General features: G+C 34.3%; 7 protein-coding genes and 2 long non-coding RNA genes across 15 annotated transcripts in view; 3 read left to right on the top strand and 6 right to left on the bottom strand.

The window, feature by feature from the left end:
• LOC128166558 (nucleolar protein 4-like) overlaps positions 1 to 198 on the bottom strand; it is a 34,809-nt gene extending 34,611 nt beyond the window's left edge. For 3 of the 5 annotated variants that reach the window (XM_052831813.1, XM_052831814.1, XM_052831815.1), the window contains exon 1: positions 1 to 198. This exon is cut by the window's left edge and continues 1,182 nt beyond it. The gene's annotated coding sequence lies outside the window, so the exon portion shown is untranslated. The other 2 variants (XM_052831811.1, XM_052831812.1) reach the window with 2 other exon arrangements.
• A 15,292-nt stretch (positions 199 to 15,490) lies between these two features.
• On the top strand, positions 15,491 to 16,079 carry LOC128167714 (uncharacterized). Its single transcript, XR_008241254.1, has 2 exons — positions 15,491 to 15,602; positions 15,993 to 16,079. It is a non-coding gene; the product is annotated as an uncharacterized LOC128167714 (long non-coding RNA).
• LOC128167713 (uncharacterized) lies at positions 16,023 to 19,086 on the bottom strand. Its single transcript, XM_052833589.1, has 4 exons — positions 17,166 to 19,086; positions 16,906 to 17,069; positions 16,423 to 16,485; positions 16,023 to 16,212 (listed from the first exon to the last, which is right to left on the bottom strand). Exons 1-4 carry the CDS (start codon positions 19,016 to 19,018, stop codon positions 16,163 to 16,165), a joined length of 2,130 nt encoding a protein of 709 aa, XP_052689549.1. The 5' UTR covers positions 19,019 to 19,086; the 3' UTR covers positions 16,023 to 16,162.
• A 5,946-nt stretch (positions 19,087 to 25,032) lies between these two features.
• LOC128166560 (protein rolling stone-like) lies at positions 25,033 to 28,697 on the bottom strand. The gene is made up of 4 exons (XM_052831816.1): positions 28,516 to 28,697; positions 27,046 to 27,283; positions 26,734 to 26,844; positions 25,033 to 26,467 (listed from the first exon to the last, which is right to left on the bottom strand). Exons 1-4 carry the CDS (start codon positions 28,612 to 28,614, stop codon positions 26,115 to 26,117), a joined length of 801 nt encoding a protein of 266 aa, XP_052687776.1. The 5' UTR covers positions 28,615 to 28,697; the 3' UTR covers positions 25,033 to 26,114.
• Positions 28,698 to 30,326: 1,629 nt separating this feature from the next.
• LOC128166368 (uncharacterized) lies at positions 30,327 to 34,723 on the bottom strand. The gene is made up of 3 exons (XM_052831479.1): positions 34,489 to 34,723; positions 32,536 to 32,648; positions 30,327 to 31,637 (listed from the first exon to the last, which is right to left on the bottom strand). Exons 1-3 carry the CDS (start codon positions 34,620 to 34,622, stop codon positions 31,366 to 31,368), a joined length of 519 nt encoding a protein of 172 aa, XP_052687439.1. The 5' UTR covers positions 34,623 to 34,723; the 3' UTR covers positions 30,327 to 31,365.
• Positions 34,724 to 36,442: 1,719 nt separating this feature from the next.
• On the bottom strand, positions 36,443 to 38,907 carry LOC128166367 (uncharacterized). 2 transcript variants are annotated; one of them, XM_052831478.1, is made up of 3 exons: positions 37,987 to 38,907; positions 37,549 to 37,595; positions 36,443 to 37,321 (listed from the first exon to the last, which is right to left on the bottom strand). In XM_052831478.1, the coding sequence occupies exons 1-3, from the start codon at positions 38,283 to 38,285 to the stop codon at positions 37,074 to 37,076; spliced, it is 594 nt and encodes a 197-aa protein (XP_052687438.1). In that variant the 5' UTR covers positions 38,286 to 38,907; the 3' UTR covers positions 36,443 to 37,073. The 2 variants fall into 2 exon arrangements, with proteins under 2 accessions (XP_052687438.1, XP_052687437.1); XM_052831477.1 differs by having other exon boundaries at positions 36,443 to 37,324; positions 37,987 to 38,892.
• A 2,863-nt stretch (positions 38,908 to 41,770) lies between these two features.
• Positions 41,771 to 52,031, top strand: LOC128167980 (uncharacterized). 2 transcript variants are annotated; one of them, XR_008241278.1, is made up of 3 exons: positions 41,771 to 42,146; positions 46,717 to 46,884; positions 50,828 to 52,031. It is a non-coding gene; the product is annotated as an uncharacterized LOC128167980 (long non-coding RNA). The 2 variants fall into 2 exon arrangements; XR_008241277.1 differs by lacking the exon at positions 41,771 to 42,146 and adding an exon at positions 42,343 to 44,132.
• A 10,119-nt stretch (positions 52,032 to 62,150) lies between these two features.
• On the bottom strand, positions 62,151 to 73,485 carry LOC128166722 (protein Hook homolog 3-like). Its single transcript, XM_052832045.1, has 22 exons — positions 73,386 to 73,485; positions 72,881 to 72,966; positions 72,360 to 72,432; positions 71,835 to 71,885; positions 71,520 to 71,571; positions 71,205 to 71,353; positions 70,808 to 70,864; positions 70,452 to 70,535; positions 70,073 to 70,167; positions 69,368 to 69,447; positions 69,102 to 69,166; positions 68,786 to 68,869; positions 68,300 to 68,342; positions 68,009 to 68,094; positions 67,696 to 67,860; positions 67,346 to 67,488; positions 67,086 to 67,226; positions 66,652 to 66,952; positions 66,000 to 66,104; positions 64,999 to 65,070; positions 64,545 to 64,672; positions 62,151 to 62,442 (listed from the first exon to the last, which is right to left on the bottom strand). Exons 1-22 carry the CDS (start codon positions 73,422 to 73,424, stop codon positions 62,424 to 62,426), a joined length of 2,118 nt encoding a protein of 705 aa, XP_052688005.1. The 5' UTR covers positions 73,425 to 73,485; the 3' UTR covers positions 62,151 to 62,423.
• A 394-nt stretch (positions 73,486 to 73,879) lies between these two features.
• On the top strand, positions 73,880 to 80,792 carry LOC128168051 (E3 ubiquitin-protein ligase RNF170-like). The gene is made up of 5 exons (XM_052834139.1): positions 73,880 to 74,292; positions 75,212 to 75,381; positions 75,675 to 75,748; positions 78,141 to 78,260; positions 78,926 to 80,792. Exons 1-5 carry the CDS (start codon positions 74,174 to 74,176, stop codon positions 79,199 to 79,201), a joined length of 759 nt encoding a protein of 252 aa, XP_052690099.1. The 5' UTR covers positions 73,880 to 74,173; the 3' UTR covers positions 79,202 to 80,792.
• The last annotated feature ends 20,558 nt before the right edge of the window (positions 80,793 to 101,350 follow it).

Here is a 101,350-nt window from a genome sequence, read left to right as displayed (position 1 = left end):
GAAAAGTTGATAATGCTTCTGAAAGTGATCTGCTAGAAATCTCAATGCCGATACAATGGAATTGATGTTTTGAAAACAACAGAGAAAAGAATTTTAGATTTATCATTTTATCACAATGATTCAATAATCTATAGTTGGTGTGACCAATTTGAGTAAAATTTATATTTATTTTTATTAATGTCATTTTTGTGTCCAGAGGATGGAGTGTTGGTATTAAAGAGTTTTCATGAACATTTAGTAAAACCTTTGAATACTGTTTGTTGACTTTTTCACTGTTCGTGATTTTACCGGTTGAAAGGGTTTTGGTGATTTGACGGATTACATTTTATGCGATTTCTTAATTTGTCCTGTTGAGAATATTTTTTCACATTATTGGCGAGAAAAGGAATCTAAGAAACAATAAAAAAAAAAACGGAGATGGTCCATGAAATGTGTTATCTATCTATCTTTTAAGCAGACTTATATTTTTTAAAAATATCTTTTCTAACTTCTGGAAGACTTTATATTTCCACAACCTATGGTTTTCTTAAAAAAAAAAAAAACAAACATGTACATTGTACATGTAGGACTTTTTCTATGGTTTGAGAAAATTTGCTCGACTTGTCAACTTGATTTTGAATCACAAATTAATTAGAAAATCGTGGTCCATGTATGGTTCTTTTAAGTATGACTTTATTAATGTTTCGTTAGTAGATTAAGTTAAGGAACCAATAGCATTGGCCGAATAGTGAAATGTCCTATGCTCCCTTAAAAGTTCTGCCAGTAAAAGTCCCTATTATATAGCATGGATTTCTCGTGATCTAAATATGCTTTGTATCTAATACCTGTACCTAGTCAGTGATTTGTTGAAATAAGATACTAGTAATCGCTTGGATCAAAACCCATGTGATCGATAAATGCCATTGGCCACCCTTTTTTTCTAATGCATATACCTGCATTGAATTTCTCTACAAATTAAAACTGTTTGGAATTGTTACCGTTCAAATTAGGTTTTTTTCGTTTTAATCCAATAGGATGCACAAGCTTTTCGAATTAAACTCATTAAACATTCTATTACATGATGTTAGAAGTGATATTTATCATGATTGATATAAAATAAAGATGTTGACCTAATTTTATTATTAGCTGGCTATGAATCTAAGAGAAAATTCGTAAGATATGCAACAATTTTTTCAAAAATTATCCCCTGGTTTGTTCTTTGCTTAAAGAATAGAACCAATATAACGAGAGCTTGGACTTTGGGTAGTTGGTGTCAAACCGCAATGTGACGTATGCCTGTCTATTTCATTGTAGGCCACTCAGCCATTCCTTTTTGAAATCAACACGATTTGTCTGGCTTTTGAGCTAAGAATACTAAATCGGTGTATATTTCACCTGAAGCCAGCATCATTTTTAATTTGTGTTGACGCAAGAAATAGATAGTTACGTCATATTGAAAGTCCAAGGCCTTGTTTAAATGGTTCTAATATCTGTGCCGTGCTAGTAGTAAACTCGAAATGGGGAAGATCAATATAACCCTCGAAATTCTAATGAGCATTAAACTTTTTAACAAATCTGTAGCAAGGGCCTGCGAATCCTTCAGAGGCTGGATGGTCGTGGCCATATTTAGGCTATATCTACCTCCTTATAAAGAAGAGTTCCATATAAAGATATAGAAAATGCTCAGATTTCAAAGCAAAAACATTCTGATTTTTTTCTTTACTAAAAGTTAGTTTATGGCCAAAATGATTATATGTCAAAGTTTAAGGTAGACCTCCCAGCCTCCTTAATATTCATAGACCAGATATTTTCCTATCTCCAATGAATCTTGTTTTTCAATTTCATAACACCTGAACCACAGAAACAATAGCAGTTCCTTAGAGTTCGGTATATCCAATCATGGTCTTGATAGGAATATATAAATTAATTGCAAATATATAATTATACAGCAGAAAAATCAAGTTTTTATAACTCGTTTTACTCGATGGTAAGCCCTTGATGATATAGCCCAATGCAAAGATTTAAGGGACAACCATGCGCGATGTCTTCTCTTCCATAGTAACATTGTACCTCTTCACCAGATAGTAGAACTTGATTTTATCAAAAATTGCATTAAAATCAAATAACGTATCTTTTACTCCCACATATTTACTGACTTTGTTCTCAACAGAATTAAATCTCAAATTGGAAACAAAACAATGCTATTGAAAGAAACGTTTAGAAAAGTGTTGATCGTTACAACAGTTATAGTACAGACAAAAACATTTATCCCAACCTGTCGAGGTACCGAGATTTCACATTATCAAAAACCCATCATAGAACTAAACATGTCTTCCGAACACGTCAGCGTGAGTGAACAATGCCATTTACCATTCACTTGGGGATTAGGTGACTTTAGCAACAATATTGTATGTTTAAGATTTATTTGTGTAAATTTTTGTGAAAATATTTTTATGTTCATGTATACTAAGCATAGACGCTCTGTAAACTACAATATATGTATTATATTTGCTATTTTTTGTATAACTGCATGTGTCTAATGCGCTACTCTAAAGGATGTCGGAGTCCAGACCCACCTACTGGAAAATTCAAACTTATCAATTTACCAAAATGGACCTCGGAACTTCCTGGAAAACAAAAATATGTAACAGACCACCCAACCCCGGGAAAACCGTCATCTGGGTCCGCGCATATGTGTTTCAAAAAGTCGTGTTCATGATGCTGTTTGCAAAAGTAGTGAGTATAGTGAACATCAATAACCGTTTTCATATTCTTCAGAATGTACTTGAGGTTTCTTATGTTGTTTTTTTAATATTGTATTTCAATCTAAAAACAGAATACTTAACAATCTATATTATAAGATTACAAAAGTCATGCAATCCAATTTTTTAAAATTTGTTTGTAAAATGTATTTAATTGTTCATGGCATTATAATGTGGATTTGTTTTCTTTCAGTGTTTAGCGTTCCATTTCTGTCAGTCACATATATAACAAAATAAAGATCTTAATTCTCTTGACTGAAACAGAAAGCATTCAGACAAAACTAATACCTAAAACCATCTATAAAAACACTTTTAACAGTGACATTAAAACAGGACGAAAATCACGTGAGTTGTACAGTATCCCTGATGATAGAATTTCCACAAAAGTTAATATATCTGTGTTCTAGTCATGAATCATTAGCACTCTTCACCACACCGCTAATGGTGATAATGAGCCGCCATTACGTACCGTACACGTCCGACGACATTGGACTCTCCCCGGAGACGGCGTCCGGTGCGGAATGTCCCGTGTAATACCGCGTTTTATTGGTTCTTCTCCCGCCCATATAATCTGATTTAGAACTTGGTAAAGCGCATTACATTCTCTCTCCCATAACAAATGATTACTCCAGCTAATGCCGCTAGGACAGGCCCCCAACGGCCGCTTAACGCTCAAACAGGGGCAGATTTCTCAGTACACAGTACTGCACCGCGCGACAAGTTTCCTGTTTTATTGGCATTCTTTTGCAATTTGTTGGACTTGAATTAAAAGTCGATAAAAGCCATAGCTCTCTCTCTCTCTCTCTCTCTCTCTCTCTCTCTCTCTCTCTCTCTCTCTCTCTCTCTCTCTCTCTCTCTCTCTCTCTCTCTCTCTCTCTCTCTCTCTCTCTCTCTCTCTCTCTCCAATGATACATGTATATACAATCACTGTGTTCGTGTTTGGATAAGGGGTTGGGTTAATGAATCTGTATCATATTTTAAAAAAACATTTTTTTTTGTTTATTTCATTTTGGGTTTTAATTTAAACGATTTTCACTTTGGTCTACCGGGAAGTACTCTGTTGCGAAGACAGCTGGTGTTTGTTAATTCTACTATGAAGTAGGTAAATGAGCTTAGAAATCACGTACATGAAAATATCACAGATATTATTCAATTATATTAAGGTGACTTGTGAGACATAGTTAGCAGAACTTGAGAATTGGACGGTAATGTTATAGGCCTGGGCACCTCAATCAGTCCCAGTTAATTAACACTCTTTTATAGTAAATACATATGTACCATTAATAACCTTATGAAACTGCCTATCATAATAGCGCTCTTTGGTGCGGGAACACTAATTTTCTTTTTTAATTTTTCTTAAATTTTTCTAAACTTTGGGAAAATTAGAATTCACCATATCCTGCACGAACATTCAACTTTGTACAATGCAATTTCAAAAACTTACTGGCACAATCGTTACAGAATATTCAGGCGTTTTATTTTTTAATTTTCAACAACACATGCCTGTTCTCTATGTACACTTCTGACGTCACAATGCCGGTGTAGCATTGTTCGTTCAATAGAAATAAACGTCTAAAATTGTAACCATCGACAAAGATAAAAAATGTCAATGTTAAAATTAATTCCCTTTTTATATAAGTATTATCACTTAAACACGAGAGAGAGAGAGAGAGAGAGAGAGAGAGAGAGAGAGAGAGAGAGAGAGAGAGAGAGCGAGAGAGAGAGAGAGAGAGAGAGATTGACACACACAACAAAAAGAACGATCCTTGCATTGATCAGCTGATTTTAAACTGTCGTTTGTATTATTGCACGCATGTCTTAATTATTGAGTTTTCGGTGTTACAGAATATTCTTCCTTAACTATTACCATTGATTCAAACCCCCCCCCCCCATCCCCTAACCATCTTTCCAACTGATCGGATAGGAAAGTTTCATGGCTGAACTTCAGACTAGCCGATAAAGATTGACGGAAGTAGCTATATAGGCAAAATTAGACCATCATTTTAGTAATGTAGCTTTAAGGTTGATCGTTCGCTTTCAGATTTGTGTTGTTCCGGTTAAGGGTACCAAATTATTCAATAGCCCTGGTGTCATGATCGCATTCAATATTCAAAAAATTCTTGTTCCAAATCATATATACAATCTCCTCACTTCGAACGCTTTGAACCAAAGACATCTATCGGTGATTTTTCCTTTTTTTTCTATAAACTACAGTGCATAAACACCTTAATATATCGACACTCAAGCAAACTTAAGACATATTTCACTGATGACGTTAACCTTTCGTAGATGTTTCTTCAGATGTGAAGCCGATGTGAGGAGATCTGTTCAATGCCGCAACGACAGACAGATTCTGATCGAGATTTGGCAAAACTGAATCCTTGAGGACAAAAACCAGGAAAAATGAGGTATATGTTTGTAAACCAAGTGAAAAGAAATGATTGCAGAATGTCATGGGTGTACAAGTCCCTTCAATTTGTTTTTCGCCTCCGCCAGCTACCCACGGGGCCGCCGTGCTGCATTGTACGAGTGTTCCAGGACTCGTTAGAGCCAAGCTTCCGTTCCTTGACAATGAACTCCAATTTGTTTTCATTGACGCATCCTTTTCTCCATATGGATATGTTAAAATGTATCATTTTTCTGCCCTAATTGCTCCTTAAAGCTAATCTTACAATATGACAAGTAAAATCGATAAAGATGGGGTATAAATTAAAACTATCTCGGGTTATTTGCCTTCGGAGACGACTGCCAGAAAATAAAAAAGACAATGAAAGAAAATGAAAGAAAATTTGTTCCCATAAACATATGCTGTTGGGATGAAATCCTGAAAATGAGTTTTGTAGGGATTAAAAACTATGGGCATCGATTTTGTCCATTCCTTCAGTATTTTGTCCCAATCATGATTTGTAAGGAATAGGGCTCAGTGATAATGAGTGTTGAATCTAAAGAAGAAAAAATCACACATATATGTGTTTCATAATAAATCATACCATATTTGTAATAACTTAATTGATCTGTTTGTCCGAAAACCGGACTCCTATTATTCCCAGTTTTAAAAAAATGCGTAGGTCAAGTGGTCATTGTCCAGTCCATGATTATTTTGTTCGAATCTAACCTGTGAAGAAAACACGGTGTGTGTGTATAAGCATACGTAGATAGAACAGTGATGACGAGGTTCTTGTCCCGCCCCCTTTTTTTTAAATTTGTGTTGATTATTTACGAGGGCTCTCCGTGAATGACATCGATAGGATAAATAAACCTTGATTATAGAACAGATAAAATCAATTAATCATGTTGGTACTTATTTTATGACTATAATTTTAGTTTTAAGACTAATCGACAATTATTGGTACGGTATAAAGTGTGCGAGTTGAAATATACTGAAGATATGGGAGGATATGAAATAAACAATAGAAACAATTCTACTCATTTGCTCTTAAGGTTATAAGGTTATATGCCATACTCTATTTTAAACTCTGCGGTGTCAAACCTGCAACGAAAAGTTTTTCTATTATCCCATGAAATAAAAAAACCCAGATTTAATAATCTAAAGCATACGTCTTTCTTTGAACTATAAAATCATGTGTTAAAAATCATTTTTTTAAAAAAAGAAAAATTTGATGTAGCATTCCACCTCATCGCTTATACATGTATAACTATACTTGAGTAGTTCATATTATTTAGAAATAGAGATAAATAATGCATTCCTAGAACAAAAACAAATCCCTTAATCTTGTAGAATTACTTAGCAGGAATTACACGCATGTCATCATTTGATAATGTGGATATATTGGGTTTTCCCACATATGGACAAACATCTCTGAGGTTCACAGCTTTAGATTCAGATATATCTAAATTAAGATTATGTATGGCCCAAACTAAAGGACTTCGTTAGCAACAATAAATCGTTTGATTTCCGGCGATAATAGCAAGGTGTCTGAATTTTGAAGGTACGTGAGACAAAAGCATGTAGAAAGACATGGATATACAGACCAACAGACTGACGAGGGAATATACCTGTCTCCTTACTCCTTGGTAATTGCACAGAATGCATATTTGTAAACACTTTAATAAGACAAAAAATCCATCTCTTCAAACGTAAGTTAAAGGTATATTCATTTTATTGGAAGTCAAGCTACTGATGTGCAGTTTGCAAACTAACCAATATATACATATATTTTTAAAGCATTCTTTGTATTTTTTCTTTTTAGAAAGGGCAGGAAATTCACAACCAAAAGCTTTCTAATATAGAAGACAATTTTATGCTGTCTAATCGCTTTCTTAGATACTTATTAATGATTTATATATCCGATTCAGCGACACACCACGGGATACTTTTAACAGAGTCCAGCGCTCCATTGAATATGTCTTTCTTTAACGCAAGAAACGGGATGCTTTTTTCTTGTTCCACCATTGATTCTGAGAACGCGGGAATTTGTCTAAATACATCATTAAACGATGGTTTGGGGTTCTTTAATTATTAAGACAGAGAGCGTCTCTCGCCATTTAATGGAGGCACGCGCACGGCTTGTAAATCAACTTTCAATAAGTCTGTACAGGACAAAATACTACTGGTAATGGGACACTAATAAGTTGTTGCCATGGCGACCCGGTGGCCAAGACAGAGCCGGGATAGTATTTCGTGATTTTAATCAATTTCGGTTGATTCTACAGGTAAATCTTTCCTCTGTGATTCCACACATGGAACTAGAATGTCAGAGACTGGTATACCGTAAAAGGTATTACAAAACACAATTTATTGTCTTCCAGACTATAGATTAATTTACAGATTCTGTAAAAAAACAAAACCAAAATAATTTCTCTAATACATACGGAGCAGACACAATTACATTTAATGTAATTCTCGATTTGACTATGCGTGTTAGGTAAGAGGTCCAAAGGTAGGATATACAGCATGTGTCGTATTTCTGACTTGTCCATGGCGGTAAAATACAGGTATACCATACACAGGTATCCTTATATTGTAGTGTGGGATATTTGCTATGTGTATATGTAATTTTTTTAACAACATTTTATCAACACAGATTAAATTAGATTTGCTTTAAACGTTAAAAGAACCAACGGTTCACGAAGCTTTATACTGAACGCCAATACTCTCTCTCTCTCTCTCTCTCTCTCTCTCACACCACACACACACACACACACACACACACACACACACACACACACACACACACACACACACACACACACAAAAGTTGACTCAGCTCATTTTACGCCTTTATTAAGGAATAAGGAATCACCCCCCGAAATTATCACCTCATAATATTCAAAGAATGATTCCTTATTACTTATATTTATATAATTTTAAGCCATCGTACGATTAAATATTTAAATATGAATAAGCAAACCCCGCTGGCGCCTCAATTTGGCGTCATTTGAAGTTATGGGTAATATAGTACAAAATCGATACGTAGTGTTATCAAAGGAAAAGACACTGGAAAATGTAAATATTCTTATATAATCTCAAAGCCTGGTGAGTTTATGTTAACACAACCAATATTTTCATGGAACCTTCCGAAACGTTGTTGCTATAATTTGTCGGTGAATAAAAATTGCATATTACAATAATCTTGTGAACAAAACGTGAAACATCTATTCAGATAGCATTCAATACTTGTAAGTAAATCATCAAATCTACAGGCACGTAGCATCAGGGGTATGATATGAAAATAAGGAAATGAATAGTGAAATTGAAGTTATATACTACGCCAGCCCCCCCCCCCGCCCCCCCCCCCCCCCCCCCCACCACGGATTAGGATTTTGAAGATTTTGGAAAAGTTTAAATTTCCCATTTTTTTTTTTTTTTGCTGGCCAAGATTTTTTGGATGAGTCTGCCCCCCCCCCCCCCCACTTTCAAAAACGATGCTACGTGCCTGATCTATACCTAAGAATTAAGACATTCTGCAAACTACAAATTACCCGCACCAGTGTGACTACTTAACCTTTAGTATTTCCACACAAGATGATGCCCATAAGCTATAATTGAATTTTTACTGATAAGTAATTTTTGTGAAATTAAAAACTTCCTTTCGTTTTCGAAAAACAAGCCCAAAATAGCAAAAATGAGAGTATGGGGGCATTAAAATAATATTCTTGCAATGAAATAATATTGAATGATTACGTAGAGAGTGAATACATTTACTGTGAAATAATTTGGAGTACACATACATGTAGAAGTTAAGATTTGACAAATGTTGAATAAATAAAATGAGCCGATTCGCTTCTTGAATGTGCAATTTTAGTGTTTGATGAATAGAACTTATTGGCTTGCGAAGTACGACCTCTGGTGAGAGAATGGGATAGAAATTTCCAAAACGGGGTAACCAAGAACGCAGGTTGACTAATTAACGTCAGGAGAAAAGTGAAGGACGAGTTCATCATGCAACGCGGGCAGATACCTTACATCGCACATCTCTGATTAATACAAAAAAGTTAATAATATAGAACAATTTCATGCAATTATATTAGTTGTGATGGAAAGAACTTTCCAGAGCGGGGTGTCCATAAACGCGGGTTGACTAACTAATATCCTGGCGGAAAATGTAGGGCGAGATATAACCATCGGGTAGATATTTTGGATCTGACAACTTTGGTTTAAAATATGCAATTAATATGCATATACACTAGCGTCTTTTAATTTCTTACTTTTTTTGGTAGGTGGCAAACGTTAGATATTAATTTGTAAACAATGAACAAACTATGTTCTACGTCTTAAATATAAATAAAATGATTTATGCATAAAACGGGGAAGTCGAATAGGTCCACAATTGTTTTTTTCAACAGTCTTTTATCTAAAAATTCTTATTTAGGACAGTACTAGTAATTTAAAAAGTGAAATCTAACGTTTAGACAGAAACGCACTAAATACCCACTCACTGGTTTGAGTACAGGGGCGTCGGATGCAAATTGAAAGGGGGGCGCTAGACTGTTCCTCAAATATCTTGACAAGCAAAAAAAAAAAAAAAATAAATCCCAAAATCATAAAAACCCTAATCCGTGGGGGGGGGGGGGGGGGGGGGGGGGGGGGGGGGGGCTAGTATACCTATGACTCCAACTTCTCAGTATTTCCATCTTTTCAAGGTAAATTTTGGAACAATTATCTTTGCGGCGAGAAAATGTAGGGGGGCTGAACCCTCTATGATGCTATGTGCCTAATGGTTAGGTCTAACTTTGCAAAAAAAAGTTAGCGCCCCCCCCCCCCCCCCCCGGTTCCGACGCCAATGGAGTAAGCGCGCGGTATATCATCTAGTATCATGTAGTATATAATAAATTGTATTGATTAAGTACAAGGAACGACAACTCGTACAGTTGAGTATAAAGTATAGTAGGCCAAATATCCACCCATGATATAAAAAAATTATCAAACTGTCTCCTAGATGTGTTTACAGTGTGGTGAAGCCGAGTTGGAGGCGCGGTATCATCATTTTCACTGAACAATTCAAATAGATCGTGAAATACTGGCATTTACGTCATGTACAACTATCTAAAGAATTGGATAAGTCTTTTTGGTGTACATTTTTTCTGTAGTTCGTCAGGTCAAAACTTTATTAATCAAAGCCATTGAGATAGCTTCTTGTGCAGGCACCTAAAGTTAAACTACTTTCGGTTCTTTTTCCTTTGATCCATAGGCTATTTCGATTTTGCTCATTTTGTCACGTAGCCCACCGATAAAATCCCGAAGAACAGCAATTTAAATATAGAATTATTATTATTATTATTATTATTATTATTATTATTATTATTATTATTATTATTATTATTATTATTATTATCAGTAGTAGTTGTTGTAGTAAGCTTTGTTTAAATTAATTCACAAAGACTTTTTAAATGATCATCACGACTAAACTTCGTACGAACTGATTTGTTAAAAGTTAAGAGTACGACTTATTTTGCACCCACACGACCTTGGGTGATTTTGGAAAAGGTAGGACTATCTGCTTCAGACTGTTTTTCAGGGGTTTTTTGGGACAAAAACTTTTTAAGCGTTGGGGAAAAGAAACATTGTAAAGGAGAATATATAACTAAAACAATCAAATATTTTTCAATCAGTATATTATGTCGAGAATAACCTTTTATACCTCGAATTTTCTCGATCTAAAAAATACATATGATCCTTGTATTATCTTTAAAACGAAGTATTTTAATTTCAATCATTTAATAATAAATATTATATATAAGATAAAGTGCAGATTATTACCTGTTGATTACGGTTGTCAGGTAAAGGGTTTAATTCAAGTATGAGAACAGTCCATCGTTTGGTGGGTTGACTCTTTATATCGTATTTGGCCATTATTTGGTGGTCAAATACTCGATATCTATGGGATCCCTATTTTATCTACCAAATGAAAGTCTCCTTTTTTTTGTTCATTTTGGAAAACGTTATCTGAAATTCTGAAGAAAGCGTGCATAATATTTTCCACCTGGGCAAGTACACTGACATGAGTATAGCTGCAGAACTGTAGCTCTCCGGGGAAAAAAATATTGACAGACCGGAGAGCTACAGGGCCACCCATTGAAAAAATTGTATATTTATTGCGCAGTAAACGTGCGCTAGTTTTCGACTAATTTACCTTATTTATATGCAAATTCTGTGAAAACAATTAGTATCATTAAATTCTTCATGCAATTTACTACTGATATCGTCTCTTCACTTGCCTCGGATAGTCTTTTAAACACCATCACCTGTCCCGTAAATTCATGTGGTGCACTTTGTTTACATGTAAAAATGGCGACTCTCGATCTTGATGTAAATTCAACATACTTGATTTTCCGAGGTCAGTAGCGTGTTCCGGAGAGCTACAGTTCTGCAGCTAACATTAGTACGTCAATTGACAAAATCTGTGTCCAATCAACATGTTTTTCTTCATTTGTGAAATGCAAGAGTGGCCTAATTCCTCTGCTCCATATTTTTACTGATGCCTTTACTAAACCTATTAAGGACCATCTTCCACTTCATTTTTTTGAGATTCTTGTAAAGATAACAATCGTTGTTAAAAATCTCGGTTTCACAATGCCTTTCTGCTTTAATTATGATACTTGGTTTTCCAGAAAATAAAATGACATTGCCTATGAACTCATGTAATGTACAGTACATGTAGGTGATAGAATTAGTCCTATGGACCCAAGTTAATTTTTTGCAAAATGACATAGCTAGCACAAAAACAGGTACCGGTAGGTTTTCTTGTAATAATTTTGGACCACTTGCCCATAAATAATAATGTTTTATTTGGTTTGTACAGGATTTAATATACAAAAAAGATGCTTCTTAAGGTGAAGGAAAGAAAAAAAATTCACCAATAAAGTGATTTAAATGATTACATTTGGTGTTACTCTGTTGAAGTAAAACAATACATGTATAATTAACCTTTAAATCACATTTGAAGTTTAAAAAAAATCAAATTCTTGCCATTTACTAGAGGCTGACATGATGTAGAACTGTATTGTATTGAAAGTAAAATAAAATTTATTTTGTTGTCAACCCATCTATCACGGACTATACATACATTGTACACAGTGCTCTGGATTAAACCCTGGTTTATGCCTTTCTGGAGCTACAGGTCAATATATGTTAAAAAGTTGCAATTTCTGGAGCACATAAACTTTACCTAATTTTCACCCAAATTCTGTAGAAATAATAGCTATATGTTATTGATTTCGAAAGTGGTTTAAAGGAAACAATTTCATGATGCTGCAATCTTACAACTAACTATTAAGATTTTAACAATCTTTATTATACATTCTCTAATTTAAATCCTCTAAATAAAAAAGATTTCCTTGTTTCAGCTAAGCAATTTTTGTAGAGATAAACATGTACTGGTATGTGAGAGAAAAACATTTGCTTGCATATGGTATATGAAGAAGTTTTATAATTTCTTGGCTCTTCTGTTTCAGATGGCCTCCAAACTGCCTAGACCCCAGCTTCGAGGTTTATTTGGTGATTATATCAGAAAGAGGATGGCAGCAATTTTTTCTGTATCTCTTGTTTCAACTCTACCAGTTTACTACTATGGTGTCAACCAAATCAAACACAAGCACCTGGACTTTTTTAGGCAAGTTTTAGATATATTTTTATACTCAAGTAATCTTTAATATGCCTAGTCCTGAAAGAGATTTATTCTTAAACATTCATTTTAGATGTACAATGTACCATTGATACGTATAAATCAATGTTATTTTCGTTTTCTTTTATACATGTATCTTATTTAAGGTCAGACGACACGTTCCTCAATTTTAGATAACTTTTTCCAGGAATTTGTTAATGGTTTACTACTACTTTGACAAGCTTTCTTGCAAAAAATTAGGGTACCTTACCAGGCATTTCTGCAAAATACTAGAGTATGCAGTTTCCTATATAATCTTCTTGAAAATACACTTGAATTGCTGATATAAAAATAAATACATCTAGAGCACAGCGAAATTCACTAAATTAGAACTATATCTCCGCCGGGGCGGGGCTTTGAACTCACAACCTCTAGAACCTATATGCTTCTGGTAGTGAGCGGCCACGGTTCTAACCACTCGACCATGTACACATATAACCAAATTCAAGTAAATTTTGATCATTTTTAAAGTAATTATAAAATTTATTTTATCATATATTTTTCTGCATGAATCTTAGGAATGTTTGTTTGTGTCATATTTAAAAACAGATTTTTTAATAGAAATAATAAAAAATTCACAATCAGATAAAAACCGACATCTAAAAATGGTAGGATTGGGGCATTTTTGTAAGTTAGGTCGGGTTACCCCAAACACACAACTTCTTTTTAGCTCACCTGAACCGAAGGTTCAAGTGAGCTTTTCTGATCACCCGTTGTCCGTCGTCTGTCCATCCGTCTGTAAACTTTTCACACCACTGGGCCAAATTTAACCAAATTTGGTACAAAGCATCCTTATGGAAAGGGGGTTATAAATTGTTAAAATAAAGGGCACAGCCCTTTTCAAAAGGGAGATAATTGCGAAACAGTAAGTATAGGGTGCATGTCTTTAAAAATCTTCTCAAGAACCACTGCACCAGAAATGCCAATATTTACACAAAAGCTTGTATATATAGTGAAGATTCTAAATTGTAAAAATCGTGACCCTCTGACCAAAACTGGGGCCCCAGGCGGGGTTCAAAGTTTAACATAGAACTACATATGGAAAGTGTTTAAAAAATCTTCTTCTCAAGAAGCACTGCACCAGAAATGCCAATACATACACAAAAGGTTGTATATATAGTGAAAATTGTAAAAATCGTGACCCCCGAACAAAAATTGGGGCCCCAGTAGGGGTTTAGATTTAAACATATACAGGAAAATGTTTTAAAATCTTCTTCTCAAGAACTATAGTGCAACTGTTTGGGATATAACTATGCATACATGTACATCCTTAAATAATGTAGATTCAAAAAATTGTAACTCCCGGACAATTGATGGGCACCAAGAGGGGTTCAAAATTTAAACATTTTAAAAAACATAAAGGAAAAGTTTAAAAATTTTCTTCTCAAGAACTACAATGTTTTAGTTTGTGGAATTTATATGCATGCATCCTTCGCTTATGTAGATTCCTAATTGGTAAAATCGTGACCCCCGGACCAATACTGGGGCCCCAAGATAGAAATATAAAGGTAACATGTTAAAAAATCTTCTTCTCGAGAACTACAATGCTTCAATTTGTGAGATTACTATCATGCATACAACCTTGGATAATGAAGGTTCGACAGTTTTAAAATAGTGACCCCTGGACTAATACTAGGCACCCAAGATGGGTTTAAAGTTAAATGTAGAAGTACCGGTATATATGGAAAATGTTTAAAAATCTTCTTTTCGAGAACTACAATGCATCAATTTGTCAGATAACTACGTAAGCACCCTCAAATAGTGTAGATTCGAAATTATAAAAGCCGTGACCTCAATCTAATACTGGGGCCCCAAGAGCTGTTCAAAGTTTAGCATAGAAATATAGAGGGAAAATGTTGAAAAATCTTTTTCTAGGGAACTATAATGCTTCAGCTTGTGAGATAACTATGCAAGCATCCTTAAATAATGTAGATTCCAAATAATTAAAACTTTAGCACTGGACTAATACTGTGGCCCCAAGAGGGGTTCAAAGTTTAACATAGAAAGATATATTGAAAAGGTTTTTAAAAAGTTTTTCGCGAGAACTATAATGCTACAGTTTGTGAGATTACTATGCAAGGATCCTCAATTGTGTAAACTCTAATGTAGTGAAACCAAGAGTTATCTTTCTTGATGTTCTGTACAGTCTGAGAGTTATTCCTCTTGAAGTGGAACTCTGCTACGTTCAGTTTTTCTGGTTGTGTACGTGCGGTCCCACCGCAGTGCTACACATTTTCATTCCTATGTTACTATTTATGTTGTTCAAGCCAACCATAAACCTCGGACCATAACTGGGTCCCCAGAAAGGGGTTCAATGTTTAAAATAGAAAAAGCATATGCTACGAAATGTAATGTTACAAGGAACTGCTGTTCAGGTGAGCGATGTGGCCCATGGGCCTCTTTTTTAAAAGCTTTAGCAGCACATTGTATTTAAGCTTTAGATCAGTCACACCATGCACCCATTTTTGTTTAACATAAGCTATACACTTGGTTTTTTTTTCACCTTCCTATCAAGTACATTGTACAAAGATAACATGCTAATGATGCTATGATGATTGACCTTTTTTTTTTGCCTTTATTGGTACAGGTCAGTGATTTTCCTTATTTTACTGATTGTGTTGTCTTTTTCAGCCGAACTGATCCTTACGTCCTCCAGGAACAGCTCATCAAGGACGGGGCCTACTATATAGTAACACCAGAAGGCACTGTCACTTGGGATGAAGAATGAGAATCCGGGGTAAATTTTTCAAATGCCTTTACCAGTTACTGTATTAATTTAAATCATATCTGTCTTATTTACTTTTGTGTCTCTCACGTTAGTCTTGCTTGGGCTAAATTTAAAATAGGAATACATGACAAAGAGTAATTACAAATATTATCAATGCAATATTTAAACAGATTTCTTCAACAGTATAAGTTATAATCAAATTTTTAAATTGAAACTTAATTTACTGGTCTTTCATTAAGAAATCTTTACAAATTTAATAATTTTACTAGTTTAAATGTATGTCTGTAGCTCTCGTAAACTTGTTGACAATAACAAAAGTAATTTAAACCAGAACTCCTTACCCTGTTCTTTCTATTGTTAGAAGTTTTTAATCCTTTTATATTTGGGGTTTTTTTTCAGGATGTGAAAGCTGTAGGAGTGATGTTGTGTTATAAATGAGAAAGAACTGTGTTTCAGATCCATATGTTCAATAAACTTTAAAACATTTTTTTAATTGGTTTTTATTTATAAATATTTTAAAACATGGTAAATAAGTTATGGAGAAGAATTTTGGATTGGTCCTCCTGTTGTCAGAAGATCTTTGATACTCTTCGCTTTATTCGACTTCTCAATGAAGTTTCTGAAGAAGAAAAAATAACCCAACATTTATGTTTTTACAGCATTGCATATCACTTCCACCTCAATACAAGGAAAATTTGATAACATGTTATAGGCATCCTTTTCACTTCAAAACACGAAAAAAGCAGCAATTAATGCACATATGTATTTATAGTTCCATGACATAAAATAATGGGACAAGTGATATTAATCCTCAATTACTTTAACTAACCTGACTTTCTCCGTTCTTTCCTCCGTTTACTAGGGTCAAACGTCTCGTATATGTTTTCATCATCTGCAGAGATAAAATAAAAATACTAGTACTAAGGCGTGTAAAAATATGTCAATAACTTGTATAAGTATATAATACCGCGCTTAACGGATTGTTTTATTAATTTTACATTAAAAAATAATTTATATAGCTAAATTGGCTAGAAATGCCAATAGAAAAAAAAATTGATCACTCCTCCATTACATACACCATCCCAATGTTAATCCCTAGAATTTTTTTTTCAAATTTTTGTGGTGGTATAAATACAGCGCTGATAAGGTATAAATGTACATTTATATTGTGTAATAGTTGTATGAAAGCTACATTACTTTAGAACCTTCCCTTTTTATGTCTTTCCAAATTCCACAACAACGACATTGGCTAAACCACTTTGTCCCCTAGCAAATTTTGCCCTCTCCCCCGTACAATGTATGAAAGTCATACCCTCATTCTTCACGGCATGCTGTACAAGGTCACTTTCGCTGCCGGTCATCAATCGCCCGGGGGAGGACGCAACCTTTTGTAGGTCAATCTTGTCCAGCTGAAGTTCTGTTACAGAACGAATCTTTTTCTTCAACCTCTTGCTTTTTTTCTTCGAGATTTTTTCACTACAGATATGAATTGAAATTTGGTTTGTGAATATTTATAACTGAAGAAATAAAAGTTGACATAAAACGGATTAATTTGTGTTGTTCAAAACTTACGATTGTACTTCGCTGTAATCGTGGATATTGCATTCAGACAACGTTTGTCGAAATGCATAGTCCTCATAAGCACTGTCACTGTATTTGGTCAAATACCCGTATTCGCCCTCGGAAAGGCACTCGACCTCTTCCTCTATCCATTTGTGTCGTCTTGGAAAAATGAAGTAATTTGATGGGAATTGCAATTTGTCTTCCAATCTCAGAGAAATGTCACTTCTGAGAGGAAGCAGAAGACAGAACTTTAAGCGCGCGCTTATTCCCGATTCCCTACGGTCTTCCCGGTGAGGCAAAGGGGAGAGAACCAAAACGGAGTCCGTCACAATATTCTCTATTTCAATTTCACAATCATTGGGCAGTAAGCAAGTTTCTGTGTTGGATGTCGGAATAAAATCCACCGTCAGTGGCACATTGACAGACTTAGACAACACTACATTAATGTCGAACCCCGATTCCTCGCCAGGACTGGGTAACTGAATAAAATCCGCCTCAAGGTCCAATGGTAACTGCAGTTTCTGTCTTGTCTCATCCTCGAGAACTTTTTCACATAGTATAACCTGACACTTCTCGTAGGATTTTTTTCCAAGTTTAATATTCACTGTAGAAACATTAAAATTCTTAAAAACAAGTACATCTCCTGCTTTTAAAGAGAAATGCTCTGGTACATCGGAAGCAATATCTTCCATCATTTTAATTGACACTTCTTTTTTCAAGTCAAGTGACACTAGCTCGGATAATGACTTAAATCGCCTTAAAGACTTCCTCAACCTGCCTTTTACTCTGTCACTGACTAAGAATTTATCACCAGAAATACTGCACAACATTTTCTCAATTTTATCAATTCTATGTACAAGAATTTCCATACCCGCTGACAAGTATCCTTTGAACTTTTCATGCAGTTGGTCACAATAACCAACTTGGGCTACTACAGGAAAGTCCTGTTCGAATTCTTCCACGAATTCCTTTAGCACTAATTCGGGTTTGATAGGTTCACCGTATTCAACACTTTTCTCCTCCTCTGGAATCTTGAAAAAAAGATTCGAATCTAGCGCGATCTTCCATCTGACGTCAGTGTCGTCTGCTGGGGAGGCAAGTAGAAACAAGTCTGGGCGCTGCATGTAAATAATTCCTTTAAATGTTAACGGAAGACCAGTGATACGGGATAACGCAGCATCTTTGTTTTGGACATTATCGTACACTGGTAAATGACGCGTAAATTCATCAACAATCTGTTGGCTACCGTCGTTGACGACAGCGAATTTCTTATTTTCATTTGAAAGTCGAAGAACTCTTTCCACCGCTCCCAAAGAAATAATTTCCTGTAGGGTGTAGGATATAGGATCGTGTACGATTGTAAAGTTTCCTTGAGATGATAGTGGCAGCAAATGATGCGTTCCTGCAGAATCTTTACACTCCAAACACAAGCACATGTCATTCAAAGAACGCGTTTTGCGAATGAAATTCAAAACACAACCACTTTGTAATGCACTACCACTTTGTGTAATCACTTCCGTATTTGCCCTAAAAACTGTCGGACAGTCAGTCAATAAGTCTGCCACTGTTTTGTAGACTTTAGGCTCCGTTGAGTTGTAGTCCTGTACTACGTGGAATTTGAAACTGTTGTCTACGGGCACTCTCACCTCTCTCCTCGACCCTGCGTCCGCATCATAGAATCGGAGGCCCACACTTTCCACAGCCAGGGTCCTCAGCACCAGGGAATCACCGGCAGAAAACGGGGCCCCATTGAGTCCATGTCCTCCCACGACTTTACTGATTTTTGGAAGTTTAAACGTCTCCACAAATTCTTGTAACAAAATAGCCTCCGACGACATTGTTCGTTCATCGGAGGCCGCCATTTTTGTTTTTAGTTTGACGTTTACCTGGGGCGATAAACGTACACCTGGAATGTGTAACACAGCCAACCCTTGTCGTATTGCAACAAGGTCAATAGCTTATCTCTTTATTTTTGTTTTCTCTCTCTGATTAACGGTAGCAAACATATAGGAAATTAAGGATATAAAAAATGAATTTAAGTTGAATTTAACTGTTGAAAGATTTAATTGAATTCTTTATCCAGACCACAATGATATTTTACAATTTCTGCACTTGAGCTGGGCAATAAATCATACACGATTTACAAATGCGAACATGTCCATGCTTCAAATTATAGCATTACCTTCGTTTGATGCTCAGCAATTTGAAAAGAGAAACAATGTCTTGTAAAACAGCAAAGAAGGGTAGGGGTACCATTGCATGGGTTTTAGAGCAGCTGCTTGTAATATATGAACGGTCGACAAATCAATGTAGTCTCTATTGATCTGCAGGCATGTTCAGGAAGCTATCTTAGGACCAAGGTGCGTCCTAAGTACATCTTAGGATACGTCTTAGTATTAAGTCTGTTTCTCTAAGCTCTCCTAAATTTAGGGAACGCCATAACTTTTTCCTAACTTTAGGACATCACTTACCTTGTTCTAAGACCATTCTTAGGCTATATAATAACGTTTTGGGGCATACTGGGGCTGTTGTGAAGCTTTTTCCTAAGACCGATAGAATAAAGCAATATTTCCTACAGTTTCAGCATTTCTAACAAACATCTAATTCCTAATCCTGGAGGAGGGGGGGGGGGGGGGCACAACCATTTATTCTATATTGTACGTTCATTTTATCAATATAAATTGGAGAGGGACCCTGCCCCTCCCCCTAACTTCCCTGTTGCTACATCCTTATTATTCACTTTTTTTTAATATATACAATGTACACTAAGTAAGTTACATTCATTGTTTTGATTACCTTTGGATAAGATTATTCAAATCTCCTTGGTTAAAAAGTAAAACATCGGATTATGTAAGCCATGCGTGATCATTTCGCATTTTTCTTACTTCATTCTGAAAAAATAATCTTTGAAAAAAGTCGTAATGTTGAATAAACTGTGTTTATGAATTTTCTTGATATATTACAACTTATTTCTTATTTACCATCGTGTATTCTATATATAACAGATTGGTTGTGTTTCTACATGTAATTCTATGAAAAGCGCATGTTTATGTATAACATATACTTGAATGACAAGATTATCAAATGTTAATTTACACTCAAAGAATGGACATTTGCTTGTAAGCCAATTATGCCCTGATACATATTTTTATTGAAAAAAGCAGTAATTTGGATATCTAGGGTGCTGTTTAATTTTGATTTTTTTTTAATTTTTTTTTAATTTTCTTTTATTATCATTTTTTTTTATTAAGTAAATATAAACGTTAAAATTACTAGTTTTAGGCCTATTGTGTTACATGTAACTACCGCCACGTACAATTTTCCTTGGCAACATGTTTGATGATTTATCTCTGCACAAGTCTCTCACATTCGATTTTTATGATTAAATGTGAAAAATAAGAATGGTTGTAGAAGGTTAGAATATCCTAACTTAAGAAGTTCCTAAGTTACCGTCGAGCTACATCTTAAAAGACGTGTTCTAAGTTGATCTTAGGATGTCCTAACTTTTTTAAGTCATATTTTAGGAACACACTTAGGTCATATCTTAAGAAACTTTGGTGAACATGCCTGCAGTTTACCAACAGTCGTGGGATACTTTTTGTTTACACGTTTCAATATTTTGTTTACCATTTTTTTTTTCGAAATATTGGCTATTTTAACAAAAACACTTATTTTCATTTGTCGCATTTGCGATTTTTATTTTGATTGGGACCAATGTCTAAAGTTGGCATTTAATATTGGCTAGACCACACGAATTATTTAAGAGTTATCTTGCTTGTTGTGGGAACGTGTAAGTGGTTCATCCAAGGTGATGTGTGTGTTATATCGTAAAACATCTCAAATGTCTCGTTATTGGTGTTGTCTCTTGCCCAAGGTCATAAAGAAGTATTAACCAGCAAAGTTGCGTATTTCTATGAATCTATATACTCACTTATCTACAATTAAGCATAAAGTGAACAAATGATGTAGGCGACGGAATGATGAAAGGTTAGCTATCTGGAAAATTGGTGTCTATCCGTAGAGTCCGTGCAGTCTGTGCTCTCGATGAAGCGATCAACTTTCATTGCCTCACTAAATATACCATAGGTTTTTTAAAAAACTTAGTCACTTTATATACATGTAGCAATGAAACTTATCAAAAGCCGAAATCCTTATGCTAGTGATTTATGTGCTATGCAATATCACGAATATCCTTTGTTTTTGTCGTTTCGTTTTTATAATTTATGTATACATTCTTATTAGTTTATTGAATCCTGAAGTATCTATATATGTGGCAGTCGATATACGTCCAGAAAAGATACTGTCTGTTTTCTGTATAGACACCGCCGTACAGCATAAATACCGTAAAACAGGAAATGGCCAAGAGGCAATGCAACAAGCAGCACGGCTAGACAGTATGCTAATGTAGTGCCTGGAACGGTTCAGTCTAAAACTGGGTAAATATAAGGTTTGTTCTGGTGATTAGTTCCCCCGGCCGCCTAATGTACGTACCGCAGAAAATATGATATAGAATACTCCAATTAAACGCTGGCATTGACAATGATGTAAATGGCGTTGACACCATGCGTTATTGCGTTTACGACAACTCCTGCATGACTCGCTTGGAATATGAAATTAAACTAAGGGTTCCTCTACATCTTTTTGGACAGTACGTCACAACATTGATTTGAAATGTTTTTGTAGTTCAACGGATGAAACGCCAGACTACTTAAACAGGACTCTTGAGTTCGAATGCGGCAGGAACTCTGTTTAAATGGATTACAATATTGTTTTTAGTCGTATTTATTTCCCAAAATTGCAACATCTACTAAAGTCTTTTTCATATGCGTTAAAATGTAAGCTTGTAATATATTTTATTTTAGATTAAACCAACTACAAGTACATTCTTCGCCGGAAACCTCCATTAAAAATCAAAGCGCCCACTGTGGTTTTTCAATAAATTGGTTTCCAATTATGGTTTGGGACTATGTCGTACGCAAAATGGTATTTTTGTATTTCTGATACTAGCATACTACTAAAGTCTTTTTCATATGCAGGCACGTAGCAAGGGGAAGGGGGGGGGGGGCAGGCCCAGCCACTTTTTCTCGCAGCAAATATTTTTTTTAAATATACATAATATATAAAATCGAATTACATACCCCCCTTCCACTTTTTTGGAAGCATGTATTAAATTGAAGTGAAATATGGAAATCAACACAGTGGAATTGAAGCTAAGGGAACGCTACGCAAATCTCCATCCCCCAAACCCCCTGGATTAGGATTTTTATGATTTTGGAAAATTTCATTTTTTTAATTTTGCTTGTCAAGATTTTTTGGATGAGGCTTCCCCCTCCCTCCCACTTTCCAAAACCATGCTACGTGCCTGCGATGCATGCATGCATACACTGTATGTTCTCAACTCTATATTAATTTTTCGTTTTGGTCGTCACTTTTTCGGTCCCTGATTCTCTCTAAGCGAGCTTTCATACAACATAGAAATTACCCGTATATAAGTGACCTGTTCGCAATTTCTCAAGCATGCAATTTTGACATATCAATTTCATTTCTTTGCTGGCTTTTTAAATACATGTATTGTTATCAAATCTCTTTTCTTTCTTGTTTCTTTTTATTTGGTATTTTTTTTCTTCATTGGTTAGAAGAAAGGACGCGTTGAAAGGCTTTGCAAATAAGCCTGTAGTTGTTATTTACTTTGGAATTTACATTTGAAATTTACAAGTCAAACCTTGGCTTATCAGTTACACTGGATGTCGTTAAATGTAACATTTTGAACATTAGAAAATAATGAATTCGAGTTGTAACTAGAACTGTGAGTATATATATATATATATATATATATATATATATATATATATATATATATATATATATATATATATATATATATATATATATATATATATATATATATATATATATATATATATATATATATATATATATCCAAAGTCTCTTTTTCAATGAATAATAAAAAACTTTTAAAACACTGTTTCAAAATATTTCGACCGTGTTACCGGTCTTCATCAGTCGGTGTTTATTGTCTATAGCAACACAACGTAGAACATATACTATGACGTCACAATATGAATACAGTCTGGCAAGTGACGTCATACAACAATATTGCGCCAAGAACATATGAAATAAAGGTGAGAATCTATAGAAAGCACAGTGATAGCCGTAATTAGTACATAAACAAGTAATAAATGAAAAATGTATAGATAACGGGACATAAAATAAAGGAAATGTCTATACAAACCAGTAATAATGTAGTCTAAAGACAATAATGTTCCCTTTTGTTTATACCAAAAGGTATATAAGTATTTAATTTTTTCTTCCACAAATTTTCTCTGAATTTTCTGTAAGTTTCATCTTTGTACAATTTTTCGATACCTATTACAGAATAATCCTCAACTGTGTGTTCGTCAGTATAAAAATGCATTGCTACAGGGTCGACGACTAATTACGGCTATCACTGTGCTTTCTATAGATTCTCACCTATAGACAATAAACACCGACTGATGAAGACCGGTAACACGGTCGAAATATTTTGAAACAGTGTTTTAAAAGTTTTTTATTATATATATATATATATATATATATATATATATATATATATATATATATATATATATATATATATATATATATATAAACAATAATTTTCAGCACCAGATGATGACAATAGAACATGCCGAAAAAAAACAATACACCATAAAGACTTTGTGAAGCAGATGACCACTTCCCTGTTCGGTTGGTATGAATACGAGTCGCTTACCTGAACTACGATAAATCACGTGGGTGATCTTACTCCAAAAGAAAGTTTATAACCCCGAATTTATTTCTTTTAGAGAAACAGGTAGTAAAGACATTCATATTCCAACTTCTGACAATTGTACACGGCAACTCAAGATGCCCTCACGTCTTACCAGCTGTATCTGTAAGCTATTTAGGGGAATCGTTTCCGTTGAAATGAATATTACTTTGTATATTACGATTGCAATCTTTAAAATATTTAAAAAATAATATATAGTTAATGAAAAATTCAAAACACTAAGAATTCTAAAGAGTCAAACATGTTAACTCGTTCACATTAACCATGGGTGGATATATTCTATGCTCTCAATGGAGATGATATTTTACAGAAGTTGTATGATTTTGGAGATAGTTGTTTGTTAAAAGAAAATAACGCCTTTTGGAAAGATGTTTTGATTGCTCGGACCTGTTTTATGAAATTTTTTACTTACTCTCCGCGTTTTAAAACAAATTTGATTACATTCCAGTGTGGTATAACTCTAATATAAAAGTGGATAACAAACCAGTTTTTATTAAATCCTGGTATGAAAATGGAATATAGGTTGTGCAAGATTTTTTTTGTAATGATTGTAATCTTTTAAACTTTGGAGTCCTTAAAAACACATACAATCTAACTGAAAGTTGTGTGATGCAATACAATGCAATACAATAGCATCGTTACAGCTATTTCAAAATATTTGAAATCATTGTTAATGGATAGGTTCCCTTTCAAAAGACTTCCTAATCCATATGTACCTTTATTTATTTTTTTAACCTCTCATATCTTCTGAAAAATGTTCAAAAATCCAACCTCAACCAGCAAGTGGGAGGCAGAGCTTATGCCATATGGAGTAGACACAATATCAGTGCAAGATGTTTTTAAAATTTGTTATAAAACCACTAGTGATTCTTCTGCCCAGTGGTTACAATTTCGAATTTTGCATAGAATTGTTCCTGTTGGAAAATCCCTTAAGAAAATTGACATTAAAACTTCTGATTGTTGTGGTTTTTGTATGGAAAATGTTGAAACAATAATACATGTTTACATTTCTTGTGATAAAGTACAAACACTCTGGAGTGATTTAAGTCTTCATATATACAGAAAGACCACTGAAAGAGTTGGTTTTAATGTTTCGAATTTTATTCTTTGTGAGCTACCATTGTCAAACAATAACAGGGTTATAAACTTCATAATCTTATATGTTAAACAATATATTTTTATATCCTTAATGCAAAATAAAATGCCAAATTTTCTTGGATTACTCAGTCAATTAAGAAAAAAATATATAGAAAAATATGCTGCTATCCAAAATCTGCGCAATTTTAAAAAAATGTGGCTTACATGGAAAAAGATTTTAGATTAGTTTATGATAATATGATTATTATTATTCGTATTATTATTAATTTTGTTTTTTGTTGTTTTATTTTTTGTTTTGTTTTGTTTTGTTTTGGGGGGTTTTTTTGGTGTTTTTTGGGGTTTTTTTTTTTTTTTTTTGGAAACAAAGTAACCATTTACCACGAATATTGAAAAATGTATGTAAATATACTTGAGTGTGAGTGAGTATGCATGTGTATAAAATTTATAAAAACTGAATTTATTAATGTCAACATTAGTATGTATGGAACAAAAACAATAAATTATTTTAAAAAAAATAGAATTCTAAAGGGTCAGACTTTTAAAATTTTGAATATCTATCATACAAAAGAGTTTTTAGTGAAGTAATTTATGATCATATGATAATAGTTTTAACACCTTTTTCGAAATGTGTTTTGCATTCAAGTACTTTCTTATTCCGCGTGATACCTATAATTGTCGTAATCGTAATATACACTGTTATATTATTTTTCATCGGAAATGATCCCCTTAAATATATATGCTAATGATAAATTTCATTATTAAAGTTGATAATGAAAATATTAATCTTTATATCATGGACCTCACCGGGTCCTGCTATGATGATCAACATCTAGCAAAACCAATACTTGCCTATGATTTATTACATGTATACAATGCAATTGGATATGACTTCAATTTCGATTGATTTTGTTATAAATGTCTATACAAACGACATATAAAATAAAATGCACGTATAAAAAAGAATAATAATATACACTGGTATTGCATGGAATCCCTGATTTGCACGAAATGTACAAGACTATATCACGAGATTAGACAGGATTAGATGTCGTCTGTTGTCTGCATGAACACCGTCGAAGAGCATATATCCCGAAAAACAGAAAATGGCCAAGAGGCAATGCAACAAGCAGCACGGCTAGACAGTATGCTAATGTGGTACCTGGAACGGTCCAGTCTAACACTGGGTAAATATAAGGTTTGTTCTGATGATTAGTTCCCCCGGCTGCGTAATATACCGCAGTAAATACGACATAGGTTACTCCGAATAAAATTCCGTGGAGAAAATGGTAGAATCGGACAGGAACGGATGTTACGCTAGCGTTGACAATGACGTAAATAGCGTTGACACCATGCGTAAATATGTCTATGACAGTCACTGAACCACCTGGAAGACAAAATGCGGAAAAAAATAAAATTGAAATTTTTTTTTAGTTTCTTTGGTCTTCTTACCACGATCCATTCTTGGAAGTTTGGCTTAGGATTTTGGTTCTCGATGATGGCCAGACAATTGTTAACATGTAAATTTAGTTAAATTAGTGGAACAAAATAAATTATAAATAGAAATAATTTTACAAAAAAAAAGTTATCTGAATTGTAAAATACGTGTACATGTATTTCGTGTTAATGTTTTTCTTTTGCACGACCCCTTACCATTATATACCAGCCCCCAGAACGTGAGGGTGACAACAACAGCAGAAGAGTTAGCGATGTTGAAGATGACCCAGTTGGCTTTCAAGTACCAAGTCATTTCGTCGGAGATACCTTGTGAAAGAAAAAAAAAACAAGTTCAAGGCGAGGTTCCCTATGAAAAACTCTTTGCTCATCCGTCGCTAAAGGGGAAGGTTATGTATAATCAAAGGAAATAATCAATTCACTTAATTTTTGACTGTTCAAATAAGAAAAATATGTCGGACATTCATTAATTTTGATAATTCTTTAAGGAAAACAGCAAGTTGTAACCACCATTTTTAATGTCCACCCTGCAGAAGTAGATGTAAACTACACAAGCCGCATCCACGAGGGTAGAGACGGTCAGGACGAAGTAGCACCAGTCGGTCAGGAAGATGAACCACTTGACCTGTTGTTCCGGGTCATCCCCCGCCCACTGCCAGCTGTACACCCCAGTAAGTATGATCCAGACCACGTGGTACACGGCCCAAAACAGGCGCCATATCAGGTAGGCTGGGGCACTTCCACAGTGCTGAAATTGACGGAGAATACTAGGTTCATCAACCTACATGTATGTGTAGTCTTGCTGTTAAACAAAGCTTACTTATACCCTCAGGTCTTTGTCTATTGTTTCTTGCATATCAAATTATTCAGGAATGTTTTTTTTATATAAGAAGTATTTTATCTAGTATTGAAGATATAAAAAGAACAAGGGATTACATAACAAAAATGTTCCAAGTGTATTTTAACATTCAGCATCCGATTTAAAAATGACAGAAAATGGTTCAATTTTGAGGATGGCATCAACTTTAATTGTTTATCGATATTACATGTAATTTTATTAAAACAAAACGTTTCAATTGTTTTCGAACTCGGGACATGTGGGTAGACCGAAGCTATATCCATTGCGCTACAGAGATAGGCATCCAAGTTTAGCAACAGTTTCACTATAGGTTGAAATTGTGGCCATGTAGTGTTGTAATGTTATGAAAAGTAAGTCATGGGGTGTCGAGGCCCTTAATGAGCAACTTTTGTTATATAACAACAATTAGCCTCTAATGAACCGTCAAGTTTAAATAATTTAACACAAATAATTCACTGTTGCATGAACACTTTATTTGTCAGCTCTTTAGAAAAGCTTTGTACATGTAGACAATTTATGTTTACAGTACGGTAAAAAAAATGTAAGTAACAAGATGTTAGTGAATATTTCTTATGTACGTAGACTATCTATATCCGTAATTGTAACTGGTCAAGTAGTACTTACACATGTACATATTACTTGTAGATTGGCCAACGGCTACACTGACATTCAAACAGATTAACCTATTACAAAATGACTTAAAAACAAAGTTGTTTTTCACTATGATAGTTAGAACGGACAGAACGGTCCTGACTTACAATAATTTGCATTACATACTTTGTTTAGAACTAGCTTCATTAGATTTTATCATTTATCCAACAAAAAACGATCTCAGAAATATATGTACAAGTTAAAAACATTGTGGTCCAAAAAGCTAAATGAAACTTGCACCCCCCCCCCCCCCCAGAAATGTACATGTTTGCTTGAGGTGTATTTTTCTTTTTTGACATATTTCAATTTTATCAACAATGTATGTATTATGACTAATTTGATGTGTCAGAATGAAAATACACACAGCTGTATACATACACCGGGTGATGACAACCGAACATCTTAAAACAATCGGTGAACAATACAGTAGCAATAATACTTTACAATGAAGATGAATACGAGTCGCTTACCTGAAAGGTGATAAAATCACGCGGTCGATCATAATCTAGGAAAAGGTTTTTCGGCTTGAACTCATCTTTAGTACAGGGCTTTGCAGTTGGTGAGTCCATTGCTCCATACTCTGAGATAAGCCTGATCTGTTTGTTAAAAGTATATCCGGGTCAACAAGAAAACAACAAATTCATGCATGACGGCGGGCGAATAAGTTTGACACGGATACGAAATACCAGTACATGTACGTTCCAGAGACCTGATCAAGCGAGTAAATTAAATTATAATCGCAAAAAATGTTAGGATTTAAATATTTCATAAATCCAGTTTTATATTTAATATAAATGAATTAAGATATATGTTATATTATAAAGTTTGGTCAATACACTTTTGCGGTCGAATAACCAAGCCATAAGAAGATGGGTGAACAAGGCGTGTAAACTGCCCATATGAGGATAGATAAGATACTATAAAATTAAAATATGAACAAATCTCATAATTTCTTTCTAAATTATTAAAAAACAATGTATATTTACCATAACATCGATTTATAACCTTTAAAAATGTTAAATATTTAGAGTAGGTTGATTTAAACTGGCGTATGCGTGTCAAAACCTCCAAATAGTGTCATTTTTAGAACTTCAATGCCTTTTCTTTTATAGAGTGGGTCTGAGCTCCATATTTTTGTGATAGTCTATATGAGGTTTAAAGGAAATCAAACCGATTTCAATCAACAAAAACATGGAGAGATGACCCACTATACTTTAAAAATGTCATTTTGTATCCCAACAATTGAACGTTTTAGAGAAATACTACAAGTCCGCAAATTCGTGGTTGAAGTTGCATTTAGCATTTAACAATGAAGTTTGTTGTGACTGAAATGGCTCAGTGGTAAGAGCACCAGACATTAGGTAACTTTATAGAGCTAGGGTTTTAGGTTGTGGGTTCGATACCACCAAAACTTTAGATTTTATTTTTTTTCTTATCGTTTGTTAAAATATTCAAAAATGAATATAGTTAGAAATCGTGCTTTTGTAAACTTGTAATATAACATCATATAGTATATTTGGTTGGAAAAAAATTAATTTTAAATTGTTTTTACGACAAAACCAAATGGGAATTTGCCCTATCTTGTTCCCCCATCTTCAAATTTAAGTTATCCAATAGTAGTATATCATTTGTCATTAGCTGCTCCGATATGTTTCTGTTGGAAACTACCAACAATATTTCTGACGTCGACACCATGGGCACCTGAGGTAATATATTTTTTAAGTAATAAAAATCTTGTTAGGTAGAGGATATATATTTAATTAGAACCAAGGCCTTGGACTTTCAGTAGGATGTAAATATCGATTTCTTGCGTCAAAACAAGTTAAAATGACGCTGGTTTCAAGCGAAATAAAATGTTTCACGCGAAATATACACCGATTGCGTAGCTTTTGCTCAAAAGCCAGACAAATCTTGTTGATTTCAAAGAGCCATTACTGAGTGGCCAGCAATGAAATAGACAGGCCTACGTCACATTGCCGATTGACACAACTACCCAAAGTCCAAGCTCTTGTTAAAATGGTTTTATTACAGAAAAAAAATATAAATCGCCAATTGTCTGTGGTCGACACTATGTGTAAGTACGACATGAGATGATGTAGACAGATCACATATCAACATACTATTTTATGTACTGACCTCGATGTATCAGGATAATTGTTGTATATAAATAAATAAAAAAAACTACTGATATCAATTGACATGGGTAAAAAGGAAGAGTCAAACTCAAGCTTATGTCCTTGCAGGTGAATCTTCTTTAAAAAGACTGAACATTAGCCAATGATGGATTTTTAGATTTATTTCATATAAGAATAATACCGGTATAATAATATATATATGATTAATACATAGAAAAAATATATATGAATTTGCATCAAAATAACACATTTTTAACAGTGTGACCATCCATTCCCAAGTAAGACACAAACACTCTCTTTTATCACCAGTTGTTCCTTGACGAGGTATCACAGATGGATTTCTTACAGAACACGTGCTACACAAAACAGAACGCACGTGTCGTACAGAACAGAACATGTCATACAAAAACACGCATCATACGGAACGGAATCTGTGTTACAAAGAACAGAACGCACGTGTCACATAGAACACACGTGAAGCACCGTGGATTTCGGTTGCTATTATTTTGTTTTGACTATATAGTATTGCAAATAACAAACATTTATATATGTTTTCATATGAAAAAAGGTATTAACAATTCAGAAAAATTACAAAGTGAATATGACACATAACAACAATACAGAGGATACAATGACCGGAAGTGGGTCTAACCACATCGAACGGTAGAGGAAGGGCCGAGTGTCATTTGGAACTAATTCTTACGTATGAGAACTCTACACTGGGTGTTTACGTAACATGTTACCTCTATATTTGAAATCATTATATCAATGAAAATGGATTTAGATTTACAATTTGGGGAAAAAAAGAACAAAAATAATATATGTACGTGTTTCATTTGTCGAAATACGAGCTTCATTGTAAAAATCAATCAATTTTGGCACACGAAGTTAACAGAATTCATACATATCCAAGAAAATGTTAATGAGGCTGATAAATATATGTCATTTGAGTTATTTATAAATCGATAATGCCACATAAACTTAGAAAATATAAATATATTTCTACAAACGAAGCATCGTCCACCTGTTTTTAAACAGACAGAAGGACAATATATTTTATCCTTTACCCATATTTAACAATGATTAGAGATCATTTCTTTCCTGTTTATCTTTGATAATCAAGTGCTTCGCACTTCTTTGTAAAGCTTTGGTTACAGTCCCTGATAATAAACGCAACCGTTATATTTATAACATGAAGGGAACATTCTTTTTGGAGGATTTGCTTTTGTCCCTGAAATACGAAATGATCGGGTTCTTGATTCCAATTGTCTCTAGATCGGCGTCTTTGAGGGAGGAGAATTTTTTGCCTGTTAGTCCTTTTCTCTGTAAGTGGTTCACTATTTTGTCCTCCACCCCCATATGACGGAAGAAAGTAATAATTTCCTCTGTGTTGAAAGACGATAAGTTTCCATCCTTTGGGATCGTTATTTCATTTTCAGGAATAAACCTCGAGACAGCTGGAAATAAAGACATGCATGTTTTTATTACAACAGGTATGCTTGTTTATGAAACAATGAATACAGATCTAAATCAAAACTCGTCTCGGTGTTTTGGAATTTCAATATTTGATGAAAGGTGTAAACTATTTCTTCCTTATAAGGGAAATTTGAATGGATTCGTGCCCATATTTTACACTACTGTGTTGACATTGCAATCATCAATAATTTATCTGAAAACTTTCCCATACATCACACTCTCACTTTTATTTTAAAAGTGCATGCCAAAACATCAGACGCTTACGAAAAAAAGGCAAAGGACAAAAGGGGTCAAAACATTTTACATTACCAGATCGAAAGGAAGTTTAGGTTTTGGTCATAGGGACCAACACATTTTTCTCCTTTTTTCAATCATTAATAAACAACAAAATGAATTTACATTTAACTTTTATACATATAACAGTATTCAATTTATGTATCATCATCCGGACTAAAATTTACTGAACTGTATTTGTTTATAAGAATCTTTGCTCATTGCTGCATAAATTTTATGAAATTTATGTGTGAACTGTAACTTGCTCATTGCTGCATACATTTTGTGAAATTTATGTGTGAACTGTGATTATGTACTTTCCACTGTTTAGATGTCAAATAAACTATAATTATTATAATTACTAGTTTTACACATTATAACTCATATTCAGATCCCACAAAAATATTAAGTGGATAGTATGTGCAATCCAAATACAAATGTATGTTTCCTACAGGTCTCTGTAAGATGAACTTCTAAGTTATATGTCGTGCATTTGAATGTTGATGATAAGAGCTAAAGGTGTCGTGTTCTAACAAATGCTGAAAAGTGTACAAAATGTAGTTGGGAAAGGGAAAGAATGTGTCGAGTCTAGTAAAGATCGCTTACTATTGCTTGGTGGTCTGCTTGTTCGAATTCGGGGAGGAATCTTGTCCGTTCGTGGCGGATCTTTGGGGAGCGGGGGTGGGTGTTCTATTTTTGGAACTGGAGGTAAACCTCGACTGTAACCAGAAACATTAACATAAGTACATTCATAAAATCATTTCTTGATTAGTTTTTACAGCATGTCGATGGACAATCAGCGCATCTTTTCATTATGTATACTCGTAAGCAAGTAGGTGTTCAGCTTTTCGCTATCTCTTTCAACAAAAACACCAACTCAAGTGTGACCAAAAATTATGGTAATTTAGGGGAAACTTGTCAAAAAGGTACACAAAATTTTGTTCAGGCGTTACTATTTAAAAAATAAACAGCCTGGGTCCACGTCTTTGCGGTATGTCCTTGGGGCTCTGACAGTTATGTGTTGTCAGTGGTGTGATCAATACCACAACTGTTTATTTTTTACAGTTTTTGTCATTGAAAAGACGCGAGAACGTTAGTGTAATTTTTAAAATAGCAGGTAAAGTGGGCATTAATTAAAGGAGCACCTTAATTACGCAACACAATGAGGAATTGGTGTGGGAGACATGCCTGTGGCATTCAATGAATATCTCTCCCACCTTGTCTTCTTAACAGCTAACTGAGGATAAACAATGAATTTATTAAAACTTACTCAATTCAAGGTGCCCAAAATTGCCTAGGCAATTTACTACATGTATGTCTACATCGTCCACAAGATAAACAATCAAAGAGTTGTTAAAACATGGAATTTTGATTATCACCCATCGCTGACCGAATAGAGTGGATATTCATTTGCCGCAATGACATGAAATAATGACTTTAAGTTAATCATCACCTGAAGTATTCCAAAAGTACTAAATAAATCTCAAGACAATGAAAAGGAATATAATACTACGACAATGTTCTCTACTTTTAAATATTTCAGTCCAGTCGATTGTAATTGGATTAATTTCAAAAGGTGGCTTTACGACTTAAGAAATTAAGTGGGTGTCTAGCATATGACCACTTTTTTGGCAAGGGGCGTGTGAAATGGGGAAATCTAATGGAGCATTGTCAATATCAAACAAAAAAACACTGACATGCATCTTTACAAACATTACATTTTAAGATTTTAGGCTGCCAAAAATGATGGGGCTGTTTTTATTAAACAATGCTAAATTTTAGATACTCTTATATAATTGGAACGGTGTGTCTTTCGCTCTCCATAAACCACCAAATTCAGCATGAGTCGACATGGGCTGGAAAAGATGACAAAACGATAGGCCTTTTTTATCGTGTGTTATTCGGATCAGATGACTAGATTCCGTCAAGATGTTAGACTGATTATATCCGAAATAAAAGCGGGTGTAAAGTTAGTCGGCGGGGAACAGCTTTTTTCTCGGGTGTAGGTGACATTCAATCGTTCCCAACGCTGGGTAAACACCAGTTAACCAGTGCATTAGTTTGATGGATCGGCATTTTTTCCCCAACTGCTTAGGATAAATATTGGCGTTTCAACGTACGGTCAGACGCAATATTTGCATGTGTGTTGGAAACTATAAATAATCCATTACTGCTATTAAAGATAAAAACCTGTCTGGCGAGATTTTATGTTTATATCCCCCACTGCTTCGTTGATTTTCAATTATGTGAGAGGGAAATGGACGTCTTGGTTGAATTATAAAAGTAGAAAACTGGGTGTTTACCAAACAACATAAATTTTACCAACTCAAAAGAAATCTTATTTTTTTTAAATTGCATACAAATTGACAAGACACATAACTGATCAAAATATGAAGTAAGAATCATGTTTCTCATGATACATTGATATAATAATACATTTTCTTTGTTTATATAAAATAAGTTTTATGGAATTCAAACATTTAAAATTTCTTGTCTGCTTGATGCTCCCAAAATAAAAAGACAAAGCACACCTGACAATGCGCGTGCTGGAAGACTTACCTGGTGAGGTTTTGGGTGGACGATGTGGTGGAGCTCTCGCTCTGTTTGTCCGTCTCTGTGTCCGAGTGTCCGTTGGTCATGTTCCCGTTTAAGTGCCCGTTCATATGGGGTCCACTCTTGTCAAACTCTGCCATTTTACCAATTACCTGTCCTTATATACAACACGGACTTGCCGTATTGTGTGTGTGATGAAATTTTGTTCAACCTGAATTCATGCCCAAGCATGCGTGAAAGCAGTCAATCAGGCCTGAAAACCATTCAAGAAATGAGGTCATTTTTTCTATAGGCTGAGAGGCCTTTGTGTTTGGCTTTACTCCTCTTCATGACGTTTAATGACACACAAATTTGCGAAGGCGGGTATCCCCTTAGTCATTTAGAAACGGGAGCCACAGGGGTTAACGTTTTATATAAACAAAAGAGTTCACCAAGTAAAATGGAAGTAATATATCGATTTATTCGGTAAACAACAATGAAAACATGAGTAATACTTTTTTTTAATGCTGAGAATACTATTATTGTTGGTAAATATTTTGGCAATGGTAAAAATACATGCATATAACAATGTAGTGTCATTGTATTAAGTTAATAACTATTTTTAGGATAACGAACCATTTCTCCCCACCCCAACCCCAACCCCATCAAGATAAATCATTGTCCTTCGTTAGATGCTGTTACATACACGTTGAATAAAATGAATAATTTCAATCTTTCAATTTTCTTATCTTTTCCATATTTTTACTGTTTTATCTAAATAGAGAAAACTTAACAATGTATACATTTTATATCAATGACAATCTATAGTAGTAGTACAATTGTCTTGTATATTGGTTGTATGTACACCGAGATAATCATTGATTACACACCTATTTTATTACTCTTATAAATTTTATGAATTTTATATACATTTGCATAAAATATTAAATGCAAAAAAGAAAATCACGCATGGATTTATATCATATATAACTTGAAATGACTTTTTGACTTGATGGGTTGGGGTGTAATGTTAAATGCTTTCTCTCTTTTTCTATATTGGATCTTAAATTTAACATGCCATTTCGTAAAAAAGAAAAGAAAACAACAAAGAACTGGCTTACTTACAAAGACTTATTATTCTGACAATGTATGACCAAACATACAAGAACCTTGTTCAAACCCACGGACACAAAGCTCTATACAGATACGCCTGTTCTAGCCCAAGCAATGTATAACTCGCATGTATAGAAAACGTCATGAAATCAGTGCAATTTTTCATAATAACCTACAATACTTTATTCTTCTTTAAAAAATTTCTAAAGAAACTAATGAAGGATTCAAAACGCAAAATACAACTTTGTTTAGATTATCTGGTTTGTTCAGAAAATTGCCAGAGGGCACTTTGCAGATCAGCTGAAGTTTATCCGATGATTTCTGTTATAAATCCTGACAATCTGACAAAATGAATGTAAAGAATTATCAACTTTAGAAGTTTACGGATTTTAGCTAGTAAAGAATTATCAACTTTAGAAGTTTACGGATTTTAGCCTGTAATTGCTATTTACTTTGTTAACACTTGCAGTTATGCCTGGATTTGAAGGGCAAGGGTATTTTTGGTCCTTTGCTATGCAAGTTCGTCTAAAGAAATATATTATCTGTTGTGAACGCACTCACAGATTTGTGGGGACCAGAGTCTTGTCTTGTGGTCTTAGATATATACGCTTATTGGTTACATACTGTTGACAATAATACTCAACGATGCTTACAAAGAAAGAGCAGCGGATAATTGTACATGTACTCAATCTGTCTATACAAGTAAATGTACATTACATATAGATTACCTGAGTAGTCATGTTGACATCCTAGGATATTTCAGTTAAAATATGTCTTTGAAACTACAAAAAAAGTATTTTTCGAAATGGAAGACTGCTTGACCATTATGGAGCAAACCTTAACCTAAATGGAATGTATAAGAAAATGATTTTCATTTTTCAGTATTTTATTCAAATATGCAAGCTTTTATTAGACGAGTATTAAGCTTATTCAAATGGGCGTCATCTTTAGATATTATGAAGACAGGAGAAACGGGTTTTGATTTCTTTTCAAAACTGGTTGCAAATTCCATATGCATTTTTAAAAGTATGCATCGTTTACAAAGAAGATGTCTATAACCAGACGTGTTATATGCCCATTATGTTGTTAACATAAACTCCATATGAATATAGAGCTACATGTAGATTGTATTAGTGTAGACATGTATGCTTCTCACGCACTCTTATTGCTATATGTATACATTAAAGGATATTGATATACAGAATACTGGATTGAGTACATGTAATAATGAATATTGATTTAACAAGGGTCTTATACACATTTATGAAAATAGGAAGAATGTATTTCTACATACATAAACATAAATATTTAAATATTCAATTTGGTTAATTTAAAGCTTATTAATTCACAGAGAAATTGCAGTCTGCTACCACTCATCGAGAATCTGCCTTTAGCAAATGTCTCTTTTGAATATGATGATTAGTAATGTAAACACCAGACACTGTGTCAATATCACATGTATACCCCGGACATTTCCTATTCCTGGGGTAACCTGCAGTTTATAACATGAAACTAGTTCGCCCCTTATTTGACCTGTCCCTGAAATGGAGTATGATGGGGTTTTTGATTTGTAAGTCTTCTAGAGTACTGTCCTTAAGTTTCGCGAATTTCCTTCCGTCCAGCTCTTTGCGTTGAAGTCTCTGAACTATTTCTTCGTTAATTCTCATGTATCTGAAAAACGCGGCCATTTCGTCCACACTGAAGCCCTGTAAATTGCCGTCCTTTGGAATCACAAGAGGAGTTGGATCTACTGTAAACGAATGTAAAGACAAGATCAGCAAGAACTTAACTTTGAGCGTGTTTATCTATGTAAATAACTTGTTTACATACATATTTTGTCTTTAGCATATTAAGTAAATATTCTTATTAAACGTTAGTGTCAATGTCTCCAAACCCAAACCATTATCTAATTCAACCGAAAAACTGTCTGTTTTCACCATAATAGTGCCCTGTAAAATCATGAAATGGACTTACCGAACATAGGGGCCCTAGCCGGGACCGTAGGGGTTGCCAGCGGAGCTCTGTGGATGAAAAAACAAATTCTTTCAATCAGTAAACTGGATGTACACAATGTATACAGTATTTTTAGAAAAATACATGATTTTCAAATGAAAGTATACAAGATTTGTTAATAAAAATATAATCTATTTTAGAATCATACATAAAAGATTTTAAAATTAACTTCACTTCTTTTTTTTAGATGACGCCCATTCTTATTGAAATTTATTGAAAAATTAAACAAGATCTTCAAATAAGGTTACTAAAATACACAATATTTTCAAATCCAAATCATTGATATACAACGTTTTAGGATTAATTATTTCACAGATTACGACAACTCATTGATTTTTCTAGAACGAGTTAGGACAGATGAAACTAATCTACTCCAGTGGCTGTGGAGTGTAGACCTACCCATAGCTAAGGCTGACGTACGTATTCATCCCGTTTTGAGGACCTATGACCTCGTAACTACGGGTCCTGTTTTTGGAGATTCTGGAAGCTGCTGAACTAGTAGGAGAGGCGCGGATTTTGTGCAGATGTTTCAACCTTTCGGCCTCATCCTTAAAAAGAGGCTGGTTGAGTTGCTCGGCGGGTTTACTTCCTGTGTTGTCTTCGTCGTCATCTATTTTGTATTTTTTCATACGCTCGTTCAGACTTTCGCCATCATGGAATCCATTTCTGACCGGTTCCTGGTTTTGTGACGTCGCCATTTCACATTCTCAAGAAATTAACTCATCCAAATAAGAAAACATATATCAACAACGCACGATTATGATAACATAATTTCAGGCTTATATGATTTCCAAAAGCACAGGATTCGAAATTTTCTGATCATAAATCCCTCAATCGACTGATGTATTCGCACGGTGTTTCTCGCAGAAAAAAGTCAATAATGACCGATATTTCGCTTTTAAACTTCTAGTTTACTAGTACAAACACGTCCGCCTCACAAAACCCATTTAAATCCACCAATTCCCAGTATAATTCTACGATTATGTGGCGTTTTAAACTCTCTGTGCATTATGGCCACGGTGTATTCATACATATATAGAATCCCAATGGTTTCTCTTCTATGTACATCTTTCTATTGTGTCTTTTACAAAACTTTGAAAAAAGAGGCCAAGTCGCACTTCTTTCAATGAACCAGGACACGACTGGCTGCACAGATAGATTGGCCCTATATCATTCATCCATCTACTGAATAGATGTGATGTAAACACAAACACTTGCTCGACCCTATCTATGTCGATTTGACAACAGGTTGGTGTCACATAGCCCTTGTATTGTGGAGACAATTTGAAGACCCACTGATCTAGAAATCTATGGCTCTGAAATTCGATATTTTTAGGCATTTAAATTTCCCAATTACCAATCAGTGTGGAATGCCAATCCAATCACTTTAATAATGAGGAAGATGAACTGTTACACAGATATCAATTACTTAATCACGTACGGTTTTCCCAATATGCCTCTTCTTTTTTATAAACAAAGACATACCACAACTCAAAAGTACAGACAAAAGAACAACTGAATTCAATGATTAGCTACCTAATATTCAGGAAATTACACATTTCTGGTACTATAAAGTATTCATTTGGTAGCTAGCCAGCTATTAGGTCACCTACACCCACCTTCGGTGTTTTAAGCCCCCTACCCTTCTCTCCCCAATTCTTTGCCTTTCTTAATTTGTAAACATGATTTAAAACGAGTTAAAATAATTTGATGTAACAGACAAAATATGTTTGCTCTCTCCGTTGTTTTACAAGAATATTCGACGGCACTTGACCACTTGACTTAAGTTTTAGTTTTTTTTTACGTACTAATATGTGTTTCGAAGGGAAAAATGACGGTTTGAGGACCAACCGTTTTACACTAGTTGTTTGCATCGGGTACAATTCATCACAAAATCTGTTTGTATCATGAATAATATGCATTTTCTCAGCCTCTGAAAAGCATCATGCGTGACCAGGGGTCCAGAGCCAGATTTTCTTTCATTCAGTGGTTTGCCTTTGATTATTTTCTTTGCTTTCATTGAGAGTTGTGATTCATATATTCGCGTCCCTGAGAGAGGAGAAATGTAATTTTGAAATCTGCTGGGTGGGTGAAAATACAAAATTTACAACCTGACAAAATAAATTTGTATTCACACCCACCCAGTAAATTCAAAATTTACAACATGACAGATATCTTAAACTCGGTACGATGACTACTAAAGACGTGTATTAAAAATATTGAATATATGCAATAAATGCATTTTTTTTAGCTGTATTTCATTAATAAAACAAATAGATAAACCTCATATCCCACATATAAAAGGTTTTCTGCGAAAGTACCGATACCATCTGGTATTTTATCGTGTCAACAACTACACCTTAATGAGTGGGGCAACGCTCCAAGAGAGGTATAGTGTCTTTTCCCATTATTACTCGTGTTTGAACGGAAATCATCTGTTACTAAATATAGATACAGGTATTTAGGTACTGATTTTATAATGGTGTCTGTAACTACTGATTTGTCATATAATATCATAAATGCATTGAGATTGAATATATGGAACTCCGTGTATAAAACCAGCTTATATTCTGAACACTGCTAACGCTATGAATATAAAATAGATTACATGTACATGTATAATGTAATTGAACAGATCTGTTTATATTGGGTATGCTCATACTCAGAATAAAACAAGAGAATGTGAAGAAAAAAATCCAGTAGATAAGATACATGTAATTTAAACTGTGTATTCTTTCAATGCTAAAAGTGAAATTAAAGAAAATATTTTCTATACGGTGGAATCGATTCAGCGACCGCAAAATCAAACACTTACGCGTTACCATTTGACCTCCTATGTACAACACTTTTGGGGTGTCTTATCAATATATATGGCAATATAAATAATTGCTTTGAAAAGTCCCTTATTGAAATATTTGCATGATTTTCAGCACGAGGACCACACTGTTCAACCAGATTCAATTCAATATAAACGTGTACTTTAATGGCTGTAGGACAAACTTTTAATCATATTTCTTTGGTTTACAGTGGTTCAAGTAGTCAAATATCCTTCCTTTTATTGCATACTAACTTTTTTTCTATATATCCCTAACAAAACCTGAAGATTTTAATGATGTCGTGTTAGATAATAATAACTTCTTTAACATGGTAATTGTGTGATTTCCGTTTCTTTGAATATATTTTCACTAAATAATGTCTAATAAAATAATGATAACTGCCTGTATTATACCTAGCTTTTCTTTATGTGCATGAATAGTGTACGACAATGATAATTGCAGTTTGAGATCAGGACCAAGTGCAGTTCTTATTGTGTGTCACCAAATTATATTTCATTCAAAATGCATTTCAGTCACGAAAATTAACACTATAATTCATTTTAATTGCAGAAATTAACACTGAATTCCATGTCAAATGCATATAAAGAAAGAAATCTTGAACCAGTCCCACAGTGGAGGGGTAAGTGTATTTTACTTATCCCTTTTGCCAAGTCATTGTTGTTTACAAATGAAATCGTGATTAAACTGTTGTGAATCCTTGTATGTGATTTACGTCATACATATTGCCTTTTTAAAAGATGAAAAACATATTGAACATTTCCTCTATTTAACAATATATTCAATATCCATTGATTATGAAACATCGGTTGGTTTTAGAAATTCGCGTTCCGAGAAAGCGCAAGGGGCTAGTTTATTCACTCCAAACCTCCGGACAGAACACAAGGGCTCGTCACCATCCTTTTGTTTTCTTACTATATATGACCACCCCTACACTATAAAATACACAAAGTATTTTATAGTAAAGGGGTGGTCGCAGAGTAAGAAGACATACAGTCCGTGGTCCTGTGGACAGAAGACCAGAGAAGCGCTTTTCGCCGGTTGGCAGTACATATCATTTCGTTGAGATGATGCTGGCAATATTCAGGTACTGTTTATGTAGAGAATTAAACAGCAAGCTGCAACGCTAATTCATATCATCATACATGTAACGGGATATCGCCAGTAAGCTCTGTTGTTAACTATTTCACTGAGCTAGTCTTGGTAAATTCATTTCAGTCCGATGCTTTTTAGAATGATTTAAAATTTCTCATATTTATTTGCATAACCCACAGGCACCTGACGTTATATATATTTTTTCATAGTAAAACAATACATACCATCTACCTATTAATTGTGTGTGTGTGTGTGTGTGTGTGTGTGTGTTTGTAAGCCCTGTGAAGTTGGCCGAATACCAAGTTTACACACCAATCAACTTATCACCTGAAAATCAAATGGACACCCGAACTCAGGTGTTCAGTTGAAATAACGTCATTTTCGTGTTCCTCTCACTAAATTTCATCAGAAAAAATAAAAAAAATATGAGTGTTTCTTTGACACCAATTTCCTAATTTTTTTTACACAGTGTGTGTGAAATTTTATGCTCCATTTTCCCCCTTTACACAGAAAAATCTGCGCATGCGCAAATGTCATATCGGATGTTGTTTATAATGGCGGAAGTGAAATATGTTGTGACTTACAAGTGACCTCTTCCTTGAATATTTGATGTCACAGTGCTGTTTAAAGGTAAGTTTTTGAATTCTATGATTTAGTTTCGAATGATGGCTTTAAGAAATCAATTAATGATACACGTGTATCGCTTCTAAAGTCGTTTTAACAACAAATCACGAATGCATTTCCTTTTCTAAACTACGAGCTGGATAGATTCTATCTATTAACAACAAATTTACATTGTAAAACATTTATAATAGATAACTTTTGTACTAAAATCTTCATCATTTATTCCCACTTGCTTAAAACAACGACTTTACTTATATTGTAATATCGATAATGTGCTTTCATTATATCGTGTTTGTTTATTTAGACGATGTTAATAATTATCTACATTTAGATATATAAACATTGAAAAAAATGGGGATTATATAAGACCAAGGCGAAAGATAAAAATATATATATAAATACATGTATAACACTAGATCTAGACTCATTTCTTTATATTCATATGATTAACTTCTTCGGTTTCCAATGGAAACTTTCTACGGTCTGAAAGTAAGGAGAAAAAATTAAATTAGGAAAATATATACTAGGTATGTTTTAACAATGAGTTACAGGATTATTCTCGTAAAACTATGCTTCAATATAAAGTGTAAGTGTACGGTGATTTTGCCTGGTCAGACTATACAGCAAAACCATTCTATTGAAGTAATGTAATAATTATTCTATTTTGCATTTGTGTTTTCTTTTATGAACACCGCTTTACTATATGTCTAGTTCTTGAAGAAAATGAGCAATGTAGATATTTTTTTAAACAATGGATGAAAATCGATAGAGTACTTTCAAAATAGGTAACGGGTGCTTTCGTCCCTTGTGAATTTGCTACTAACTATTTTTGTTACAATACAATGTGCTTGTTTATTGGTCAAAAGAAGTTTTGGTGAACGTGTTCAAAGATCAGACAATTATAGAATATGAAAAATAAACAATGATATAAACATGAGACAGATACAAACAAGACAATGTTGTTATTTAATATAATCATTTTGAAGCAATGGATTCACTCACTCTGACTCTAAGTCTCGCTGATTATAAATCATATACATGCTGTGGAAACATGTAACACCAAATTTGTACATGTATCTCCACGTCATTCATAACAATTCATCAGCTTTATCTTTGAATAATGTAGTTCATATAGTAAATAGTATTTTTTTTTTGGGAGTGGGGTGGGGCTGAAGTTGTTGTTGTTAAAACACAAATAATGATAAGAATTTAAATTTTAGCATTTCATTAATCATATTTTTGAAGAAGGCAGAAGCTGTATTGCTTTAATATAAAAACAAAATTTTAAAGAAGCTCTAGAACAAAGTTATAGTAAACACGGTCAAATTGATATGTGTAGGTTTATTCATAGAGATATATATGCTAACACATGTACATACATGCCAGATTTACATGTAATTAACTACATCTGGACATGTCATACTAAGTTTTACTTTCTTGTTGTTTGACTACAAGTTTACTTTGTAAATTAAACAAAATTTAAAACGGAACAAAAAATTTAAATAGATATATATACACATATACATTGTACTTGTATATAAATTATAAACATCAAATGCAATGTTGTGTAACAATATACCAAGTTTTATCTCAACTTTACTTCTAAACAGCACTAAAATTGCAAAATATGAGAACAGAAGCTATTTTCCTCATCTAGTGTTTAATTTTATGGAATAAATATCATATTCGCTCTGAATAGAGACATAACTAACATAATATTATGCCTCTGTGTACATGTACAATTCTTCCATGCACTCTTAGAAAAAGGTAAGATGTAAAACGAAATTCTGAGCGTATATGAATAAATCACATCACGAAACTGATACCACCGCGATAATGTACAAGTAAGTATACATCAAAATAGTTAGGACAAAATGACCCGGGGCGAATCAGCCATTGGTCAAGACACCGTAAAACCTATATTTTCGAAGGAAGTCATGTGTTCGGAGATTATATATCAAATTAAGAGTCTGAGACAGTTGTTTTTCAGTGGTGAGTACATGATTCCTATTATAAGGTGGTCGTTCGTGTTTATAAATGTACAACACGTTGACAAAATTGCCTACAGCTGTTATTGTTAATTGTTCGAATTTTCTCCACAAGCTGTCACTTTGTTGTGGAACTCAAAGGATATAATTCTTATGTAATCTTGACCATGTTGACAAGATGCTACTTTTGTATGTTTAATATACGTGTAAATCATGCTAGGCCCGATAATTCAATGTAATTTAGTCTTTAATTTATTCAGTTAATAGTTTGTTTATACACGCAGGTGTTCTTGAAAATCCAATCTGTGGAAAGATGCATCTTTTGTTGATTATTAAAACAAGCACTGTCGCAGATACTGCTCAGTATTTTTCATCCTGATCCTATAAGTTGTGATATATTTTACATGTACCTTTTAGGACATTTAGGAAATAATTTCATGCATCTTTACATATAATTGATAAATAAATAAATAAATAATACTTTTCACTATCTTTACAGAAATAACTTGTGAAATTTTTTAAAAACTCTACTGACGTGCAACCAGTTCTTGCCAGTACATTGTGATGTTATTTTTCGTATATGATTTTATATGTTGATAAAGGACATCACAATGTAATGGCAAGAAATGATACTCGATGAGAACTGGTTGCACGCCAGTATACATGTATTTGCCGATATCAGAGAAATAAATCTAAACATGCAGTGTCACTGACATACCAGTATGTCGTAGCATAACAAATATCTTCCCTCTTCCAGTCAAATAAAATCAGTCAGTACTAGTAGAATAAGGAGCACTCCAAATCAGTTATGCATTGGATTAGATAATTGTATAATTATTTTAGTATAATTAATGTATTAATCATATCAGTATATTCATCTCACATCTTCGCAAGCCAAGGATTTATGATAAACCATTGCCTTGTGAAAAGGAGTAGAGTGGATCACAAATCCTTGACTTGAGAAGATGTCATCTCAAGGCATTTGTTTTTTTATTAATTATAATCTTTGATTGGCATGGGACAATGACATAACATGAAACAGGTAACATTTGATTTGCCTAAGATGATATGGACAGACCTCAATTATGTGTAAGCATCAGATTTAGAAAAAGGTATAAAGAGCTATGACATTTGCTAATGAATATTTTCATAACAATAACTTTTCAACTTATTTGAAATCATGCATCCGATGCGAATCTGCGAATAAGCAGAGTTTTTATAATTAATGCTTTTGGGTTTATTACATGGTGTTACTGTATGTGACATATATTACGCCTCCTGTCAGTTTGTCGCTATATATATATGACATTTATTTTCGCTTAGTATACAAAAGATTTATACAGCGTCAACATACTATTCCAAAATAGAGTACGGTATTGAACGCCATCGCTGCCTTATAGCATTAAACTTTAGGTGCATTATGGCGTTCCATAGCACGACAAATGTTTTCAATGAAAAACTTTCAAGCGCGACAGCAGATTTCGAAACACAACGCTGCAATCATTCCAGCTTGAAGTCCAACGCATCACCGCCACGCTATATTAGCCGATAATGAATGGACGGTGTCTATATATATAAAACGTAGATATATACGACTGACATCAAGCAATTAAAATTGTTAATCTTTCTAAAAACACTTCATTATTGACAGTAATTTTATAGTTAAAGTTTCTGATAAACTTTTGAACAAATTGATTGAACATTTGTCAAAGAAATTCTACATAGGGATCCCAAAAACGCTTTTTTAGATGACGCTTGATAATGAATGTATAAGAAAAAAATTCAATGAGATTTCGTCTGCTAAACATTTCGAGTTTTTTTACTAAGGTCAACTGCTCTCATTTCTTGAAAAGAACATATTAACCTTTGTTGACTTTTAATTGTACAACAACTTGTTGATTAAATAAACATTAATTGTACAACAACTTGTTGATTAAATAAACAATCAAATCAATTGATTAATTTGAAAAAACAAACGCTTACTTTTCCGGTGATTATTTTTAGGGACTAGTCAACACTCAAACGTCACAGCTACTTATAGCAAAGCACGTTGGTACATTTAACAGTCGGCATAATAATAACAATATAAGTATTGTGTTGTGCATGTATATACTTTGCCTAAAGAGTAATCAGGGTTTGATAGATAGTGCACGAGCCGGAGTCTACTTATTATATAAGTAGCATTATTTGATTTGAAAAGAGCCCACACAGTTTCAAATAAATATACGAGTACTTAACCATTGCTCGACTTAATTGCTCCAATGAATCAACTAAGCCAACCGAGTAAAATGAACATCCCTAAGACATATAAATCATTTATTACCTTTACCTGCATTTTACATTTTTAGAATTCTACCCTCAAAATCTGTATAACATATACCCGGTACTACAAAATAAGACATTCTGAAAAATACTTCAATATAAGTTAATTACTTACACATTTATTTTGAAGTTAATGTTTCAAATATGTTTGAAATAGGAATTACACAAAAAATCTGTTTTAATTTAATTATTTTTTTAAAAATTTAATTAAATGGTAAGGGAAAAAGTTTCAATGTTGACATGTATCCATTTATTTATTTGAACAGATTCATCAGTATGTGATATTTGCCCAAAGATGGATCTTAATACCCACATACTTGGACAAAGAATAGAGATTTTCATGGGATTTATCTCCAGAGGTCTAATGCAGAATAAAAATTAAGAGTCTGGACAGAAGCGAATGTGTATCAATGGACTAAACTTATCTTGAGCTGGTAAGTCAATTTCCAGAAATAGATTAAAACAAAGTTTTGATTAGAGTATTAATAGACATATATTATATGTAAGTACCGGTAAAGCAATATGTAGTCTTACTCTCTCAGTTTGTATGTCTGTCTGTCCATTAATGGCTCCCCCCCTCTCTCTCTCTCTCTTTCTCTCTCTCTCTCTCTCTCTCTCTCGTTAGCTTCCAATCAGAGAGCTTCAAAGCATTTCAATTTGTATAGCAGGTTTATGTAAACACTTTGAAAGTAATTTTCAACCAGTTACCTATATCTACCATTTCAATTACAAACAGACTGATTAAGGAATTTTGAATTACTCAGCATGCAACATTTTAATTAGTTTTCATATTTTTGATGCCCCCCCCCCCCCCCAAAAAAAAACTTTAATAAAGTACTTGTTAATTTTTATCAGCTAGATCAGCCTTATTTGAGTGCACCCAAGTGAACCCTGCAAGTTTTGTTTGCTATGACATGTACTTTTGTAAATTTTAAAAGAACTCTAAGATTTGGTATTTATATAAAATAATTAAAAATCAAAACTAATCTTAACTATAATTTTTTTTTCAAACTCATTTAAAATGTGGCAATCTTTTGTACACTACCTGTCCCCAACATTGATTTTTTTTTCAAAATAAACAATTTGAATTGGAAGTGAGAGGAAAAAATAGATTGATAATAAAGTAAGATAGGGAATATGCATAAATGGATAAAATAGCTTTTCAGAGTAAAATAATAAACATGTCATTTTGTTAAATTATTCTTAAAATTAATCACATTAATGCATTAAATTTAATTACTGTAACAGTCAAACTTCGTTATCTCAAACTAGATGGGACTGTTTAGATAGTTCTAGATATCCGAGTATTTGAGATATCGAGGGTGAAATACTTCAAAAAGTGGTTGGGACTTAAAAATTACTTCGACATATCCATTGTATTTGAAATATCAGTGTTTGACATACAGAAGTTTAACTGTATTAGCAAAATATACAAAGCTGAATTTTGATAAACACATGCACCTTTTTTATAATGTGATTATTTATTGAATGATTGATGATAAATTGATGATTTTGAGCAATCAAACTATAAGCATTGCATGTATAATATAAGTATTTGACAGAAGAAAACAACCTGTTAAAATAAAAAATTGTTATCAGCTTAAATGCTCAACCAATCACAGAACAGCTTGGTTTAACATCAGTTGTGTATGTACATGTATGTTTAATTATCAATGCTATGAAATCCACATATTGTCCAAAATTTGAAATGCTGCTTCCTAACATAATTCCCAAGAGAGAGAGAGAGAGAGAGAGAGAGAGAGAGAGAGAGAGAGAGAGAGAGAGAGAGAGAATATGACTGACATGTACAAAAACAGATAGGGGACTATAAACGCAGGTATGTTAAGGCTTCCGGATTTAACGTAGCTCTCGGGTTTGCTGATGTCACAATAGAATTTAACGTAAAGTGTTGACCATCAATCGGTCATAGCAAACCCATACATTTTTTTTTTAAATGACAAATGATCCTTAAAAACATAAAAGGAAATATCTCAAAAAGCTTTCATGTAGTTCATATAAACATTTATAATTATCACATGCTAACAATTTAAAGAGGTGACATACATTGTTACATTTTGTTTAATAAGGTATAACTCTTCTATTTAAAATCATATTTTATAGACAAGAAAATAAATTGAATCGTATGCATAAGCTTCGCTTCTTTTACAAGTATAACTTCTGTATTTTCAACCACTGATCTAACTAGAGGTTCTATTAAAATTTATTTGGCTTTAGCTAATTAATGTATGCCATTACAAACTGATTATGACAAGAGTTGTATGGTAATTAATTTTGCATTTATTGACTCGGAGTATTATGAAAAGAAAAATAGCCATTGTTGATTTGTTCTTCTCTTCACAACCTTACATCATATATAATTGCATATGTGCATTCAATAAAATCATAGTAATGTCCAATTAGTATTTATATGTTCTGATGATGAGTAAATAAGCTAGTCTTGTCAATCAACTCATTTTTATTTTTTGGTTCTCGGATGTAAGACAATGACAATGAACTTTATTCTCATAACTGAATTTACAGTGTAGAGAAAAAACATATGTACAGTATGTACAAACTACAATATATATAATAAATGAAAATCAATGGTACATGCATGATGAAGGGATAACAGCTAACTCTCTCAAATATAGTATCTAATATAGTTTACAAATATTGGTAAGTTGGTTTATGTTTGTGATATTAAACAGTTTTTCAAATTTTACAGCATTTGGATTTGTTATGAAATATTTTGGTAAACATCTAACCCTTGAATTGGATATATATACATCAGTACATTTGAAAAGGTAGTGAAATTCATCCCTAAGAAAATGATGACTTCGGGCTTACGTTATGATGATAATATAGGGTTTTGCAAAATCTTTTCAATCTTTGAAGTTGTTTTGCAAAAAATTGGCCGAGAACACATATTGATTATTGTTTATGAATTGATTCAACATTATCTCTTCTGTTGTTGGGTTGAGAAAAATTAAGTTTGTCTAAACCGTTTAAAAGTTTGAATCGTAGTTCTGAAATGTGTTTTCTGTTTAAGATATGCAATTTACTATATATTTCATTGAAATGACATTGCTTGATTTTATCACGGACACTGTGTTTGAAACATTATAACCATGCAGGCAAATCTTAGATAAATTTTAGAAATTAAAAATTATGAAACCAATGGATCATGCAGACAAATTTTTAGGGAAGGCTTTCTCACAAGCAGTAAACCTGCGAGCTACGTACCTGAAGTCACTTGTATGTACTTCATACGATATGATGTCATAGTTAACTTTTAAACGTCACGATCTGCATTCCTTTTGATAGTTCTCATGGATTTAATGTATTAATAGTTACAAACTTATAATAGAATCATACATTATTAAGTGAAATATATTGTGACAATAATAAAACCACTGATTTCCTTTACACAGACGCTGTTGTTGATACTGATGATATTATCAATATTTATTATGCATGATTTTTATTGATTTCACATGTAGAAATGCACAAAAAGTGTATCATACAATCCACAGCAGTCAACTATAGCCTCTGCATTCTTATTCATTCACAACAAAATTTATGACAACATTATGATAAATAATATTTCACAATATTTAACCAGAAAACAATTTTTTAAAATTTTGGAAATGTTTAAAATTTAAAAGCCACAGAAAGATTTGAACTCATGACTTACAGGTTAGTAGTTAATGCTCTAACTAATTGCACTATGCTGTTAGATAACAATTTCGGGGGGGAAGAATCTTACTTAATTTATTGTTCATTTTGATCAGAAATATGCCAGATTAAAGGAGGTGTCCCATACCACCTTACGGTGTTATTGGACATCTGTCAGTATTAAAAGTATATAATTATAATACTTTCACCGGTTTAGAATTTTCAAATTTTATGATATTTAACCAAAATATATGTTTTAAAAAAGTTAACCATCTAACCGCCCACTACGCCATGCTGTTAGGTGGCAATTTGGGAAAAAACTATAGAAAAAGTACATCACAACATGAAAGTGTCCCATACCACCTTAAGTCTTGATTTACATCGGATGTAGAGTAAATACTACATGTACAAGTGTACAGCTTTTTTATGAAAGAGGCTGCTTATACCTCTAGCTATTCTAAAAGTTGGCAGTTCTGTACTGATTTGTATGCAGCTTGGTATATACATATAGTCTTATATTTACTTGTATATATATAACATGTTATAAAGCAAATTTAAGTGTACTGCCTTTCATGTACATGTACCACTTAGTACATAAAAATAACATTTTAAGAACTATTAAATGCATGTAAAATAATGCAATATGTTTGTGAAATACTGATTGATTATAATATTGATTTTTGTAATTTTTTTATGTTCTAGGTACCGGTTTTCTAAGCAACAATGTTGGTAGGCGACAGTGGCCCACTGTCTCAGTTTTGCCACAGTCCAGGGTCAGCACCAAGCTACATGTATAGGACTCCTACCTAATTACTAAAATTATCTTTATGAAGAAAATTTACAAGACTTTTTGATGACTGGGAAGACATATTAAATCTGATTGAATTTACACACTTGATTGATTAGCTTTGTCAACACAATAGCCAAATATAAACTAGTATACTATTTTAGCATTATTTAACAAGTATAAGTCAGACAGTTTAGAATTTTATGATCCTATAGTAAAGGAAAAATTACAGTGTTTAGATATATTCAATTCATCTCAGTTGTTCTTAATGCATATGCATGTACATGTATAAATACATGTATATGACTTTTTTTAATAAAGTATACATATATAGCTGATGTAATGACATTGATATAATCAGAATTGATATGTGTATAGGTATTCTGTATTGCTTTATCTAGGTTGGATCTTGAAAGCATGTGTATGGTACACTGTATCATAAAGATGATTTTTTCATTCTTTGTTTACAGTTATTGTCATAAAGGGCATATGAACAGATTTTTTTTCTTTGACTCCTTTTACTTATATATATATATATATATATATATATATATATATATATATATATATATATATATATATATATATATATATATATATATATATATATATATATATATATATATATATATATATATATATATATATATATATATTGTAGTCTCCTGGGGCCATAATACAAACACCTAGTAACAATATTGTTTGAATTATATATACCGTAGATGGGTTTCTGAGTGCACTGATTTACTTGTACTCATCCATGTACATGTACAAATACAATTGCATTTTGTATATGTTTGTGCATTTGCTGATAATTTCAAGCACCATAAAATCTGTTGTATTAATTCATTTTGTAAACTGCAGCATATTTTGACAGGTGGGGTATCGTTACATAATTATGTACTAGAAAAATGTATACGGTATATCCCATTTCATTTTCTTGAGCGGAAGGGGGGGGGGGGGGGGGGTCAGTGCCTATATGCACATAACTATTCTACGTTAATAAGTTTGCATTTTACACTTACCCTACAGACTACCACCCCTCTGTAATTATTTTTGTTCATGATCGAATATTAATTCATATACATGTACCAATTGATTCAATAAATGTAAATGATACTTGCTATCTTTGTTATTGCTATACATGTGTATATATAGGAGGTAGTTTGCTCTGTGGTCCTGGATACAAAGCAAAGGTTGAGAGGTGTACATGGAAGCATTTGAAAAAAAGAAGGAGGCACTAATCAAATAGTTTACTAATGTTTTGCAAAAAGATACTAGTGGATTAACGATAAACTCTCTGAGTTTACATGGACTATAGTATAGGACAGATTTGATGTGAGAGACTGAGAGATGACACGAAGCAAATTTATAAAAAATTCAAGCTTCCTTTTATCGCAAAAAAACCCAGAACGGAATAGAGGGGGTGAAAATACTTAATATCGTAGACTCTTTTCGTTAAGAATTAAAAATCAAAGGGGATTCAACATTTCGCATTGAAAAATAGTTTGTATCTCCTCTCTTATAGGATATAAAAAATAGAAGGTTCTCGATATATCGCAAACATAATTTTTTCAAAAGACATTCTACAGCAGGAATTGAATCCTACATGTAAAACGGACATTTTTTTTAAATCTCAAAATTCAATATTTGATTTGATGGTTCAATATTTCAAGCGATATTACTGTTGGATTCATATGCAATGTATATGCCACTAGCATTGCGTTCCTTATGTGTAGGTCTCAAACGTACATGTACATATCCAGTGAAGGGGGCACATGTAGCGGTAAATATCACAACCTCTGAAACAAATCGGCAGTACATGTATCAAGGTTGCATATTGTTTGGAGCATTATCCTGTCTGAATATGTCCTGTTAAATATTAAGTAGGTGTATATGTTTCAGCTCTTGTATGTTGATGGAATTTCATAATGAGGACGGACTATTTTTAAAATTAAATTGAACTAGGAATTTTAATAAGCAATATTAATGGGCCCTTACATGTACATGTTTATCGGTTCCAAGAGGTATCAATTATCTTCCACATGATCTTTTTATAAAAGTAAAGATTACATGCAATTTTTTTTTTAGTTTTCTAGGTTTTCAAGGTATATCATACATACATACATACATACATACATACATGTACATGTATATACAATGTATCCTGGTGGTGTACTCTGTCAAATGACCAGACGAGACATCAAACACAACCGCATTAACACTGGTATGATTTCATCAAAAGACGGATTTAATTCCTCTGTATAACTTATCTGACCAAATTTGGAATGCGTATGCATCTTTGCGATTTTCTTTCGACGTGTTAATCTAGCGTTCAACATTTATTTTACGAGTGGGGATCGCATCAGCTTTTTATTTTGCTTATGCAAATTAGTGTGTGGTTGAGAGAATGTATAGATGATCAGTTGAACGTGTGTAAAAGACTAGCATATTTGGGGTGTTTATGTAGCCGTTGAAGTCAAATTGAAAACAATAACAACATGATTTAACGGGTTTTACTCTTACGATGTTTTTTTAAAGGCTGAGTATCACATTTAATTTGAAATAAAATAACGATACTTCATGATATTTTGAAACAAGATATCGATGATCATGATATACATGATATACATGTATCAAGTTCTTATTACACTGTGTGTTAAGTTTCCCGTAACTTTCTTTTCATTTAAAAGGAGAAAATGTTTACTATAACAATAATATCCTTTGTAACATATCTAACTGTCTAGCTCATAGGAAAGCAAAAGCGTCGGAACCGAGGGGAGCCCCCCCCCCCCCCCCACACACACTTTTTTTGCCAAGTTTGACATAACTATCAGGCACGTAGCATCAGGGAGGTGCTAAAGTATCACAAATCTGCTCGCCTCCCCCACAGTTTTGGTAGCATGTAAGGAATAGAGGTGAAAATAAGGAAATTAAGAGTGATATTGAAAATGGCTGTGATAGTTGAACTACCTCCCCCCCCCCCCCCCCCCCCCCCCCCCATACACGGATTAGAAATTTAATGATTTGGGGATACTTTTAAATTTAACGTGTTAAAATATTTTTGCTTCTGATGAAAAGTAAAGTCCCCCTTTCAATTTGTTTCCGACGCCACTGGAAAATTGAAGCAAATTTAATTTATTTGTGTTATTTCTTATAAACGTTGTTGTTCAATGCTTTAAAAATTCTGCTTAATCCTTATAACACTCGTGCTTAATACATACGGAAAATATCGAAGAAATCAAATAATAAATGTATCAATGTAAATAATCAACTCCGTTTGAATTACAATCCTTAAAACGCAATTACTCTCATATGTTTGATTTAGCTCACAATTCGCTCATCGTGCGAATTATTTGCCGTGCGCTCAAGCGCGTTCAACTTCCGCTTTTTGTGCTCTTTGCTTTAATTGCGCTCACATACACCTGGTGTTGAAATACATGTATATTTTAATAAGTAAAATGTCGTTAATGTACTACAAAAATAACATCGTCGTGGATTGAATAAAAAAGCTGGTAGCCCGTACAAGTCATTTCCTCATGCTTTTGTAAAGGTACCGACTGTCAACCACGCCTGTGAACACAGGTACACAGAACTGGACTATTGTATTTTTACCAAAAAAATTGGGAATTTTTTTCGTTGTTACATGTTACATTAAATTGTTTCTAATATATTTACATATACTTCATTGTTTATTCTAACCTATGAAACTTACATTGGACATAAAAAGCGATAATTGCATGCACTGGCGGAAATTGACCCCGACCAATACATGTATTACATCTGCGGCCCTATGCTCCCCAAGGAGCGAACAGGAATAAGTCAATAAGTCAAGTCAGTCAATACATGTATTTTGCATAATTAAGAATTACAATAAGGAAAATTATTTAGACCAGGAAAGCGTGTAATTTTATTAACTCTGTTTTAATTTTTATGCCTATATTTGCGGCTAATTTCCCCGACGCTATGGTATTTATTCTAATAATGATAGCACGTTTCTTAATCAATATAAAAAGGTTTGATATCTTAAGAAGGTATGGAAATAAGGCGAACACATTACCTACAGTGAATAAGATACTGTAAAACAAGAATATCAACGAACTGATAATTCTTTCAAATATTCGCATTTAAGTTTGCGCTTGCGTTTGCGCTCAGTTCGCCCTTCACCGTATTCCAACAATGTTTCAAGAGGTCTTTAACGGTATGGAAAATTATCAAATCTTTGAGTTGTTCATAAATCAGAGATCGTTAAACGATTTGTTATTGAAGTTTTAAGTTGTGTGTGGGTTTGAGAAATTGAATTGATGATTGTGTTAATGGTGTTTAATTGAACGTGTGTAAAAGAAGGCTCATTTGAAAGTGTAACTTTATTTTCGAAATTTGCGCAGTCAGATGGATGTTCATGTACCTGACAATAGTATGACCGAAATTTTATTCATTAAATCTAAAGCTCATATTTTTGCTAAAATATGCAAATGAATGAAGACAACCCCAAAAGCTTTAAAATGTATTATTGTCAATATACAAGATGGGGATAACTTCCGATTCCGAAATAGTCGGTACAAACCTGTCATCTTCAATTCAATATGCGTTCACGGTTCACTTTGCACTTGCGATTGCGCTCCATGCGCGGATCTAGAGGGGGCCGGGGGGGGGGGTGTCTAGGTATACTACGCCTCCACCCCTCCTACAGATTAGGAATTTCATGATTTTGGGAATAAGTTTCTTTTTAGTTTTTTTTTTTTTGGCTTGATGAGTAGTGTAGCTCCCAAGTTTCAATTCGGACCCCCCCCCCCCCCCTACCTGGAAAAAATTTCTGGATCCGCGCATGCGCTCAGTTCAGAGTCTGCATTCAATCGCCATTCATTATCAACGCTTTTCATATTCTGTTCAGTCATCGGTCACCGATCGCTCTGCATTCGCTCATCGATACTCACCGTTTGCTCAAAGTGCAAGTGGGAACGTGGAACATTTCACGGGATGTATACGGTACATAGGCGTCAGGACACCGAGGGAGGGGCTGGGGAGAGGGCTCCCCCCAACCATATTTTTGCAAAGTTATACCTAACCAGAACCAAAGACCATTTTGTTTGCTTGTCAAGATTTTTGTATAGGTCTATCCTCCTTTCAATTTGCTTACGACGCCACCGTGGTAGATGCATTGCTCTTTGGTTCGTAACACAAAGTGGATTCAAACAATTGTTTAGGTTAATCATCGATATTGTTTTTTAGCGTGAGATATTTCAAAATATGTCTTGTACTGGAATTGTGGGTTATTAGTGTTCAGTTGAAAGTGTGTAAAAGAGGTGCTCATTTGGAAGTGGTAATTTGTCTCATAATTTACCCAAAACAACTTGGAATATTTAGATTTTGCATGTACCGGTAAACAATTCACAGTCTGGTATAGACAATGAAATAGATAATCCAGATTATTACTTAAATCAAAGGCTTTTTAATAAGATTGCATGCATTTAAACGATGTTTGGCTGAACGTGTGTAAACGTGGTGCTTTTTTCATAATTTACCCAAGTCAAAGTCAAAATAGAAACATTTTGTATTTGCATTATATTCATATGTCTTAGATATGCGTTTTATAACGTGAGAAAATCTGAAAACGACTCACAGTCTAAAATGAGCAATCGATTGGATAAACCTGGATATGGCCGATTTTTTTTCATTAAAATCCAAAACCCATATTCTTGTTTAATTCCGTAAATAAAACAAAACACAACACAATGTTTTATCTCTTTTCTTGTTTTATTGCAGTCTTAGAATAATACCCGAATTATTTTGAACAATTTCGCTTATCTTGCATTCTCTGTGCAATAAAGGATTACTTTGCCGTGCGTTTGCGCTTAGTTCACGGTCTGCCTTCGTTACCGTTTACCAACCGCTCATTAAATTCAGTTAAGCGTTTAAACATTGTGTGCTCACTGTAAGTTTAAAGTTTGTTCAATACTGCTTACAGCTCAAATGGGCAAGTACAAGCTCATTAAATGTTTATTTACGGAACGGCCTTCGATATTTGGTTCAAAACTGAGCATCTATCGTTTCATATTTGATTGATACATTTGTTTAATAAAATATCATCGATATTTAAAATGAAATATTATAATGGTAGGGAAATATTTTGGAACGTTAATTCGTTCAATGAAAGTAGCGAGTTTAGTTTTGCTCCCCAATATCTTCAAATCCCATGTATCTATCATCTATTAGTAATCAATAATTGCTTCATTTTTTCTTAAAGCAACAAACATCATTTGATAAAAGTAGCAAGTAGCGAAATGTTCTTATTATTTTGTTTTAAAGATATTCAATATTGGATGATACATCTATCAAATGAAAAGCAAGTGTGGCAAACAAAAATTGTCAATGATTTATTGGAGAGAATACTGACGCATTCTCATATGTAATATATGTAATGAGGCAGCGATATTTATCTGTTCACATGGTTACATGTGTTTGCATATAAAACGAATATTTTCAGGCATCTTATGAGTTTGTGTGGAGCTTAAAGCAGTGGATTATTTAGCTATATAATTTCTGTCATGCAATTTCAATGATTTCATTGATGATGAATAGGTTTGATGTTGAAGTGTTCAGTTGTGAGCGTGTACCTGAGGACTGTGTGTGAGGTGATCAGTTGAACGTGTGTAAAAGAGGTGCTCATTTGGAAGTGTAAATTTATTTTGTCATTTTCCCAAAGTTAATTGGGAACTTTGCATTATATTCACATGCAATGAGTATGGTTAAGTCGGTACACGATACCCAGTCTAATTTGAACAATTAATCCTGATTATTATTGAAGTCAGAAGTATTTTTATTACACTGCAAATGAATGGTGTTCAGTTGAACGTGCATAAAAGTGATGCCCATTTGAAAGTGTAACTTTGTTCACAATTCACTCAAGTCTGAGTCAAAATAGACACAGTTTGTATTAAATTTTGCATTACATCAATATGCCTCGAATATCCTTTTCCAACTTAAGAAAATCAATCTGCGAACGACGCAGTCTATATGAACATTCGAATGGATAAATTTGGGTTAGCCGAATTTCATTTATTAACTCAAAAACACATTTTCTCGTTTAATTCCGTAAATAAAACAAAACGAAACTTAAGTTTTATCTGTTTTCTTGATAAATAATTGTAATCTGGAAATAATTCCCGAATTATTATGAACAAATCACTCATCTTGTTTTATTCACTGTGCGTTAGAGGTTCACTTTGCGCTTACATGTACATTTGCGCTTAGTTCACAGTCTGCCTTCGGTCACCGTTTACCAACCGCTCATCAAATTCCGTTCATCGTTTAAGAATTGTGTGCTCATCGTAAGTTTAAAGTTTGTTCACTGCTGCTCACAGCTCAAATGGGCAAGTAAAATGTTTTAGGGACTGCACATGTCTACGACACGGCCATCGATGATTGGTTTTATACATCTTTAGTTTTATATTTGATTGATACAATTGTTTAGTAATATCATCGATATTTAAAATGAAATATTATAATGGTAGGGAAATGTTTTGTTACGTTAATTCGTTCAATTAAAGTAGCGAGTTTAGTATCTCTCCCCAGTATCTTTAAATTCTATCTGAATCAACTAATCAGGATTTGCTTTATCTTTTTCAAGGCAACAAACTTCATTTGATAAAAGTAGCGAAATGTTCTTAATATTTTGTTTTAAAGATATTCAATATTGGATGATACATCTATCAAATGAAAAAAAAAAACCATACATGACAAAAACAAACATATGTCAATAATCTTTTTGAGGAATAACTCATTCCCATATGTAATGAGGCAGCGATATTAATCTGTTCACATGGTTACATGTGTTTGCATATAAAACGAATATTTTCGGGCATCTTATGAGTTTGTGTGGAGCTTAAAGCAGTGGATTATTTAGCTATATAATATATGTCATGCAATTTCAATGATTTCATTGATGATGAATAGGTTTGATGTTGAAGTGTTCAGTTGTGAGCGTGTACCTGAGGACTGTGTGTGAGGTGATCAGTTGAACGTGTGTAAAAGAGGTGCTCATTTGGAAGTGTAAATTTATTTTGTCATTTTCCCAAAGTTAATTGGGAATTTTGCATTATATTCACATGCAATGAGTATGGTTAAGTCGGTACACGATTCCTAGTCTAATTTGAAAATCTGAATGGATTATCCTTATAATCATAATAGTCAGAAGCATTTTAATTACACTGCAAATGAATAGTGTTCAGTTGAACGTGTGTAAAAGTGATGCCCATTTGAAAGTGTAACTTTGTTCACAATTCACTCAAGTCAAAGTCAACATAGGAATATTTTGTATTTGCATTACATCAATATATCATTACTGTAATGAAAAAACCCTGAGACTATAAAAAAAACCTGAGGAAACCCTGAGTGGCACTGAGAAAACCCTGAGAGACCCTGAGGTCGGCACTGAGAATACTGCTGTAACCCTGAGAGACCCTGAGGTAGGCACTGAGGGTACTGAGGAAGAGCTGAGAGACCCTGAGGTCGGCACTGAGGGTACTGAGAAAACCCTGAGAAACCCTGAGGTCGGCACTTAATACGAAAATTTAAAAAATCCTTCATTATTCAACAATTGGCGTAATCATAGTTAAAAATAAATATAAACATTAGTAACATTGCATTCGTTTGGTATAATTTTTTTTTAAATGATGCAATTGCATATGATCAGACTTTCTCATTTAAAAAGCATCTTTAATTAATTGTAAACAGAAAGGATGAGTATGTATTCTGTACTAATTCTATGTACATTGTATACTGGTTAACATGCCAAAAGCAAGGGACCTCATGTTTTAATTAAATACTAGTAAATTTATCCTTTAAAAATTTAAAAAAGCCGCTTACATTTAAAGTATTCTTCCGAAATGAAATAGTAGTCGGCCGTAAAATGTAATGTTTTTAAAATAAAAAATCGTGTCCATTTTTATTCATTTTATTAACTATTTTAGTCGCCCTAACAGAACATAATTGACTAAAGAGCATTCATAGGTTCAATTACCGGTATTTCTAATTTGAAACAAGACAGCGTAGATGTATTTTGATATATATCATATTTAACATATTCTTGTACAGTATGGGGGAAAAATAGATCGGTAAACTATTTTAATGCTTAGACAGTAAAATGGTGTGAGGTGTTAAAAATAACTCTCTCTCTCTCTCTCTCTCTCTCTCTCTCTCTCTCTCTCTCTCTCTCTCTCTCTCTCTCTCTCTCTCTCTCTCTCTCTCGTAGGTAGGGAAAACGAAATAGAACTTCATTTAAAAACCCGAATAAAATATGGAATGAACTGATTTTGATCGCTATTACAATACATATTTCCTAAATCCCGATTTTGAGCGATCACTTTATAAATGTAGTCCTTGTTCAAAATTCATATCCTTTACTATGATTTGATTTCCATGTAGACCCGGGCGAAATCACTTTTTATATTTACATAAAATCTCAAACTCCTTTGTTTTACGGTGTAATTCCGGTGAACCGTAATTCCCCGCCGTTTGCAGCTGTTTATTTTGATACTACAAGACATATACACAGGTGTTACTTCCGAGGTTTTTCTTGATCCCAGAAAAACAAAAGAATGTGTTCTGTACTTATACACAAAGGAGACAATACATCGTATATCATACACAGTACTTTATATCATGGACTTCGTATCAGAGACAAGACAATCAATGATCAATAAAAATTGAAATACACGATTTTAAACACTGGCAATATTACCGCATGCTACATTTAGAAGTACTTAACATATATAAAGTATTTGTACAAGAGAGAGAGAGAGAGAGAGAGAGAGAGAGAGAGAGAGAGAGAGAGAGAGAGCGTTGTAGGGTACTTCGTATTGGGGCGGCGAATTATTTAGTCGAAGACCTGGGGGGGGGGGGGGGCTTGGGTTAACCGGATTTGACTTGAAATGAAGAATTTTTACGATGTGTCTAATTTACTAATTCTTACAACACTCCCCTTCATTGTACAACACTTGCATATAGACGCAAGATATATCGCAAGATTCGATGCATTTATATCGCTCAACGGTCGCTCCGAATCGTTCGTATTTCATAGAGTACTTTTTCATATGCGATTAGTTTGGCTAACTATATCTATTTTTTGGGTCGCTTGAATATTTTGTCGCTTCAGCTCGTGCGCCAACTGTGAAAGGGGCTTTAATTTTGAAGGTTTAATTTTTTAGGGGCTTTACAGGTATACGGAATGGCCATCAATGTTCTATTCATTTTCTTTATTTTTCCATATTAGGTTGATACATTTGTTTAATGTTATCATTGATATTTAAATTGAGATATTAATTTGCAAATGTTTTTAAAAAGTTACATAATATAGTAAATGAAAGTGAATTCTATCATGTATCAAATTCTTTGTGAAAAGAGACAAATGTTTATATACAGATGTTGCTAATGAAAAACAAATACATTTTCTAAGACTACATGTATGTAGGGAGCATGAACGAGTACACATACATATAGTCAGCTCTTAATGTTGTTAATGCAATATTTGACTTTCCAAGAAGCGCAGTTGACAATGCACTTGCTTATCACCGCTGCGACCTGAGTTCGATCCCCATGATCGACAGTGTTTGGACGTGAAAGGGTATGGCGGTCGCCCGCTTGGACATGTGGGTTTTCTCTGGGCACTCCGGCTTCCTCCCACGTCAATTATCCACTCATGCTTACATCCGTGCCAACAGATAATGATATAAATTGTTTATCAATTGTTGTAAAATAAATAAAGTTCATTTTAATGCAATACTCTGGAATATATGTGATATAGAGATTTTGGACGAGTTTTAATGGGGTGTTCAATTGAATGGGTGTGTATGGATTTGTGGAGTTGTATTGAAAGTGTGTATAAAAGATGTTCACTTGAACGTGTGTTTAAGAGGTGTTCAATTGGATGTGTAAATCTAGTGTTTATTTAGCAGGCGCCAAGTCAAGGTAAAGAAAAGTAAAAATAGAAGAAATAGCAACCGATAATAACAATCCTGAAACAAAAATGAGTTCAATGGTGTTTTTCGTTTTTAATTTGAGTGAGTACAAATGATAGTGTCCATTTGGAGGGTGGGGAATGCAGGTGTTGGATTGGCACCGCTTACACGTATGTGTGTGTGTGTGTGTGTGTGTGTGTATTATTATGAGAAAAACCATCTAAACACTTAAACTCTTAACCCCCATCTCATGGGGAAAAACAAGAAAGAAACCAAAGTATAGTGTGAAAAAACGCCATTTCATGTTTTATTATAAAACATATCACATCTTTCATCTATGCTTCATGTACATAACACACCGTATTACAAGTATTACACCTTCCCCCAATCACAGTCATGTATCAATAATGCTCTTAATACAATAAATAAATACACAAGGATCCTGCACATGTACCGGTGAGCTGCCCATGGTAGCCATGACAACCTCAAACCTCCTTTGGCAGTTTACATGTTAATGTCTTTTGTAAAACAAATACAGACCTCATATTCAGATCTAGTACTCCAAAAAATCACTGAAAGTAAACCAAAGCAAAGTCCACCATTAACACTTTTCTAATAATCATGAAATACATTCAACTTATTTTAAATTAAACAAGTATGCAGTGATGTGACTAAATGTATTGTTCACAAATATCTATTGAACAGAACCTAAATATTCTGTAACATTCATTTATATATAGCTTGTTTTAATATCTTGGTTCAGGGGTGAAGGTCATGAGTATTGTATGGGGTGTATAAATATAAATTTAATACACAACATTAAAAAACATTGCTGTCAGAGATTGACAATTACACTGATAGTAATGCTGTGCATTGCCTACAGCCTATCGCCTCAATTTCTCAAATTTCTTCCTATCTTGCACATGAATAACTCTTAAATTGCATCCCTTCTTAATCTTGCAAAAATTTTGATTTGCTGGGTGTAGTGCTTCATAAAACACAAGTTGTGGTACATAAAAGTATACTTTTTCAATCACTAAAAGGATATCTAATTGAAAATCCCTATTCACGATACATAAAAATGCAGATAAAAAATATCAATGAAAACATTATCGGGACATCAAAAATAGACAATCTGAAAGTGACATATTAAATATCCTGATAGCTGGCAATTCCAAACTAAAGTCATTTTACACAATAATCATAAAAAATAATCATGTTTACCCGAAAATAAAAAATTCATTTGCTCATTCTTAATCTTTCATCAATAATAAGATGATTAGATACAAAAATATGCATTAGTATTGAGAAAATAAATACATGTAGCTTATTTCTCATTATTTAATAAACAGTTGTGTTTACAAAAGTTAAATATGCGTGTACTTATATAATAAAATATTGACTGTGGTTTCATGTATCAATTTTTGTTGATTTGGTAAAATGCTCAGTTTAAAGAATAAATAATATTTTGGATAACAGCTCTATCAATAAAAGTTTTTGTCATGTTTCTTACTTTCATTTCATTGGTCCATTTAACAATGAAATCAACAAAAATTAGTGCTCCACAAAAATAATGAAACCACAGTAAAAAAAAAATCATTTTGCTTATATCTGGTTTTCTGCATTTAGACACATTTATACATCAGTACCAGTAATGCATTGTTTTATGTATCCAGTTAAACCCTCAAGGCATCAGTCTCATTTTATCATGCTGTTTGTACATGCACTACACCTGTGTCTCTCTTGGTAGCTTAGCAAGCTGAGGAAGCCATTGTAGTACATTTTCTTTAAATTTTAATATGCTACTTATTAAACCAATACAATTTTTATTTTTAAACTACATTTGACTATCTGAAGCTAAGATATTAACAAGGAAAGTGTCACCCTTCGTTGTCTTTAGAGCTCTGGTAAAAATGTGCATTCAGTCATTAAATGACCAAAGTTTTAAACCTATAAAACATTGTACAAGTAATTTATCTTGTACAAATACTGAAAGATTAAAAGAACTCAAAATAAAAATAATGAAGTAATTCCAAATTTGCCTACTTACAATTACATACACCAGGTATCTTTTTCTACCAAAAATGGCTGGGAGAAAAATTCTTATTTTTTTTTTCTGTGATGCATGTTTTTTGTACATTTTAAGCACACTAAATATATTTCAAAATATTCAAACTTTTGATTGAATTAAACCTCATAGCCGACTAGGTGAAAAAAAAATGAAGCAAATGGCTTCCTCAAATATAATGCATTTAAAATAATACTTTAGAAAAAATAACCCAGTACATATACACATGGAATATAAGTAATGATGCTCGTCATTGACTGTATGTGGGTAAACATAAGTGTTGTTCATGCATTGACTGGAACCTCTACACTGTACAGATAATTTGATTGCAGGGGTCGGGAGAATAATGTGATAACATGGCAGTACATATTACAAAGCATGGCAGTATACATACAGTATATATCAGTTTGGTGTTTTATACAGACTCCATGTATGAACTGATGCTTTATGATGGGTGATTAACAACCTCTAGTAATGGGTCTGGCATGTGTCAGATCAAGCTCTGGAAGTCTATACTTCTCCATGCTCCAGAAGTCTATGCTTCACTATGCTCTGAGTTATGCCTCTATACTTCTCCTCTAAAGCTAACATGCTGCGGTGTATCACCTCTGGGAGTTAGAGTTGGGAATGGACTGAGTTCGGTTTGTGGTGCGCACTTGTCGTTGTTTGGCGAGAAAAGACTGTCCTTGGGTGTTCAATCGCTCCTCTGCTGCTTGACGATTCAATTGCATACCCTATCACAACAATCATTTATATCATACAGTGTATAAAAAGGAGTAATACATGATGAAATATTTTTAATTGTCATGTAAAACATCATTTTAAATCTGTAAATGATTTTTAACTATGTATAAATGGTAAGTTATCACAATAACAAGGTGATTTTGCCTCACAGCTAAAATATCATGTTTGATATTTTTGCAAGATCAGTTTTGATTACAGCTGAAAATTCAATAAAAAAACATGTCCATTTGGATTGTTCATTTACTGTAGTACCAAGTTATTACTATCATTCACATTATTATCTGTATTAACTCCTGTGTACAGTAAAATTACTTACAATATTATACCAGGCTGATACAACATATTTCTCTTCTTGTTCACGTATACTCTTTGCTTTCTCATTCTCTTTCTGAAATTGACAAAAATAAATCAATTCCAAGTTTTCTATAAATACTCATGCAATTTTTACTCTATAAAACAAAGTAGTTTCAGTAAATTAGATAAAAATCCTCCCACATTAATCATAAGACTTATGGAACTCTAATACAAAAGGCTGTACATCCTTAAGAAATTATAAAATAAAGATGAAAATAGAAATGTGTAGCCTTATGGCTTCTCTCCCTTTGCTTAACTTTTCATAAACATTGAAAAATTCATATACTAACTAAAAATATCATGCATCTCTCAACAGTTCATGCATACTACAGTGTATGTTCATTTCCAAAACAGTTTAATGAAGCAATGTAGAGCAAACATGCACAGAATGATTTTTTTTCTGGTCTAACATTTAAATCACCATTGCTGGTACATGTAATTCATATGTAGATGTATCTCAACCCAGTGCAAACACTAAGTTTCTTAATCTTAGTAATGAATTCTCAGACTTGCAGCTTAAGGTGAAATAACACATCATTACAAAATGGCTGTCCTCTAATCAAAACGACAATTTGTTATATTTAAAGGATTTTATTGCCTGCAACATGTAAATTACTCCATAGGAAAGTGGATAAAGTGTCGGTCTTGTGATCCGTATATCCTGAGTTTGAATTAAACTTATTTTTGACAGCATTATATCAATTTGTTAAGAGAAAAGTGCCACCTTTATATCCCGCAAGAATCACCAAAGAAAGCACTTTATTGCTTCAATATCTTTCATAATCAAATAATTTACAGTTAATTTGAGGGGCTTTTTCCAGGTATGTTATTCAACCTTAAAACCAGAAGCATTTAGTAATAACATGTTTTTATTAAGTTCTGGTGGTATTCTCAACCTGTTCTAAATCTGACTATGCTTATAAATACCAATTTCAATTGACATTGTTTTTTGTTTGTTTTTACCTCAATTTGAGCAATGTATTTCTCCTTCTCATGGAGCTGGTTTTTCAGAGCTTGAACCTCAGCTGACGAACTGCTGTTTTGTTTGGGGTCAATTGCTTTAAAAACCTGAGATGATCATAATGATGAAAAATTAGAACAGAGGTAGAGTTTGACCTCATTCGTTGGTCGGTATTCATGCTTCAGGCATATTGCAAACAAACAGTCAACATAATATCTAATTCAAAATAAATTTGAATCATGCATACAAAAGAAATTTCAGATTTGATAGATTATCACACAATGGACTACAATAAAGATAAGCAGATTGTTAATTTCAAAATCAATAGGATAATTATTTCTTTGTACAAAGATCACTAATTTTAGATTTTAAGTGTATCTGTTTATTTTGGCATACCACTGTAATCATGAGTAATATTTATGATGATTTTAAAAATAAACTTGGTCATGAAATAATTTTATTTAAAAAAAAAACCAAACTAATATCTTCGTGTAAGTCAAATCTTAGTTATTTCTAAAGTTATAGGGTGTATTTTAATTACATTGCCCCAACTAAAAATTCCTCTGGTCAAATAAAATCATAGATGAATTTAAACTAAGGACACATTTAACATTCCTGTTCAAGACAAGTTCCCTGACAGCTAGGCAGCCTTACCGCTCTGGCCTTGTCCAGGTATTTACTGTAGCGGGCCTCCATCAGCTTCATCTCGTTATCCTTCTTATTCAACAAGTCCTGTAACTCTTGCACTTTCTGGGACTGGCTGGTGTACTTTTTCTCTAACTCGTCCTGTAAGTCCTTATTCTTGGACAGGGCATTGTCTTTTTCCTGAGTCCTTTGAATCTGTTCATTTAACTTCCTCTTGATCTCGACCACCTCCTCACTCGACACAGTCTTTTGATTTTCATGAATATCTTCCACTTGGGCCTCCAGCTCCATAATTCTTTGGTTGGCAATTCTGTAATGACAGTTAGTTGCAACATACATGTACAAGCAACAGCAAAATGTTCTAAAAAATGGCAAAAAAGTAATAAAAAAAAACTTCTGAATATTAACTCTTTTAGAGAGAAAATGTGTTCTATATTTATCACCTTAGTTCGGTCTCGAGCTCGTTTTTGCGACTGTTGGCGTCGTCCAGCATGGACTGTAGGACATGAGAGCCCTCCTCCTCCGACCCTGAACTCTTCATCCTCAACATCTTGTTCTCATGCTCCAACCTGAGCATCTTCTCTCTACATTGACAGAGTGGACACATTAAGGTGGCTCAACACATCAAATTGTGATTTGATGGATCAATAAAGTATCTTGGAAAACTTGTTATAATTTAGGATGATAAGTGGAAGAAGCTTACTTGATTTCTGGGGGCAGGGACAACATCTCCACCCTTGGGGTTTGTGTGAGGTCTGAGGGTTCCCCTCCTTCAACATTTATGAACTGAGAACACTTCATCTCTTCATTCATCTCCTTCAATGAGTCCCTCTCTGTCACAATTCTCTACAAGCATCGCAATCACAACACATGGAATCAGTGATACATGTAGAGTGTAGGGACACAAATTTCACATTTCTTGTTGCTGTGATAAAATTTCGCACTGCACTAATTTTCATACATAAGTTACAATTTCCTTTGGTTTTTAAAAAATAAAATCAAGAGCATTCAGTGTTAATTTTATAACTATCTCCTCAGTTATTCTGCCCTCACCTCCTTCTCTCTCTGTAGGGCTGCTAGTTTTTCCTGGGCCCTCTTGCACTCAAAGTCAGCTTTATCTGCCCGCTTTGTTTCATCAGACATCTTGTTTTGGAGTTCATGGACCTGTCTCTTGTACATTTCAAGTTGTTGCTTGACAGTATTGGACTTCCGTAATTCCTTTATGAAAAAAAAATATTTTTTATCATTTACTGATACATCTCGCTTAATTTATTAATTGTTCTTAAAACAAGCAAACCTTAAACACAATTTGATTTTTTTCATGATCAAGCAATATGCTAGAGTGGAGTTGAAATGTAAGGTTTACCTCTTCCAGTTCTAGGTGTTCCTGCATATATTTAGTGTTCTTCTCCTCCAGAAGTTTGACCTGACCCCTCAGGTCACTTAGCTCCTCTACAAACAAAGAGATTAATTACAAATCAATTTACATGTACCTCATATCACATGTATATATAACTTTGTCCCTAAAATGTCTAAAAACATTCTACTTCAATATTCCCATGATAATGCAGGTAGGAACTATGCAGCCAGGACTTCTTTACCTTTATAAATGTTCACATACTCTACACCAAACTGAATTAATATTACATGTACATACCTAGTTTCTTCTTGTAGTTGTCAATCATTCCTTCATATTTTGTCTGTTAAATTGAAATGAAAGGTTAAGATGTCTATTACATTTGAATCCAACATCCAGTAGATATGCAGATACTTTAGTCTTATTTGTTTTACCATTTTAAACTATAGTAAATTTTACATGGAAATCTCATTAGAGATTTTCACATTACCTTTAACTATATTATATGTGTTATGTACATGTATATGTGCAGTTCAAAACATTGATTTAAAATTGATGGAAAATGCAATTTCCTGTGTTAACTGACAGATTACTTTCCACATTAGTAGAAAGAATATATAAACATTATACATATATCATTTGTCAACAGAATGAATACATGTAATTACCATATGAGTTGACAGACAGAATAGTTACCCAGGTGTTGACAGAATAGTTAGCACATAAGTAGCAAAATAATTACCACATGTTTTAACATAAAATTACCAAATGAGTTAACATAGTTACCACTTGTTCTGAAGTGTGCCTGAGAACATCCACCTCATCCTTCAGTGTTCTCGCCTCATCCACCACAGCTGTCAGCTCCGCATTCTATAAAATGAATAAAGTGTAATCAAGCAATCATCTTAATTAAGCTAATCATTCTATTAAACCACATCACCACAACAGCTGTAAGTGACTTCCCTTCATATCAAGAAAAATATCACACAAAAGAGTAATTAACCAATCAGCATTACATTGATTTTTGCCTCCAAAATTCTCTGATGCTTAATTATTTAAAGAATGAGGAGATAATAAGTGAGTTTGAAAACTGAAAGCAAACCTTCTGTTTCATTTCAGCACATTCTTTGGACAGGACATCAAACTTTATCCTCATGTCATCTTTGGCTGTGAATAAAACATGATAAGCTGGATAATGATTTGCTGGATCAATATTGAATAATGTATTAATTAACAATCTATAATAATAAAACATTCATTAAATGAAACCAAATAAATAAAACTTGAAAAAGTCTTTCCATCTATAATTGTTTGTATGATTTAATTTTACATCAAATTCACAAACCATCAATATTATACGAGTCTTACCGGTTTCCAGTTTAAAGTTTTCCTCTTGCAGGACCTCCACTTGCTGCTGTAGCTGAAGAAATCTTTTCCCAGCAGGTGTACTGGAAAATATAAAGGTAAAAAAATTATATACGTGTATTATGAAACACTCATTTCTAAAGTATAATTCATAGAGCATACCCAAGTTTCACGATAGATTTGATTTCAATGCTATCACATGACACACAGACAACAAAGATGGACAAAATGATAAAGGTACAGATACATACAAAGAAATGGGCACCCATTGCCCCCCCCCCCCAAAAAAAATGCATTTTTCTTGGACTAGGACCTGTTAAGTAAGAACATACGAAATGAAAATGAAACTGAAGTATAAAACTAACTCTCTGTGGGTATGTAGAAAATGGCATATGCATGAATGCAAGCAAATACAGTATACCCTGCATAGGCATTAGGCAAAGATTTAATTCATGTCTAATATATACATGTAACATTACAACCATAGAGAAATTTATTTTGATTAATTCTTTTGGGTATGAGTGCTATTTTGGTCTCATTAAAGAATTTGTTGCATCAGTACTTCAAATTTGAAGTTTTATGGGGAACAAGGGAGAATTTTATCTCCCTTCCCAACTCCCAAATACAAATCCTAGCTGAGCTGTGATCCTAAAAAAACGTGATTTGCAGCCCCTGTTCTGACACACTACATCTGTCTGTGTTATCTACCTGGAATCATCAAAGTTTTCCGCTTGGTTGATTCTGTCCAGCAGTCTGTCATTTTCTGCTGTAAACACCTGCTTCTCCTCCAGCAATGCTGCAACCTACCATATGTACCAACAGAGTATATATACATAGCCAGAAGGAAACAAATGACTTGTACAGATCTTATCTACAGGAATATTATCGCTTAAGTAGTACAAACCAAATAAACTTTTAGACAAGTAAACAATATTTTACTCAATGTTTTCCTTTTCAAAATGTTTCAAACTAAATTTTAAGTTCTCAGCAACACAACAATTATATTTAGTAAGACTGACATGACACACAATTAAAAAAAATATATTTGTATTTTCCTATATAACAGTTGTCAAAATGAACTAATTACCTGCTGATCAAGCTCATGACATCTCTGTGTCAGCTCTTCCTTGGCTTCTAAGGCACTATTTAAGTCATCAACTGCTCGCTTCAACTGTAACAGAAATAGAAAGTGAATACTTTTAAACCTTGTAAACATACATGTAATTGTAACCCATCTTTCTATTAATGACTCTTATGAATAAAGAGACATTCTTAGCATTTGGTTATCATCATCAAGATTTTATAATTACGGAGATTATTTATATCTTATTTTCACATATAATAGCATATGTCAATATAAAATGCTTGTCATGAACTACCTATACACACACATTTTGTATCCCTGTGATCTAACAACAGGTACTGTACAGTGTGATTACTCACCTGATCTCCTAGCTCTGTATCTCCCTCTATACCAGCACTGATCTCCTTTGTCATCAACTTTAAAAAAAAAAAAATATTCATCATGATATGGAATACATAAAGGCAACTTTTTACAGCTTAATACTACTATAAATAAATGTTCTTATCAAGGCATCGTATGACAACATCAACATGATACATGTACTAAAATCTGAAAAAAACATTGTTTAAATGCTGCATCAAAATGAACAAAATATGATGGGTTATTTTCTAGATATTACAGGTACATGTATACGCTCAATGTACATTACTGCAAGTTAAAATCTTGTTGATAACATAAATGGTTATTCAAATGCAGATGAGACCAAGGGAGGAATTCTAAAAACTATAAAATTATGATATATTTTCTCAGCCATACCTCCTGGATAGCATTCATGACCACGTGCTGCACGGACTCCTCCATTGACATGATCCTCCCGATGTACTCCTCTTTGTTAGCACAGTTGACAGCACAGCCTAGGATCAGCTGAAGAAGGCGGCCCAACTCGCACTTGTCATTCCGCTCCCCTTTACATTCACACAAACAGGTAGCATTACATATAACAACAAAAAATAGAATAACTCGTATATGTAGCCTCATTTAAAAACAAAGAAGTATTATTGAAATATAGTATGCTATATTGAAATACTATTATTTGTATTGATGGATGAAGCCCTTATCATATTCTCATACCTATAGCACTGACGTCTGGCATTTGGAAATTCTGTATATGAATTCCCAAGACCTAGAAATTCAAAAATACACATGACATAAATTACCAAGACCAATCTTTTGAACAACTAAATACCATCAACTCAGTTCAGTATTTCACAATCCTTGTATAAGATTTTATATGAAATAATAGTGTTTATCCTATAAGCTGCTTTAAATTGGATTTTATTTTTAATATGGTATTTTTGGCATACCAGTAACTACTATAAACTTAAGTTCTTATAATGGATTCATTGAAAGTTTAAAACAAGTCCTCAACTGTCGTCAATTTCTTACCTCCATATTGTATTCCAAGATGCCATTTAATATTTTCTTCAAATTGCTGACCTGATTAAATTTAAATAATAATGCACTTTTATTCAGAAAGCACAAAAAGTAAATGGTCTTAAATAGTTGATCTGAAAATTTTTAACTAATAATTGATGTAAAAAAAATTATAAAGGTTGTTTAAGGTGGTATGGGACACCTCCATATTGTGACGTATTGTTTATCAATATAAACAATAAAAACAATGGTAATTTTATGAACATTTTCTTTCCCAAAAAATTGTCACTAAACACTAATTGTCAAATATTGTAAAATTTGAAAATTCAAAACCAGTGAAAGTATTTGATTATAATGCACTTCTATCCACATAAATATCGTCAGATGTCCCATGCCAACTTAAATGCATGATCATAATATTAACATAATAGGATTTCTGTGTATTATTTTCTTGATCTTCGAAAGCTACCAAACATTTCTTTTCTTGTATACAAAACTGTAATACTTTCACAAAGTGATATCCTTGCATACATGTACCTTAAGTCTCCAATTAGTAACTTCATCCAGTTTGATTTTAGCCATCCATCCTTCATTAAAATAGTCTGGAGCTCTGAAAGTAAAATTCAGGCACTGTATTGATCAAACTTCCAAAAGTGAAAAAAAATTCTGAAGGATGCTTCCATAGTTAGGTTATTATAAGTTTTTAAGAAAAATTAAAATTTTGGGATCACATCTTTAGGCTCTAAATCTTCTGTTGACAAAACTGGCTTTAGGTTAAAAAAAAATATGATATCACAATATAAATTTAGCAGGTCTCCCTTTGACATATTGAAAGATATACATGTATGGATCAAACTGTGAAAGTTTCAATTAAATTTTTACTCTGATGTGTTTAGTACAATAACCAACCAGATACTGCATACAAACAATTCAACTAAAAATTGTATTCTAATTTCAGCTGATCCATGCAATCACACTGTTTATATATTTCTTTTAAAGTTCTATCATGAGCATTCATCATTATAACATAATCATTGATATAATATCTATTATCATACATTTGGTTGAGGACTTGTGCCATTACCACCCCATCACAAAGATCATCCACACCCTGGACTTGGGAAGAGATATCAAAAGTGTGCATCTGAAATATTCAATTCAAAACATGCACCAAATGATTTAACAAAAATCAGTTTCGTGTAAAAATAAACAAATAACTTATAGCAGCTCTTATTTCAGCACTGTTCATTAAATTAAGGCCTGAAACTTCGAATAACGTTACTGTAGAAAACTTTACACATATGAAACGCTTAAAACTATTTAGGACACCATTAGCCTAGATAGGAAATAGATTTATACACAAGTACATCAATTTATTTATATAAAGCTCCCGCTGATGTTTGAGCAGCTGGGAAAGAGGGGCTGATACATATTTGCTCAACATATTTCAAATATTTATCAACAGTATTTATATTAGACTTCTGTGCACATTTTATTCGACATGCATAATTATTTATCAAATTTCTTATTAAACAAATGAAAACATATATAAAATAAACTTACCCATGTTATGAGACTTTCGCAGAGTTCTTCTCTGTCCATTTTGGGCTGGACTAAAATAATATTTCCAAATGGTGGAACTAAGGGGAATAACAACGTAAACTTCCGGTCATGTGGATATTACTAATTGAAGAAACCATTCATCATGTTCATGTAAAAAAGATAAATAAAATAAAAATTATGATTTTATGTTTGCTTGTCGCAAAGATGTAGAATTCATAAATGTATTCTTAAAATACATAAAATGTTTTCGAAAAATTATTTTAGTGGCTCTTTTGATTTGTAACGTTACTGTATCTGTTGTTTTAATACAGTAGAATTTTTTAAAAATATTGAATTTTTTACAAATTTATTTAAAAAAAATTAGAATTAACCATCGAAATAAAAATATTAGAAATTACAGAGATATAATGACAAATTTTCCACCGTATATACAGACATTTGCCATGACAACTGCATTTTCGAAAGTTTCCGCAATTAGTCTTGTTATGGTTCTATTTTACTTTCGCTTTAAGTTTTGTAAAGGTTTGACGTCTGTTAGACAGTTATAGTGTTACAGTTCGTGAGTTACTTCAGTTACCTAAGACATTATTGCGTTAGCTTATATATGGATCAAATGTCAATTTTATATTAGAAAAAACCTATTGGCAGACGTGGACAATGTGTTCAATGATGCAATAACATAAAAACGCATATAGAACTTGTATATTTTCGATAAATTTATGTACATGTTACACATAGCACTACTAAAGTGTTTTCACTGAAGTTGGTAGGAATAACAATTCTATGATATGTCATATCTGCGAAGTACTCATTTAGTAGAGGGTATTGGCGATGAAGTGCTGTACGGAATTGGTGCCTTTTTAGGAATCCTTGTACCACTGGTTGTATACATAACGAACAGGGGCAGGTGAGATATTTATGTTTCTATCATTAATCTGTTATAGTCTGTCCAAAGTTATTGCTTCCATCACTTTTTGATTATCTTTAATTAAAATTAACATACCTGTCAATGAAGAACAATCCAAATCAATAAAAGGGAAACTATCCAAGATTTCTTCATTGATACATCATCTGTTTTTACCTGTAGATAATCACAGGAATGAAAACAAACATTGTACAGAGAATTAAAATGGGATATATTTATATCTTTTCTCCATTTTGAAGTACTCTGAACACTTTGCACAATTTAAAAAAAAAACAACATATCATCTGGGGTACTTTCATGTCTTTTGCAATGTAAATCTCCCAGACTTTCTATTTTTTGTTGTGTATTGAAACCTGAAGCGGCAGAGGGAGCGTTTCAAAACAGATAATCTGGACATTTTTCACTCCATAGTACATGGATGTAGTTGGGGCACAAAAGTATTAATCATTATCAAGATATTACTCAAAAATTGATGGAAGCAAACTTAGAAAAGAGTATAAATGTGACTTAATAAATGCTCAATGCATATACATGTACATCTTTCAAAATCCTCATTACTACAAAGCACCTCAAAAACAAGCTGTTTTTCTTCTTCATTCTTCTTCTATACTCCTCTCGTCAAATAGAAATATACAAGTATAGATGTATGTGCTTACTTTGTAGTCAGTTGACTGTTAGGCCTATAAAAAAAAATTATGTGTTTAGGGTAACACTGATGAAAAAATTAGGTTAGGTAGGTAGGGATTTTTTTTTATTTTATCATATTTTTTTCTGCATGAATTCTAAGAATGTTCGTTTGTGTCATATTGAAAAACAGATTTTTTATTAGAAATAAAATTAAATTCACAATCGGATAAAAATATTTTAGGCCTTACATGTATTTTTTAAAATATTTTTCTAGTGAAGGTGCCCAAAATATACACCCTGACAGTGAGGAAAATGTTCGATCTACCCGTGAGCATGTTCAAGCCACCACAAGAGTTCGCACCAATCCTGGTGAAATAGACTGCCCAGTCTGTCTAGGAAATACACAATATGGAATAGAAACAAATTGTGGTCACATCTTTTGTGGTAAGGCCCTGCAAGAGGTAAACCATTCCTGATTGTATGATACATGTGTATTGGAATAAATCAACAAGAAAAATGTAAAATATCATGTATGCAGACTTAGATCATAGCTCAATATTTTGAAAAGATAACAAAATAACTTGAAATTTTGCTGATGTTTGAATGAGCTGATGTTGTTTTTTTGTTTTGTGATGTTTATTTTATGAGGCAAATTACGTATAGTTTGATCCATGTTGACAGTGAACCAAATTGTCCAGCTTCTGGCATTGATGAGTAAATTTAATGTCCCATTGTAGGTACCTGTATCATCACATACTGGGAGCATGGTACCTGGTTAGGAGCTGTAAGGTGTCCTGTATGTCGTCAACAGGTGATTATCTCTATAAGTTATTTCTCATTCAGTGTAAACAAATTACAATGATTCTTTAATATCTCTTTGAGGCAGAGGCTGCATTCTATGCCCTTCCCTATACCAAATACATAACACAAAGATAGTTAAAAATTTGTTCTTCATATGTTAACGCAGGCTATGTCTTTTTTTTGCAATGACAGTCTCTACCTTCATATCCCACATGAATCCATAAAGAAAGCATTTCATTGTTTAATGATGCTTTTTATCTGTTGATGTCTCAACATTATATGAATAGAACATAAAAATTTCAGATTAATTTAATGAATGTATAACCATTATTATCGCCATCGTCATCCTTATATTTTGTACTGTTTTGCTGATCAATTTCAGCATATTTTGTTTACATTTGACTTGGTTGGCTGCCCACTTGTTATATTAAAAACAACAGTTATTGAATTAGAATTACCCGTACAATTCTTTTAACTTTTAGATAATTACTTCCTTAATAAATTGGAGGGTTATTTGAGTTAAGGAACATGTAAACTATCAGATTATAGACATACAGTATCAGTAACAACCACATACACCATATTCAAGTTTCAATGTGTGCAGATTTTGATGACCCTGAAAATACCATTTTTTTGATGTCCTCATTTTTTACCTCTAAAATTTTTATATCAAAACATTCTTTTTATTACCAAGTGTCATATAATATTTGAACCCCATGATATATTGAACCCGGGTTCAAAATATCACTGCGATATATTTTTCAGTGATATTGGAGAGAGGATTCAAAATATTATGCCTGTGATATATTGAATCACCTACCTTTTTCAAATTCCCATTGGAGAGGTGGTTCAATATATTATGGCCGCGATATATTTTGAACCCCCCTCTATTTTAACAGCCATCAAATTTTGAACCTCTGCAATCTCCAATAGCCAGTAATAAGGGTTTTTAATATTTTACAGGCATTTAAGCATTGAATCATTATTTTTTGAAAGATGTGGCCTCATTACTGCAACGGTGTGTGAATACAAATTGAATAACGTTACGCTAGACCACATCTTTCAAAAAATAATGATTCAATGCTTATATTTATGTTTTTTTAAATTTGTTCTCTTTCCTTGAATATGATTTATTTTTAAAAATCTTGGCCTTATTCAAAGAGAAATGTGCAATTAACGGAAGAGCCATTGGAACAGTCGAATTATGCTGAAAAAAATAGTGCACAGCGTTTTAAATTCTAATAACACAATTTTTTTCATTCTGTAGTTTTATGAATTTATTTTTGGTGTACTAAGAAATTAATCAATTAAATTCATTTAAATCTTTAAAAAATGTTTAAATCCATGAAATATTAATCAGCCCAAGTATAATATCAGGTCGTAATCCGGTTTGAAGTTGGGAGGAGAGTCAGTCATGTTCTGAAGGAAGACTGAATGTATTCATACGCACTAGATTTAGTGATTGGGTCTTCTGTGTTATGCGTAAATATCACTTAAATCTATCAATGCAATTTAATAGGAGGAAAGAAAGTGAATGTAAATATAATGTTTTGAACCCTCTCTCTAGTAGGAATTCAAAATCATAGAGGATTCAATATTTTGCAGCCATAATATTTTAAACTCCCTCATTACTGGTATTACATAATAGGGATATCATAAAGGCTGAATTGAATTTGAATGTTTCCCTACCCTGTGAATACACAGCACACAGGTTTTAGCCCTCTTTTTTCTCCCACCTGAGGACTATCATTTAGAGTAACCAAGTATACGTAAAGTTGCTAAATAAGATTGGGGGGGGGGGAGTAAAATAACTCGGAGACATGATATCTTGATCCCCCTCTCGAATTTGAAATTAAGGTGGGTGCAGTATATTGCAGCCATAATATTTAAACCCCATTTTCAATGTGAATGTAATTCAGATGGGGGGGTTGTGTATTAAATATTTCATAGCCATAATATTTTAACCCCCTCTCCAAAGGGAACTGGAAATAGGAGGGAGGTTCAAAATATCGCAGCCATAATATTTTGAACCCCCTCTCCAATAGCAATGAAAAAAAGAGGGGGGTTCAAAATATTGCTGCCTTAATGTTGTGAACCCCCTCTCCAATGGTAATTGGAAAAAGGAGAGGGGTTCAATTTATCGCGGCCATAATATTTCGAATTCCCTCTCCAATAGCAATGAAAATTAGAGGGGGGTATAAAATATCGCGGCCATAATATTTTGAACCCAGGGTTCAATATTTTATAGGGGGGTCAATATTTCGCAGCGATATATTGAACCTGGGTTCATAATATCTCATAATATATTGAAACCAGGTTCAATATTTTGTGGTATCAAAATATTATATGACACCGGATTCGGCCCTTTCATTTGCTGCCAGTAACTTTTCTCTTTTATTCAGGTTACTCTTCTGCTAGTCCATTTTACTGACGAAGAGCAGAACCAACCAAGTGCAAGTAAAACAGAAATTCTAAACAAGATTGCTGATTACAACAGGCGCTTTTCTGGAGAACCTAGGCCTGTAAGTCACATGATCATAGTGGGGTTCATTAGTCGCATGATCCTACTGTGGTTCAATAGTCACATGATCAAACTGTAATTCATTAGTCACAGGATTATACAGTGGTTCAATAGTCACATGATCATATTGTTGTTCTATAGTCACATGATCATACTGTGGTTCAATACTCACATGATCATACCGTGGTTTACTAGACACGTGATCACACCATGTTCACTAGTCACATGACCATACTGTAGTTCACTAGTCACATGATCAAAGTGTGGTTTAGTAGTCACATAATCAAAGCATGATTCACTTCTTTTTTGAACAACTTTTATACATGTACAATGAAATTAAGTGGATCAACTTAGTTCTTAGTGTGACTGATTTTAAAGACTTTAATCTGAAATTAAATGCAGTCACAAACACACTTTATTAATTAAATCTATCAGTATCTGGAAATGGATCTCAATAATTCAAATTCATAAAGAACTATTTCCCCCAACAAGTGGTTGTCTATTCCTATAAATGTACAATGGTGTGCTTGTGTATAAAGTTTAATTAATTATTGTTTTCTTCATTGTTGAAAACCCTTTGTTGGTCTAAAAACATTAGCTAGACAGACAGCTGTTTTCTTTATTTATTGATACCAAATATTGAATTTAAAACTTTTTTTGTTATAGTTGATGGACTATCTGAGAGACCTGCCGACTCTGCTTCGACACGCCTTACGTGAATTTTTCTCTGTTGGCGGTCTAATATGGATGTTTCGTCTTCGCATCATTGCTATCTTCTTAGCTGCATTACTCTACTTTATTTCTCCATTAGACATTATTCCAGAAGCAGTGTTTGGAATCTTGGGGTTTCTAGATGATTTATTTGTACTGCTTCTACTAGCTATTTACATCAGTATTATCTACAGAAATTATGTTCAGACGCGTGCAAATGCAACCAGTTAATGTTATTTTCACTGATATATGTATATGTAATTATATGTAATTATTTGATATTAGTGAATCATCAGAGAAATAATTAAAAACTGTGAACTGTGATATGTCAATTAACAGTTGATATAACAATGTGGGCAGAAAAAGTAGTTTTGAATTAGTCACAGGTGTATACGTACTATCCTTAATATCCTTGAAATATGTTTCTCATAAAAATAATTTCAGACTAATATAGTAAATATTTTCCCCTCAATATGTAATAAAATTTTCAAGTTTTTCATTGAATTTTGATATAATTGTTGTGTTATGGCCAACCATTTAACAATAGTTTTCATCTCTCTGATCATTAAATGGACCATTTCATCTGATTTTGTCAAAAGCTGTTTTAAAAATAAGGAAATGTGCCAAAAAGATCAGTCCTTTGCATTTTAATACCCCTTGTATGGTAGATTATGTTGACTGATGTGATTCTTATGTAGGATTATGTGTAATTTAGGTTTTTGTAACATATTCATCACAGTTTATCCAGTTATCCCCATACAGTTTGCCAGAACAGATAATATTTTAGAATATTTTATGAATTTTGATTTAAAGGGGTATCTTCACAACTTTTGTCAATTTCTATCTTCTTATTATTTGCAATGCTTTAAGAATCATTTATAATGATAAATCAAAATTTGAGAGACAATCGTAGAGTTATAAGCAAGATACTGGGCTCACAATTCCATGTCATGTGAACAAGGCTTGTGCCCTGTTTTTGTTTACATAGGTTCAATATACCAGTAAAAAATCTTTTTCAAGCTGATTTGTTGATTTTTTTATTCATTTTAAGCATACTAACACTTGAAAGGTCACTTCAACATTCAAACACACAGCAAACAATTTTAAGCTCTGTAATTTGCTTATAACTCAACGAATGACACTCATATTTTGTAAGCCTATGAAAAATGTCTTACTGAAGCATTGAAAACATTAAAACTGGAAAAATAATTTTTGACCAAAATCGTGTCCATGACCATTTAAAGTGAGAGGTTACTTACAGTTTTAATAAAGAAGAACAGTTATTTTAAAATATTTTTAGCTCACCTGAGCCAAAGGCTCTTAGCTTTTCTAAGAAAAATTTGTTCATTGTCTGTCATCCTTGTTGTTGTTGTTGTTATCATAATCTTTTCACACTTCCATCTTCCAAAGAACTACTGTACCAATTTGGCGCAAAGTATTTAGAGGGAAGGGCTTTCAAGTCTATTCAAAGGAAGGCCCAGTCTAGAGATAATAAGAAAAGATTGAAAATAGGGTTGGATGTTTTCAAAAATCTTCCCCAAAACAACTGAGCCAATTTCAACTAAACTTGATACATTGTATCAGTGGGAGAAGACCTTTTGAATTAGTTCAAATGAAGCGCCATGTCCCCTTGCAAACAATAGATTGCAATTGGTTTGCTGTCATTGATTACACCCTGTAATCATTTATAGTCATTTACAGTCTATAAAACCAGTCTATTATTTTTCTCTATCGGTAAAATCATTTACATTATTTTGTTGAATGTTGTATTTTTTATGTAGAATATTTCTTTCTGTTAGGTGCACACACTGAAATAAATAAACTGAATTTAACTAGAATGAATAAGATGGCATAACTTTGTTAAGATAATATTGATGTCTTGTAATTATCCTTGAAAAAATAGATTGACACTGTGTAGAGAGTTTCCATCGTTTCTATTTGACAGGATAGCCTGTCATTGATTCCAAGTGCAGCCGCTAGCTCAGTAGTTATGGGCAAAGTTACTCAGGTGAGCGATGTGGCCCCTAAGCCTCTTTGTTACATGTAATTTGATTAGATTCATTTTACTTACCCTGTAAGAGTGACTGCAAAGTGTTCTAATTGCTATTGCTTAGAAATTCATGATGTATAGATCATACTAAACATTAAAAACACAGTTTGTAAAACATTGGTAAAATCAGCAGGGACAAAAACCGTTTTTCAATGCGACTAAATACATGTATCACAAGGGAAAATGGCGCATAAGATGTAGACAGCGTGAAAATTTCATTGAATATTTGAGCACTTTTTTTTCGAATTATAATTGTTGCATGCATTTGGTTTCTTTTGAACATGGATTAATGCATTGGCAATTAATGCAAAATCCTACTTATTTACAACTGTTTTATAAGGATTTTGTTGTCTCTGAATCTTCTCTTCCCGAATTTGAACCATGTAAATATGACATATTTTGATACAAAATATGCGGCATTTAAGGTCACATGAGCCACTCAGGTGGCCTATTGCAATTTTTGTACATCGTCGTGCCTCTGGTTTATAATAATTTTATATTTTTAACTTCTTGGAAACTACAAGGCCAATGGTTACCATTTTTGGTTTGAAGCATCCCGATCAAAAGAGGAATCTTAATTGATATTTATGACCTCAACATCCGGGGCCTCATCGATTTCAACCAAACATGACAAAGCATCACTGGGTGATGTGACTTTAATTTGTTTGTTCAAACGAAGGACCACATCCTCTTAAAAGGGGATATCATGTAAAATTATTTGAAATTTGCTGGTACAGTATTTTTCTTCTCAAATACTATATTCGGCTAGAAATTAAGCTGAAGTTTTACAAATGTCTCCACAGGTAGGGTAGATTTAAGTCCGAATCGTGGTCCCGGGGGTGGAGTGGGGCCACAATGGGGAGATGATTTTTACATAAGAATATAAGAATACATGAATCATTCGATCAAACGCCGCATGACAATACAGTACTTATTGTTCTCTCAGGGAATTATCCTACATTTCATTTGACAAACAGTTTATAGTGCAACAATATAAATATAAAGGAAACATTTTATATCAAAACAAATTCCTTTATCATATCATCATCAAACTATTTTACCAAGAGAATCTAGGTTATCGGATAATTCATTAGTATTAAATTTATTTATTCAGGTTAACAAAGAGTTCAAACGGTCCATCAGGATAAATCTTGTTTTGGAAAAAGACCCTCACCTATTGTTTGGGTCACCAGAGCGACACTTGTGACAGAGGTCGGACCTGTGGGGCTTATTTGGGTCATTATGCCTGGCCTTTCTTTCTTCTGCCGTGCATATGCATTCTCGACTCCCACAAATGGAACAAATCAGTCTCTCTACCCGGTATGGTTCGCAGCCAATGTGGCATTTCTTACAGTATTGTTTGTGAAAGACCTGAAAAGACAGTTTTTGCAGTCCGAAGTATTAGTACCATGGCAACAAATTATGGCGAACATTTCTTACGTAGGATTAATAGAGAAAAAAATTTCAAATCTCCTCAAAATCATTTTGCTAGAAAAGCCGAAACTTGTATGGAAGCATTCTCAGTTAGTTTAGATTCGAGTTTGTTCAAATCATGAACCTCTGGATTGGGTGGGACTTGGAGACCAGTGCAATCGACACGGTCATATGACCAATTCATTGATCACTAACCACTCACCGCGCTAACCACTCGGCCATCTAGGCAAGACAAAAATCTTGCTTTCGATGACGAACGGAACCTAGCGCGCTGGCCGCCCACTACACAGTCGTTTGAGATACAGGTGGAATACAGTTAAACGACAATTAAAGAGGATCGGAACGATACACATCGCATAGATATATACATATAATATAAGCACAAACATTGCAATAACTCTTAAATTGACATATACCTGCTCATAGTGAATGATATAGATATATATAAAGCATAATTTAAGGAGATTCACTTTTATTGGAGCTCCACCTCCGCCCCGACCGAGGCTTGAACTCACGACCTCTTTAACGCATTCTCATTGCAGTGAGCGGCCACCGCGCTAACCACTCGGACATCTAGGCAAGACAAAAAATCTTCCTTTCGATGACGAACGGAACCTAGCGCGCTGGATGCGCACTACACAGTCGTTTGAGATACAGGTGGATCGTTCCGACCCTCTCAAATTGTCGTTATTCCATAGCATTTCAATTTTCTAAGTGTTTTCAATCAAGAGATATGAAGTCAGTTTACAATTTTTGACTTAAGTCTAGGGGTTTTTTTAAATTAAGAACTCGGTAAGGGAGGCTAGCAATTTTTTGGAAATAGAATAGTCGACTGCCGTCATGAGAAAAGGGCCCTTATCTTTTGACGTCACAATGCTCAGAAAACGACGTCAAAGTTGCGGCATTGTAAACGCAGTTTTTCTAATTTTTTGTTTCTATTTTTTTCTGCGTCTGTGTTGTGTTTTTCTGAATAACTAGAGTCTGGTCTTGTTTTAATACCGCGATTAATATTTTTTCAGTCAAATATTACATTTTGATTTAAAAAATAAACATTTGATAAATAAAATATACACATGTAACGTCAATATCTACACATTTTGAACGCGTAAATATTGCACAAAAGTTGATGCTGAGACGTCATAAAATTGCTGCTTTTGTATCCGCTATGAAACTTAAACACCGATGTTTACATTGTAGTGTGTGATGTAAATATGCTCTAATTGAGAAACCACTTTTTTTTTATAAATCATTGTTAGAAACCAAAGACCTGTCTCGCATACGCGCTTAATCGAATGCGAGACTGGTCGTGGATTTCCGATGATGTTTTATAAAGTAATCTGAGTAAAACTATACAACTTTAGTTTGCATGAGCAATACATGTATGATTTAATAAAGTAAAAAAAACTACACTGCACACTCGTTGTTGATAAGAGGGGTTGAAAGGCTGAGACATTCCGAATCGATGCAGGGCAGTATTGTTCAAATCGAACAGTTATCTGTGCAGTAATTACTGTGAAACAATACAAGTCAAATATTTCAAATCATAAGTTTAGAAGTTCACCTCACGGGAAACGATTCTACACTTTTCAAATGTGTAGGAAGGAGCACGAGAGAAGCTGCTATGTCTCAATTATAGTGCTACTGCCGACATACAAAATAAATTCTCGCATATTCCATTACAATTTAAGAATTTGCGATGAAATTTTGAAATTATCTAACGAATATTAATTAAAATGCTATAACTAACGGATCAAAAGAGTTTGAGAAATATTCTGACAGCGTAAAAATCTAGTCTGATATATCGCATTTGATTTCATGGGAAGATCTGATTCATGTAATGAAACAACATAAAAGTATATTTACATGTACGAATGACAAAGTTGTTTATTATTTGAGCACAACATATTTTGTTTTCTCACGCAATTTAACAACCATGATTCACATGTTGTGTGTACTTTTTTAGCTAACTTACATAACAAAAAATCAGTCATATAATGCCTGAAAACTCACCACATTTTCATGGATTTATAGCATTTTATATAATTACATTCATCTCAGATCAGTTACGTACATGATTCAAAATTCCTTTAATTAAACAGGTTTGTAAACGCAATCATTATACTACTATACGTTTCATATCAAGTCGATAAATTTGCTGTTTTATAAATTAATTCGTGTTTATCGATAAATATAAACACTACATGTGCGACATTAACAATTAATAACATGCATGGCCGTACAATTCACCTTCATAGATGATGATTTCTCATCTTTTCTTTTTTATGCAAGAAACAAATTTCGATGATACTGAAGTCAATGTTTATGTGTGTTTGTTACAATGTACAGCAATAAAGAAAATCCGAGAATCGCGATATTTCTTAAAACTTCGGAATACCGTATGCAGCTTTATGCACTCTTTAAAAGTCCATCATTTAATTTGTCATTTTGTTTAAAATCGATAATCACTTGGCCGATATTTGTATTCAATGAGAGAGAGAGAGAGAGAGAGAGAGAGAGAGAGAGAGAGAGAGAGAGAGAGATTCATTCATCGTGTAACATCGATAATAGTCAACATGTAAAAATGTTACTTCTTACTGAGTTACTTCTTATGGAGTATAAGCTACGTCTATCGGCACGGTACAACAAATAAGTGCAAACGAATGGACATAATTAATGCAGAAGTCTTATTGAAATTAACTTGCAATAATGTTTATATATAATTAATTATTTCAACGATTATGGTGTATAAAAATCGCATCACAAAAATACAACGGTATGCGCGAACTTACAAAGCGATTTAATAGAAGTGTAGATTCAGCACGTGGGTAGCTTTTGTATATAAATTTGTTGGCCTGCCGTATTTGATACACTTAATTAGGTGTGTACTAGTATATTTAAACAATAAATATAAACAAAAAGTAGCTATCTAACCTGCGTTCTGTAGTGTGGCTTAATCTTTATAAAAAAATAGCCATTACCCGCATGTATCACCGAAGAAAGCATTTTATTGTTTTCATGTATATTTACATCTTTCAGTTAATAAATTAATGAATTCAATTGATCGTAAAAGTATAGGTCATTAAATTATTGTTAATGTACACCAGAACAACAAATCAAAGCTGTAGCCAAAGCGTCTTATATGGGAATTTGAGTTTGGCATTTGATTATATAGTTCGTGCAATCCGTAATTTTTCTTAGGATGCTGAAGATTTAGACCAATCGGAAAACTGCATTGTTAGAACTGGACCGAGTTGATTTCAGACCTGTCTGTTTCTATACAGCTGTGAATTACAATCAATTTTCGCAAGAAATAGAGGGAATCATACTTAGTAGATGTAAATTTTAATCTATAAATAAAAGATGCCATTTTTGTTAAAATCTTTTTTTTTCATATCAACTTTCCACATTCTTGTAGTTGTAATTACTTTTCAGTGAGAAAGTCAAAGACAATTTTTTTTCCATCGGGGATTTTATAAGAAAGTGTTAATAACGTATAAAAGAGAAGAGAAATCATGACAATAATTTAACACCATACCATCCGAGTTTCAAAAACAGCTATAATTGATTTTAAACTTGCTTCAGAACTATGAAGATACTTAAAAAAAAGGTAATATCAGTAGATATGCGATAAAACTTCCATGCAAAAGGTTAATTAAAAAGAATAAATATTTCTCTTTTTGAAAATAAATTCGTATATGCATTTTGACAATGCCCCGAAATTGTGGAAACATAGGCATCGAATTTGACAATCTTTATGTTTGTTTGCTTATTCAATTTGCTTCTCGGCAGCTTAAATAACTTTGATGCATTTAAAGATTGGGGAGAGGACTGATATTTGTTTTCCTTAGATATCCTTTATCTATCTATCTTATGTTCGGTTGGGGGGGGGGGGGGGGGTTGTTATTGCATTTGGAGTCATCAGAAGTGTGCAGAACTTTAACTATATCTGGATATTCAAAATGTTTTGATCTCTTTTATTAAAATTGTAAGAAATGTAGAATTGTAGAAAATTATTAATTAATTCTACTCTACTTCAAACAATTAAAGACGATGAAAGGAAGTATAGAAGAAAAAAAATTAATGCAAAAAAAATTGACGTTCGTGACGTCGTGACGTTTTCGACGAGCTACGTCAAAGTCGTGTTAAAATCTCCTACTAAAATTGTCATAAAATGCTTAAAACACACAAGATCTTAGAAATCTTAGTATATTTGTATTCAGAAAGCGTTGACTAATCAGAATTGACAAAAAAGTGAGTTTGTGAAATTTTGACCTTAAGGGCCCTTTTTCTCAAGACGGCAGTCTAATATATACATTCACACCAAGGACACTCGCAGTTAATTTGATGTCTTTACTGTTGGATTTTCTTGCTAGCTAAAAACGTACCAGGACGGAATACAAATGTATCAAAAACTGACAGTCCCAACCTTTCCTCCATCGGGATATAATGGTTATCATCTTCCTTAATAAAAATTCCTCATAATATCTGAAAACATACATTTCGAACAAATAGCAGCCGTTAATATATTTTTTTTCCCGGCAAATCGCTAGAACTTTATTGGGAGAGGTAAGATTATTTAATATGACAGCATAATAAATGAACAGTTGTCATTTTTTTGGCCTGACAAGTCGTCATCGGTTATTATTAATTTAAGAAAAATGTTTTTAAACTTATATTTATAGCTTGGTAGATGAATTGAACTTAATGATGAATTGTTAGCCACTGATCTCAAATTGTCGAAAAAATAACGTGTCACCCTTTACAAAGATTATGTTGCTATAAATGTTTCATCATGCAGATTTTATCCTAGAAAAATTAATGATTTTTTAAAGTCTATCCTAAATATTTATTTACATGCAGCATTATCATAATAGCACAATTTCAGGGCTAAATGAAATACCAAAAATATCGGTTTCCAAGATGTACACACCAGTTACATGTAGATAATTAAACCTTGTAAAGGAATGCGCTTGCATGAAAATCATGCATCATGCCTCAAACATTTAAAAAAAAGCGTATTCCTGACCTTCATGTGTACAAATATAATCAAGTTTACCAAAATTCTTATTATATCTATGAGTTTTAAAATATAAGTTTATAAATGTATCACACAAAACATAGCGATCATATGCAAAAGGTTCACTATGGAAACAAAACAGTTTTGAATTGAAATTGAAGCAGTGTATGTTAATATGTATATCTTTAAAAAAACAGCTGTGAAAGATTTGTAATTTTTTTATTGAATTAATCAGATATAAAATCATTTTTTTAATACCCGTTTATTTGATGTTGAATTTAGAACCGGTTTTGTGATCAAAGTTCCACGATGCGGGCCAACTTTCATCGAACCAGGGTCTTTATTCAGCAGCTTTGGTCTCAATATTTGACGTTGAAAAGTGACCTACGGGACATTTTTCAACACGGCTCAAAATATCTCGCTACACCGGCAAAATGTACATGCAAAAATTGAAATGAATTTGATTCTATAATTTTATATAACTTTTGAGCCTAGGTATCTATCATTCAAAGTAATATTGAGGGATCTTTCCACATATTATTCTACATCTACCAAACAATTTAAAACAAACATACATAGACATATTTATTGGACATACAGTTTAAATGTAAAAGGATATATATAAACAGATTCCCGGATTCTCGCATTCTACGGCATATCATTTCTGTTTCATTTGATACAATTTTTTATACGCTGTACACATGAAATTTTGACATTACATCTTACAAATTAATTTAATTGTTACCTTTACATCTAATCCGATAGGACCATAGATAATTAATTCGTTAATTAAATAAATCAATCTTGATACATTTATAAGTTACCAGCATCAAAATCACACAAACTGTTATTTTTTTCCGTATTTTTATGTGTATGTATTGCCGAACATTATGTTTCTATATTTTAGTCACAGAAATCACTATTAATTCATCCGTGTAGAGATGTCTTGGAATATTGGTGGAGGAAAACCATCATCCATGGCATGGGAAACCAGAGCGACACTTATGACAGAGGTCGGACCTGTGGGGCTTATTTGGGTCATTATGCCTGGCCCTTCTTTCTTCTGCCGTGCATGTGCAGGGCTGTGTCTTGCAAATGGAACAAATCAGTCTCTCTACCCTGTATGGTTCGCAGCCAATGTGGCATTTCTTACAATCTTGTTTGTGATAGATCTGAAATAATCCACAGTCTGTGAGATATACTAGTATCGTTTATCTTATAAAACGGAAAAGCGTATTGTTGAATCTATAATTAAGAATTCTTAATAATATGGTCATGATTTGAGCTGAACTATACTAATTAAACTAAGGCATCTCAAATGGTTAACCAAAATTTTGAACGTCAGTTGTTGTGTAAGAAGGGAGATGCAGAGCTTACAATTCTTGAACATTGAATAACTATGGTCTCGTGTTTGGCTGTGCTTACAATTTACTTTAAAATTTAAAAATAACAGATAAATGAAGTGTAAAGTATTGTAGTTAGAGAGCTCAGAGGAGATCCAAGTTCGTTTCACGACCAAGCAAACTATTTTCCTTGCATAGTACCTTCATTGTGAAATCTTATTTACTACATTTGGTGCCGTAACCAGGATTTGCTTATTTTCATGGCTGAGAGATAGTGTAATTTCTAACAAAACGCGAGGAATTAATATCCGCGTAAACAATAAGAGGCGCATATCCCGGATTTTAAATCTCCTTTTTATATTTAACAATTATGGTGAAAAGATGGTGATCGCAATTTTATATTCTCGCAATTTGAAGCAAAATTGTTGATCGCTGAATTAAGTACTCGTGAAATATAAGGAATCTACAGTACCAGGAGATAAGAAAATAACAATGACAAGTTTATAGACATCTAGCCACAGTCAGTGATGACTACAGACAACGCTAGTCTGCCCCGGGTTACTGTTTCCATCACTTTTTGCTGTGCTTATTAATACATGAAAATACACATACCTGTCAGTAAAAAAAAAAACAATAAGAAATCAATAAATGGCAAAAATCCTAAGATTTTTTTCTTCTCCACGTTTTCTCTTTTTATAAGAGAAATTCAAAAGAATTCTTACGAGGATCTATAATTGGAAAATCTGACATCTTTTTCAATCGAAAAATCGCAAGTCTGCGCACAATTTTTCATGTATCGACGTAGACTTTCCGATTTGCTGTTTATAGAAATCTGCGGTGATAGAGTACGAGGCCATTTCAAAATAGATTAATGACAACTAGTCACAGTCAGTGTTTAACGCTAAACACAACAAGTCACGGTCAGTTATGCCAACTCCAGTTAACTAGTCAGAGTCAGTGATGAATACTATAGACAACTAGTCATAATAATGACCACTACAGACAACAAGTCACAGTCAATGGTGACAACTACAGACAACTAGTCAAAGTTAGTGATGACCACCACAAACAACTAATCACAGTCAATGGTGACCACTACAGACAGCTAGCCACAGTCAATGGTGACCATTACAAACTTCTAGCAACAGTCAATGGTGACTACTACAGACAACAAGTCAAAGTCAGTCATGACCATCACAGACAACTAGTCCCAATCAATGGTGACTACTATAGACAACTAGTCAAAGTTAGTAATGACCACTACAGTCAACTAGCCATAGTTAGTAAGGACCACTACATTCAACTAGATTGTCAAAGCCAGTAATGACCACTACAGACAACTAGCCACAGTCAATGGTGTCACCACTACAGACACCTAGCCACAATCAATAGCGACAACTACCAACAACTAGATACAGTCAATGGTGACAACTACAGACAGCTAGCCAAAATCAATTGTGACCACTACAAACAAGTAATCAGAGTCAATGGTGACCATTACAACCAACTAGTCACAGTCAATGGTGACCGCTACAGACAGCTTACCACAGTCAATGGTGACAATAACAGACAACTTATCACAGTCAATGGTGACCACTACAGACAGCTTACCACAGTCAATGGTGACAATAACAGACAACTTATCACAGTCAATGGTGACCACTACAGACAGCTTACCACAGTCAATTGTGACCACTACAGACAGCTAGCCACAGTCAATAATGACCAAGTACAGACAACTAGCCGCAGTCAATGGTGACCACTACAGTCAGCTAGCCGCAGTCAATAATGACCAAGTACAGACAACTAGCTGCAGTCAATGGTAACCACTACCAACTAGCCACAGTCAATGGTGACAATAACAGACAACTAATCACAGTCAATGGTGGCCACTACAGACAGCTAGCCGCAGTCAATCGTGACCCCTACAGTCAGCTAGCGGCAGTCAATGGTGACTACCACAGACAGCTAGCCACAGTCAATTGTGACAATAACAGACAACGAAACACAGTCAATAGTGACCACTTTAGACAGCTAGCCGCAGTCAATGGTGACCAATACAGTCAGCTAGCCACAGTCAATGGTGTGACCACTACAGTCAGCTAGCCGCAGTCAATGGTGACCACTACAGACAGTTAGCCACAGTCAATGGTGACCACTACAGACAGCTAGCCACAGTCAATGGTGACTATAACAGACAACTAATCACAGTCAATGGTGTCCACTACAGACAGCTAGTCGCAGTCAATGGTGACCACTACAGACAGCTAGCCACAGTCAATGGTGACAATAACAGACAACTAATCACAGTCAATAGTGACCACTACAGACAGCTAGCCACAGTCAATGGTGACAATAACAGCCAACTAATCACAGTCAATGGTGGCTACCACAGACAGCTAACCACAGTCAATGGTGACTATAACAGACAACTTATCACCGTCAATGGTGACCACTACAGACAGCTAGCCATAGTCAATGGTGACCATTACAATCAACTAATCACAGTCAATGGTGACCACTACAAACAACTAGCCACAGTCAATGGTGACAATAACAAACAACTAATCACAGGCAATAATGACCACTACAGACAGCTAGCCACAGTCAATAGTGACTATAACAGACAACATATCACAGCCAATGGTGGCTAACACAGTCAGCTAGCCACAGTCAATGGTGACCACTACAGACAGCTAGCCACAGTCAATAGTGACCACTACAGACAGCTAGCCACAGTCAATAGTGACCACTACAGACAGCTAGCCACAGTCAATGGTGACAATAACAGACAACTAATCACAGTCAATAGTGACCACTACAGACAGCTAGCCACAGTCAATAATGACTACAACAGATGGCTAACCACAGTCAATGGTGACCACTACAGACAGCTAGCCACAGTCAATGGTAACAATAACAGACAACTTATCACAGTCAATGGTGGCAACTACAGACAGCTAGCCACAGTCAATGGTGACAATAACGGACAACTTATCACAGTCAATGGTGACCACTACAGACAGCTAGCTACAGTCAATGGTGACCACTACAGACAGCTAGCCACAGTCAATGATGACCACTACCGACAGCTTACCACAGTCAATGGTGACCACTACAGACAACTAGTTACAGTCAGTTGTGACCACTACAGACAGCTTACCACAGTCAATGATGGCCACTACAGACAGCTAGCCACAGTCAATGGTGACCACTTCAGACAACTAATCACAGTCAATGGTGGCCACTACAGACAGCTAGCCACAGTCAATGGTGACTACTACAGACAGATAGCCACAGTCAATAGTAACAATAACAGACAACTAGTCACAGTCAAAGGTGACCACTACAGACAGCTAGCCAAAGTCAATTGTTACCACTACAGACAGCTAGCCACAGTCAATGGTGGCTATAACAGACAACTAATCACAGTCAATGGTGGCCACCACAGACAACTAGCCACAGTCAATGGTGACCACTACAAACAACTAATCACAGTCATTGGTGACCACTACAACCAACTAGCCACAGTCAATGGTGACAATAACAGACAACTAATCACAGTCAATGGTGGCCACTACAGACAGCTAGCCACAGTCAATGATGACCACTACAGACAGCTTACCATAGTCAATGGTGACCACTACAGACAACTAGTTACAGTCAGTTGTGACCACTACAGACAGCTTACCACAGTCAATGGTGGCCACTACAGACAGCTAGCCACAGTCAATGGTGACAACAACAGACAACTAATCACAGTCAATGGTGACTACTACAGACAGCTAACCACAGTCAATAGTAACAATAACAGACAACTAGTCACAGTCAATGGTGACCACTACAGACAGCTAGCCAAAGTCAATTGTTACCACTACAGACAGCTAGCCACAGTCAATGGTGACCACTACAGACAGCTAGCCACAGTCAATTGTGACCATAATAGCCAGCTAGCCACAGTCAATGGTGACAATAACAGACAACTAATCACAGTCAATGGTGGCTACCACAGTCAGCTAACCACAGTCAATGGTCACTATAACAGACAACTAATCCCAGTCAATGGTGACCACTACAGACAGCTAGCCACAGTCAATGGTGACCACTACAGACAACTAGCCACAGTCAATGGTGACCATTACAAACAACTAATCACAGTCAATGGTGACCACTACAACCAACAAGCCACAGTCAATGGTGACAATAACAGACAACTAATCACAGGCAATAGTGACCACTACAGACAGATAGACACAGTCAATGGTGGCTATAACAGACAGCTAATCACAGTCAATGGTGGCCACCACAGATAGCTAGCCACAGTCAATGTTGACCACTACAAACAACTAATCACAGTCAATGGTGACCACTACAACCAACTAGCCACAGTCAATGGTGACAATAAGAGACAACTAATCACAGTCAATGGTGGCCACTACAGACAGCTAGCCACAGTCAATGGTGACCACTACAGACAGCTAGCCACAGTCAATGGTGACCACTACAGACACCTTACCACAGTCAATGGAGACCACTACAGACAACTAGTTACAGTCAGTGGTGACCACTACAGACAGCTTACCACAGTCAATGGTGGCCACTACAGACAGCTAGCCACAGTCAATGGTGACAACAACAGACAACTAATCACAGTCAATGGTGGCCACTACAGACAGCTAGCCACAGTCAATGGTGACCACTACAGACAGCTAGCCACAGTCAATAGTAACAATAACAGACAACTAGTCAGAGTCAATGGTGACCACTACAGACAGCTAGCCACAGTCAATGGTGACCACTGCAGACAGTTAGCCACAGTCAATGGTGACCACTACAGACAGCTAGCCGAGTCAATGGTGGCCACTACAGACAGCTAGCCATAGTCAATGGTGACCACTACAGACAACTAGTCACAGTCAATGGTGACCACTACAGACAGCTAGCCACAGTCAATGGTGACCACTACAGACAACTAGCCACAGTCAATGGTGACCATTACAAACAACTAATCACAGTCAATGGTGACCACTACAACCAACTAGCCACAGTCAATGGTGACAATAACAGACAACTAATCACAGGCATAGTGACCACTACAGACAGCTAGACACAGTCAATGGTGACTATAACAGACAATTAATCACAGTCAATGGTGGCCACCACAGTCAGCTAGCCACAGTCAATGGTGACAATAACAGACAACTAATCACAGTCAATGGTGACTACTACAGACAGCTAGCCACAGTCAATGGTGGCCACTACAAACAACTAATCACAGTCAATGACGACCACTACAACCAACTAGCCACAGTCAATGGTGACAATAACAGACAACTAATCACAGTCAATGGTGGCCACTACAGTCACCTAGCCGCAGTCAATAGTGACCACTACAGACAGCTAGCCACAGTCAATGGTGACCACTACAGACAGCTAGCCACAGTCAATGGTGACCACTACAGACAGCTTACCACAGTCAATGGAGACCACTACAGACAACTAATTACAGTCAGTGGTGACCACTTCTGACAGCTTACCACAGTCAATGGTGCCCACTACAGACAGCTAGCCACAGTCAATGGTGACAACAACAGACTACTAATCACAGTCAATGGTGGCCACTACAGACAGCTAGCGACAGGTAATGGTGACTACTACAGACAGCTAGCCACAGTCAAAAGTAACAATAACAGACACCTAGTCACAGTCAATGGTGACCACTACAGACAGCTAGCCACAGTCAATGGTGACCACTACAGACAGCTAGCCATAGTCAATGGTGACCACTACAGACAACTAGTCACAGTCAATGGTGACCACTACAGACAGCTAGTCACAGTCAATGGTGACCACTACAGACAGCTAGCCACAGTCAATGATGACCACTACAGACAGCTAGCCACAGTCAATGGTGACCACTACAGACAGCTAGCCATAGTCAATGGTGACCACTACAGACAACTAGTCACAATCAATGGTGACCACTACAGACAGCTAGTCACAGTCAATGGTGGCCACTACAGACAGCTAGCCACAGTCAATGATGACCACTACAGACAGCTTACCACAGTCAATGGTGGCCACTACAGACAGCTAGCCACAGTCAATGGTGACAACAACAGACAACTAATCACAGTCAATGGTGACTACTACAGACAGCTAACCACAGTCAATAGTAACAATAACAGACAACTAGTCACAGTCAATGGTGACCACTACAGACAGCTAGCCAAAGTCAATTGTTACCACTACAGACAGCTAGCCACAGTCAATGGTGACCACTACAGACAGCTAGCCACAGTCAATTGTGACCATAATAGCCAGCTAGCCACAGTCAATGGTGACAATAACAGACAACTAATCACAGTCAATGGTGGCTACCACAGTCAGCTAACCACAGTCAATGGTCACTATAACAGACAACTAATCCCAGTCAATGGTGACCACTACAGACAGCTAGCCACAGTCAATGGTGACCACTACAGACAACTAGCCACAGTCAATGGTGACCATTACAAACAACTAATCACAGTCAATGGTGACCACTACAACCAACAAGCCACAGTCAATGGTGACAATAACAGACAACTAATCACAGGCAATAGTGACCACTACAGACAGATAGACACAGTCAATGGTGGCTATAACAGACAGCTAATCACAGTCAATGGTGGCCACCACAGATAGCTAGCCACAGTCAATGTTGACCACTACAAACAACTAATCACAGTCAATGGTGACCACTACAACCAACTAGCCACAGTCAATGGTGACAATAAGAGACAACTAATCACAGTCAATGGTGGCCACTACAGACAGCTAGCCACAGTCAATGGTGACCACTACAGACAGCTAGCCACAGTCAATGGTGACCACTACAGACACCTTACCACAGTCAATGGAGACCACTACAGACAACTAGTTACAGTCAGTGGTGACCACTACAGACAGCTTACCACAGTCAATGGTGGCCACTACAGACAGCTAGCCACAGTCAATGGTGACAACAACAGACAACTAATCACAGTCAATGGTGGCCACTACAGACAGCTAGCCACAGTCAATGGTGACCACTACAGACAGCTAGCCACAGTCAATAGTAACAATAACAGACAACTAGTCAGAGTCAATGGTGACCACTACAGACAGCTAGCCACAGTCAATGGTGACCACTGCAGACAGTTAGCCACAGTCAATGGTGACCACTACAGACAGCTAGCCGAGTCAATGGTGGCCACTACAGACAGCTAGCCATAGTCAATGGTGACCACTACAGACAACTAGTCACAGTCAATGGTGACCACTACAGACAGCTAGCCACAGTCAATGGTGACCACTACAGACAACTAGCCACAGTCAATGGTGACCATTACAAACAACTAATCACAGTCAATGGTGACCACTACAACCAACTAGCCACAGTCAATGGTGACAATAACAGACAACTAATCACAGGCATAGTGACCACTACAGACAGCTAGACACAGTCAATGGTGACTATAACAGACAATTAATCACAGTCAATGGTGGCCACCACAGTCAGCTAGCCACAGTCAATGGTGACAATAACAGACAACTAATCACAGTCAATGGTGACTACTACAGACAGCTAGCCACAGTCAATGGTGGCCACTACAAACAACTAATCACAGTCAATGACGACCACTACAACCAACTAGCCACAGTCAATGGTGACAATAACAGACAACTAATCACAGTCAATGGTGGCCACTACAGTCACCTAGCCGCAGTCAATAGTGACCACTACAGTCACCTAGCCGCAGTCAATAGTGACCACTACAGACAGCTAGCCACAGTCAATGGTGACCACTACAGACAGCTAGCCACAGTCAATGGTGACCACTACAGACAGCTTACCACAGTCAATGGAGACCACTACAGACAACTAATTACAGTCAGTGGTGACCACTTCTGACAGCTTACCACAGTCAATGGTGCCCACTACAGACAGCTAGCCACAGTCAATGGTGACAACAACAGACTACTAATCACAGTCAATGGTGGCCACTACAGACAGCTAGCGACAGGTAATGGTGACTACTACAGACAGCTAGCCACAGTCAAAAGTAACAATAACAGACACCTAGTCACAGTCAATGGTGACCACTACAGACAGCTAGCCACAGTCAATGGTGACCACTACAGACAGCTAGCCATAGTCAATGGTGACCACTACAGACAACTAGTCACAGTCAATGGTGACCACTACAGACAGCTAGTCACAGTCAATGGTGACCACTACAGACAGCTAGCCACAGTCAATGATGACCACTACAGACAGCTAGCCACAGTCAATGGTGACCACTACAGACAGCTAGCCATAGTCAATGGTGACCACTACAGACAACTAGTCACAATCAATGGTGACCACTACAGACAGCTAGTCACAGTCAATGGTGACCACTTCAGACAGCTAGTCACAGTCAATGGTGACCACTACAGACAGCTAGTCACAGTCAAATGTGACCACTACAGACAGCTAGTCACAGTCAATGGTGACCACTACAGACAGCTAGTCACAGTCAATGGTGACCACTACAGACAGCTAGCCACAGTCAAATGTGACCACTACAGACAGCTAGTCACAGTCAATGGTGACCACTACAGACAACTAGCCATAGTCAGAGAACACTACGGATATCCAGCCATGTTAAGTGACTTTTTTATGCAGTGTTGCCACTTTCATATCGCCCATGAATCACTGAAGAAAGCATTATTTTGTTTTAATAATACAAATTTAAAAAAAATATGTCGGTTCATTGGAACTATTTGTAAACATATACACTTTTTATGTATTGCGTTTATTTATGCGTCAATAACTGTCTGTAGTACAAACATACTGTGTAAAGAATTATGGAGCTTTGCCGGAAGCGAATCGTTTAAAAAATAAATTAAATTTCTGAATATAGTACTGCCATGGTACTTGGATTTTGGCCAAAAGTTCATTAACCATCAATTTGCATTCTGTTCATTTACTTACTAATCACTTTCGGTTTTGCTTTCGTTAATTTTTCTTCGAATTGTTTGTGTTCTTTTCGCCTCTTTTTAAAGCTAACCCTAACTAATCTGCCCATCAAGAACTTTTAATAATTTACATGCAAAGTTTGAAATCGCGTCCCAAAGGTCTTTTTATAAAGATAATAAGAAGTTACGGTATCTGACAAAAATAAAAAAATAAATAAAGACCTACATGTATATTTCAAATAAATTACCTCCACATTTTGCGATTTTTTGTAGGTATGTGAACTTTCCCAGTGTGCATTACAGCTAGGGCATCGGAAGAATCCATATCGTCTGAGTGACATGTTGTCCTTCTAACACGAGTAAATCTATTTAGGCCTCCAACTTTCAAGGCGAACTCAACCAGATTGATTGTTTTTAACTTCCTGGCGAGTTATGCAACACAACAATGTACAGACGGTCCAATAATAGATTTTATATCATGTATATATATGTATCAAGAATCTATATGAAAAAGATCGCCAAGCATATCTTATCAAAACTTTTTTATCATTTCATTTAAAAAAATAATCAAAATATCTTAAGTGCACATTTTATAAATAAAGTAAATTCTTTATCCTGTATCTAATCATGAAAAATGCATTTTATTTAAAAAAAAAACATGAATTGATCGACTGATTAGTCTGGGCATCGATGAATATTATATCTCTGCACGAACGTACATTTTAATACAAATTTGAAGTTGTTTTGTAAACGCACCAAGAAGGGTAGATTAAAATTGACTTTTTATCCATTAGATAACTGTTTTAAAAAAAAGGAAGATACTAGTAAGAGGCGTTTTTGCATTTTTCATTTTTTTTAGCCGTTCTTCTTGTTGCGACATCATAACTATAAAAGCATTCCGAGATTATTGCACAAGCAATAAATATTCCATACCGGCATCCCCAATTTTGAGTTTAAGCAATTTTCGTTTTATGCGCTAAAGAAAATTCGCCAAAACATTTGTTTTCAAGGATTAAACCCGATTTCTTTATCACCATTAAGGTCCATTTGGTTCATTCGGGTAAGTAGACACACCGGCGTAAAACTAATCATTAGAACGATAAATTATCAAAAAATTCCTGTGGATAAAAAATAACGGAAATCGATGAGTAATAATTGCTGTTTTGTAGAATCTGCAGGAAATTGTCCCGTCTCCTCTTTTCTCACCTTCATTTACTGGAACACTAAACTAACCCGATCTAAATGAGTCACATTTAAAGATTAATTATGTAAATACATGTTCATTAAAAGTAAAAACATTCATACTTATGAAGCTACACAGGAAGACTGAAATAAATTTACCGCATCATTTAGCGTATTTAGAAATCAAAGTACTGATAGTACTGAAAAGCGCTAACACAGCTTCTGTTTGTGTATAAAAAATATATGTTTACAACATTTTAGCTTCTGTATACGCGATATATTTCCTCATCACTGCGTGGCAGACCCTGCAATGACGTATGTAAGCCACGTACATTAAATTCACAATAGCCCATACTAGCCCGAGCAGTTATGTGCACAAACTCCTGAAACTGGTTAACAAACCAGTTTAAATGATGTAAACTTCTGCTCATAGGGGGCAGTTATTCGTTGCACCGGAAGTAGAAGTCTAACGACAATAAAGCGCTGAGCTATGCTTAGCGCTTTAAAAATGAGAAAAAGCATTGATCAAAACATAGATTTGAAAAAGTATTTTATTTAAACGATAATTTTTTTGGTAATTCATGCAGGTATGAAACATTACAGATACTACTAAACCGCGTTAGGTTATTAAGTAAATTTTGTTTGTATAGTGCTTGCTACTTTCAAAGCTTACATGAAATATCAAATAAAGCATTTTTGATCTACTGTTTGTATTTTTATCTATCTCAGAATCATCGCATTATTTTTCTTATATTTATAGTTAATTCATAGCTCTACAGAAACAGCCAGACAGAAGTTTACACGCCCCGTTTATCGATTGGTCGAAATCTACAGCGGCTGAAACTGACATGAGTGAAATCGGCCGCTCTGTTTATCGATTGGTCGAAACCTACAGCGACCTAACAAAAATCACGGACTTCACGAAATAATCATGATGATGCCAGACTCAAAGTCCTAGAGGAGATGGTTTGGCTGTTTCTTTTAGCTAACTTATTTATGTACATTAACAGTAATTTAGTGAATTTTACTTACTTTTTATACTCAGTTTATTAATGAGTGAAAATGTAATATCTAAATATAAACAATAAAATGCTTTCTTTGATGATTCATTCGAGTTATGAAGGTAACGATCACTGCAGATTTTTTTTTACATAACCCGCTAGTTAGCGCGGGTTGTGTATTTCTATGCATTTATACATATTTAGTGCTTGTCGTTGGCGAATTCTGTTTCCATAAAGGGAAAGAGGGTCAACGTAATGTTACGTAACTATATCTATAATTGAATCTATAACTCTGTGTACAGCAGGAGAAGAAAAGCCAAGAGGTATGAGATCATTGTACTTTGAGGGAAAAAATCAATGCGATGTCTCAGAAAAAAATGTTAGTTTTAAGGGAAAATACACCGCGGATCTCAATACAAATTTTTAAGACAATATGAAACTTCTTAACTCAAAAACCTGCAAAGGATACAGTTGTTAGTAGATATTTCAGTTACATATATATCTCGTTTGTCATTTGAAAGGTAGAATTACTTTATGTGTTTGACATCGCAAATAATCCTGGCATAGGCACTAAAATGAAGGGAAGTGATAAAACATATGAACGCACGTTACGCTTGCAAGTGAATACTTCGGTATTTAGCTCGGTAAGCATGTGTTTCATGTATGTTAATATGTAATTTCCTTCGCCCTGTTACATACAATCGTCCGAAACCGACAAATAGTCTCGCAAACGCTTACCTATTATACTTTAAAATACATTGGTAACCAACTCGCTAATTTTTGTTTATTTGTTTTCAGCCTCTGTAAACAACTATATATACATGTTTTCATATCACGGTCTTTCTTTTCATACCCTTAAAACCGCAAGGGTTTCGCTTTTTCTTTAATGATTAAGAACAATTAAAATATACTATTTTGGGTTGGCTCACTGTTAGTGTAAACAACTATATGTACATGTTTTCATATCACGGTCTTTCTTTTCATACCCTTAAAACCGCAAGGGTTTCGCTTTTTCTTTAATGATTAAGAACAATTAAAATATACTATTTTGGGTTGGCTCACTGTTAGTGTAAACAACTATATGTACATGTTTTCATATCACGGTCTTTCTTTTCATACCCTTAAAACCGCAAGGGTTTCGCTTTTTCTTTAATGATTAAGAACAATTAAAATATACTATTTTGGGTTGGCTCACTGTTAGTGTAAACAACTATATGTACATGTTTTCATATCACGGTCTTTCTTTTCATACCCTTAAAACCGTAAGGGTTTCGCTTTTTCTTTAATGATTAAGAACAATTAAAATATACTATTTTGGGTTGGCTCACTGTTAGTAAGCGTTGGCGAGACTGTTCGTTGGCTTATAAT

Source organism: Crassostrea angulata, chromosome 10 (genome assembly GCF_025612915.1).
Source record: "Crassostrea angulata isolate pt1a10 chromosome 10, ASM2561291v2, whole genome shotgun sequence".
NCBI lineage: Eukaryota > Metazoa > Mollusca > Bivalvia > Ostreida > Ostreidae > Magallana > Magallana angulata.
Note: the sequence above shows the minus strand (reverse complement) of the source record. Positions and strands in the feature narration are given on the sequence as shown.

Coding starts and splice junctions, on each gene's coding strand:
- LOC128167713 (XM_052833589.1), bottom strand. CDS start 19,018: ATGGCGGCCTCCGATGAACGAACAATGTCGTCGGAGGCTATTTTGTTA. Junction 17,070..17,165: donor GATTACAGCGAAGTACAATC/GTAAGTTTTGAA, acceptor TCATATCTGTAG/TGAAAAAATCTCGAAGAAAA. Junction 16,213..16,422: donor GAAAGAACGGAGAAAGTCAG/GTTAGTTAAAGT, acceptor TTTCTTCTTCAG/AAACTTCATTGAGAAGTCGA.
- LOC128166560 (XM_052831816.1), bottom strand. CDS start 28,614: ATGGACTCACCAACTGCAAAGCCCTGTACTAAAGATGAGTTCAAGCCG. Junction 27,284..28,515: donor GTGATTTTATCACCTTTCAG/GTAAGCGACTCG, acceptor CGTCAATTTCAG/CACTGTGGAAGTGCCCCAGC. Junction 26,845..27,045: donor CAGGGTGGACATTAAAAATG/GTGGTTACAACT, acceptor TTCTTTCACAAG/GTATCTCCGACGAAATGACT.
- LOC128166368 (XM_052831479.1), bottom strand. CDS start 34,622: ATGGCAGAGTTTGACAAGAGTGGACCCCATATGAACGGGCACTTAAAC. Junction 32,649..34,488: donor TCCACCCAAAACCTCACCAG/GTAAGTCTTCCA, acceptor TTCTGGTTACAG/TCGAGGTTTACCTCCAGTTC. Junction 31,638..32,535: donor AAGCAGACCACCAAGCAATA/GTAAGCGATCTT, acceptor CTTTATTTCCAG/CTGTCTCGAGGTTTATTCCT.
- LOC128166367 (XM_052831477.1), bottom strand. CDS start 38,285: ATGGCGACGTCACAAAACCAGGAACCGGTCAGAAATGGATTCCATGAT. Junction 37,596..37,986: donor TACGTCAGCCTTAGCTATGG/GTAGGTCTACAC, acceptor TTTCATCCACAG/AGCTCCGCTGGCAACCCCTA. Junction 37,325..37,548: donor GGCTAGGGCCCCTATGTTCG/GTAAGTCCATTT, acceptor ATTCGTTTACAG/TAGATCCAACTCCTCTTGTG.
- LOC128166722 (XM_052832045.1), bottom strand. CDS start 73,424: ATGGACAGAGAAGAACTCTGCGAAAGTCTCATAACATGG. Junction 72,967..73,385: donor GCGAAAGTCTCATAACATGG/GTAAGTTTATTT, acceptor TGAATATTTCAG/ATGCACACTTTTGATATCTC. Junction 71,886..72,359: donor TTACTAATTGGAGACTTAAG/GTACATGTATGC, acceptor AAATTTAATCAG/GTCAGCAATTTGAAGAAAAT.
- LOC128168051 (XM_052834139.1), top strand. CDS start 74,174: ATGTCATATCTGCGAAGTACTCATTTAGTAGAGGGTATTGGCGATGAA. Junction 75,749..78,140: donor GTCCTGTATGTCGTCAACAG/GTGATTATCTCT, acceptor TCTTTTATTCAG/GTTACTCTTCTGCTAGTCCA. Junction 78,261..78,925: donor TTTCTGGAGAACCTAGGCCT/GTAAGTCACATG, acceptor TTTTTGTTATAG/TTGATGGACTATCTGAGAGA.